Source organism: Leucopleurus acutus (assembly GCF_964270905.1).
Source record: "Leucopleurus acutus genome assembly, chromosome: 14".
NCBI classification, from domain to species: Eukaryota; Metazoa; Chordata; class Mammalia; order Artiodactyla; family Delphinidae; genus Leucopleurus; species Leucopleurus acutus.
The window spans coordinates 61923533-62056434 of record NC_139156.1 but is presented as its reverse complement, the minus strand read 5'-3'; the positions used below and the strand labels follow the sequence as shown (position 1 = coordinate 62056434).

Genomic DNA, 132902 nt, shown 5'->3' with positions numbered 1-132902 from the left:
TCTCCAGCCAGACTCCCATTAATCTTCAGAAGGTCATGACTCACTGACCTTTTGAACACTACACCACACATCTTTACTGTAGTTAGAACACAAGGGCAGGAAAACAAAATAGTAGAGCAGTAGTTTAGTCAGTAATGCAACGCATTACTGAAAGCTAAGGGAATCTCTGCAGAGTGAACACTAAGTAGGCTCATGTTCAGAGAGTTTCTTAAAAGGATGCTCTTCTGACTGAATTGTGCCGTCAATTTTCTACCTTTGAGCAGATGGAGCTAGTTTTCTGGGAAAACCCCAGAATCTCATCTGTGATGACTTGTGAACAGACAGAAATGATGCAATAGTGTGCCACACGCACTTTCCATTTTGCTTCCTGCCAGGTCAGAGCAAGCAAATAAAGTCTTGCTGACCTCTGGACTTGCATGCTAGCTCTTGTATTGAATGTATTCAGAGAGCCAATCAGTACCAACTCCAGTAAAAAGCCAAGCCCTGCCTTAGCTGGGGCAGAAGTCAGTGCTTTGTAACTTTCCCTTGCAGGCAAGGTTGGTGAACCCCACAGGCCCTTTTGACCTTGTTCTCTTTCTCATGTCTCCCTGGGGCCTAGCACAGTACCTGGCCTAGAGTAGGTGTTTAATGACTCTTTGCTGGACCAACAGATAGAGGAATTAATGAAAAAGAGGGCAAAAATACCTTCTTAAGTATAACAGTTTGACAAAGGATGAACCCAACTGTTCTCAAACGTTGTCTTTCTTGCTCTGTGACCAAACCGGTGGCCCTTTTCAGTCCACATCCTTTTTGCTGTGGTTGACCCTGTTAGGCACTTCCAATTTCCTGATGCACTCTCTCTTCCTTGGCTTGTGACTACATGTCCTTCTGACATCCCTCCTACTTCTCTGGCCACTTATTTCTCATTTTCCCCTTTAGTCTTCTCTGCATCCCTTTATCCTTTTTTTTTTTCTTCTTTTTTCTGGCCGCACCGCACTAGTATGTGGGATCTTAGTTCCCCGACCAGGGATCAAACCCACGCCCCCTGCAGTGGAAGCTTGGAGTCCTAACCACTGGACCGCCAAGGAAGTCCCATTCATCCCTTCATCTTGATCATCACTGTCTTTCTAACATCTCATGTTCTCTCTCTCTAGAGATGCCCTCTCCCTAGGTTACCTTATGTATATATTTGGTGTCAACTACCACCTCTAGGTCCTATAACAGGAAAATTTTCAAATGTGTAACTGTGTTTTATTTAACACTTGTGACTATTGTCTGTGCTAGGTGGTAGGGAGGTAGTGCTTTGAAAGACATGGTTTGGGCCCTCACAGAACTTATAGTTTGAAGGGAAGACAATCTTCAGCAAATACGTCCAAAAAGTTTGGATAAGTAGAGGGAGTTCCCTGGTGGCCTAGTGGTTGGGATTCCAGGCTTTCGCTGCCACAGCCTGGGTTCAATCCCTGGTCGAGGAACTGAGATCCCACAAGCTGTGGGGTGCTGCCCAAAAAATGGTTTGTATAAGTAGAGTGATAAAGGAAGTACAAGGCATTGCCTTGTGGGAGCAGAGAACCTCTCCAAGGAAGTGACCCTTAATCTGTGACCTGAAAGATGACAAGGAGTTAATAAAGCAAAAGGGACAAGGTAGAAGCCAGAAAGAGACTATGAAGAGATGTGGTCAGAGTTAAATGGTGGAGGGCCTTGGAAGGCACGACATGGGGGTTGAACTTTTTCCAAAAGAGAAATGAAAAACCTAGAAGGGGTTTTTAGCAGGAAAGTGACATGTCAGAATTGCTTTTAAAAGTGGCTCTGTTAGCAACTTGAAGCCTGGATTGAATTTTAGCAAGAACAGAGGCAGGGAGAACAATGAGAAGGCTGCTGCAGTGGCCCAGGTAAAAGATGATGGTGGTGCCCTGGACTTGGGTGGCAAAAGAGATGAGTGATTACAGAGCTATGTTCAAGGTAGAATCAATGGAATTGATCATTGGTTGGACAGAGTGGAAGATGAGGAAGATGGATTTGAGGATGATTTCTAGGTTTCTGGCTACGACAACTGGTTGAATGGTGTGTCGTTTACTGAGATAGTTTGGTTAGGATGGAGGGTAAGCAAAATGATGGCTTTAGTTTTGAATATTATAGCAAACACTGCTAGTTGCCTGCCCAGTAACCATATTACCTCCTCCTTTCTAAGAGAATCCTAAATTTGTTCAGGAATCTACTCCTCTATACATACCTTTGCTTCAGAGCAGCCAGCCCCTCCACTGTCTTCAAGGAATGCATTTCATTTTATTATTCTTTTTATTGAAATATAGTTGATCTACAATGTTGTATTAGTTTCAGGTGTACAGCAAAGTGATTCAGTTATACATATATATCTGTCTATTATTTTTCAGCTTCTTTCCCCTTATAGATTATTACAAAATATTCCTCGTGCTATACAGTAAGTCCTTGTTGGTTATCTATTTTATATATAGTAGAGTGTATATGTTAATCCCAAACTCCTAATTTATCCCTCCGCCCTCCCCCTGCAAAGGAATGCATTTTAAATAAGCTAAGACAATCATGGTTGTCAGTATTTGTTTCAGGCATGCAAATGTGATACAATTCTGTCCAATGGGATGAAGGGAAGGCTGCCCAGTGTTTCCAGAAAAGGTTTTATCTTAAAAGGAGAGTATACTCCTGAATGCTTGTTGTTTGAAGCCACAGAAATTTTAGAGGTTGTTATAGTAGCGTAATCTAGCCAAAGCCCGGCTAACACAAATAACTGAAACTGCTGCAGCCCTCTTATGAGGCATTAACCACCAAGAGAGTTTGCCCGAGACAGAACCAAGCTGACATGCAGAGATTAGCAAAGCAAATGATGGAAAGAACTTGAATTCTTAAGATATCTTTGAGCTATTGACTTAACCAGGCCTGGAGTTACTTTTCCTCTGAATCTCTTATTGCATTAGATAACAAATTTCATAGAGTTTCAACCAGTTAAATTGGGTATTTCTGTTACTTGAAGTCAAAATATCTTGGCTAAAATTGACTAATAGCCTGAAAAAGGAATGAAATCCTAACACATGCTACAGCAGAGGGGAAGACAGAGGGCAGTGGGGAGTGATTATTCCTCTAACGGAGAGTGATTTAACACCACCACTGGCTATGTGACAGATAAGCTAATTTGCCCAAATCACCAAGCTTGGGTTTTTCCACGCACATTCATTTGGTTGCTTGCACATGACAGCAGCAGCATTTGTTGGTTATGGGATTCAAAGGCCTGCGCATTGCAGTTACTAAGAGAACACAAACAGCTCAAGGTGGGACCTGACAGCCGGTTCAGCAGCTTTCACCTCATCAATGACCACAAGGCAGAGGAGTCCAAAGGATGATTTCTTTCAGCCCATGGCTGCCACGAAGGCTTGATGTGGTATTGGATCAGACTAAATGCACATCGTTTACTTAAACTGCTGGTATTCCTTCCATCTCAGATCTGTGGAAGCCACTGAATGTGATGGAAATGTGGTCTTACAGCTAAAACAGCAGTCTGGAGCCTGTGGCTGGCTGGTTTTATTTTTAGGATTAAAGGGGATCTCCATCAAGCCTCTTTCTTTTATTCTGAACCTCAGTTTCCCAAATATAGGAAGGAGAATTCACAGCAGCTTGAGGGAGTGGCAAAAATCTGGGCTTCCTGCTCAGACACGCCAGGATTTGAGTCAGCTTCAGCACCACCTAGTTATATGACCTTCGGTAAGTTACTTAACTCTTTGAGACTTGGTTTTTCCATCTATAATATTGGAATAATAAGAAATACCTGTTTATGTAATTACTTCATTCATTCAACAGACATTTATTATTGGGTGTCTCCTACGTACGAGGCAATGCCCTAGATCTGAGTCCACAAAAGTGAGTGAAATAGACATAGCTCCTGTTCTCATGGAGCTTATGCTCTGTTGTGAGAAATAAATAACAGACACAAAGCACTTAGTGCTGTGCCACTGTGCCTGGCTTTTAACAAGCACTCGGTAAATGTTTTGAGTTGACCAGAAATGTAATTATTGAAATTCAGTACCATTTTGATGTGCATGACCTCCTTTCTCATGCTCCCTCTCCTATCTCAGGGCCTTTGCACATGATATTCTCTGTCTGGGTTGTTCTTTCCTCAGCTATTCACATGCTCCCTCTCTCACTTCATTCATATCTATATTCAAATCTCGCCTTCTCAGAGAGGCCATTCCTAATCACTTATTAAAACAGCCCTCCACTCCTACCACATCCTACCCACAGGATCCTTTCAAAGGATCTATCTTGCTTTAAAGCCATTCTTGATGGGTTTGAAAATCCTCTGTTAGTGATAAATTCCTCTTAGATTCAGGGCAAATTTTTGTACTAAAGTCTCTACAATATAATCATATCATAGAATTACATTTCAATATAATCATATTTCTAAAGATAGGTTTCAAAACACTTTAAATAACATAAGAATGACCGGGACTTCCCTGGTGGTGCAGTGGTTAAGAATCCGCCTGCCAGTGCAGGGGACACGGGTTCGAGCCCTGGTCTGGGAGGATCCCACGTGCCACCGGGCGGCTGAGCTCTTGCGCCACAACTACTGAAGCCCACGTGACTGGAGCCCATGCTCCGCAACAAGGAGGGGCCACCGCAATGAGGCCCACTCACTGCAGTGAAGAGTGGCCCCCACTCGCCACAACTGGAGAAAGCCGATGCACAGCAATGAAGACCCAATGCAGCCAAAAATAAATAAATAAATAAATTTTTTAAAAAGTAAGAATGACCAATTAGCATATGAAAAGATGCCCGGCATCCCTAGTCATCAGGAAAGTTTTTTATTTTTTTAAATTTTTATTTATTTTTGGCTGCACTGGGTCTTCATTGCTGCGCGCAGGCTTTTCTCTAGTTGCAGCGAGCGGGGGCTACTCTTCGTTGCGGTTGCTCGGGCTTCTCATTGCGGTGGCTTCTCTTGTTGCGGAGCACAGGCTCTAGGCGTGGGCTTCAGTAGTTGTGGCACATGGGCTCAGTAGTTGTGGCTCGCAGGCTCTAGAGCGCAGGCTCAGTAGTTGTGGCTCACGGACTTAGCTGCTCTGTGGCATGTGGGATCTTCCCAGACCAGGGCTCGAACCCACGTCCCCTGCATTGGCAGACGGATTCTTAACCACTGCACCACCAGGGAAGTCCCAGGAAAGTTTTTCAAACACTGATTCTATTAAGTGTTGGCAAGAACAGCTAGAATTCTCATACACTGCTGATGGGAATGCAAAGGTGGCACAGCAACTTTGGAAAACACTTCAGCAGTTTCTTGCATAGTTAAACTATACACTTACAACCCAGCCAACCCATTCCTAGGTATTTACCCAAGAGAACTGAAAACATATATACATATAAAGACATATATGAATGTTCATAGCAGCATTATTCATAATTCATAAATTCATAAAAACTGGTAACAACCTAAATGTCTATCAACTGATGAATGGACAAATAAAATATCATATAGCCATACAATGGAATACTACTCAGCAATAAAAAGGAACAAACTACTGATTCATGCTGCAACATGGATGAAACTCAAAAGCATTATTCTGAGTGAAAGAAGCCAGACTCAAAAAGCTACACACTTGTTCCAAGTATCTGACCTTCCAAAATCAGATGAGTAGTTATCTGGGGCAGGGAGGAGGGGAGAGGGTTGACTACAAATTGGCACAAGGGAATTTTGGGGGGATGCTGGAAGTATCTTGATTGTAGTGGTGATTACACAACTGTATACAATAGCTAAAACTCATCAAAATGTACAGTTAAGATGGGTGAATTTTATTGTATGCAAATTATGCCTTAATAAAGCTGTTATAAAATTTTAAAACATTATATGCATAGAAAATGATTCCATACTTATCTCTTGTGGTGGGATTTGGGTGCTTTTTATTTTCTTCTCTTTCCTTATCTAAATTTTGTAAAATTTCCACAATGGAGTATTTGTGTAGAGAGAGAAAAACACCAACAATAAAATGCCAGAAACATAAATAATTGGCTTATTCAACAAGAAGTCTATTGCTGATTCCACATTGTTTGCTTGCAGTGAAGCCCATTTGGGTCACCTCCTTCTTATCTATCTTTCCTCAGTGGCACTTCTGAGGGGTGAGCTGAGGAAACAGATGCAAAAAGGTACAGAGCTTAATAGCAATGCTTTGTCCATCCAGCTCTCAGTTTGGCTGTCACCTGGATTTTTGGATGAATACACAGAAGACTAATGATAGGGGGGCTGTCATCCTAGTTGCCAACTCTGTCCTCCATTCCAACCTAAGTCAACTCATGTGTCCTCCAGGCCCCAAGAGAAAGTCCTCGGCAGAGGGCTGGGCAGATTATGGTTTTCGGGGTCCAGGCCAGGCATCTGCCTCCAGCTCACGTTGGTCTGTTGAGTGCTGCATGGTCTTGGTCAAGTCAAGAGGCCATTCCTCAGTGCAGACCCATGATTAGAATGATCGCTCATGCTGCAAACGGCAGGACAGGACGCAGAGTCCCTTCAAGAGCTTCGCTGGGGTGGGGACGCTCAGGGTCAACAGGCCTCTGGCCCTTTTCCCCTATCACACATCCAGTTCATTTCCAAACGTGCTGCCTATGAAAGGGCAGTCACCTTAGGCGACCCAACCAGCTTGTAGGCAAAGGATGGCACATGGGGTGAAATCCATATTGCTTGCCCTTGTGTGCCTTGGGGTAACCGGGCAAGGCCCCTGACAGGGCCCAGGTGTTTGTTGGGTCACAGGATTCCAGCCAGAATAATAAACCTACACTTATAAAAAAACCTTCGTAAAATATGACCTCATGGAGGGAGCATACAATTTTCTAGCTACTCTAGTCAAGAAGTAAGAGGCTGAGCCAACAGAGGCTCAGAGCAGATGGGGTGGGCACAGGGGAATGAGACAAATCATAGCTTTCCTTGGGCCTCGGCTTCATCACCCATAAATGCCGAGTTGGGAAAGATCCTGGGTCCCAACCTGCGGCATCTGTCCTCAGGGCTCACACACACCCTATTTTCAGGAGCTACTTCCAATATCTTAAAACTCCACACATTATTCACAATAGTCAAAATGAGGAAGCAACCCAAATGTCCATCGATGGATGAATGGATGACCGGCATACACATATAATGGAATATTATCCAGCCTTTGAGAGGAAGGAAATTATGCACCTACTACGATATGGATGAACCTTGAAGACATTACGCTAAGTGAAACAAGCCGATCACAAAAGAACAAATCCTGTATGATTTCACCTGCATGAGGTACCTAGGGTAATCACATTCACTGAGACAAAGTAGAATGGTGGTTACCAGGGGCAGGGAGGAATGGGGAGTTATTTAATGGGTACAGAATTGCAGTTTGGGAAACTGCAGTTTCCAGTTTCTAGAAACGGATAGTGGTGATGGTTACACAGCAATGCAAAGGCACTTAACGCCACTGAACTGTACACTTAAAAATGGTCACATGGTAACTTTTATGTTGTATATATTTTGCCACATACACAAAAAACCAGACATTCCACAGGAACCCACAAGGCCTCACCCCTCATGAAAGCATCAAGTCATGCCTGATTCAAATCAAATCTGAACCAGCAGGCATAGCCTTTGACAGATTTTTTTAAAAGAAATAACAGTAACAGCAAATATATGAATTATGGCCTAGTGCAGGTTTTTTTTTTTGTTTTTTCTTTTGGCAGGCCCAATCTTTCAAAGCATGGCATCTTTGGGGGGAAGTAAAACAAAGGGGCCTTGATAGAAGTTTGGCTTGGGTGAGTGCCCTGGTCTCCCCCCAGCTGTAAAGGCTGTGATTTTGTGGTTGGGGAGACCATGCTAAGGGAGAAACACACACCAGAGGAGAGACCAGACAGTGTCTCCCAACAGATTCCCCCCTGCCACAGGGACAAGCATTTGGGTTTAAGAGGGCCCTTTCTCTGGTCTATTTTTAGAGCCTGGAGTCAGAGTTCTTTACAGCAAGCAGCCAGGAATCCTCTGGCCTATGTGACACGGAACACTGATACAGCACCAGAAATGGGGCCCAGACATGCACTACCTAATGAGGGACAGGACGGCACACCCTTTCCTAAGACCCACATCCATCACTCCCAGACACCTTGACCAGGGCGGGGTCATGATGGATCTTGGCAGCCTGCTCAGTACATGGGTCATAGAGAGCATACACAGAACAGCTCAGGCCAGATAGTACAAGAGTAAATACAATAGACTGTCATTTCCCAGACCAGGAGCTTGAGGGTGGGGATTCTGGTTCTGTGAGCATTCTGGTTCACCATCAGGCAAAAAGTCTTTGTGGGAATTTCCGGCTCTCCTCCCCAATCCACCTTCCTTGAAAAGAAGGAAGGGGCGTGGGAAGAAACCAGAAGACAAATTCTAACCCAAACCCTGCCCCTCTGTGGCTCACATGGTCCCTTTGAGCCTCAGTTACTTTGTAAAACAGCAACATCTCCTTCAGCCTCATTTGTATGGATCAGATGAGACAGTGTCTGGCGACATGCTTGGAGAACACACTGTACAGTGGCTTAGGAATTTTCTTCTGCCCCTACATCTAGTACTTAGAATGGAGTAAACAGGGTTAAGTCCTAAGTCATCATGTGTCGATTAAGGAGATTACTGGAGCCTCAGAGTCACATTCTCTGCCCTGGAAATGTTTCTTTTTTATTCACTAAAATTCTGGCAGCAGTGCGTTTTCTATAGAGATGAGGGGGAAATACCCAGTTAACTGCAGATTACCGGAGCCGTGCAAGGATCACAAGGTGATCCCAATTCCTCCCACCTCCTGGAGAGAAGCCTCTCTCTTCAAGGTGATGCAGATATGCTGGGTGAGAGCCAGAGCAAACAAGGGATGGTCCCCATCCCTTTTTAGGGCACATAAGTTATCCATGCCAGGGAGAGGTTTAGTGTTTGTCATCCCAGAGGCCCCAGAAGACACCATAGCTTTGGTTGGCTAACTTCTCCCCTGCAATCCCCTGGAAGGAGCAGGGGAAAAGGCCTTGGGGAAGGCTTATACTTGCAGCTCCAGTGAGCAGATGTGTTTCGGAAGGCTGAAACTGGGTGCTATGCCCTCCCTTCCTCCTGTCCATGAATAAATAAACTGATGCTTCTTGTGGCCTTGCAGCTGCCTGTCGCACTGTGAGCTCTCACCTGGGCCGCCGTGATGGCGGTGGGCCCTATGAGTAGAGGAGGGAAGACAGAGACCCACCCTTCTCTGGGCTCAGACCCAGAGTGCCTGAAACTGATGCAGGCTCCCCAGGGCTAGTTCCACAGCTGCTCAGACATGACGTCCTGTAAATGGTACTTTGGGGAGAAGAGAATGGCCCTGGACACTTCCTGGAACAAACAAGACAAACCTACACAGAACACACTATGTTCTGGGAAGGGATCAGGGGAGTGGCTTCAATCATACATACAGGACACCAGGACGTGGACACCAAGCATCCGATGGACAGGCCAGCCTTGCTTTTCGCTTCTTCCCAGCTGCCTAATTAGGATTTACACTTTTCACTGTGTTCACCTTCCGGGGGTCCTTCTGGAGACAGCTGGAGATGGTCAAAACCATCAGGCACTGGAGGCACACAGACTCCTGTAGGGTTTCCAGCTGAGACTGGGCTAGCCGCATGTCTTCTAGCCTCAGTTTCACGTCTTCAGAAGGGGGATGAAAAACCCCTATTCTGAAAGCGTTTTGAGAATTCAGTGAGATGATGCCGGTGGCTTCTACCACACAGAAGGGTTTTCGGGGAACAAGGCTCCTCTCCCCTTACCCTCCTTTGCCTCTGTCTGAGGGGGGAGGTGGCAAAGAAGATTCCACTAGCAACTAACTGCTCACTGCCTTGTATTTGAGAGGGAGGCACATGGTACCCTCTGCTACCACCACACCAGGCCGCTAGCATGCCTGGGTGTCACGTGTCCAGCCGGGGCCCTCGGGTTCAGGGGCCAGCCCTCCATGTCCCACTCAAACGCCCCAGGCTGGTATGGTGAGGGGTGTATGGGAAAAGCCGGGACCCTCGGCGGCCAAGCCAGGGGGGCCCACGTGGCCACTGTGCAGCTGGAGGCGGCCGGGCCTGGGGGCCCCGCTGCTCGAGCCCGACTCGGAGGTTAGGCCCGAGTCGCTGGGCTGCACCTCCACGAAGACCTGCGTGCGCAGGAGCCCGCTGGGACGCCTCCCGGTGGCTCCCCCACGGCGGCGGGCAGAGCTGGGCGCGGAAGGCGGCCTGGAAGCCGCGGCGGAAGTTCTCGTTGAAGTAGCCGTAGATGATGGGGTTGGCGCTGCTGTTGAAGAAGGCCAGCCAGTGGGCTAAGGGGAAGGCGTAGACGGTGACCAGGTGCAGCTGCGGCTCGCTCAGCTGCCCGTAGTCGATGAGCAGCAGCAGGGCCCAGAGAGGCAGCCAGGACAGCGTGAAGAACAGCGCCACCATGACTAGCATGTGCACCACCCGGGCCCTGCGCCGGGCGCCGCGGCCGCCCTCCCCCGCCGCCTCCTCACCGGTGCGCGCGGGCCCCGGGGCCTTGCACAGCTTGCGGGCGATGCGCGCGTACATGACCACGATCAGCGCCAGCGGCGCCAGGTAGATGTGCGAGAAGAGCACGGCCGTGTAGACCCTGCGCATGCCCTTCTCGGGCCAGGCCTCCCAGCACGAGTAGAGCGGGTAAGAGCGGTTGCGGGCGTCCACCATGAAGTGGTGCTCCTCGCGCGTGACGGTTAGCGTGACGGCCGAGGGGCACATGATGAGCAGGGCCAGGGCCCAGATGACCGCGATGGTGACCAGCGCCTTCCGCAGGGTCAGCTTCTCGCGGAAAGGGTGCACGATGCAGCGGAACCTGCGGCGACGGAGGAAAGAGAAGCGGGGGGTCTGGGCGGGTCCCAGAGGTCCCAGTGGCCCCACGGATGAGAGCCATCCCCGATTGAGGGCGGAGGGCTGGGAGCGGGGTAGGGGCACTCCACCTTCGACCTTGCACCTTAGGCGGCATCAAAGAAGGCTCAGATGTTAATTAAGTTCGTTTGCAAGCAAACTGGTTTCTCACCTGTTGGGGAGTCAGCTCCTGGCTGAGTAGCCACGCAACAAAGGCAAAAGGAGGGTTTTACAAGAGCTGAATCCTGTTTGTGCACTTCGGGGGATAAACATTAGCTGGCAGGTGTAAGGTCGGATCTTAACAAAGGGCACCGCGAAACAGGAAAGCTTCAAGTGAGCTTTATTAGGGAGGGATCCAGGGCGAGGTTCACTGGTCCGAGAGAAAGGGGCCAGAGAAGTCGCACCCGGGCGAGGGTTGGGCAAGATTTTATAGGGGAAGAAGGGAAAGGGGTGTGGCGAATCTGGGAGGGCGCAGGGTCATTTCTTATTTGGTGGTCTTTTCGGATATCCTGGGGGACCGTTAGTCCCGCCCCTCGAAAGGCGGGAAGGCTGGGCCGGGTGCAAAGTCCCCAGGTCAGTTTCTGGAACTGGGTGGTCCGGAGAGTTTCAGTCTGATGCAACCTGTGAATCTGATTGTGTTCCCCTGCCTCGGGCCAGTTGGCCTTACACCCCGACATCTTTGGTGTAATGGGGCGGCGTTCTGATCTCTGGCTACTTCATGCTGAATGGGGGCGTCGAAAAGGGAGTCGGGCAACCAGAGGTCCGAGGCTTAGGGGAGACCAGTGGGGGGTTCTGTAGGAAGCAAGGTGTAAGGGCCGAGGAGCATTTGGTTTGTGGCCACCCGCGAGACTTCCTCCACATGCCTGCGAAGGAACCTAAGAAAACAGGGAGCGAGCGTGCTACGAAGAGGGTGCAGTCCGGGTTTGAAAGAGGGGTGTCAAAGAGTCTCTCTCTTGGTGGTTTGAAGGCTTCTATGACATGAGGGCAGGAATGGGATGGAAAACCCCTGGTGCCAGAGATGGGCAGGAGGGAAGCCGGGTTCAGGTGAGGGGAGAGATCAAGAGAAATAGCTGGGTTTTCAATGAACAGTAGGTGGAACTCCTGGATGCGGGAGGGGCCCAGGAGGGAGAGAGACTTGTGGCCTAGGAGGTCGACCAGCCGGTGGGAGGAAAACACAGTTAGTGAGTGGGTGGGCCAGAGTCAGTTTGAGTGTTTGTTTGGTCAGCTGCTGCTGCTAGGGCCCGAAGGCATGGTTGCCATCCCCGAATGGTTGGGTCTAGCTGTTTGGAGAGGTAAGCCACGGGGCGGTAGGAAGGCCCTACAGGCTGGGCAAGGAGTCCAGTGGCTATTCACAGGTTGCAGAGCTATAAGTCCGCACATTCTGTCCTTGAGTAGGCCGATCGGGTAGGTGTATCAGAAAAAACAATTTTTAGCTGTTTATGGCTTCTCCAGAAAATCTTGGGGGTTCAGGTGTAGAGTCTACATGACAGGTTGTCCCTGTGTCACCTTGGCCAGCGTCCTTCCAACAGTGCCTCCACAGAATTAGGACAGACCTGCACCATTTCCTCATTAGGATGTCTCAGCAGTGATTATTATTACACCCTTAATTTACATCTGAGGAAACTGGGATTCAGAGGTGATAAGTAACTGGCTCAAGGTCACACAGCTAGCAAGTAGCAAGGACCAGCCTTGAGCCCAGATTTGTGTTGCTCCGCTGTGCCGTATAAACCTGCAGCCGGAAACCCTCACTGTGCATTAGGCTCTCCTGAAGCATTTAAAAAAATACCTGTGCCCAGTTCTCCTGGTCGAGGATGCCAATCTGATTAGTCTAAGGAAGTCATGGGGCAGTTTAGGAGCTGAACCTAGACTAGAACACAGGCCTAGAGCTGACTCCCAGCCATGTTGCTCTTTCTACTTCAGCAAACTGTGTCCTGCTCTCCCGACTCCCCACCCTTTCCCCGGCCTGACAACACTTTCTACTTTCCCCACAGCCAGTCTCAAGCCTTGTTTTCTCAACCTACCTGACTCTGGCCTACTGGTCTCATAGCATCACATACTTAAGGAATTGCCAGAGAACAAATAATTCTTAAAGCACGTAGTACTGGCTGTAAGTGCAATAGCACTTAATGGATAGAGGGGAATCCTGGGGCAGACCAGGAAGGCTTCCTGGAGGAGACAGGAACTTGAAGAATAGTCCAAACACTACTGGGAGACACTGCACACTCACCTATCGTTAACGATGACAACAAAATGAAGGTCAGTGAAGGAGGACTTCCCCCACCACCAGTGGCCTTGCAGACAGGAACCCAGTTCTATCTCCCCAGCTGCCTACTTCACTGGGTCACAAAAGACTGGGTTTGATGAGGGCCAAAGTGGTGAGAGGATGAAGACACTAGATTCTAGAAAGGGTGGAGCCAGTAGGTGCCCATGTTGGGAAGCAGACAAGGAGGAGGGTGTGGGTGTAAGGAAGAAATAGAATAATATTAACAGCTGACATTTGGTCTCTGTGCCAGGTGGTGTGTATCAGCTTTACAAACAGAAGTTCACTGAAGCCTCCCAGCCACCCTGTAGGATATTTACCATTTTACAGATGAGAAGACTGAGACTCAGAGCAGTTAATTGACTTAACCAAGGACATGCAGCTAGGCAGCCCTCCAGCTTACCTGCCTGCCTCCCTTGCCCTGGGGGAAGTGCCTGGAGTGAACCCTTATTGAAAGGGCTCACTGAGAGGGAGGATGGAGAGGAGGACCTACTGCAGTTGGGTCGGATGTGTTGCCTGCAAAGAAAGCCTCCTTGGTCCCTGGCTCCATTCCATTAGCAGACCCATGCTTATCAGAGAATCTGATGGAATCTGAGGCGGAAAGACCAGAAGTAGCTGGACACAGTGGAGATGGGGAATCAGGGACCTGCAAGGAGGCCTGCTGCTCAGGAAACAAGGACTGCCCCCAAGCTCCTCTTAGGGCCCAGGAATCCCTCTTAAACCTCCTCAGGAGCTGCCTCCGGGCCTTCCAGAAGGAGGTGGCAGTGTCCTCTGCAGTCCCCCAAGTCTAGAAGGCAGCCAGCCCCACAACCCTTGCCTCTGTGGCTCAGGATTCAGCCCCACCGACCACAGAGCAGCCCCGGCCTCCTGGCAGGCCCAGAAGTGGAGACAGCAGCTTGGCCTAGTGCCAGGCCCGGGATAACCAGACAGGAACCTTCTCACCTTTCCACGGCAATGGCCACCAGTGTGAAAACAGAAGCTGACACGGACATGCCCTGCACCAAGCCGCTCATCTTGCATGTGGCGTTGTCGAAGGGCCACCCTGCAATGACAGAAGCCACCAGAGTGAGAGATGCCTCATTCGCAGAGAGCCAGAGACCTCCGGCCATCGGGGCCAGTCTCCTCTGGCTTGCATCTTTCCTCCATGTCCTGCCAGGTCGTCATCCTGCCTCTGCTTACACACTTCCAGGAGTGAGGAACTGAGCAGCCAATACCACCGTGGACAGTCCTATTAGAGACAGTCTTTATACTGACCAGCGATTTCTCTCCATGAACTTTAGATCCATCCAGCCCTGCCTGGCTTTCTGCTCCCATAGCCCTGTTCCAGGTTCTAGGCCAGTGGTTCTCAGCCCTGGCTGCTCACTAGAATCAACGGAGAACTTGGAAAAGGACCAGTGCCCAGGCTCACACCAGACAACCGTATTTTCCAAATCTACCCAGGAGATTTGAGTGGCAGTCAAAGTTGAGAACCACTAGGACAGATCAAGCCTGACTGTCAGGCAGGGGGAGGTATAAGCAGCTCTAGCCCCTCCTACCTGATGTCCTCACTCTGATCCCCAAGCTTCTGCTTTCTCATGAGATCTGGGTCCCACCTGCTCTCAGGACTAGTAGCCAGGTCCACATCTTGGCTACCTGAGGCCGTGTGTTGGTAACTGCTTAGTGTTTCTGCCCCTCTAGGCCTGGGGGCAGGGCGGGGGGGCCCACCTTGTTCTTGTCTGTTGTGCCTGCAGACAGGAGTCATCTTCCAAGGCTGGGGTCTTCTTTCACCAACGGCCTCCCCCATGTTGATTTTCTGCCTGCACACTTACTAGATGCCGAGCACTGGCTCACTCAATCCTCACAGCAGCCCCATTATTCTCTCCTTTTTACAGATGTGAAACTGAGGGGGAGACTAATTGACTTACAGTCTCTTTGTCCCTACATCACTATGGATTAATGGTGAGAGTTTGGTCTGGGTGCCAGGGAGTTTAAATGTCATGGAAAGTCAAGATCGCTGTAGACAGCAGCCTGATAGACATGAAAAAAATGTTCAAACCTCATTCATAATTTAAAAAATGCAAATGATATTTGCTGTGGAGAAATAGGAGCTCTCAGACATCGGTGGTGGGAATGAAAACCGATACAGTCCTTCTGGAGGGGAACTAGGCGATGCCTAACCTCTGCACTTATCTTTTGATCTGACGATCTCACTCTATCCTGAATATCCACCTCTGATGACACAAAATACATATGCACAGAGTTATTCATTGTAGCATTGTTGTAATTGCAAAATATCAGAAACAATCTAAATGCCCATATAAAGAGGTTGTTGAATAAACTATGGTACATCCACACAGAAGAGTATTACACAGCTGTAAAAAAGAATAAGGAAGACTTCTATGAACTGATATGAAGAGGTTTTCAAAATATACTGCTGAATGCAAAAAGCACAGTGCAAAGAGTATCTATAGTATATTACCCTTCATGTAAGAAAGAAGGGGATATAGGAAAATATACACTTATCTGCTTATTTGTACAAAGGAAGTATAGGAAGGTAGATCAGAAAATAACGAGATTGGCTACCTATACAGGGAGGCGGTAAGAATGAGGAAGAATGGGTAGTAGAGATGACAGAGGAGTGACCCTTCTCCGAGTATATCTTTTTGTATGGATCTGACTCCTTAGAATTATGGCAATGTTTCACATCTTCAAAAAATAAGTTAATTAACATCAGGATGTGGGGGAAACCCAAAGTGGGACACAAACAATAACAAATGAACCTAAATGCATTACAAATGAATAAAATAACCACACTGAAGGGGAATGGGGAAGCAAGAAACTAACCTCAGTAACTTTGGAAAACAGTATTTTGACCGCATACTATAAGATTACAAAAAGAACTATACACGTACACTATACTCTCATTAATAAATGTGTTTCTCACAAGGGTATGGGTTAGCAATACTGAATCTACCTTATGTGTATACCAAGATTGAACAAATAAGTAAATATATTGTGGATGAATAGAGTTAGATTTCTCACTGTTAGAGAAAGAAGTTACAGGTGAGGAAAAGAGGAAAGTTAAAATGATCCTGTAATATTAGATTGGAATCAGAGGCATAATAGTTTTCAATATACATACAGATGGATAGATATAGAAATAAAGATGCACATGTTAAGTATGTGTGTGTTAGCACACATATATTTCCTAGCTCTGTCCCTCGAGAGGGCCTAGAAGCAATGAAACCCCAGTGCCAACGATCACATCTAGTGCCAAGGTCTTGGTTTCTAAATGTCATTCGCCAATATAAGGAACCAGACCTTCTTAGAGAAATTGTTGATTGATTCCAGGGCTGGAGCAGGGAACATACAAGGTGAGCCTGGAACACTTTATGGTGCCAGAAAGTAAGGAGAGACTAAAAAAAATCCATGGTGGCATGTCAAAAGGACACAGGAGCCAAATTGAAAGAGCTCCCAATAGTCAAAACTGGGGGCAATTTAAGCAACAAAATAATGGTAAAACTGGGTTATAACCCATAGAGTAAAATAAATGTAGGGGGAATGATGTTAAGTAGAAGATCAACACTGAGGAAATATAACAGTAATAACTGTTGCAGGCAGGAACCATCCAATGGATGCTCTTAGTGAGTAAAAGGATAGTGAGAAACAAGGCATTTGCATAGTCTCAAAGTATCTCCCTATGAGATACTTATTAATTATAAAGGGAAAAATGGTAGCTTTATAATGGAAAAATCTGGCAGACACCACATTAACGAAGTGATCAACATTAACACCACCATTAATAGGTACTGATAGTGCGTGCCTTATCAATATGTCTTCTGTAGTATTCTCATCAAATATGCATAAACTAAATCTAATTGTAAGAAAACATAAGGCAAACCTAAGTTTCTGGGGTTTCTGCAGAATAACTGATCAGTATTCTTCAAACATGTCAAGGTCAGGAAAGTCCAGAACCAAGGAACAGTCACAGGTTGGAGAAAACAAACAAACAAAAAACAGATACAATGTATGGCCCTCAGTTGGATCCTGGACTAGAAAAGGACTCCAGGGGACTCCTTTGTGGGGAAAGGAGTGAAATTCAAATAAAGTATGCAGATTAGTTAATAGTATTGTATCAATGCTAATTTCCAGGTTTCAATCATTATACTATGGTTATTTAGGATATTAACATTAAGGGCAGTTAGAATGGGCATCATCAGAAAATCTAACAAACAACAAATGCTGGAGAGGGTTTGGAGAAAAGGAAACCCTCTTGCACTATTGGTGGGGATGTAAATTGATACAGCCACTATGGAGAACAGTATGGAGGTTCCTTAAAAAACTAAAAATAGAACTACCATATGACCCAGCAATCCCACTACTGGGCATATACCCAGAGAAAGCCATAATTCAAAATGACACATGCACCCCAGGTCTTCCCTGGTGGAGCAGTGGTTAAGAATCCACCTGCTAATGCAGCGGACACAGGTTCAAGCCCTGGTCCGGGAAGATCCCACATGTCGGGGAGCAACTAAGCCCATGCGCCACAACTACTGAGCCTGCCCTCTAGAGCCCACGAGCCACAACTACTGAGCCCACGAGCCACAACTACTGAGCCCACATGCCACAACTACTGAAGCCTTCGTGCCTAGAGCCCGTACTCCTCAACAAGAGAAGCCACTGCAGTGAGAAGCCCGCACACCACAAAGAAGAGTAGCTAGCCCCTGCTCACCGCAACTAGAGAAAACCGGTGTGAAGCAACGAAGACCCAACACAGCCAATAATTAATTAATTAATTATTTTTAAAAAGACACATGCACCCCAATGTTCATTGCAGCACTATTTACAATAGCCAGGTCATGGAAGCAACCTGTGTCCATCAACAGAGGAATGGATAAAGAAGATGTAGTACATATATACAATGGGATATTACTCAGCCATAAAAAGGAATGAAATTGGGTCATTTGTACAAACGTGGATGGACCTAGAGACTGTCATACAGAGTGAAGTAAGTCAGAAAGAGAAAAACAAATATCGTATTATTAATGCATATATGTGGAATCTAGAAAAATGGTACAGATGAACCAGTTTGTAAGGCAGAAATAGAGACACAGATGTAGAAAACACAGGTATGGACACCAAGCAAGGAAAGCAGGGGGTGGGGGGCGGGTGGTGGGATGAATTGGGAGGTTGGGATTGACATATATACACTAATATGTATAAAATAGATAACTAATAAGAACCTGCTGTATAAAATATAAATAAAATAAATTTAAAAGAAATAAAAGCTTAATCTCCTCCAGAAAAAAGAAAATAATAATAACATTAAGGGAAGGTATGTGAAGAGTATACAGGAACACTCTACCATTTTTGCAACTTTTCAGTACATCTATCTAAAATTATTTCAAAATAGAAAGTAAAAGAAAGCAAAACAAAACACACCCAGATTCAAAAGGCTACATACTGTATGATTCCATTTATATAATATTCTTGCAAAGGCAAAACGATATTTTCTGTCCCTACAGGAAAACAGACCAATGGTGCCAGGGAGCAGAGGGAAGCAGCAACTACAAAGGAACAAGGGGGAGTTTTGGGGGACAATGAAGTTGTTCTATATCTTGATTGTAACTACATGACTGTATATGTTTGTCAAAACTTGTGGAACTGTACACTAAAAAGGGTGGGTTTTTTGTATGTTAAATTATACCTTAACAAAATATTTAAATGTAAAACATGCACACATGTACAATGCACATTTTGTAAGAATGCATGCAAATCACAAACATTACATTTAATAGAATGTTTGCCTGTCAGTGGGGGAGGGGGTTTGGAGTGGGGTAAGGGTACAGAAGGGAATGAATAAAGATACACAAGGGGCTTCCCAACACAGTGAAGTCACATAGTGCCAGGAACAGTGGATGCGAATAATTCAACTCTCTGCACCTGAATTCAAAAAAACAGAAACAAAGACAAAGAAAGAAAAGCTATGTGAAGTTTTCTTTTCTTGCAGAAGATTCTATTAGAAACAACGTAAATACCCATCAAAAAGAGATTGGTTAAATAAATTGTAGTACATCTATACAATGGAATTCTAAACAGTTGTAAAAAAAGAATAAAAACCTCTTTCATTTATTAGTATGGAGTAACTTACTCTATGTAAGTTAATTTTAATGAATCCTATTTACAAATTACATTTTTAAGCAGGGAAAAAGTAAAGGTGCAGAACTGACTGGTTAGAAAGTTAGCATTTCCTTAATTTGCTTGTACTTATATAAAATATTTTTGGAAAGTGCTTGTACTTACACAAAGTATTTTGGGGAAGACATACAAGACACGGGCAGCATCGGTTCCCTCCCAGGAGAGAGCTGGAAGGCCAGAGCACAGAAGTGGAAGGAGCACTTTTCACTGGATACCTTTTGTTAGCTTTTGACCATTGAACCATGTGAATGTGTTGTCAATTTAAACAATTTTTTAAATCTACACATGTGAAAAGGACCGGCAGACACCACCTTAACCCACTAGTGACCTCACCATATCATTGTTAACTGGTGTGTGTGTGCGTGCGTGCGCCTGTATGTGTGTGCACCTCTGCACGTGTGTGCATGCATGCATATGTTTGCCTATGTGTTTTGGGAAGAAGGATGCAGTTTCTGTTCAGCAGCCCTGAAAGAACCTGGGATTCAGCTGTGATTAAAGATCCCACCAGGCACAGCCGGTACAGCCGACGGGAAGCTGGCAGCCCCGGCTCCACTTTCTGGGTCCTGGAACCTACAGAAACATAGGCTGCTAGTCCCCCAGCCTCAAGTCCGCTAAGTCACTCCATATGGGGCTGTCCATTTGAATCCTGAGTTCCTGGGAGCTCTGAGCTCAGAACCTGCAGGCACAGACCTCTAGGGGTCTCCACAGCTCTGGAAACTAGTCCTTCCCACCAGTTAGTCTGTGGAGGCTTATTCTGAAGTAAGAAAGGCAAATCACAGGAGAGAGAATAGATGACGGTAGGATCCTTCTGATATTTGCAGGATGATAGGCAGGAATTTAGCGGTCGGCTGGTCTAGTTCTGCTTGGATCCCTTCTACAAAATCCCTGCTAAACAGCCAGCCAGTCCCTACTTAGACACTCCCAGTGACAGGGAGCACAATACCTGTACGAGAGAACACTCTTTCGTTGGAAAACAACTCAAATAAGTTTTTAGGTCCTTATTCAGAGGAAACCTGCCTCCCTCCAGCTTCTTCCCGCTGGCTCTAGTTCTGCCCAAGGGAGCTACCTGGGAGAGTAGGATTGAACAGTGTAGTGGTTAGAAATATAGATGTGTGAATGTGGGACTTGACGCTTAGCTGTGTAAACTACAGACCTGCCCCTTAATCACTCTGCGCATCCGTTTTCTCATCCATACATTGGGGGTAACGATAACGCATACTTCATTGGGTTGTCGTGAGGATTAGTTAAGATCATGCAGGAAGAGTAAATCACACAATGCCTGGAACATAGAAAATGATTAACTCATTACATCTGTTATTTCTAGTCGAATCCCTCAGCCACAAGGCTGTCCTGAGATTTTGAGACAATGGCATCTCGGCCAAGAGACCAGGCCAGCCATGATTTCAGGGGTAGGGGTACTCCTGCTGCCTCTAGTGCTTCCACTCACCAGTGATGAGGTTGTCCACGAGGGTGGTGGGCATGCAGAAAATGCCCACCAGCAGGTCGCTGACGGCCAGGTTGAGGATAAACATGTTGGTGACGGTGCACATGTGCCGGTTCTTGAGCACAATGAAGCAGACCAGGGTGTTGCCCACCATGCAGAGGAGGAAGATGAGCGCGTAGGCCACAATGAACACGGCAGCCACCAGGGAGGAGTGCTGGTAGTAGGAGGAGAAGGTGAGGTTTGCAGTAGTGTTGGCCTCGGCATCACTCCCATTCTGGCATGGGGGCCGGCTGCTGTTGGAAGGCTGGGAGGGCTTCCCTAGGAGCAAAGGAGCACATGGGTCAGGACCCCAGGCGAAGAAGAGATGACTGACTTCTCACCGCTGGTGAGATCCTTCTGCGCTCCAAACCCTGCCCCTGCCCTAATACCCAGATCATGTACTCAACTCCAACTGCAATTGGATGCACTGATGCAAGACTTCTACCCCACAGCCACTCAAACCCTGATCTCACACCTCCCACCCCGTCTTGTCCACCACTCACCTCATTTCCCAATGTTGGCTCTTCTCCATTTGCAGACAATCCCCCTCTGCCCCATCTAGCCTCCATCCTTCTCAGCCCTGCTCTCTGCCCCAGAGGCTGACTTCTCAGGACTACATTACATCAGGACTGTAGGACCCAAGTTCCCTTGCGCTCTGGGCTGTTTGCTTGTTTGTTTGTTTGTTTACTGGTGTATAGTTGATTTACAATGTTGTGTTAGTTTCTGCTGTACAGCAAAGGGAGTCAGTTATACGTATACATATATCCACTCTTTTTTAGATTCTATTCCCTGCCCTCTGGTTTTTGACTGGGTTCAGCCAATGGGAAGCACTGAAGGAGCTTGAAGGAATGGAGGAGAGAGAAGTCAGGGTATTCATCTCCTGACTCCGTCCCTGCCTGGACCAGGTCTCCTGTGGGGCTGTCTTTATGGGCACAGCTCCTGCTGGGTGACTCCTCTCCCATGGCTCCAGCTCTCGCAGAGCCACAGTGACACCGTTCCCTCTCTGCACTGACCGCTTCCTGTGACCGCCAGTTGCTGGGTGAGTCACCATCCCATGCTGGTTCTCCTGCCTTCCACTACCCACTGTAAAGTCTCTCTATTAAACTCTCTTCTGTTAAATCCTTTCTGAGTGCACCACTTGTTTTCTTCTGGGATCCTAACTATTAGACCCTCAAAATCTTTGCTATCCCTCATCATCATGTCCACAGAACTTTAGTTGGGGAAGGCAAGAAGGCCGTAGAGGGAGAGAGAGCGAAAGGGGACTCTGAACCAGGGCTGAGGATCAAAGAAAGCACATGTTAAATTCTCCGGAAGACCATCCGAAGCCAAGGCCACCACCCATCCTTTACCTCCTCCCATGGCGGTATCAGCTGCCTCATTTGCACAGCATTTAACAAAGCGCTTCCGTGTCTATTATTTGATCTAACCCTCCCCGTTACCCCGTGAGGTAAACAGGTTAGGTATTAGCCCCATTTGAAATGGGAGAACTGGGATCAGAGGGGTTCCCAGACTCGCTCAAGGGGACACAGGAGTCTGCAACAGAGTTGGCCCTGCTCCGTGTGTCTCTAATTCATCCCAGGCTTCAGTGTGTGTCTCTCTAGACACGTATGGAAGGGAGCGGCTGAATGTCCAACCACAGCTCTTCTGGGAAGTCCCTAGTTATGGTGACTCATGATGTTGTCTTGTAAACTCTCCTCCTGCCTTCCTCTGGGACTGAATGTGGCCTGTTCCAGGAGATGAGGAGTCTTTAGGGGAATCTTCTGTTGCATCCAGAGCTCAGCCACTGGCCTGGAGGACGGCCAGAGGCTTGGGACCTGGAGGCTAGAAAGACCCTGGGGGAGCACAGGCTGATGACCTGGCACACTGGGGACAACAGGGACCAGCAGGTGCAGCGGGGCACTCAGGAGGGGGGTGGAGGGACTGCCGGTGGAGGGGGAAAAGCTGGAAGTTTTGGGTGCACAGTGAGAAGAGGAAATGATATTCCCCTGCTTAGGCCCTCCAGGTGCAGCCAGTTGTACCCAAACATCTTTATTTTAATATGTCAAACATGTACAAGGGAGAATGTAATAGTGAATATATACAAGAGTATATAGTTTAATGAACCATGACAAGAGAGAAGAGTATAAAGAACGCCCATGTATACATCATCCGCCTTCAACAGTTACCAGCTCAAGGCCAATTCTGTTTCATCCATACCCACACCTCTCTTTGGATTATTCTGGGGCACAATCACATCACTTCCTTTCATTCATAAATATTTCAGATTGTATCTCTAAAAATTAGGACTCAAGAAAAATCCATAACCCAGTATCATTATCACACCTAACAAAATTAACCATTATGTCACAGTATTATCAATTATCCAGCATTCAAAATTCCCTCATTGTTACAGAATTTTTTAAATAATTGGTTTGTTTGAGTGAGGATCCGAACAAGGTTTCTGTTTCTATTCCATATTATGTGGCGAACCACCCCAAAATCTCGTGACATGGCACTGTGGCTTAGGAATCTGAGTGGCCCTTCTGCAGGTCTCTCATGGGATCACTCATGCAGCTGTGGTCATCTGATGGCTCAGCTGGGGCTGGCAGGTCCAAGATAACCTCCCTCACAAGGCTGGTGGTTGGTGCTATGGTGTCTTAGTTCCCCTCCATGTGGCCTCTCATCTTCCAAGAGGCTAGACTGGGCTTTTTTTTTTTTTTTTTTTTTTTTTTTTGTGATACGCGGGTCTCTCACTGTTGTGGCCTCTCCCATTGCGGAGCACAGGCTCCGGACGCGCAGGCTCAGCAGCCATGGCTCACGGGCCCAGGTGCTCCGCGGCATGTGGGATTTTCCCGGACCGGGGCACGAACCCGTGTCCCCTGCATCGGCAGACGGACTCTCAACCACTGCGCCACCAGGGAAGCCCTAGGTGGTCTCTTTCTTAACGCTAAGGTTGATCAGTGGGCTTAGCTGATGTCAGCCTGATCCCTCCACTGTCTTAGCTTTTCACCAATGTTTTCAGCAGGAGCCACTAACAATTATTGCCTAGACTCCTCATTGCATCTCGAATACAATCCAAACTCTTTACTGCATGGTCTGATTCCTGTTGTCATCACTGGCCTCACCCCCTGCTACTCTCCCCTTTGCCCTTTGTGCTCTGGTCACCTCGTGATGCCTCCAACACATTCTTGCTCTTTCCAATCTCAATGCCTTTATCTCTTTCGATTCCCTCTGCCTCTTCCCCTCCTTTAGCTGTCAATTAAACATTGTCTTCTCGGAGAAGCCTGTACCCGATTACTCTATTTAATTTAGGTGCCCCATTATTATCTCTCACAGCATCCTGCTTATTTTCTTCAATCTGCCGATATTTTATTTGTTTCCAGGTTTATTGGTTTTTTCCTCCACCTTTGAAAGTCAGGTCCTGGAGAGCAGGGATCTTCACTCTTTCGTTGGTGGTCATATCCCCAGCATCTCGTCAGGGCCTGACAACTGTAAATGCTTTACTAAATGGTTGTCGAATGGATAAATATTTGTATGAGGAGAAAAAGGAAGGAAAGACAAATCCTGACATCAGGTGACAGGGTCCTGCTCAAGGCTGGCATTTCTGGTGTTGGAAGGCCTTCTCCAGGGTCCTCTGGAAAGAACCCCCCATCACAGAGTCTGCTGGGAGCCTCCCTAGATAGCTCACCCTTGATGAGCCTCCAAACCAACCCGCATGACTTGGGGAAATCTGTGGGTGTGGATGGGTGGAGGGAATTGCCAGAACCTGCCCAGCTAAACTCTAGTCTGCCTGTTTCCCCCACTGCCTTTCATTTGGCCCTGAGAAGTCTGGGAGCAACCCTGCCCATCCCTGGACCCTGAGCCTGAGCATCAGTCTCTATACTTAGGCCAGTTTCTGGCATTTATTCTCAAGGAGGAAAAACTGCTTCCTATTCCTGGCAACTCCCCTGGCCTGTGGTGAGATGGGTTGGAGGCAGGCAGGCCTCCCACCCGACCTGGGCCCCAAGCCAGCAGCCGGAGACCTCATTAACAACTGGCCTCGTCCTTCCTGGGATCTGCCTGGTGCCTTTGTGGATACACTACAGCCTGTGAAAATTTCATCCGCTGAACCCAATTGAGCCATTCCTCTACTCGGGGAGCTTCCTGGAGGTCTCAGGGTATAATAATGGTTATCTCCAGGGCATTCTGATGATCTCAGAGACCAAGCTGTGAGCCACTGAAAGTTTGGGGCCAGAGAGAAGATGGGGGTGCACTGGTTCTCAGTGTGTGGTCCCCCGCCAGCAGCATCAGCTTCGCCAGGAACTTGCTAGAAATGCAGATTCTCAGGAATCACCCCCGATCTAGGGAACCAGAAACTCCAGGGAACCAGAAACCAGGTATCTCTGTTTTAACGCATCCTCCAGGTGATTCTGATGGACACTCCAGTCTGGGAACCACAGATAAAGGAGTTGGACCAAAGACCCTGAAGGTAGTGGATGCACACAGACTGGGAAATCCCAGCTCTCCTTCCTGGTGACTTCAGGCAATAGATGGAATATCTGTGTGCCCTCAAAATTCATATGCTATAACCTTTTCCCCAGTGTGATGGTATTTGGAAGTAGGGCCTTTGGGAGGTATAGTTGGCCCTTGAACAACACATGGGGTGGTTAGGGGCTCGGACCCCTGTGCAGTCGAAAATCCGAATAGAACTTTACAGTCGGCCCTCCGTATCTGTGGGTCCACATCCGCGGATTCAATGAGCCACAGATCGTTCAGTACTGTAGTACACGTCTACCAAAAAACAATATCTGGGTATAAGTGGACCAACGCAGTTCAGACCCGTGTTTTTCAAGGGTCAACTGTAATTAGGTCATGAGGGAAAGCTCTCATGAATGGGATTAGCGCCTTTATAAAAGAGATCTCAGAGAGTTCCCTTGCCCCTTCCACCACCTAAGGACACAGGGAGCCCGTGTGTGAACTGAGAAGCGGGTCCTCACCAGACACTGGATTGGCCCCTTGATCTTGGACTTCCCAACTGCCAGAACTGTAAGAAGTAAATTTCAGTTGTTTATAAACCACCCAGTCTATGGTATTTTGTTATAGCAGCCCAAGCTGACCAAGACATCTCCTCATCTATGTGGGAACTTATCGTTCTCATCTTTAAAGTGGAAACACACAATTCCTGGCTATGACCTCGGATAAGTCATCACCCCTCTGGAAACCAAAGTCTTCACTGGCAAAATGGAGATAAGCTCACACTTACTGAAAAGAGTGAGATAACGTAAGAAGAGAACTCGGCGAAATATGGGACACGTGGCACTCAATACGTGTTAGCCCAGCAGCAGCCCTACTGACAGTATTAAACTGCACAATGAACCTGAGCATGATATTTTTATAATACTTTTAGTGTGGGCCTCCCTGCAAAGCCTGAAAGATAAATCAACACCAAAATGAAGTTCCTGAGCACAGAATCCGTCTGGGTACTCCTCTGAGTTCACAGCTCTCCCACTAATACCTTCATCGTTATAGCCACCTGCTTGTCTGTCCCGGTACCACCACCTAGGAGCTCAGCCCCAGACTAGAGACCTGGGTTCACCATTCAGCACCCACTTCCCAAAAGCCTCCTGGGTGAACACAGCCTGGGCCGTGAGCCACTGGGGACCCACAGAAGAACACAACACAACACAGTACAAATGACTAATGAACACATGAGACAAAGAAGTTCTTTTGTAATCAAAGAAATGCAATTTTAAAAGAACACACGGGTAAGCTTTCCATCAATCAGATTCACAGAGAGGAAAAGCGCTCAGTGACGCCAGAGGGTGGCTGTGCACTGCGGGGCGTTGGAGAGACACACATCCGCTCAGCCTTTGCAACTGGGGCACATCCATTCAGCACCCTGACACCAGACTCACACCCGGAGCCAGGCGGTCCACTTCTAGGGATTCACCTAAGGAATAGAACAAGTTCTGATGGTGTGAGGGAAAATACTGGCCAAGGTTGAAACGCTTACAAAATAGTATGTACACGCATTATAAACTGTATTCCATATAAAAGTGTGTGTGTGTCATTCCAAACAAATGACAAAAAATAAACAAAAAAACGTTAACAGTGTATATTCACAGCGGGTGTTTTAAGCGACTCTTATTTTCCTTTTCACTAAACTGAGTTTTAACCATTCTAATCAGTAGGAAACTGATAAATATGATTAAAATACTCACTACTTCAGTGGTTCTCAAGTCTGACAGTGTCTCTGGCAGCATTTCTGGGGGCACGGAAAAGCAGAACCCACCTGGACTTCCAAGAAGCTTCTGTGTCCCGTGCTGGAGGGACACCAGCTAGCTTGCTCCTCTCCCCTCCTCTCTCCAGTGACCTTCCCCCGCATGGGCCACTTCCCCACAAGCCACCCACCACCAGGCAGTGTGAGCAGACATCCTCCCAGCCTCTGGCCTCCCTCAGCCACGGAGCTCCCAGGCCGGGCAGGCAGCTGTGGAGGCTTCCAGGGGCTCTGAGGACGCCGCTAGACTGGGGTTGGGCTGGGAGTGGGGTGGGGACTGCTGTCCTCTGCTGTCTCACTGCACAGCATACCACGCAGCCCAGGCCCAGGGTGGAAGGCCTGAGGGGGACTACTGCCCACTGACCCCAGCAGCCCTGCAGGAGGCTGGGCAGACTGCAGTGTCTGTCTGCAAGCCCTCAGAGACCACCCAGATCCTATTTTTGGGCCAGCCACCCAAGAATACCTCCTTCTGCCCTCCAGTCAGTAATCCGGCCAGTCCGTGACCCTTTGCTCAATGAGACCTGGTAAGCACACAGCTTCTAGGCCAACTCTGAGGGACAGAAGGTTCTTCCTGTTGTTGAGTTGAGTTGTCTTACTGTAACTTGTCCCCACCTGCCCCAGTTCTGCTCCCTGAAGCCACACAGAACAAGAATGGACACCTGTCCCCAAGGTCATCCCCCTCTCCCTGCCATTTTTCCCACCCTGAACATCTCAGTGTCTCTTCAGCAAGCAGGATTCTAGACCTATCTCACTGTCAATCCATTTTGATCTCCCCAGAAACTTTCCTCAAGATTACAAACCAGATCTCCCCTATTTGAAACGTATGCAATTGGTTTTGGGGGGGACCTAAATTCAGGACTTTGCATTTCACTTCCATTTACATTTCACTTTCTTGGTTTTGATCCAGCATTCCAGAATGTTCAGATACCCTTCATTTAAATCTTGAACTGTTGCCATGTGGGTGTCATGGCTCTTATCCACAGATTTGATGAGCATGCCTTTTATTTTCCCTCTAAATTACTTAATGTCATGTCAAGGTCAGAGTCCGAGGGACCTCTAAGCTGCATTAGAGTCTTAATGAAAGCCCCGCCATCAGTCCTCCAGCCCCCTTCCCGCAACCCGCCATCAGTTCACAGGGCTCTCATGAGAGAACTTAGCAGGGTCCTGCTGAAATCTCGTAATTCATCTTTCTACCTCTTGGAAACCCAGTCTGAAAGAGGACATGTGGTAGGTTTAGCCTGATCTGTTCTTGGTGAGCACTAGTATGTTCCTAATGACCACTACATCATTTTCTTTCTTTTTGAAAAAGATTGTTTTGTTTTTATAAAAAAAAACAATGTGCTTTCTATAGAGCAGTTCGGAGCACGACAAAAGAAGAGAGTAAAATAAACATCCCTGAAATTTCACACCCAGAGATGACCCTCATGGCCGACGCGTTTGTGATGCTCCCAGACACATCCCAAAGATTCTGGCCGGGTGGACAGTTCCCTGCACTTCCAGTGCCTCAACAAGCCTGCACCAGGGCTCTCTCTGGTTTGCTTTCTTTGAAGCCACAAACGGGAACAACCTAGACGTGTGGGAGTACAGCCAGGGGAGAGGAACAAACAGCAGTCGGCTCCCCGTCTTGCGTAGCGAAAATCTCAGGTGCATTCTGCACTTTTCTCAGAAGGCGACCAGAGAGAGAGAACCCTACTGGCCCATAGCTGAACCCAGCTCGTCCACATGCCTGGTTCTGGTTCTTGCCTTTTCTCCCTTTCCCATCTTACTCTCCTGACCTCTGCTTCCAGGCATAAGCTCTCTTAGGGTGTGCTTTCAGAAGCAGGAGCCCCCAAAGATGTTAGTGACCATCTCTTTGCAGATACTTTACATATACATCCAATAATAAGCCTATGTAATTTTGCATAAAGGGGATCATACTAAACATGTGTTCTAAAACCTGCTTTTTAAAAATTACTCACAGTAGGCAGTAAACGTATTCTCGTGCCAGTAAATGAAATCCTAAACACAGTTCTTAATGTCTATACAGCATGCCGTTGCAGGTGTTCTCATCGTTTAATTTACTTAATTTATGGACATCTGGATGACTCCCGATTTTGCAGTGTGATGAGAATGCTTGGGCACATATCTTTGCAAGCGTACAGGATGGCAGCCTTTGAAAAAAATTCTTAGATGTGGGATTGCTTTATTGTCTCCTAAGTGTTCACTGTATGTTGGATCATTTATTCTGGAATTTTAATAGAGGTCAATATCAATCTGAGCAGTTTAGGGTTTTTTAAATCTACCTTTCCTTCCTTTCTGAAAATCAGGACATTTGCCCATCTTCAGTTTTCTGGCACTTCCTTCATTCCCTGTCATTTCCTCTAAGGCAATAATTACATCTGCAAATGGCTCCAGGTCCCTGGGATGTCATTTGTCTGGGCTTGGATTGTATGTGGCTTGACGCCTTATCCAATCACCTATCTTGGGCTTCAATTTCCTCCTTCCGCCATTTGAAGTAAAATTGCCTGTGCCCTGCGCTGGCTGCTCTCCCTGGTGCGTAAAGGTTACGGGCACCACATGCCCAAGCCCCGAGCAGGTTCATTTGCTATCCTTATGTAGACTTTGAAAGCTCTTTGCCCTGTCTTCACCAGTTTTCCTTGGCTTCCGTTCACTGACACTTCGGTTCTGCATTTCTCATTGTACCTTGTGTGTGTGCACTTTTCAACCCTAACTCACTGGAAAGCTACAACTGCAGCTGCACACGATGTTCTGTAAAACTCCCTTTTCTCTCTTGCCAGCAGTGTTTGCAATGCCTTGCTTGGCATTTCTGGGTTTTATTACCTCCTGGAGCAGCCTTCTTTTACAGGTATGATTTTGTTCAACACACCTTGTCTTATTTTACCCTCACAGCCACTCTGTGAAGCCAGCTGAATGTAAGTTTCTCCATTCAAGAGATGGGTAACCAGTAGCACAGAGAGGTTTAGGCAAAACCCCAAAGACACCCAGCAAGCCAGTGGACCAGCCCTCAGTCCTCCAGTTTCTTTGCCCAAATATGGTTTCCCTTCCTACACTGGCTGAGAGGGGCGTCTGGACCCCCACCTGGTAAGGCTGGAGGAAGCAGCCTTATGCCTGGGGTCCCTATCCCTTAAAGTCCTGGAGGTCAGGTCCATAGTTCCCTCTCCTTTCTCCCAGGGAGGGAAATTCTGCATTGAGATCTGGTGTAGAATTCCATCTCTGTGACTTTCCCTGCTGGAAGGGATGGCAATTACTCTAAAGCTAATAGGTAAGCTGTCCTCAGCCGGTTTCAAAGGCCCCCTGCCCACGCAGGAGGGAGCGTCCTGTGCGCACAGGGACAGAGGCTGCCAGGCCTTTTACCCCTCCCTCTCTCTCGCAGTTTCTCACACATACATATTCACGCACACACACTACAGAGCCCTCTAGGTCTTTCTCTCTCTCCCTCTCTCAGTGTGTGTCTGTCCGTCACACACACACACACACACACACACACAGTGTTGGGCTCTGGACAGCCCCCGATGAGACCCCCCAGTCCCTTTCCTGTCTCTTGGCTCACTGCTCCTTAGTCGGCACCCACCCACCCCCAGCCCCAGCCCCAGCCCCGGGGTCACTCACCCTCCATGTTGCCCACTCCGGCCCGCTCTGGGACATTCACCAACGGAGGGAGGCAGCGGGGCCCCTGTGAGCCTGCAGGGGACAGCGGGTCTCCGGCGCTGGGCTGCTGGCACGCGCCCCTGCCTCTGCGCTTGGCGGTTCTGGTCCAGGGCCCGGCGGGAGCGCACGGAGGGGCGTGCGCTCGCAGGCCCCAGCCCTGCGGGGGGTCTCGCTCTCCTTGCCGCCCGGAGGCGGCCGGGCAGCGGCCGGGCCTGAACGCTCCCGAGCAGCGCAGCTACCCTCCCGGCTCTGCTGCCCGCGGCCCGTTGCCCGCTGCCCGCCCTCCCCGTCCAGAGGGAGGGGGCTCGCGCCGCGCCGTCGCCATGGCACCCGGCACACGTTTGCCTGAGCAGCGCCTCCTGCCCGCAGCATCCGTCCGAGCCTGGGCGCCCCGGGTCGCCTCCCAGATGTGACTCCCTCCTCAGGGACGGAGCACCCCTCCAAAGTAGAGGACAACTCACTGACCGCTGCAGCCCTGGCCGCGACATCCGATAACTCTGTGTCCCTCTCCCCGTGACTCCCATCCCAGCGCCACTCTTCATCCTCGTCTCACCCCAGCCTGACCCCCAGCCACCCAGTCTGGTGTCCAGGACCCCGAGGCCCTCCTGAGAAGGGGATGGAGGCAGCTGTGATACACAGGAGGGCAAGGAGAGCAGGGACAATGTGTCAGTAGATGACCACTGACTCTGGAATTAACTGGCCAGGGGCTCACCAGATGTCTACCCTTGGGCAAGTGTCTTACCTGCACCTGAGCCTCAGTTTCTGCATTTGTGAAATGCCTTTTAGGGAAGTAAATGAGATGACGTCAAAGTTTCTGCCCAGCATGTAGTAGATGCCCAACACATGGTCCGTTGAGCTGGGTAGGAGGCCACCTCCCTCCCACCATTCCAGCCCCTGTCAGGCACCACCGTAGACTTTTGTCATATGAATGATGAGCCCAGGTTCCAGGCAGATGGAAGAGAGTGAACATCCCATTCTTCCCATTATTGGGGATTAGGGGTTTATTCTGGGGGTCTCTGGGCAAACGGTTCCCACCAGGTTTCTTCCTAGTCTCCCTTCTCCCTCTAGCCTGTCCTCTGCCCCAAATGGCTGGCAGAGTCTCAGGACTGGAAGGGCCTTAGAGGTCACTGAGTGTAACCCTGACCTGAGCAGGTGTCCCCATCCTAATGCCCAGCAGTGGGTTCTCTGCCTTCACATCACTCTCTTTTCCCCAGGACAGCCCTTCAGAGAGCTGGTGGGAGGGAGGGCACCCTCTCAAGTCTGCCCTTCTGCAGGTGAAACACCTGGGTTTCTTTGGGCTTTTTGCTTCCTGTGATTTGCCTCAGTTTCATCTGTAAAATGGGGATAATGTCTATCTCCTAGAGTTATTGTGAAGATGAAAGCAGTTCCTCTGTGTAAAGCTCTTGGAATAGTGCCTGGCTCAGAGTAAGAGCTCAATAAATGTTAGTTATCATATCATTCCTATCTTGAGTCCACCTTCCTGTGGAAGTCCTCGCAGTTCTTGAAGTCTCCCTGATAGGACCCAGAACTGCGACAAGTCATATCAAGCCCCCTTGACCAATGCAGAGTTCAGGACAAGGCTGTAAATCTGCACAGTCCAGCACTGCCATTTATTGTATGTGTGACTTTGGGAAAGTTACATAACCTCTTTGTGCCCCAGTTTCCCTTCATCTAAAAAATAGGGATAATAATAGTGCCTACCATATAGCAAAGCACTGACAACAGTGCCTAACATAGAAGGTGCTCAATAAATATGAGCTCTGTTTATGTGGGCGCTAGGCTTTGAATAGTTCAGTCTCACCTTTTCTCGGTTCCTCCTTCTTTTTTCCCCTCCCTTTCTTCTTTCTTTAGCAGCCACATCGTTCTGGTGCATTAACTTAAGCCTGTGGTCAATTCCCCCACCTGGTCTTTTTTATTTAAATCATTCTGGATCACAGAGCCTCTTTTCCTTCCTTCCCCCTCCTCTTCTACAGACTTCTTTCTTTCACCATCAGAACCTTTGTACCGTGCCCAAGTACATGTGGCACCATTCGAAACAAACTCAGTGGTCCAGCCTTTGAGGGCCAGGCAGGGCAGTGCCATGGATACAAAGACCTGGGTGTGAATTCTGTCTCCACCATTTATTATCTGTGTGGCCCTGCGTAAGTCGCTTAAGCCCTCTAGCCTCATTTTCCCCATCTGTAAAATGGGATTTATCATCTTCTCAAGGCTGCTGTGAGGATAAAAAGGCAAGTACCACTGACACAGTGGCCTTCCTTATCCCCAAAGTTACGGGTGGAGGCTACACAGATAGATTGGGTAAAGGTCTTTCCATGAAGATTTAAAAAGTTTCTCCTCTCACTCCCCCCCCTCCTCCAAAGGGCCTCCCGGGAAACCTGACTGCCACTGCTCTATTTCAGATCATGCCTACTCCCAGGTTCACCTGCCCGTCAGTCTGAGGTACTGCCCAGCTCCAAACCTTCAGTCAAGCAGGCATCGTCACTCTTCTTTTACAGGTGAAGCTACTGAGGTTAAAGACTTACCCAATATTACACAGCTGGACAGTGGAGGAAAGAGGCAGAACATTCCTCTGGACTCCTAGGGCATTGGCCCTGCTGCCCCCCACCCCAGCCTACCCTCAAGGTTCTTGGTCCTCTGGGAGCATCTGAGAAACTATGAGTGCAGTCATCCAGGGCACAGAAGCAATCCCTGTTCATCTCGAGGAGCCCCACCACTTCCTTGCCCTTCAGGGCTTCCCACTATGCCCATTCTGGTCAAGCCCTTGGCCTCGCCCCTCATGCTCAGGGGAGCTGCTTCCCATCCCACCCCACCCCCAACAGCTGTGGCTGGGTTCAAGTGCTGTGCCCCAGGGAGCCTTTGCACAGACAGCCTCACCTTCCTGGGAACTGATTTCCATCTGAAAAGCTGGATGCCAGGAGCTGGCAGGAGGGCAGTGGGATTGAGAAGGTCCTTGAAGAGAGGAGCATTTCCTGTGCTAACTGGAATCGATGTGGACCCCTGCTTAGAGAAGGGTCTGAAGGGAAGGGCGGGGGAGGAGGTAAAGGGTGATCTTTTTTTTTTTGCGGAGCACAGGCTCCGGACACACAGGCTCAGCGGCCATGGCTCACGGGCCCAGCCGCTCTGCGGCATGTGGGATCCTCCCGGACCGGGGCACGAACCCGCGTCCCCTGCATTGGCAAGCGGACTCTCAACCACGGCACCACCAGGGAAGACCAAGGTGATCTTCTTAAATCAAGCTTTCTGGGGGCACTAAGGGAGGTCAGAGGGGCAATCGCATGACTGAAGGACTGCCTTTCTCCTTGGAGAAAGCAAAACAGGAACGGCCAGCCAAGGGAGGGAAGGTTTAATGGGCTGTGGTGAATTTGGAGGAACTGAGGCCTAGCCAAGCAACCTGGCTGAAGTCCAGGCTGGCAGTGTGCCACGTGTTAGGCTGTGTGATGCTGTGTCTGGGAGTCAGGAGCCTCCGGTTCTAGAACAAGTTCTGCTTAGTGTGTAACCTTGGGCAAGTTACACAGTTGCTTAAGTCCACATTCTTGGCATTAATGTGAAAACAGAGGTGGAATTAGAAGGAAATCATTTGGTGATCCCTAATCTGCTCCCAGTGGACACAAACCTGGAAATCCCACCTCTTTTTAAATCTGTTCATCATCCCTCCCCTGTCCTGCTGGCCGCTCCTCCTGCTGTGCTGTCCTCCTAGGGAAAGACACCCCTCTGCACAGGCTGAACATTAACCAGGTGTCAGACTTGGGGGCCCACAGGGGCGGGGCAGGTGAGGCCAGTGCATAAGTGAATGTGGCCAGGTGTGGCCACTAGGGCACTCCTGCCTGGCTTCCAGATCCAGGAGATCACTGCCGTCAGAATGTAGGCTCAGGGTTGCCAGGTTTTCTGATTTTTCAGAAGCCAGAAACCCAGGTATTTTTCATGAAAAATTTCAGCTCCCAATTTAAAATTATTGAGAAACTTAACTCAAAATTACTTCTAAACATTGTGCAGGCCAAACAAAATACATCTGTGGGCTGAATTCAGCTCAGGGCCCTTTTGCAACTTCTTTTTTTTTTAAATTAATTAACTTATTTATTTATTCTTGGCTGTGTTGGGTCTTCGTTGCTGCGCACGGGCTTTCTCTAGCTTTGGCGAGCGGGGGCTACTCTTCGTTGTGGGGCACGGGCTTCTCATTGAGGTGGCTTCTCTTGTTGTGGAGCACGGGCTCTGGGCGCGTGGGCTTCAGTAGTTGTGGCATGCGGGCTCAGTAGTTGTGGCACACAGGCTTAGTTGCTCTGCAGCATGTGGGATCTTCCCAGACCAGAGCTCGAACCCATGTCCCCTGCATTGGCAGGCGGATTCTTAACCACGGCGCTACCAGGGAAGCCCGGCAACTTCTTAAATCTCTACAGGCCAGTGGTTCTCAACCTTGGCCGCACCTTAGAATCACACAAGGGAGCTTTTAAGAAAAAATCCACCAGTGCTGGGACCCAGTGCAGACCAATTGAATCAGAGTTTCTGGCAGGCAGGGCCTAGGAATCAGTATTTTTTCAAAACTTTCCAGGTGATCCTAATATGCAGGCAAGGCAGAGACCCACTGCAGGACCCACTGCAGGTACCAAAATTACACTTTGGCACTGCCTATCACAGGGACTTTGAGAAGGGGAGAGGGGATCACAGAGTCATCAAAAGCCAAGCTTCTCAAACGTTAATATGCCCATGGACCATGTGGGGGGTTAAAATGCGGATTCTGATTCAGAAGGTAAGGGGAGGGACCCAGCCTCTGCAGGTGTGACACGCCCCCAGGTGCTCTTGATGCTGAGAATCACGCTCTGAGGAGAGAGCGTCCCAGCCAACCGCTCAGCTTTGTCTATAGGAATCCCCTTCGCAATCCTGTCAAGGGTTGGAATAGGATCTCAGGGAGAGGGTGATGCTAAGCCAGAAACAATGCTCTCCTTCTGGTGGGATTCCAGGCACAGTGACAGGCTAGTGGGGGAGATTGGGGGAGGCCATCCCTGAGGATGCCCTCAGGTCATGCATACTGGCCATCCGCCACTCCAAGGGACGGAGGAACAGTGGGAGGCCAGTGTGCCTGGAGTACAGTGAAGAAGGGGGAAGTAGTGAAGCCCAGAGAAGTAATGGAGGGAAGACCATGCCGGGTCTTAAAGTCCACTGTAAGGACTTGGCTTTTGCACTGGAGAGCCCCTGTGGGACATGGGCAGACAGTGGCTTAGGATTTAAAAGGATCCTCTGGGGAATTCCCTGGCGGTCCAGTGGTTAGGACTCTGCACTTTTGCTGCCAAGGGCCTGGGTTCAATCCCTGGTCGGGGAACTAAGATCCCACAAGCCACGCAGCATGGCCAAAATAAATAAATAAAAATAAAAGGATACTCTGGGTGCTGTGTGAGGGAGAAACAGAGACTCATTAAGGTGCAGAGGTGTGGGCCCTGCTTTGAGTCTGGTTTACTGGGGCTCAGGTGGGCCTGGAATCTGCATCTAAAAAGATCCTAGTGACTGGATCTCTTATATAGTCCAGACATCCCTTGTACAGCTCCCAGAGCCCATGCACGTTATTTTCTAGGTAACTGGCGTCGATAAGTTAGAATGCGTTTTGACTGGCACCGCTGGAGTTGTGTGGTGTGGCGGTCCTGCAGGGTCCACCCCTGAAGACACCCTAATTTAAGTGCTTCCTGTCTACAGGAGAGAGGGTGCCAGGGTGCCCTTGGCTGGTCAGAATCTGGATGTACACAGAGTAGCATGAACCCCAACTGGCTCCTGGCCAAGGCCTTGAATGCCTCATTGTCCTGAGTTATTAGTTGTCCTTGGCAGCCCGAGGCAGAACTTCATAGATCCCTGAACTGTGAAGATGGGGGGAGCGGTGAGCTGTCAGTCTTCTCATTCCCTGTGGGAATCAGCATCCAGATGTGCCCATCAACATCCAGATGTGCCCCAGGGATGTGAGACAAACAGCTCTGTGCTCGTCTGAGAGAGGCAAGGTTCTTGTCAGGGCACTAAAGCTGTCCACACAAGGGCAGGTGTAAGTGTAAGCAGATGGGTGAGGAAGCTCTCGGGTGTGTGAAATGGGCAAAATGCTGATCACCAAGGGCTACTTACATACACCACCTGTGGCATTATAGGAGGCAGTCTTTGCACCCATTTTACAGATGAGGAAAGCAAGACTCAGAGGCTCTTCACAGGAATGTGATGGGAGAAGGAACGTGTGAGTTGGAAAAAGCAATCGCTTCTCCCACCCGAGCCAGCCTCCCAGTTCAAACCCCAGCTCTGCTCCTTCCGAGCCACACACCAACCCCCAAGCCCTACGCCTGTCCTCATCTGCAGAGTGAGCACCAAGAGGCTGTTGCTGATAGTAAACGAGAAAACATACAAGTGCTGGCCCAGTGCTGACAAACAGTAGGCGCTCAGTGACTGCTCCTGCTTGGACCTGAAGTATCTGGGCTTGTGTGCCTTTTCTGAGGGATGGGTCCAGCCCACCCGGCCCTGAGGCACATGTCCACAGCATGATCCGGCTGCCCCTGGGCCTGGCCCAGCCCATGACCTGCCCAGCGATCCAGTGACGTGGTCTCTCAGGCCTGCCCTCCCAGGCCTTGGCAACTCTCCCAGCGCTCTGGCCAGGCCATCTGGGCCCCTGCTAATGCTCACCCTTCCAGGAACTGGTCCCCGCCTAGGGCCAGCTTTCTGAGACGGGACAGGCATGTTTCATGTAAATGGCAGCTCCAAAGTAAGGCCCTTTCGTCCAACACTGAATTTGGGAGAGCCTGAGGACTAAAACCCTTTATGTGTGGTGATGGATGTTAACTAGACTTATTCTGATGGTCATTTTGCAGTATATACACATACTGAATCATTGTTATACACCTGAAGCTAATACAATATGTCAGCTGTATTCTCAAACAAAACAAAACAAAACGACCCTCTAGTCGCATACACCTTACCTTCGACATTAATAAGTCTTTGTATCCCATCCTCTTCAACATAACAGTACTATTCCAGGAAACTCTTGCCCAGGAAGTAAAAGTTGTAAATCACTGTGTTGTTCATTCTAGGAAATTCCAGAAAGAATCATTTAAATGAACATCAAACTGCCCGACTCTTCAGTAAATAGCATCAAAAGAGAGCTTAAGACTTAAGCTTAAGACTCTTTGAACTCCTCACCTTAAAACGTCTCTTTGTTGTGTCCACCGATGCTAAACTATATCACAATCTTTATGCAGTCCTAGTCAAGGCGTCCTCCCCTGCACTGAAAGCCCCACCTGAAACCAGACTCCGAAATCTCACTACCGCGACTTTGCCCTCCCCATGCTGACACGCTGGGAAGACGTAGTAAAGCTGTCCCTTACTAGGAGAAGAGTTGGCTCAGCTTTGTCTGACCAACGGGTCAATCTGTGATATTTCTGGTGAGCCAGCATTCAGCAAGAAGAAACGGAGTCGGGGGAATCTTCTGCTTGACCTTTGGGGTGGGGATGGGTAGCAGCCTGAGTCCAGGCTAGTCCACTGAAGACAGCTATAGCAGAGCCCCCAGAATCAGAGAGACAGTGACCAGGTGAGTTCTGGAAAGGCGCTCAGGGATCTCCTAGTACAGCCCCTTCCCTTTACAGACAGCAATCGGGGTCCAGAGAGGGGAAAAGGATTTGTCCAACTCACAGAGCTCACTGTGGCTTTTCGATGGATTAAATGAGTTAATATCTGTAACGTGCTTGGACACTGCCTGGTATGCACTAAGCTCTATATGTGTTTGTTAAATAAAAATGACGGCAAGTCTAGCCTAAAACTCAAGGCAAACTCAGGCTGACCTCCCAGATTCAGAAAACAAAAACTGACTTAAACCTTGAACCCAGAAGCAGTTTCTAACTTGCATCAGAACACGTGGAGGGCTTGTTAAAGCCGAGTGCTGGGCCCCACCTCCAGAGCATCTGATTCTGTAGATATGGGGGTGGGGGGGAGCTATCTAACCCGCTCCCTGGACGCTGCTGCTGGTCCAGAGACGCCTCCTTCAGAACTTTGGACCCTGAGAAATCAATCGCTAAGGGTAGAATTTCTGGCATCAGTCCAGGAGAAGTGGGGGCACAGCAGGTCCCTTCGTGCTTCCGCAGGTACGGGGTCTCCCCTAGCTGATATTTAGCGCTCTGCAGCAGCACAGCGTCAACTCTGCCTGGCCGTGCCTCCGCCCACTGTGAATGTTCCAAGCCTCACCCCAGCCGAGCTGCTTTACCTCACGCTTCCAGCAAGAGGGGCAGCCCCTCCTCTTCGCTGATGGTGGGATCAACACTCTGGCCACGAGAGATGTGTGCTGTGAGAATAAATCAAACACCAAGAGGCAGATGAAACCAACGTGTTCTTTATTGCAGACTGAAACTAAGGGCTCACTCACACAGTGGGCTTTGATTTGGGGCCGTCTCTGACGCCCAAGCTTTCCCAGCAGGCAAGGGCAAACTCTCCAAACAGAGTAGAAAACAGCTTCCAGAAGCATCCCCTTCAGAGGGCTTGAGGTGAGGACCTGGGGAAGCAGCAGCTTAGCATGCAGAGGTTACCCAGAAAGGCAGGGTTCCAGAGGGCTGGGCAAACCCAGCCCTCCTCTCCTGGTGGCTTTGGGTCAGTCCCTTCACTGGGAGTGCCACACAGACTCTGGAAAGATCTAAGAGGCCCAAGGTCTCTGGGGACTGCTTTAGGGAGGGGGATGAGCACAGACTCGGACCCCTGACAGGGCAGGGGGAGAGCTGAGAACCTTCACCCTCCACTCTGAGGACATCCCGAGGGTCACCCCAGGCCTCTGCTTTTCAAACAGTAAAGTGCTCACAGGAATCACCTGGGGATCTTTTGAAATGCAGGTTCTGATTCCGGAGGTCTGGAGTGAGGCCTGGGATTCTGCGTTTCTAACGAGCTCCCGTGGACGCCAATGCTGCTGGCCCACGGACCATACTTGAGTTGCAAAGCTCTAGCCATACAACACCTTTGTGCATGTCGGAAAAGTACGCCCCTTCTCTGACAAGACACAGGCTGGGGGGTAGGGGGGACCAGGACAGCCTAGGCTGGACTGCAGACTCACTTGTCCCCAGCGTCCATGGCTGAACTCAGAAGCCCTAGAAGATCCCGTTTCAGCCTCCTCACCCTGAAAACCCTTTTCTCCAGAGCTTCACCGACCAGGCCTTGGGAGATGAGCAGAGTGAACATGAACACCGAGGGCTCAGCAACGGGCCAACAATGGCCCAACCTGTCAGCCTCTCGCCAGGAGACAGAAGGCCTGAGCAGGGGCAGGGCTCGGAGCTGGAGAGGGGGAATGGAACAGGGAGCATTCTGATCAAGGGTTAGTGCTCTGAGCGGTGGTCTGAGCTCTGAACAGCCTAACCTTGGGAGTGGAAGACTGGCCCCTGGTCCACAGATGTAGGATCCGGGTAGCCTGGCTTGCTCTGAGTCCTGGGGCCTCAGGTGTCTCCCACAGACCAGGCAAGGTGGGCTCTGAGTCTGCTTGCTCCACAGATGAGAAGCTGGGAGGTAGATACCTGGGGATCAAGGGGTCAGAGGTGCTCCAAACCACAGGTGTTGTCAGGAAGCAAGAGCCTCAGGCTCTCTCCTGGTAGAGGGACCAGTTGCCCGTTTGCCGGGTGTCATCCCAGTGTTAGCACTGAAAGTCCCACGTCCCAGGAAAGCCCTAAGTCCCGGGCAAACAGAGATGGTTGGTCACGCAATTACCTGGCCACACTCTAGACTCCAGGTTGAGGGCCTAGAGATGACTAGGTCATCAGGGCTCTGGGTGGTGGCCTGGGAGCTGGCTGGCCACGAATCCAATGGTCCATAGTGCCTTCTGCCCCTGTGTGGACCAGTGACAAGGCAGCCAGACTCCTGCCAGAGGGAGACTGTTGAGGGTGGCGCAGGTGCAAATGGCTTTGCTTCTCTCTGGGCCACGTCTCCTGCAGCAGAAGGGCTGATGCCAGGCACCCTCGCTCATGCCCAGGGGAGGGATGGGGCACTCCTGACTGCCTACCCCACTGATTTCTTAGTCACGAGGAAGGACAGAGCCTACTTGATTTGCTCTCCACTTGCCGGTCTGCTGGTTCTTGGGCTCCTATACAAACGTTCTCAACCCTGCTACAGTGTCGGGCCACACTGTCTCCACAGCTTTCCCATGACTCCTGGTTCAGGTTCCTGCCAATCCAGGGACCCACAGGGCTGAGGACGGGGCACTGTGGAAGGCCTCAGCCTGGTCGGTTCTCAGGAATCAATAAATAGATGGAGATTGTCTTCTGTCCCTCTTATGGCAGCCACTGGCTTTCAGCACTAGAAACAAGGCCTCGAACCCACAAGGGCCTGGAAAATGCTCAGCGATGCTCATCCGTGGGCCCAGAAGGTACCAATGCTTTGAAGGTAACTTGGAGGCATGTGTTCCCCCAAAAGCCTTTAGGGAGCCCAAAGGAGGCAAAAGGCCCTGCCATTGCCCCTTTCCTCAAATTGTAAGGCTCAGAGGATCTGCCCAGGTTTGCACGGAAGCTGTGAGTGCCCAGAGTCTGGGCCCCAGCCCCCTCCTCGCCTCCTCCCTCCGGGCATTCCAGGGCCCACTACTGCTCTACGCTATCTATCCTGGAACGCCACACCCCTCCCGCCACACGCTATTCAGCCCGCCCGCCCCCAGCCCCCCAAACTTGGCCTCCCATGGGCTCGTGGGACTCCCTCCCCTCAGGGCGCCAGGCCAGGTGGCCTCTGTCCCTTGCTGGGCGGGCTTGAGGAGGGAGGCCTAGGGGGGGGAGGCCCGCGCGTCCTCCGGAGACATGAGCATGTCGAACTTGATGAGCGGCGGGGCGATGACGCGCACCTCGGCATTCAGCGGGTTGAAGCGCAGGTTGATGCTGCGCAAGGCGGGCATGGCGGCCAGCTTCTCCACGGGCACGTCTGTCAGGGAGAGAGGGACAGATTAGGGGGCTGGAGCCAAGCGGGCAGAGAAGAAGGAGGATGCATCGCCCGATGCACATGGGCTCAGTGCCCAGCACCCGGCCCTGTGTGAGGGGCCATTGGGGCCCACAAGGGCATTACAACCACATGCAGAAAAGCATCCTAAAAAATAGTTACTGTGCTGCGCAACAAGAGAAGCCACCGCAGTGAGAAGCCCGCGCACTGCAAAGAAGAGTAGCCCCCGCTCACCGCAACTAGAGAAAGCCTGCACGCAGCAAGGACGACCCAACGCAGCCAAAAAAAAAAAAAAAGTTAAACACAGATTACCACGTATCCCAGCCATGCCACTCTTGAGTGGAACTCGCGGAACGGCAAACAGGTATTCAAATACGTGCACACGTGTTTACAGCAGCACTATTCACAATAGCCAATGTCCACCAACGAGTGGATAAACAAAAAGTGGTATAGCCAAACAATGGAATATTAATCAGCCTGACACATGCTACAACATAGATGAACCTAGAAAACGTTATGCTGAATGAAAGAAGTCGGACACAAAAGGTCACAGAGTATATGATTCTATTCATATGAAGTGTCCAGAATAGGCAAAGCCGTAGGGACAGAAAGTAGATTAGTGGCTGCCAGAGGCTGGGGTGAGGGGATTGGAGAGTGACTGCCTAATGCGTGCAGGGTCTCCTTTGGGGTGATGAAAGTATTTTGGAACTAGAGCTGACAGGTGCAGAACACTGTGAATGCACTAGATGCCACTGAATTGTACACTTTTAAATGGTTAGTTTTGTCTCAATTAAAAAAAAAAAAAAAAGGACCAGAACAAGGCAGCAGCTATACTAATACTTGAAAACATTTACGGTTCCTCACACCTAATCTTTAGGATCACTCAGTCTCTGGTTCAAGTCCCAGGTCAGCCACATAACAACTGTGTACCTAAAGTAAATTATTAAACTTCACATCATATATGTGAAAAAGACGAAAACTCTAATTTGAAAAGATACATGCACCGTAATGTTCATAGCAGCACTATTTACAATAGCCAAGACATGGAAGCAACCTAAGTGTCCATCAACAGATGAATGGATAAAGAAGATGTGGTACATATATACAACGGAATATTACTCAGCCATAAAAAAGAATGAAATAATGCCATTTGCAGCAATATGGATGGACCTAGAGATTATCATACTGAGTGAAGTCAGACAGAGAAAGACAAATACCATGATACCAATTCTAAGTGGAATCTAAAATATGATACAAATGAACTTATTTACAAAACAGAAACAGGCTCACAGACATAGAAAACAAACTCATGGTTACCAAAGGGGAAAGGTGGGGTCGGGGAGGGACAAATTAGGAGTATGGGATTAAGAGATACACACCACTATATATAAAATGGATAACAAGGATTTACTGTAAAGCACAGGGAACTATATTCAACCTATATGGGAAAGAATGTAATAACCTATATGGCAAAGAATCTGAAAAAAATATATAGGTATAGCTGAATCACTTTGCTATATACCTACAACTAACACAATATTGTAAATCAATTATCCTTCAATTAAAAAAATAATAAAATAAACTTCCTATCAGGGTAATAATAGTATATAGCTCACAGAGTTGTTCAAGGATGAATGAGAGAATATCTGTACGGTGATTCCTTGGAGATGTTGCGGGTTTGGTTCCAGACCACAGCAATAAAGTGAATATCGCAACAAAGCGAGTCACATGAATTTTTTTTGGTTTCCCAGTGCATGTAAAAGTTATGTTACCCTACACTGTAGTCTATTAAGTATGCAATAGCATTACGTTTAAAAAAACAATGTACATACCTTAATTTTAAAATACTTTATTGCTAAAAAAAATGTTCACCATCATGTGAGCCTTCAGCAAGTCACAGTCTTTTTGCAATAGTAACATCAAAGATCACTGATCACAGATCACGGGAGTTTGCCCTCCCTTAGCACCTTGGGGTGAGTGGCTCTGAGCTCCCTGGGGGCTGGCTCTGTTCGTTAGACCACGGGTCCAGTGCTGGAGGCAGGGGCAACTCTTAACCTCCTGAGAGCAGAGTCTATCTTTGTCCTTGAATCCCCAGGGCCAAACACTATACCTGGCACATAGACATGGTGGGTACAAAAACACGTTCTGGGCAGCCGGCAGGGAGTTACTAGGGTGGGTCGTGGTCGGGAGCTGGCTCCCAAGCGAGACTGGCTATAGTGCGGCGAGTGGGGCTCTTGTTTGATAGGCAGGAACCTGCATGATGGATGAGAGGACAGGAGTCGTGAAGGAGGCGATGGGGAGGGACCCAGAGCCCAAGGCAAACGTGGAGGCTCAGGTAGGGAAAGAAGCAGAGATAAGGCGTTTCTAGAATGCAAGGTTATGACCAGATGCTACTCCTGGGAGGGGAGGAAAAGCAAGATCAACTGCTCTCAGTTCCTGCTCACCTTCTGCTTCCTCTGGAGCTCATCCGCATGCTAATGTCACATCACACAGCTGCCAGCAGCCGGCTCCTCTATGCCCCTTACTGGGTGGGGCGGCTGCTGGAGTGGGGGCTGAAGGAAGGGGTTGCCTGTGGCATTTCTTGTCTTTATTCATGGAAAGCGGGCCCCCAATTTCCCTACCAGTTAATGGCTGGGAAGAGAAGGGCTAATGACTTGGAAGCTTCCCCTTCTCCACGTTAGCACATTAGCTTTGTAATGGCCAACAGCACAGCCAGCAGCTGGGCAGGCGGGACAGACACACCATCCCCTCTGCCCCTGATCGCCCAGATAAGAAAATCCTCTTGCCTTGGGCTCTTAAGAAGTCAGGTCATTTCACAGGGTATTATACCCCATGTGGCACAGGAGGAAATCAAAGCCCAGGGAGGTTAACACCTTGTTAAAATGGGCCCAAGGGACCTGGGAGTCCAGTGGTTAAGACTCCACACTTCCGATGCAGGGGATGCAGGTCCCATCCCTGGTCGGGGAACTAAGATCCCACATCCGCGGGGTACAGCCAATTAAAAAAAAAAAAGGGCCCAAGAAGGGAGGCTGCTTCTAGGAACTGATATTTGAGGCCCTGTGCTAGGTGGTTCTTCATAATGACCCATCTGGCAGATAAGGAAACTGGGCCTCGGCTTCTCCATGCTGACAATGATCCTCTAACTCTGCTCCAGCTCCCCTGGATTTTTCAACTAGGCCTGACTTTTGTGCTTCAGTGTTCATCTCTCATTGTCCAATTTTAGCAAGAGTTCTGCTAAGTTGGTTTAGTCAGAATCCTCCACCCTCGATACCTAATCAGGTTCCTCACCGTCCACTATCCCCTAGGTGACGTCAGATCACCCTGGCCTGCCTTCAAGCAAGAACTAGGGGTTGCTAAGGACTTTCTCTCTCTGGACTCCGTGACTCCTCCACCCCTCAGCCAGGGAGGCCTGAGGGCCGCAGAGTGGCCAGTGCTCCTGAGATGGGGAGGAGGGTCTCCCTGTGATGCCCCTGCCGAGGTTTGCTGGGCGTGGCACGAAGACCAGCTGCAGCCCAGGCTTGGAGCAAATCCCCGTGACTCCAGGCCTAGAGACAGCAGCGCTGCCTGAGTCCTCAGCCTGTCTTTTCCAAGTACCACTCACTGAGCTGGCCTCTTCACAGTCTTCAGCGTTCCCCAAACCACTCTGCCCAAGGACAGTGATGGCGGGGATTAAGTGTATCTCTTTCCCCTGATTTAACCGCTAAAGGTGCTTGAGCAGCTTAGAGGAAGGAGCAATGGGGCCACCAGAATGTGTCAAAGCTGGCAGAATCAACAAACTGGAGCAGCCAGGCTAGCAAGCAACAAGCCCAAGTGCCCAATTGCGAGTTTCTGGATAAAGCTTAAAAGAACATTTACGCTCAGAGCATCCTGACAAGAGCGGGAGATGGCTGGAGGGTAGAGAGGAGGATATGAAATGATCTGCGTTTTGTGGGTGGGGAACCGGAAGCTTGAAGAGGCTACATAAGCTTCCTAGGGCTACAAGCCACATTGGCGTCATGGTGGTAATGGAAGCCAGGTCCCTGGACTTTGGCACACCTGGAGAGGAAGAGGACCCCAGCTCTGCCCTCTCCCCTGGGCCACGCCTTCCTCCCCATTCGCCCATGTCCTGTGGATCCTCATATTCCAGCTCAAAGGCCCCCTCCTCTGTCACTCCCTCTGGTGCGCATCCAAAGTCCCATAACCCTTTATACAAGACTCACATCACGCATCACACTCTGGGACTATGTTCACCCTATAAGTGCAGTACCTGGCACAGTGCTCACAGGTGCTCAATAGCTATTTGTTGGATGAATGAGTGAACGAACAAATGAATGCACATTTTACCTCCTGAACTAGATCGTAAGTTCCTTCAGGCTCAGGACCACCCTGGGCTGGGCACACAGTGGACCCACCACCAACACCACTTGATTAAGCAACTCTGACCTCAGTACATTCAAGAGTTGGGGCCCTTCCCCTGACCTGACCCATTCTGGGCACTTTTGCCAGTCAGGGCCAGGCCTCTGTGGGCCAAGGCTGTGATAGGTTACTGGCCCTTTAGTGCAATAATCCAATTTAGAAAATGAGAAAATATTGATGAGCAGAAATAAAATCACCCATGTCTCACCACGCAGAACCAATCACTGTTAATGTGAGGTACATGGCCTTACCAACTTTTAAACATGCGTGTGTGTGTGTGTGCACGCGTGTGTGTGTGTGCGTGTGTGTGTGTGTGCATACACAACTATGTTTCAAAAATGGCCTCCTAGGACTTCCCTGGTGGCGCAGTGGTTGAGAGTCCGCCTGCCGATGCTGGGGACACGGGTTCGTGCCCCGGTCCGGGAAGATCCCACATGCCGCGGAGCGGCTGGGCCCGTGAGCCATGGTCGCTGAGCCTGCGCATCCGGAGCCTGTGCTCCGCAACGGGAGAGGCCACAACAGTGAGAGGCCCGCGTACTGCAAAAAAAAAAAAAAAAATGGCCTCCTAGATACTATGCCATAACATGCTTTTCTTGATGACACACTGTGAACATCTTTTCAGGTTACAAGTCTGTGACATTATTACGGCCACGTCGTGGTCCATGGAATGGAGGGATCACACTTTGGCTCATGTTTCTACTGTTAGACACTCAGTTTTTTTCCAGCTTTCGCCATTACAGACAATGAGAGACGGATCCAACCCTCTTCCCACCGCAGACAGCCCTCCCAGACTCCTGCCTATGTCTGTGGAAGCTTAAAATAATCAATAAAAGCAGAATCAGAGTGGGCAGTCTTTAGAGAAAATTACTTCTCCAAGGTCAGCTTGACCTCCCTTCACTAATCATTGGCACTATTGACTGGCAAACTTGTTTCATGCCACTGGGACCAGCTAGAGGCAAGATGATAAAAATGACCGTTTCAGAGCACGATTCATCATGTGTGTGGTACCCATGGTCTGAAAGGAGGCTGAGAGGAAGAGGGCTCTGGGCCCAGGGAAGTGGTAAGGGGTACTGAGTGAGCTTCCCAGCACAGAGGTAACCCAGCAGAGACCAGTGACTTCTGATTCCCGCTTTGGGTGGAGCTGAGTCCCACGGCATCTAAGGTCCCATCTGGAACTGGGATGAGAGGCTCCCCAACCTGGTGGCCTAGGGCACAGTTCCCTGGCTTCCTTGGCAGCTTAGAAACAGATCATGGAGCCCTGTTGGCCGCCCAGGCTGGAGCCGCACTGGACAGTTGACACATGGCTGGCTGCCTCACTTCTGATCCAGGTGATCTCCTTCCAGCCAGAATGCCTGATTTTTCAGGATTTTTCAGCTTCTCTGCCTCCAGTCCCCAAAGGATCCCAGTCAGTGAGCGTGGAGCCTGAGGCCTCCTTACAATGGGACCTGGGGCGCTGGGTAAAGATGCAGAGGCAGCGCCCCAGCCCTAGTGCCTCAGGCCTGTGGGCAGCACGTGGGAGGCTGCCTTAGCCTCCCCAGGGGGCTGTGGGCACATTCGTGCTGGAGAATTCAGGCTGGCCTGGCATCAGCCTTGACACAGCTTTTGGTGCCTGGTGCCTCAACAACAAAGATCAAGGATGCTGAGCTGAGCTGAGCTTCACGCCCCACTCGAAATGCCACAAGACACAAGCAGGCAAACTGTGGTAACCTAGCGGGACAGAGAATTGTGCCTGTAACAAGGAGGCTCCCGGGCCACACTCACGGCTGGGTCTGTCCCTTCACAAGCCCGGGAAGGGCAGTGATCGAACTCCCCCACTGCACAGAGCCCTGGCCCGAGCCCTGGCTGTCGGGGGTGGGGGGTGGGGGGGTGTGTGCAGGAAGAAAGCAGCAGCAGCCCTTGCGCTCAGGAGGCACAGAGAACACTGCACGCCCTTGACAGCCCTGCAGGCTGAGTCCCTCAAGGAAGTCTGTTTGGCTTGGGGAGTTCTAAGTCCTCTGATGAAAGAGAGGCCAGCTGCGGGAGGGGATGGTGCAGAGACCCAGGCCCTGACCTCGGATCTGCCATTTGGAGCTGTGCAACCTCAGGCAGGCCCCTAACCTCTCTGAACCTCAACCTCCCATCTTTAAACAGTCCTCGGCTTCATGGGGCCACAGGGGCTGGCAGAAGGGACCACGCGGCGCTCCCCAAGGAGGTGTAGAGAGTGTGGCGGGCAACCAGCAAGAGGATGGGGAGCACAGAGTGTTTTACGGAATACGTTAATGAACCTTAAGTGCAGGCTGTGGGGAAAGAAAAACAAAGGGGGAGAAAAGCCCCCACTGTGATTTCCTCCTCCTCCGCACCTCAGACTGTCCAGCAAGGTGGGCCCACAGGCTCCCAGTGCGGCCACCTGCCAGCACTGCCCCCTCCTGCACACTGCCCCGCCTGGATCCCACGTGCAGTCAAAGCCGGGTCAGAACACGGTCCCCTTACTGGCTGCTCTGGAGACAGCTAAGTAAGTAACTCGGACTGCCTGGCCCAAGCCTGGGGATTTGCCTTCCCCGTCAGATTTCCCATTTTGCTCCCCTGTGCCCACCGCCCCCCTCCCCTGAAGTCCCCCCACCCCTCTGCTCTGCTTCTCCAACTGCTTCACTTAGATACCCCGGGAGGGGCTCGGGAAAGAATGGCAGTTTTGCCATGGCCTCCCATTAAGTGTCTGCCGGTCCCTCCGTCACAGCTGGAGGTATGTGTGTCTATAACACTCACACGGAAGACTAGAGCCGCCTCATCTGCTGCACAGCAAGAGTCTGGAAGTGAGGGGTGAAGACGCGTGGGATGGAAAAGTAATCGCCTCCCCTCCAGGCTCTTCTCCTGGGTGCGGTGGACACGTGAATAGCTCCTTTGTAAATCTTCTCCGCGCTTGGAACCTCAGGTCGCTGCCACCAACTTTACAGCTCTTTCCACTCAGGCTTAAGATCATTGTCAGAGAAATTAGACCTCCGTTATAATTGGAAAAATAAGAAGAAGAGCTCCTAAGATAAGCACCAGATGGGAGTGAATTAGGTAGGGCCTCACCAGGGAAACCAGCTTCTGAGAAGCAAAATGAGTGGAAGGTGGTGGTGGAGGGGAAGTGGGCGAAGTGGCCAGGACAAGCAGCAAGGAAGTGGTGTGCTGGCTAACGTTTAACAATCCACTTCCTGAGGGAAACAGCCCTGATGCGGGGCATTTGCCGATTTTGCGCGGTGTAAACATTCCTCCCATGGCCAATTTCAAGCTACCAAGGTGAGGTCACTGAACTTGAGCAAGCACCTCCAGTAATGGTGAGTCAAGTCGCCCGCCCAGGCAGGACCACAGGTTCCTGAGCACAAGGTGTCAGAGCTCAGGCCAACTCCTGTCCACCTACACTAGGATTCTTCGGAATAAACTTGAACTTTGGGAACCGGCCCGCTGTTTGGCTGTCTGCATGTTCTAAGCTGCCTCTGGCTCATTGATAAAGTTCCTTCTGAAAATGCCAGGTGAGCGGGCTGTGCTACAGGGAAATCACAAGTGGGGGTTTGTGGGCACTGCGGCAGCAGAGCCACCGTGCCCAGGGTCCAGGGGACAGTAGGCTCCGTGGGAACGAGGAACCCTGAGCAAAGAGGCAAGTCCACAGAGCTCACCTCTGCCGCCCTCCCAGCCGGCCGTCAGCTCTCACGGCTGGGCTGACTGCTCTTCTCATCCTGACGTAGCTACACACATACACACACGCAACAGACACCGAGAGAAGGAAGAAAGAGGCTACAGCTTCTTCAGGGATGGAATGTGCTTGTTGATGGAAGGTTCTGGTTTAGCTCCATGGTTCTATCTTGCCTGCACATTGGAATCATCTGGGGAGCTTTAAAAAATCATCAAGCCCCAAACCCACCATCAGAGATTCTGACTTAATTGGCATGGTGGGGGTGGGGGGGTAGTGCCTGGACACAGGTGTTTTTAGAATCTCCCAATGATTTGAATGCACAGCTAGTTTGAGTACCACTGGTCCTCCCAGGGAGGCTTAATGAGAGAATCCGGTGAAAACACTCATATAGCACTTCCACCCCAGGATGCTGCCCACCTGCTTCACTGTGTGGGGCAGAGCTGTCAAGAGCTAGGCTGATTGCCTGCGTTCGTGGCATAGGGAATCCTGCCTCATCACCTTACACTGTTCTCTCCACCCCAAGGAAGTTTCCCTCCAGCCAAAGTTACGTGCTCTAGCCATAACTTTCCTGTGGCTTTCAATCTCCCTCCAGCTATATGCAAAAATCATCTCTCCTTATGCAAAGCACTGTCCTCAATAGCTGGGGTTCTGCAGCAAGACTGCCTGGGTTGGAAACCCTGGTTTTGTCCAGGCAGCATGACCGTGGCCAAGTTACTTAACTTCCCTGAGCCTCAGTTTCCTCACCTGGGGAGAATAATAGTGCCTGCCTCATAAGGTGGTCGTGAGCGTTAAATAAGAGCACACTTGCAAATGGTTAGAGAAGATCCAGATATGAAATAAATGGCCACTAAGTATCAGCTAGTGTAACTGACCATGACATGAGCCCCGTGAGAACAGAGAGCGGGCTTTGTCCGCCTCCATCTCCAGCACAGCGCCTAGTGCACGGCAAGCTGCTCAATCAAAAAACGACAACTGGCGAATGAACGTTTCCCAAATGCCTAAGTCCGTGTTCGTGACCCTGTGAGCCTCTTACTCCCTGAATAAGGCCCTTGCAAGGCTGAGCTTTGAGAGTCAGAGCGTCTGGGCTGCTCTCCAGCACTTTGGACAGAGAGAGAGACAGACGGTCCCTTAGACTGGCTTGTCTGAGGGAGCAAGAAAGTACTTTGTTTTAAGCAGATGTCAAAGAACTTTTCTTGCTGTTCACCTGTGTGCTCCCAGCAGAGTGCTCCCAGCACCCTGGAGAACTGGAGGTTCTGTGGGTAATCAAAGTTTTACCACTCAGTGGCTGGCACAGAGAATGCCATCTGGACAGAGACCAAGTGTGTGAAATGTCTTCTGCCCAGAGACCCGGCTTGCTACTTCCCTTCAGGCAGACACATGTGGGCAGGAGCTGCAACAGGAGCTTCCCTCCCCTCCATGTCTGGGGACCATGTCTAACTTGCACTAATTGCTGTTGAAGACTGTTTGCTTACTCCTAACCTCCCCCTCAAGCGGCTCCACAGCCAGCAAGCGCTCCTACACTGTGTCTAGTGATGGCGCCACGATCGATGCCTGTACTGGCTGCTCACTGCCCGTGGGTACAGGGCAGCACTCTGCTGGTGCTGGACAAGGGCATTCTGGGCAGACGGCATGAGTCCGCTGTGCCAAGCAGGCAGCTGCCACCTTGAAGGGTGAATCATCTTCCCCTGGGCACTGTGGCACTCAGCGCTTGGAGGGCAGGGCAAGGCTCAGACTGTCGCCAGCTGGCTGTGCTCGGGACGGGGGGTGGGGGGGTAATTCAAACCCAATATCCAGGGATCCATCCATTCCCCCCAGATGGGCTTGGAGCCCAAGATCCAGGGGCAGGAGGAATGTGTCAGGGGTTTGACATTGTCTTCCCAGACCTTCTCTGCTTTGACCTGTCTTAGGGGCTAACAGCCTTCTCTGGCAGGCAGGGAGCTACAGGAAGTGTGCTTGCCAATCAGCCCCTTGTAAATACCAGCTAAAAGGCCGCTCACAGGGAGAGCTCCTTTCTCTGCAACCGCAGGGCTCCTGCCAGGGCTGAGCGAGGCCAGCATAAGAAAACTCTGCCCTTGTGACCTGGCCAATAGCTTACTGGTGCTACCAGACGTGTGGCACCCGACCTGCTACCCCAGGCGCCATCCACACCCTCCTCTCCCATCACATGAAGACCTGGCAGGCTCCGGAACACCAAAGACATGTGGGCCCAGGCACGCCAAAGACCTGGGTTCAAATCCTGCCTCCACCAGGCCCCTGTGCAGTCTGCTTAATCTCTCTGAGCCTCTCTCTTAGCCGTCAAGTGGAGGTAACGCCCCCTATCCAGAAGAGAGGCCTGAGCAGATTAAATGAGACGATTACAGAGGAGCAGGGTCAAGCAGCCATAGCTGTTAGGTTTTCAAGTCTGTGCGATTTTATCTTTTCAGATCAAACAGAGCTTTATTTCCACTTCTGCTTTTCTAGGGTTTCTTCTGTTTAAAAACTATTTTCTGGGCTCCAGTGAAAGAACTCTCCTTCTGTCCCCCCAGAGGCACAGAGTGGGTGTGATGCGGAACAACAGGACCAGGTCCCGCTCACTCCCGCTCCCCGGGAAGCCCTCCCCAGCCCAGCTTCCTCGTGTACCACTCACTCAGCACTTGGTACTCAGTGCTTGTGGCTCAGGCCCCCAGCCACAGGAGACTTCCAAGAGCAAGGAGAGCCTGCAGAACCTCTCACTAAGGGGCAGCTTGGTCGAGCCCCAAAGTGAAATAAAGCCACATCTCTCTGCCCCTGTGATGCTGATCAATTTAGTCTGTGAAACAGGGTGGAACAGTGATGTCAATGTCAGGAAAGGGCGGTCCTGAGGTCCTTGTGGGCATTTGTGCCCCACGCTAAGGGAGGATATCCTGGAGAATCTCTTCTATTGATGGAGACCAGAGTGAAGCTGCGGCTCCCTGGAGGGATCTGCCCCTCCCCCGCCTGCCCAGAGAAGGAAAAAGTTGCTGTGATACAGGGCCTGGGCTCCCAGTGATACACTGGGCTGTGGCAGGGGTGCAGGTGCCCCCTTGGGCCAGGTGTGCTCCCTCTAAGTCTCCACAGTGCCCCCAAACCATCCTTGTAGCCCAGGGGACAAGGGTCCTGTACTTTGTGGAAACCTTGGGTACCCTGAGAAATCTGTGAGGCTTAAGGAGCAGTTGTGCTTGGGAGGACGGTGCGGCCATTAGCACAGTCAGCTGCCCGGAGGTGGCACCTGGTGCTTTAGGAAAAGGCCCTGCGCTTCCCAGGCCCTGCTGTGCGTAGAAAGCACTTGCGGGTCTTGCTCAGGTACACATTCTGATTTTCAGGAGGTTGGAGGTGGAGCCTGCGGTTCTGAATTTCTAACTGGTTCCCAGGTGATGCCCACACTATTGCTGGTCTGTGGATGACACTTTGAGAAGCCAGAGCCTCGACAGGGGTTCTCAAACTTCAGCACGCATCCGCATCACCTGGGGGGGAACTTATTAAAACAAACTGCTAGGGAATCCCCTGGTGGCCCAGTGGTTAGGACTCGGTGCTTTCACTGCCGTGGCCTGGGTTCAGTCCCTGGTCCGGAACTGAGATCCCATAAGCCAAGTGGCACGGCGAAAAAAAAAAAAAAAAAGATGCACAAATTGCTGTCTGTCCCCACTCCCCCAGTTTCTGATTGAGGAGGTCTGGGGAGGAGCCTAAGAATATGTATTTCTAACAAGTTCTCAGATGATCCTGCTGGTCCTGGGCCCCCCCACTCTGAGAACTATTGGCCTTGACAGTAAGAAGTGAAACTGTGTGAACACAGAATTAAGTAAATGCAGCCCAAAGCATCCCTACGTGATACAGGTACAGATGTCCCCCGCTATCTGAAAGTAGAGCATTCCTATAAAAGCTTTCATAAGCAGAGATGGCATAAAGTGAAGAGGCAATTACCTTAAGACACATCTTATTAACGGACACACAGAATAAACTGAGATAAAGCACATGGCGGCTTGATGCTGAGATGCGGTTCTGGGGAAGGAGCTTGGCAGGGCCACTCTCTCTGCTCGGGGCACAAACTTCCTCTGTTAACACTCGCTGCAAAATAAATGCTGAATGCGATTTGCGCTTTTCCTATTTTTTCAAAAAAGTGTAAATCCTCTTCGGATTTCCTTGATTAGAGAAAACAGGTACCAGTGCAGGTCTTTCGTAAAAGTGAAGCGGTGTAAAGCAAACTTTGGAAAAGCAGGGGATATCTGTACTTTTCCTTTTAAAAGTGCTATTGCTTTATTTGTTAAATTCTTAACAAGCTTTTGTTTCCCTATGATCTCTCGTTCTTTCTGGAACAGTGGTTGCATGGGGTAAAAAACCCAGCAAATAGAGGGTGACGGAAAGTTAAATTCTAGCTTAACCCAAATAGTCTCCTGCTTAAGCAAAATGAAGTCTCCGAAACATCAGTACTTGGTCTCTCCTTCACTCCACATGTTCCAGGAACGTGCTGAATTGCTCTGTAGCATCGAGTAATTATAAGTTCTTAGGAGTGAACGCTGCTCCCACACCCACCTTCAAGGCCTGTGTGATGGTTGCTGGCGTAAAGAACTGAGTCCCTGGTTTTAACAGGATGGGTGACCCACCTTCTGCCCATGTCACCACTCACAGACCAAATGCTTCTACCTCCTCCAAAGCCTTTCCAGGGCTCTCTAGGGAGCCCCATCTCACAAGGACACGTGGACAGCCACCCTCTGCCTGGGAGCCTCCCCCTAGCACCTCAGCACCTCTGACCATGTCTTATCTTGTAGTTTACTCTCCGCTCCCACTCAGACTTTCCCTACAGCCTGTACGCAGCTTAAGGTCAGGACCTGCATCTCATTCATCTCTGTCGCCCCTATTTCTGCAGAGACTCTCTCTCCCCAAGCAGTCTTGTTTATACACACTCAGAAGCTTCCATATACCAGAGGCTCCTTCTGGTTTGGAAAATATAAGGACCATCCCACATCCCAGAAACTTGTAAGTCACTGTTGTCAGAATAAATACTCTAAGCTACAAACCCTTTTCTCCCTCTCGGAAGTGCCTGGCAGGCTTGTCCCCAAGGACCCGGGAAGCCTCCCATCTGGATGGGGGTACTTGCTATATGCGTGTGCCAGGGCCCAGCTTGGGGGCGTGGAGGAGAGGCCTGTGACCTGCACCACTTCCTTTTCATCTGAACCAGGCCCAGACCTACAGACTCAGGGGCTTAGGACAAAGGCAGAGAAAATGGTAAGACATGAGGCAGGACTTCTGGACTGAGAGCTTGGCCGTGCAGGGTGGCTGAGGTGGGATGGGGTGGAGATAAAGAGTCAGATGGCATTGAACCTGTCATCTACCTGGCTCCACACTTGGGTGAGAGGAGAGCTCATCCCCTTAGCCGAGGCATCACTGCCCATCCTCACGACACCCTCACCATCCAGTCACCCTGAGGATGCAGTGGTGGCGACCACGATGGACAGAGACGCGGGTGGAGATGAGAGGAGGGAAGAGTGTGGCGTAGTTGAGGGGTGAGAGCTGAAGGACAGGGAGCTGGCTGGCTGAGCACAGACCCCAAATCTCTGCGGGACAACTCATGGAAGCGGCTTTCAATATTTTTTCATCATGACTCACTGTAAGAAATTCATTTTAGGAATTCCCTGGCGGTCCAGTGGTTAGGACTCCGCGCTTTCACTGCCGAGGGTGTGGGTTTGATCCCTGATCAGGGAACTAAGATCCCACAAGCTGCGTGGCGAGGCCAAAAGAAAAAAGAAAAAAAAAATACATTTTACAGCATAACTCAGTACCTATATCTGTGCGGGTACATTGCAAAACTAAAATAAAAAGTCACAAAGCAGTATGTACCATGCTACAGGTGATGTACTCCAGCACATGCTGGTTTCACAACTTTTTAGTGGGTCACAGCTGGCAACTCGAAACAATCTGCCCTATTATGTGTCAGTCATTTCGGAGGGCCTTGGAGCCTTTGGAATTCCTGCTCTGTACTGTGCTCCCAACCAGCTGCGCGCCCGCTGTATGCGGACATCACACTCATGTTGGGTGGGGGTAGGGAGCAGGGTGGCTCCAGAGATGAGAGCACAGGGAGGCCACATCACACACACGGACTGGAGGACTGTCCGTACGAGGCGGCAGCAACGAGGCCGCCACATGCTAACCCAGATCCTCGACCTGAGGGCATTCAGCTACTGGTGAGCACCAAGGACGGGCACCCTCCCCACCCTGCCCACCGGCGGTTGGACCAGAAAACAGAGGGCAGTGTCCCTGCCTCTCTCCCAGCCTGCATACCCTGATGAGGTCCTGTGCCTTCTCCCATCCATGGACCGGAGCCCTCTCTCCTCTCCCTGCATCGTGGTCCAGAGAGTGGAGGAAGACTGGCCAGCGGCACTGTTGAGAAACAAGATGCTGCTGCCGCCCTCGGCAACTTCCAGGCCCTCCTGAGGCCTTGCTGGAGGCATCTTTTGAGGAGGTCCCTTCAGAGGCTCCTTCGGATGCACCCGGGGGCTTGCTTCAGAGCTGCTTGTTCTCTACTAACTGAACTAAAGCTTTAAGGCAACCCATGCATCTCCAATTTATTTCTTTAAAAACGAGTTTTTAAAAATTTTTCCAATCCTCTCTGAGGGCTCTAAAGGGGAAAAATAAGCCATTCTTAAGGCATCCTAAGCTCCAACTACAATTATCCCCATGAGCTCCTGCAGGAGATCGGCTACAGCTGGTGAAGAGTGCAAAGCTATTTCCATAATGTAGGACTTTTCAGCCCTCACCTTCTTCACTGTGATTACGGCTCTCTTCCCTCCAATTGGGCTGCGAAGGCTGTGGCCTGGCCTGCCGATGGTTTGGGAGTTAGAAAGCCATCCAAGCAGTTAGCTAGGATGGATTGGAGACAGGTAGAAAATAAAAGTGAGGACCCTCCTGCAAGGGAACCATAGCTGCCGCCGTGCGCCCCTCTTTCCACCTGGTTGGGGGAGGACACCCAGGCATCCCGCAGTGGAGCAGGCCCTGGAATCAGCCAAGCACCTCGAGGAGCCGCTGGACACTTGGGGAAAACTAGAAGGCAGGGGCAGTCCCCGACATCTCCATGTCCCCCAGACCTGGCCCAGACTGGGCAGCAGGGGGCTCTGTCACAGACCGAACTGACTGGGACACACAGCCCAGTGGCTGATGTCTCTTTTACCTGGCCAGGTGTGCAACAGACACTTGACCATGAAGGCCGGGGGAATGTCTTAGTGCCTCAGTCTCTACATCTATCAAATGGGATGATCACCCTGTTGCCTTGGGTCTGCACACGAGCGCTCTTGGTAAGCTGTAAGATGCTTCCATGTGTACACTTATTACTGTCACTCTGCAGAAAGTTAGAGATACGTGTACAAAAGAAGAAGTCAAAACCGCCGATCTTTGCTCTGGGAGCTGTTCGGCTAAGGAATGTTGTCAGCCTTGTGGGAGGGGAAAGATTAGGGAATCTGTGCCACCCTGCACTTCCCACTTTTTCTCGTACTGCAGCCAGCATAGACCACGCAGCCAGTTCTCCGGCTGGGGGCGCGGGGAAGCCACCTTCTGGGGTGGGGGGTTGGGGAGGGTGGGGAGAAACTCCATTTGGAAGCTGAGAAGAGCTGAAGCTCAGAGAGGGGACGTGAGTCTTTCAAAACTGCAGTTAGGAAGTGGGGAAGCCGATGGCCAATACTTGTCCTGACCTGCCTGCCTGCAGCTACCCACCCAGCTCTGGTCTTGGTATCAGCCTGAAGTAGCCCCTGCTTGGTTACTGCCCCATTTAGATAAGCAGCAGAAGGAGGTGGAGGCATCAGGGATGGCCTCCAAGAACAAGAGGTGGAGGAGGAAGGGCCCAGCAGGGAGAGCCTGGCTGAGAGTGAAGAGCTCAGGGCGAGACCCCGGGTGGTCAGGACAGCACAGGAGGAAGGACTGTGCAGTGAAAAGGCACTTCTGGGCATGCTCCTTCCGCTTAAAGACAGAACAAGGGCCCAAGTGACCAGGGGGGCCAACGCACGGGCCAGCCACTCAGTGATTCTGGTCTTGAGAGGCAAGACTGACCCAGAGCCCACCCCCAGGGCCTTCCCAGAGGCCAGGCAAGGGAACCCCACTCCAGGCACAGGGCTGAGTTTTAGAATCATGTATTCTTATCCTGGCGCCTCTGTGGTCTCACTGTGCCACCCGATGCCCTCTCATAACCTCTCTGAGCCTCAGTTTACTCATCTCTAAAAGGATGGACCCAGACGTTCAGAACTTAGCTGGTCCCACCTCCCACTCAGCCAGGGCCAGGGCCCTGCAGGCGGCATCCCTGATAGAAGGGACGCTCGCCGGCGCACAAGGCAGGCTGCTCTTCATCGAGCAGCTCCAAACCACCAGAGACCTCTTCCTTTTAATCAAATGGCAAAATGGCTGTGAAAGAGCTTACGAAAATAAAAGCATAACTGAAGGGGGTTATTATTAACCATCAACATTAGAGGCAACGTGAGAGAGGACGAAATGGGGCTGCAGGTGGGCTTCCAGAGCCCACCGAGCGGCCGCAGGAGGGGCCGAGGAGGAGCGCAAAAGGACCCTGTGAGTGCCAGGCTCTCTCTGGGGAGGTTAGACAGCAGCTGGGGAGGTGCTCAGGTCCTGATGAGACCAGCAGGTATGTAACTGCTACAAAAGGAAGAGAGGGACCCCTCCTCCACCTCAGAGGAACCCAGCTCGCTGGGATCTGCTGTCTGCAGGAGGCCCATCTCCAACCCAGACGGGAAGACCCTCTGGTTCCCTGGGGGGAGCGTATCTGTACTGGAGGCACAGAGGCACTGTTCTGAACACCTCTGCCTAGTGGCTCCTGCTTAATAATGGCAAAGAGCTCACTGTGACGCCAGCGAGGGAGAGCCTGGGACTCTGCCAGGAGTCAGTGCATAGAGGGTCCCAGCTGAAGGGTCGCAGAGGCACCTGAGGCCGGCAGAAGGAGACGCGAGAGGGAGCGCCTGTGGCCCAAGGTGGCCCAGCCACTTCAGGGCTCGCTGTGGGGAAAGCCAAGAGCTTCTACCTGCCAGGTGAAAGCAAGTGTCTGACCTGGCCCCTGGCAGGTGGCAGGGCCTCGTAATGGTTACCTTCCTAGGCTCAGTGCCCTGTACTCGGGAATCTCAGACCAGAAAGCCCAACCTTGTGCTCTTGTCTATGAAACTCTGAGTCCAGAGGCCCACGCCTTGTGCCCTGTGAGGCTCTGTGAACCTCACTCGGGAAAGGGAGCTCAGGGGAGGCTCTGCACGCAGAGGGAGGTGAGGGGCCTGGTGGGCTGGGTCCACTCACCCACGATCTCGTTCTCCTCCAGATTGATGGTCTCCAGCGCAGGCAGGGTGGTGAGCTGCTCAGGGAAGTCGTGGAACTGGTTCCGGGACAGGTCGATGGCCTTGAGGTGCTGTAGGGTGCTGACCTCGTTGGGGAGGCTGTGCAGGAAGTTCCCTTCCAGGTGGAGCTCTGCCAGGTGGGGAGGAAGAGTAAGGGGTGGGGGGGAAGGGGAGCAACCCAGAGACCACAGTGACTGCTGGCCTCCTGGGCCAGGAAGGCGGCAAGGAAGGAAGTCCCCCAAGGGGCGAACTCCATATTAATGCAAAAGGAGGGGTAACCCCTACCACTGCCACCCATCATTCCAGCTGGGCTCCCGGCTGTTGGCTTTGGAATGGAAGGCTCTGCCCAGCAGAGGTCTCTCAACCCTGCTCAGGGTGGCACATCTGGGGTCATTCCTAAGGCTGGTTTAGGGACCATCACATCCTTGAACTGAGGCATCCAGAATGACCAGAGAGGCTTTCCTTACTGCAGCTCAATCAGGCTTGCCCCTCGATTTTGTTCCGCCCAGACACATCCGTAGGACAGAAGCCGTCCCTCTGACCTGGACCACTCTGGCAGCCTCCTCCCTGGTTTCCTGCCTCCAGTCCCTCTCCAATCAACGCTGCACAGTGGGACCTTTTTAACCTCATGAGTGCAGCCCTGAGCTCTCAAACCTTCAGTGGCTCCCCAAGGGCCTCCTCCTTAGGCAATCAAGGCCCTTTGTGACCAGGCCCCTGCAGCTCTCTGCTCCTGCAGGTCCAGTACTCACACCTGGGTCTGTGCCCTGGCTGCCCTGGAACGTCCTCTGGGATGATCTCGAGCAAAGAGACACATCACAGGAGAAGTCATACAACATCATCTTGCTGGACTCCTGCACGGTTCTGCATCCCATAAAGAAGTAGTAACGAGAGCTCTCTTTTTCTTTTTGGGGGGTGCCTACGCTGAGTCCCACACACTGCCAGGAGCTGATGCTAAGTGTCTCATCTGATCCTCAGAACAGCTCTGCAAGATTTATCTTATTCTGCTCCATTTGACAGAACCAGAAATGGTGGCTCAGAGAGGTTAAGCAATTTGCCCAAGATCACACCACCAGGTGGCAGGGAAGCCAGGATTGAGATGACCTGGATGACTCGATGCTGGTCACAAAACATGGGACAAAGGGGCTGGTGACAGAGGCAACAGGAGAGGCAGGTGTGAATATTTAACGAGGGATGCAATGTCCCAGGCAATGCATTAGTCGTTCATGAAATCTCATATAATCCTCCCAAAAAATTTCTCTCCCAATTTACGGATGAGAGCACTGAGGCTCACAGAGGTCAAGTAACCTGCCCCAGGGCACATGCACCTAGCAGTTCCCCTGAGATTCACAGATAAGGGAGGGAAGTGGGGAATGGAATGACAGTCCCATTTCCTCAGGGAAGTGGGGTTGGGGAGGGGTCCATCCAGACACCAACATCAGGGCAGGTCTGGGTGGAACCTTCAGGAAGCAGAATCTCTGGGGGAGGCTGAAAACACTTCTGTGTGAAGCCCAGTCTGCACATCCTGCTGGGAAGATGTGCCTGGAATCAGCCAGGGGGCATCTCCACAGTTGGGAAACTGAAAAACTTTTCATCTAACTGCTATCATTTTTTTTTAATTTAACATCTTTATTGGAGTATAATTGCTTTACAATGGTGTGTTAATTTCTGCTTTATAACAAAGCGAATCAGTTATACATATACATATGTTCCCATATCTCTTCCCTCTTGCGTCTCCCTCCCTCCCACCCTCCCTATCCCACCCCTCTAGGTGGTCACACACCACCGAGCTGATCTCCCTGTGCTATGCGGCTGCTTCCCACTAGCTGTCTATTTTACGTTTGGTAGTGTATATATGTCCATGCCACTCTCTCACTTTGTCACAGCTTCCCCTTCCCCCTCCCCATATCCTCAAGTCCATGCTCTAGTAGGTCTGTGTCTTTATTCCCGTCTTACCCCTAGGTTCTTCATGACCTTTTTTTTTCCCTTAAATTCCATATATATGTGTTAGCATACGGTATTTGTTTTTCTTTCTGACTTACTTCACTCTGTATGACAGACTCTAGGTCCATCCACCTCACTACAAATAACTCCATTTCGTTTCTTTTTATGGCTGAGTAATATTCCATTGGATATATGTGCCACACCTTCTTTATCCATTCATCCGATGATGGACACTTAGGTTGCTTTCATCTCCTGGCTATTGTAAATAGAGCTGCAATGAACATTTTGGTACATGACTCTTTTTGAATTATGGTTTTCTCAGGGTGTATCCCCAATAGTGGGATTGCTGGGTCGTATGGTAGTTCTATTTGTAGTTTTTTAAGGAACCTCCATACTGTTCTCCATAGTGGCTCTATCAATTTACATTCCCACCAAGAGTGCAAGAGTGTTCCCTTTTCTCCACACCCTCTCCAGCACTTATTGTTTCTAGATTTTTTGATGATAGCCATCCTGACCGGTGTGAGATGATATCTCATTGTAGTTTTGATTTGGATTTCTCTAATGATTAATGATGTTGAGCATTGTTTCATGTGTTTGTTGGCAGTCTGTATATCTTCTTTGGAGAAATGTCTATTTAGGTCTTCTGCCCATTTTTTGATTGGGTTGTTTGTTTTTTTGTTATTGAGCTGCATGAGCTGCTTGTAAATTTTGGAGATTAATCGTTTGTCAGTTGCTTCATTTGCAAATATTTTCTCCCATTCTGAGGGTTGTCTTTTTAATGAAAGTTCAGTGTGGCCTCCCAGGTCTCTTTCCCTGATGGTCAATAGCTTTCCTATATGTCTCTGTCTTGCTGCATTCATGACTCAAAGGTTCTGCAAATCTCCTGCCCTTGTGTGCGGCTACAATGAACATTATCCCGAGGCTTTTGTATGATCACATCCACTCCTCTCAGGGCTGAGGGAGAAGCAGGAGGGCAGGGACCCTTTCTGCCCAGGCTCAGAGCCTGACGGACCCATGGGAGACTTACTCTTCCAAGCTTTACAAACCAGCGTCAACTCACTACCTTCTGACACCCCAGGTGTCAGAAAGCCAAGACTGCTCCCTCGCCCAGTGCGGTTAATTAAAAGTCCAAGCCAAACAAGGCATTCCTGCTCCAGAAGTATTTGCTCAAGAACCACTCTGAACAACAGACTCTTCTTCTGGAGCTCTTTTGCCCCTCATGACTTTCCAGCTTGATTCCATCTGGTTGGACCCCATTCTGGAAAAGGGCAACTTTCACTCCTAGCAAATTACAGACTATTTGCTCACTAGGTGGTCCATCCCAAAAGTACAACGGATCCTCCTGACAAGCTCTGCCTGGATTCCTCAGGTCAGTGTGCTCGGGAGGAGCAGGCAGGGTCTGGACACGACTACGGGGGGGGGGGGGGGGGGCTGCTACAGAATGACAGAGAGAGCGAACCATCCTGAGCACTCACCACACACTAGTACCCTCTTCTCAGTGTTTACCAGGTTTTACCTCAACTTAATCCTTACGATGACCCACTGAAGGTGCGTAGAATGGATCCCGTTTTACAGATCAGGACGTTAGAAGTGGCAGAGCCAGGTTCTGACCTCAGGCCAGTGTGGCTCCCGGGTCCGTAATTTTATCCATGCCACTTACTGATTCTCCACACCCTGACACACACAAGGCTGCTCAGCTAGCTAGTTTGTCTTGGAGAAAGATGCGCTGCTTAAAATTAGATGCTCTTGCTGAAATCTGTTACCACCAAGGGAGATTTTTGTTTTCACTGATTTAATATTTTCCCCACTCTGTGCATAGCCCTCCTGGGCCTTGTTTGTGCCGAGTTATCCTCTTGAGAAAATTCAGGTCCAGTCCTCCATCACCACTGAAGGCAGCAGGTTGCCTAGCCCTCAGGCACGTGCGCAGTGCCAATAACCGTAACAGAAGCCCAACGCTATCCCAACTGTAAATACAAGATTTTGTTTTTTGAAGCCACTGAGATTTGAAATTATTTGTTCCTAATGTAAAACTGGCCTATCCTGACTGATGCAGTTTGTTTCACTTTAAATGCATTTTCTACTTATAAAAGCAATGCAAGCTCACTGTAAAAACAGACATCACAAAAATATGGAACAAAGGAAAATGAAAGTCCTGCGTGTTTCCCCCCCGCCAGAACCATTGTTGTTTGGTATTCATTCTTCTATATTTTTCTATGTACGTGCTTATGGATGGATGGATGGATGGATATTGTTTTTAAAAAACAAATGGAATCATAGACTATATACTCTTTTGAGAACTGCTTTTTTCACTCAGTAAAGCTGAGGCAGCTTTCCAAGTCATTGCTTTGTGTATCCTTCTCTGGAGATCATTACTCTCAAGATTGAGACTTGTGGATACAAAATCATGCCCCTGCCCAGCATCTCGTTTCCCAGGGAAGGCTGCTCTCTAAAGTCCAGCCATTCTTCAGCAGCAGGCTCTAAGGAGACGCTCAGCTGCAAGGAGGAGAGGCTGAATCTGCCTGAAAGGCGGCCTCTCCCCCGGCTCAGAAGCACTTCTGAAAAGCAAAAGGCGCAGAGGGAGTCACGGCTGGGCAGGCAGGGCTTGCACCCTTGGTGTTCAGCTCCTTGACTGCATTAGGGTAATCAGAGGGGCTGTGTTGAAATTGGGAAGGAAGGGAGAGCTTTCCATTACTGAGCTTCAAAGGGAGCCCAGATCTGCTCTGGAAAGGCAGTGTCAACCCACTCTAGTTAGTCAGGCTCCTGCTGCATTAAGAAAGTATTGAAGTGCTGGGATTGGGTGGGGAAGGGTTTCCAGGAAAGAGCTCTTGTGCCGGATACCCAGCCGCACTGGGTCTGGGGCTTAGACCAAAACCGAATAATAATGGCTAACATCTAATAAGCAGTACTATGCTCCAGGTACTTGTTCTCTGGAGTTTACACGCAATCATCATTTTAATTTTACTATAACCCATTACCTCCAATTTACAGAGAGATGAAATAACTTGCCTAAGGTCACACAAACCCCAACCTCTCCCCCAGTTAATCTGACCTTCCTCTCCCAACCCCCAAACCAGGATGTGAACCCCAGCCAACCTCCCCAAGAGAAGTGGGCCATTCTGGCCACCTGCTTTTTCCGGTTTTGCACCTCCAATCCCTGCAGCACCTGTCCTCAGAGTAGATACTCAGCAAATCCCTGCTTATTTAGTGGTGAATGAATGATGGGGGAAAACCCAGGAGGACCTAGTTCTGATCTGACTCATCATGTGTCCTTGGGACCATCCTCTCCCTGGACAGCCTCCATGAGAAAGTCCTCCCTGCCCATTTACAGCAGGGCTGTGAGAATGAGTCGAGAGTGTTGTGAAAAGCAGGACGTGCTGCACAATACACGTATTTATTAAGCACCTATGCTGAGCACCTACGCTCAGCCCTATGCTTGAACATGAAAAGGATAATCTTTGAACAGTAAAAGCACTGTTTCTGTCAGAGGGGTACAAGATCCATGAGACCTAGTTACTGGATTATGGAGCTTTTTGTGGAAAAAACCCTGAAAGCTATCATTAAAGGCAGAAATCAAAAGATAAAATAAGAGAAGGTAGATGCAGCTGGGACACATGGCTTGCAGGAAAGTCAATCAGACTTTCACAATTATGCCCAGGGTCTCACTGCCCTCTTGTCGCAGGGCAGAGGGGGGTGTGTGTGTGGCTGTATTAGGGGAGCTCCAGATGTTTCTTCCTGCTCTCTTACACCAAGGTTCAGAGTCAAACAACCTAGGCTCCCAGGATGGACAGGGTCTCTGGGAGAAGACCTTACTCCATCCCACTCCCAAGACTGTCCCCAGCCTGAAAGCAGCCAGGCATGACATCCCCTTATTTTCTATCCCTTCTGAGCTGTGGTTTCTGGACTCTGCTAAATGGATCTCTCCTTCCCCAAGTTCCCCTTATTACTTCCTCATCATCCTTATCTTGGACAATTGTCAGGGCTGACTCAGAGGCCTCAGGCTGACCCCAGCGGAGACAAGGCCAGCTGATTACATTAAGGGACAGATGAGGCTGGCCTGCAGTAATTACGCAGCCTGGTGGTAAAGGAATGTGCCAACTCCAAAAATACCTGCCCACTGAGGGTCAATCAGCACCTTGGCTGCGACACTGCATCAGTGAGCAATTACTTTCCTACCTGCAGGGGCCCGCCTGCAGGGCAGAGTCAGTGGGTCAGGTGGAACAATAATTGTCCTTCAAGTGGCCCATACTCAGCACTGCAGACTCTTCACACAGAGACAGCTGCTGCCCATGGGGAACAGAGAGGAAAGAAGTGAAGTTTCCAAAAGCCCCATCCACTCCTTGGGTGGACAGAGGGAAGGGGTGAGAAAACTCTTCTAACCGAGGAGTCTGGGACAGACTAAAATGAAGCGCTAGCCATTCTGCCCCCATGAAAAGGGTAGGTGGCTCTTACTCTACCAACGTGAACCAGTTCCTAAAATATATTGCTAAGTAAAAGGGGCAAGTTGCAAAACTGTACATACACTTTACCCCCATTAGTAGTTTATAAAGGAGCTCTGGATCTGGACCCACAGTCCTGACCCTATTCTCTCTCACTGTGTGACCTCAGGCAAGTTACTTAAGCTCTCTGTGCCGCAATTTCCTCATGTAAAACAAGGATAATAAGAGGACTGACCTCACAGAGTCACCAGACTTTGAGTAAATGCACCCTCACAGTATAAAGTGGTTGCCTGCTCCTACACCTGTCTCCCTGAGAGACTGTGGGCTCCTCAAGGACCAGGTCTAGGTCTTGGTTTCCTTATCCTTCCCAAACATCGGTGCTATGAGGATTAGATGAGATGACGCGTGTAAAGCCCTCAGTGTGGAGCTGGCGGGGGCTAAGTGCCCAGCGAATTTGGGCTTTCATGTTATTTCCTGTTCATGCTCACACCGGCCCTAAACAGATGCTCAGGGGGAATTAATGAATTGAGTTGAAAGGTAGGCTGTGAGAGACTGAATATACACACAGGCAATGGCCAGACCAAGTATAAAAACAGAACTGGGACTCATAACCTGAAGCATCCTGCCCAAGAAACCAAACCATTAGTAAAGCAGCCAGCCCAGGAAGCTAGTCTTCTGTAAGTCAGGCTTGTAGCAAGTCAGACTACTATCTCCATCGACAATCCAGGAAGCCAAAGAATACCCCCTGTAACAGTTGGCCCCAAATGGCTGGGACTTGATTACTAACTGACAGTTTCCCTAAATTTTTGTCCCAACATCCCACTCAGGACCAACCAGAGACAGCCAGATGTGCATCCTAACCAATCCCATAGGACGCCCTGCTGCTGGCTGGCCCGCCCGCCTCCAGCTTCCCCAGGCCAATAGCCTGCCATCAGGCCCACCTGAAGACTTCTCCCTTTCATCCACTATGAAGCTTTCCCATTCCTCTGCCTGCCTTTGAGTCTCCGCCAAATGCAAGTGACAGTGGCTGACTCCCTGGCTAGAGCGAACTCTGAATGAACAGCCTCTGCTGGTTCTCATTTGGGTGGTCTTTGTCTATTTCTGCAGGTGTGTCTTACACACCTCCGGCCTGGCAGGCCCAGGACACACTCAATAAGAAGAGCTGAATGACTTGCATCTGGAGGAAGTGGGGAGATGGGAACACAGGAGGAGAGGGACCAGAGGAGCCACAGCCAGACCTCAGGATCCCCTCGCCGCAGAACCGATGTGCCCTCTGGACAGATTCCATTTTTCCCGCCATAAGACGGTTGAAGGAGAGCAATGGGATGTAATCATTTAAAGACCACCCAACTCTGAGGCGGCTGTGACCCCAGCAGCAGAAAGTCCCCAGGGTACCCACAGGAAACAACTTGGCAGTCAGGGAGCAAGCAGGTGGCTCTCTCCCCAGCACCAAGGCAGCATATACCCACTCTGTCAAGAATATATACACTACCAAACATATGGTAGGTAGCTAGTGGGAAGCAGCCACATAGCACAGGGAGATCAGCTCAGTGATTTGTGACCACCTAGAGGGGTGGGATAGGGAGGGTGGGAGGGAAGGAGACGCAAGAGGAAAGAGATATGGGAACATATGTATATGTATAACTGATTCACTTTGTTATAAAGCAGAAACTAGCACACCAATGTAAAGCAATTATACTCCAATAAAGATGTAAAAATAAATAAATAAATAAATAAAAATCCAGGAGACGACGCTAGCAGGCAGTGCGGAGCCCAGCACAGCCTATTCAAGTCTCCTCTTCACACATAAAAGGGAGGGTTTTTTTACTTGAAAGAGAAACAAAGGCTGGGGTCCAGAGCCAGGTGGGTCTCTCAGCTCCAGCCCCTCCCTGCCTGATCACCAACCCTCATCCACGGCTGCCTCTGTGAAATCCAATTACTGGGCACATGACAGCCTTGCCTTTGTAACCGGAGGTGGCGTGCGGGGAGCCAGGAGCCACCAGAGCACAGGAGGCGGTTCAAACGGCATTCTTCAACAGACTTCTGATGGAAGGGTATCATGATGCGTCACGAATCCAGGGGCCCTAAGTGTGTTTCTCCACACTCGCTGCTGTGTCCCTGGAGAGGGCCTACTTGCTTATCCCACAAGGCACTGCCATGTCAAGTCCTCTCCAGGCCCTTGAGCTCACGCAGGTGGCCTGGAAAGGCAGCCCTGGCTGCAGGGTGGGTGACCTCGGTGTATGGCTCTGACAGCCCGGACGAATGCCTTCTCACCCTGACCTTCCTTCTCCACCCGTGAGGTGAGATGGCAGTGACAGCTCTAATATTTTATGGGAGATTCTCCCAACTGGTGGCACACAGGCTAAGTCTAGCTTGCAAAATGTGTTCTATTGGCTTCCAGATTAAAATACAAATTAAGTAAAAATGGATAAAATTCATATAAATATCCACCTTTCCAGCTTCAACTGAATAAAACTATCAGAACAATCCCGTGGCACATCTGGCAGAAGCTGAGTAGGGCCTGTACCAGGTGGCCACAGTCCCCACCACTCCCTCTTGTCCCATGCCCAATCTGAGTCACTCATTACCTACATGCTAGTCTCTTAAGCGTTGGTGTTTATAACCCCTGAACTATGGTCTCAATCTTGGCTGCCGGCACTTTAGAACAACTGATATTGATGTTAACAGATGCCTAGGCCCAGGCCCACATCCAGACATTCTGATTCAATTGGTCTTGGAGTAGAGCCAAGGCAATGATGTTTGTAGAAAAACTCCTCAGTTAATTCTAATTTCAGCCAGGCCGAGAGCTGCTGGTCCAAGGGCCCCGGCAGCTGGGAGGACCCATCTCACCTGTGTAAAGAAGCAGCCACCAGAAAAAGAAGGACGGGAAAAGTGGGCCTGGTCAAAAGCACCCACAGGTGCCCCTGGGGAAACACGTGTTGCCCTGGGATCCCCTCCACCCCCAACATAAGCACTTTAGCTTTTTAGGCACAAACGCAATGAGCTTTGTGGGCTTCGGTCAGAAACGACAACACAGCCCAATCCCTCCTGCTTGCCCTTGTGTTTGCGCCCAGTCTAGGTCCTGCCTGTAGCTCCCTCCTGAGCCACTGTCCAAGCTGCTTCCTGTCCCTGCGCTGGGTTTGCCAATTCACACCTCTCCCCTCCCCTCTTGACTCCGCCCAGGGCTCACACCTCCTGTAGGAAGCTGCATGAAATATGCTCCTCTCAGGCTTCCCTGGTGGTGCAGTGGTTGAGAGTCCGCCTGCCGATGTAGGGGATACGGGCTCGTGCTCCGGTCCGGGAAGATCCCACATGCCGCGGAGCGGCTGGGCCCGTGAGCCATGGCCGCTGAGCCTGCGCGCCTGGAGCCTGTGCTCCGCGACGGGAGAGGCCACAACAGTGAGAGGCCCGCGTACCGCAAAAACAAAAGCAAAAAAATGCTCCTCTCAAGTCCCTCAGGTACCATCAGCATTTTACGTATTGGTTTCTCTAAACAGGCTCTTAGACTCCTTTCATGCCCCTATCAGATAGAGAATTCCTGAAGGCAGGAATCACATCTCCTGTGCCCCCTGTGCCCTCCCCAATTCTCCCACCCCACTATTTCATGAATACACACCAAGCGCCCAGGCTGCAACTCCATCCCACAGGTCCCTGCGTGGCAGTGGACTCTTGCAGAAGGATGGAGGGGCTACCTGGAGAGTGGAGAGCGGGCACTGCCGCCTGCTTGTCCACCTGGAGGAGCCATTTCAGATGAATCTACAACGCCCACCTGCCAGCCTCCTGCCCACCTCCCTGCCGAGCACCCGTGTCTGCTTGCTGTACGTGTGCACAGCACAGAAAACAACAGCCCTGGCGTCTGTCACTCCTGAACTGAGAAAGCAACATGGGAGAACAGTGCTAGACTGCAGGGGGGTTGGGGCATGGCGGTCAGAAGGGGGCTCCTTCAAGTCTACCGAAAAATAACTACTCCTGAGCTGCAGGACCCCAAATACTCTACTGGTCTGTTCAAAACAAGAGAATCACTCCGGGACCCACACCCCTGACCATGAGTCAATCTGATTCACAGCCAGCTAGAGGCAGGAGTGGCACTTAGAGATTTCCAGAGGACATAGGTCCACCCTTAGAGCCTCCCCTTGGGAAGGATTTGCTGAGACTAGCTGACTGGGGACTAGCCCTGGTGACATTCCCTAGACAGGGTCGGAGCCTGAAGGATGAGGGTCAGCATGCCCTCCTGGCCTCAGCTGACCAGGGCCTACCTTGGAGCTGACAGAACGTGGTCATGAACTTGCTGGTGAGGGACTTGAGCTCGTTGTTGGCCAGCGTGATGAGGTGGATCTGGTCGGTGACATTTCGCAGGACCTTGTAGATGCCGATGGGGAAGGAAACCAGCTTGCACTCGGCCAGGTCTGCAGCCAAAGGACAAAGACCAGAGTTAGCAGCCACAGCTGCCCATGGACTTGCCCCAAACCCCACAGACCCGACCCTGTATCTCCTCCCGGCCTCCTTTGTCTCCTACCTGGCTCCCCTGTGCCAGGCTCAAGACCCTGCAGTCCCTCCTCCAAGAGCCTTCATCACCATTCATCACACTTGTCCAAGTCTCACACACTGAACCTAACAGCTTATTATAGCACCTTCTCTAATAGCACAGCCTGCTAGCTGGAATGCAGAAGACAGAGCTCTGATGACCAGCACTCACAGCCGTGTGCTTGAGGCCCTGAAGGACCCACAAGTCCCTCCAGGGTCATCAGACTCAACGGCGAAGCCAGGGTCTTAAGAGTACTTTATAATAGTCTACTTCTTTGAAAACAGGCAATTCACACAGACTTTGTGGTATGACCTTCTTCCTCATCCTGTCACTCTGAAGACAGGTCTGTCTAAGAGGTAGCAGGGAAGCCTCTGTGAAGAACAGTCTGGCAGTTCCTCGAATGGTTAAACCTAGTTACTATATGACCCAGCAATTCCACTCCTGGGTATATACCTGGGAAAAATGAAACCGTGTGTCCACACAAAATAGTACACATGAATGTTCACAGCAGCATTATTCATAATAGCCAAAAAGTGGAAACAACCCACGTATCCACCCACAGACGAATGGATAAGCAAAATGTGTATATCCACAAAAAGGAATATTGCTTGGCAATAAAAAGAAATGAAGTATCAATATATACTACAACATAGACAGGCCTTGAAAACATTATGGTAAATGAAAGAAGCCAGTCACCAAGGACAATATATTGTATGAGGCCATTTATATGAAATGTCCAGAACAGGCAAATGTACAGAGACAGGAAGTAGATTAGTGGTTACCTAGGGCTGGGGGTATTGAGGGATGGCAACTAAGGGGTGAGGGGCTTCTTTGTTGGAGTAATGCAAATGTTCTAAAATTGGATGTGGTAATAGTTGCACAGCTCTGTGAATATACTCAAATCACTGAACTGTACACCCTAAACTGTATGGTATGTGAATTATATCTCAATAAACCTGTTTCATATATATGGCAGCAGAGAGACACTGAAAGCATGGAGGCTCAGAAATCAGGCTGTCCAGCTCATCTAAGTCACTTAAGTTTCCTGAGCCTCAGTTTTCTCATCTGTAAAATGAGGGTATCGTTGTCTACCTAGCAAGGCTGTCAGGAAAAGTAAATATAATAATAAGTACTCAATGTACTAACCAAGTGCCTGGCAGATAAGTAGTGGGAATGCTAAATACAAGTGCTGTTTCCCTACTCACCTTCCACTTTGCTCTCCCCTTCTCACCTTACCCAAATTGTCTCCATGCTTCAAGGCCAGTTCCCATCCCACCTCTTCTGGAAATCTTCCTGGATCACCCCCATTACTGGTGATTGCCCACCCAACCCCATTCAGGAGCACTCATCAACTCAGACAGCGCTGCCCCATCTCTCAACAAACTCTTGTCTTTTCCCCAAAGAGGCCGGGCTTCCCCAGGCACCTCTAAGCCTTTGAAGATTGTTCCAGTATTAATATACAAAATTCAATAATATTCCTATATGCCAACAATAAAATACAGTTTTTAAAGATCTTATTCTGAACAGCAACAATAATGCAAAGTCTATAGAAATAATCAAAATTTAAGCCCTTCTCCCTTATCTGCCTCACAGAATTTCTACTCTGGCTCTAATACCAGCTCAAATGTCATCTCCTCCACGAAGCCTTCCCTGACGGCCCTAAGCTCCAGCCTCTGAGTCTCATATGGTGTAAATGAGACCTCTTCATCCTGTATTGTATTAACCTCCTTTTGTGTCTGCTTTCCCACTGGACTGGGAAGGCCCCCAGAGCACAGCGTCAGCAGAGGTCCACCAGGCTTGGAGGGCAGGGCAGGGTTACTGGTGACCTCATTAAGCTGGTTTAAGGAAAGAAAGGGGACAGGTAGGGGTAAGGGCAAAAGTCCAAAAGACTGAGGAACCATAGGGGTAGGACATCCTGTTAAGAATTGTCTTTAGGGAATTCCCTGTTGGTCCAATGGTTAGGACACCAAGCTTCCACTGCAGGGGGCCTGAGTTCGACCCCTGGTCGGGGAACTAAGATCCCACAAGCCGTGTGGCGTGGCCAAAAAAAAAAAAAGAAAAGAAGTGTCTTTACTGCTTGCTCTGGTCCAGGGCTATGTTAGGTGACCCCAGCCCTGTGTACCAGTCCAATGTCAGGTACCTGCTCTTATAGCAGCAAGTGGGGTTTACAGAAGAGAGTGCAAGGTCCTGCCGGGAAGAACGAATGCCCAGAGGTCAGACTTTCAGTAAAAAGAGATCAAGGGCTGGAACTAGACCAGCTCTGTAGGCTCGAAGTTTGGGGCAAGCTGAGGATTCTTGAAAGAGCAAACACTTCCAAACAATGAGCCCCCTAGTGCTTGGTGCCAGAAGCACAAAGGTCTAGAAAGGAGTCTTGTTGTGGTTGTGAATCACAACAGCCCCTTTGGCTAAAAGCAACAGATCTCAGACCTGCTAGGAACAACATCAAGGAAAATGCCAGAAGCTTTCCCTTTAAAACAAAGAGCAAAATAAGGATGCCTTCCATCATCTGTATCCCTGAATATGGTCTTAGAAGTTCTGGCCAAAGAAATAGAAAGCATAAACATTAGAAACAGACAAAATGATTATTAAGTGCATGTGAGATGACTGCATAACCTCAACAAAGCAGGCATCTGACAAAGTACACAAATTAAAAAGATCTCAGCAAAGTGGCTAATTAAAAGTGCAAAATTCAATAATATTGAATTGCCTATATGCTAGCAATAAATATAGTTTTTAGGATCCTATTCCAAACAGCAGTATAATATAAAATATAGAGAGAATCATAATAGAAAATATATCTGACCAATATTAAGAAAAGTAGTTCTATTTTTTAGTTTTTAAGGAACCTCAATACTGTTTTCCATAGTGGCTGTATCAATTTACATTCCCACCAACAGTGTAGGAAGGTTCCCTTTTCTCCACACCCTCTCCAGCAATTATTGTTTCTAGCTTTTTTGATAATGGCCATTCTGACCGGTGTGAGGTGATACCTCATTGTAGTTTTGATTTGCATTTCTCTAATAGGTAGTGAGGTGGATGGACCTACAGTCTGTCATACAGAGTGAAGTAAGTCAGAAAGAGAAAAACAAATACCGTATGCTAACGCATATATATATGGAATCTAAAAAAAAACGGTACTGATGAACCTAGTTGCAGGGCAGGAATAAAGAGGTAGACATAGAGAATGGACTTGATGACATGGGGTGGGAGGGCGAAGCTGAGGCGAAGTGAGAGTAGCATCGACATACATACACTACCGAATGTAGAATAGTTGGCTGGTGGGAAGCAGCAGCATAGCACAGGGAGATCGGCTGGGTGCTTTGCAATGACCTAGAGAGGTGGGATAGGAAGGATGGGAGGGAGGCTCAAGAGGGAGGGAATATGGGGACATGTGTATGCATATGGCTGATTCACTTTGTTGTGCAACGAAAACTAACACGGTATTGTGAAGCAATTATACTCCAATAAAGATCTATTTTAAAAAAAATATTTTAAAAAAAGTAGAAAGGTTCACAAAGATATTTTTACAAATGGGAGGACTTCCCTGGTGGCTCAGTGGTTGAGACTTTGCCTGCCAATGCATGGGACATAGATTTGATCCCTGGTCTGGGAAGATCCCACATGCCACGGAGCAACTAAGCCCGTGCGCCACAACTACTCAGCCTGCGCTCTAGAGCCTGCAAGCCAAAACTACTGAGCCTGCACGTTGCAACTACTGAGCCCACATGCTGCAACTACTGAAGCCCGTGCACCTAGAGCCTCTGCACTGCAACAAAGAGTAGCTCCCACTCACCACAACTAGAGAAAGCCTGCGCGCAGCAACAAAGACACAATGCAGCCAAAAAAATAAGTAAAAAATAAATAAATAAAAAAAAATGGGTTTGTACATGGAGATATATAGCATTCGTTGACAACAAGTTAAAATATTGAAATAATAGTGATTTTTTAAAGAAGTTAATTTACAGATTGTTTAATGCAATTCCTACTCAAAGCCCAAAAAGTTTTTTTTTAAACTTGATGAAATGGTTTTAAATTTCAACTAGGGAATAAGCAAGCAAGACTCTCTAAAAGAGAAGAAGGTGGAGTGAGAACCAATTTTATAAGGCTGCAGTAATTAAAACAGAGGGTAATAGGAAAAATGGATCATAGAAGAAAATACAGATCCATTGTCCAGAAAATACAGACCATAAATAATATGTCATAGTTTAATAAACACTAAAATGGAGGCCTCACAAATAAATTAGGGAAGGGAAGGATTAATAACTGATGTCAGAATAACCAATGAACAATTTGGGGAAAATAAGAGAAAGAGACTCTCAATTAACCTAAGAATCAAAAAAAAAAGACCTCTAGATAAAATTACACTTTAAATACTTTTTGAAATGAAATCAAAAAATCAGAAGTAAACAGACTTATACAACCACTTAAGTGAGGAAGACTTTCTCAACCTAGGAGCCTTGAAGAATCACAAAGGCACAGATCAACAAACCTAACTATAAAAAAATATGAAACACCTGGATGCTTAGAAGAAAATAAGGCAAGCAACAGATTGTGAAAAAGGATCTATAAATAGGATACATAAGTTGTTATCTTGATTATTTTAAATGCTCAATGTAACTCAATTTAAGAAAGCCCACCAGATGATAGATATTCACCAGGGAGAAATATAATTAGTAAATAAATATACAGCCACTGATATGTGTTGCCAAACTGCTTTCCAGGATATTTATACCAATTTACATATATTCTAGCCAACAAGTAAGAGGATCATTAAAAAAATCCTTGCTAATATGATCAGGGGAAATGGTATCCCTTGCTTTCATGAGACTGATTATCTTTTATGGTTAATTAACCATTTTTATTTCCCTGGTGGAAAATCTTGTTCAGGTCTCTTGCTATTTTTCTATTTGGAGTTCTGGCATTCCACCCACTCTATCACCCCCCTAGGTGTTGGTAGAGGTCCCTAAATAATATTATCAACCTATGTCTGTTCACTGTTTTTCTTTTTTTTTTTTTTTTTTGTGGTACGCGGGCCTCTCACTGTTGTGGCCTCTCCCGTTGCAGAGCACAGGCTCCGGACGCGCAGGCTCAGCGGCCATGGCTCACGGGCCCAGCCGCTCCGCAGCATGTGGGATCCTCCCGGACCGGGGCACGAACTCGTGTCCCCTGCATCAGCAGGCGGACTCTCAACCACTGCGCCACCAGGGAAGCCCTTTTTCTTGTTTAATAGTTCAAGTTATAGCATTTAGGTGTTTTTATTTTTTAAGCAGAATATAAAAATTATACGCACACAGTAATTCCAACTATGTACAAAAGTATACATGCCTGGGAAAGAAGACCAAAAGGAAAATAACCAGAACGTTAAATGGTTATTACAAAGGATTTGAGCAATTTATTACTATTTATAGTCCTGCTGTTTGTTTATTTTGTACAAAATAAGTACCACTATTATCTGCATAAAAATATTTTAAGTATATATGGTGATGCTTTACTTTTAAAATAGAAAAATAAACGTATCATAAAAATAGCTTTTATTGGAAAAAATAACCTGACATATTCAAGGATAAACTGAAGCCAGCCAGCTCCTCATCAATCTGAGACACAGAGAAGGCAGAGCCATGAAAGAAAGACAGTAGCTCTCTGTACTGGACTGAAGTCGAAGTTACGAGTTGGCACTTTCAGCACTCAGGCACTACTGAAGAATCATATAATGAACTCTGCTCCCCAAAGTGGGGAAAGAAAGTGCTCACGAAGAAGGCCGAAGAGACATAACGCCACTCAGGTTATTTCCAAGGATCCTCAAAGCAGCTGTCTTCCAGAGGAGGTCAGCTCAGAAACGCCCGGCCCACAGCCTTGTTCCTCCCACCTGGGCTGCCCACACGCCATCCCAACTGTACACCACCCCACTCTCCCAGTCCCCAGCGCAAGCAACACATGGCCTCTGCAGCCTCACTTGCCCACTGACACAGTCACAGAAGCATGTGGCCCGGCATCTGGGGGGGTTGGGGGCTGAGGGCCCAAAATGCATCCACACCTGTTGCTTTCATTTATCTTCCACAAATAACTACTGAGGTCCTACTGTGTGCCAGGCACCGTTCCTCATTGTGCCCTGTGGCTTCCCTACGATTTTTTTGTTCTTGGGAACTCCGTCTGTTCCCTTCATCCTTTGATTGGTGTTCGGGTAGGAGTGTGCACCATGGAGCTCCTGCTCAGAACAGTCTGGCTGCCTCTGATGGCAAAGGCCCCCAAGGATTCCTACAAAGTGCCCTGCTGGGATATGATGCAAACATCCCCATCCAGGCCACGTCACCAGCCACTAACACTGCCTGTGAACTCCCATCCCAACTGGGAGGACAGGCCTGTGATCTCCGGCACAGCTCTCCATGGTCCCTGGGTCAAGGATATGGAGATCCAGGGGGCTTCCCTGGTGGTGCAGTGGTTAAGAATCCGCCTACCAGTGCAGGGGTCACGGGTTCCAGCCCTTGTCCTGGAAGATCCCACATGCCGCGGAGCAACTAAGCCCCTGCGCCACAACTACTGCAGCCTGTGTGCCTAGAGCCTGTGTTCCACAGCAAAGAGAAGCCACCGCAATGAGAAGCCCGCACACCATAACAAAGAGTAGCCCCCGCGCACCGCAACTAGAGAAAGCCGGCACACAGAAATGAAGACCCAACGTAGACAATAAATTAATTAATTAATAAATTAAAAAAAAAAAAAGAATATGGAGATCCAGGTACCCAGACCTTGCCCAGTCACCTTCCCATCTGTACAGATGGAGCAAAACACTTCATGTCCATTCCCTGGGTGGGGTGGGGATAATAATAACCATAAATAGCACCACTCACTATTTCATGTGAGCTAAGCTGTCAGAAGTATCCTCTCTGTACACATGAGAAAACTGCAAGTAAGTGACTTGCCCAAGGTCATTCAGCTAAATGTAGGGGAGTAAGATTTGGATACAGGTTAGGCTGATCAGGCAGCCAGGGGTACTAACCATTTTGCTATCCTGCCCCACTGTGTCAAGAATGTGCCCAGTTGTCTCTAGGCCAGAGAAAGTGGAGTCTCTGCTGAGCAGCTCAATGGGACACCAGGGCCTTGGCTACAAACTCCTGTAGGCCTTTCCAGTTCAGCACCTGCGATCTGGGGACAGAGGCCCCGCAGCCTTCTTCATGAGCCTTTTGTCCTCAGGAACTTCTTCTCCAGGTCTAATTCGAAGGATCGGCACCTTCTATACCCACTGTGCCTGTGTGTAGTAGAGAAAAGCCCCCGGGGTTGAGCCAAGTCCAATGCTCACGAGGGCAGACAGCACAACTTCCAGAAGACACAGCCAGGATGTAGCTGGGGGCCAGGTCCCACTAAGGGAGAGAGGGACCCTACCGGGGGAAGAGAAGACCCAGGCTGGAGACAGGCAAGTCATCCTCCAGGAGCCATGGGATGTCACCGAGAGTCCCATTCTCTATGGGTCCTCAGAGCTGACAGGACGGGGGCTAGTTCAGCAGTCATAAGGAAAAGGTTCCATGTGAGGAAGTAAGTGCAGCGTCATGGGGTGATCAGGCAGGGTCACCACTGAGAGGATTCCTGAACCAGATGGAGGCTGGGTGATCTCAAAGTTCTCATTCAACTAAAAAAAACAGGCATAGCTAGCATCACGAGTACTGACCATGTGCCAGGCACAGTAGCAGGCGCTGTTTATGTATTAATCATGAGTTACCCTCACAGGTGGAAAATGAGGCCTGCGTTGATAGGCCAATCGTCCAAGGTCATTTGGGGGAGATGATGGAGTGCAAAGAATCGGAATGCAAAGATTCCAGTAGGGTGACCAACTTGTTTTGGGTTGCCTGGGACAATCCCAATTTTAGTACCAAAAGCCCTGCATCCTGGGGGACCCCTCCTTAGCCCCAGACAACTCAGGACAATTGGTTGCCTAGGTTCAGGCTGCACACTGATGGATAAGAGGTTACTAGAATTAGAGAGGAGAGAGGGACGGCAACCCAGGCATGGGCCATGGCATGCGCAAAAGCCCAGAGAACCTTCATTTCCTCTGAGGCTCCACCTTTGAGCCTCGGCTCCTCCTGCAATTTTCTGGAGCCTCACCAGAGAGGAAGGAATCATTTCATGCTACTTGGTGGTGCATGCACACCCACAGACCCCATCAGGGGCTGGGGTTACTAACACAGGGTCCTCTGTCAACATCTGGATGGCAGCTGGATTCAAGTGTGCCTTTCCTCAGTGCCCCCGGCACCGACACTTGAGCTATAGTAGAGAACAGAGACCCTTGGGGGGAAGGCACTGTAATAAACACAAGGCATAATTATCCTCATAATCATAATTATTGTCACAAGAAGGCCAAACTGCATGTCCCCAAACCTCTAATTAGAATAGTACTTCGTGTTAATAAAGAAGCTCTTTAATTCAAAGTGCATGGGTCCTTAAAGGTTATCTTGTAAATTCTAACGAATGCCTAATGAAAAGTAACTGGTGGGAAAAACAAGGGCAGAAAACGCAAAATCCAAGCAGTAAACAGAACGTTCTGTGGGAAGTCAGGAGGGCTGAGTCAAGCTTGTGTTGTTCCTTAGAAACAGAACTCTGACCCCTGCTCAGTTCCCGCTGAGAGGTGGGCCTGGTGACAGGGGCCTGTGCAGGGAGCGCAGAGGATCATGGAGCCCCTGGTAACCAAGCCACAGGACCCGAGGAGAAAGTGTCGGGGACTCAGGCTGGAGGGTGTGTGGGCTCTGTGGCCTGACCAAGATGCAAGACTCCCCAGGCTGCAGGAGGAAATCTGCCACCAGTCCCACCCAGAATGTCTTGTTTTCACAAAATATCTCTTTTCACAAACGTCTTTTTTCGTGGACTCTTTTCTTCAGGATTAGAAGGAGGCTGAAGGCCATTTAGCCCATGTTTTCCAAATTTCCCAGTAAGAAGCATCTGGAGAGGTGGGTCCTAGGCCCCTACTCCTGAGATTCTGCCTCAGTGGGTCTGGAATGGCACCAGGAAATCTGTGGGGGTTTTGGGGGGGTTTTTTTTGTTTTTTGCGGTACGCGGGCCTCTCACTGTTGTGGCCTCTCCCGTTGCGGAGCACAGGCTCTGGACGCGCAGTCTCAGTGGCCATGGCTCACGGGCCCAGCCGCTCCGCGGCATGTGGGATCCTCCCGGACCGGGGCACGAACCCGCGTCCCCCGCATCGGCAGGCGGACTCTAAACCACTGCGCCACCAGCGAAGCCCCGGAATTTGTGTTTTTTAACAAGTATTCCCAGGTGATTCTTACCCATAAGCAAACTTGGGAAATACTGAGTAATGCAGCCTCCAATCTCAGACCTGAAATTCTCTCAATGTCTCCACTGGAGGGCACAGAGCTCTTCTTGAACACCTCTGATGATGGGGAGCTCCCCTCCCCTCCACAGAATGGTTCGAACTGTTAAGAGAGTTCTTTCATGAACCATATGGTAACTGCTACCCTGCCACTACCTAGTGGTCCTTCTGCCCTCTTGGATCACACATAGGTATCTGCTCCCAAGTGACAATGCTTTACATATATGAGGATGAAGGACATGACAAGCTTTACTTCAGGCAAAACATCTCAGAAACCTCAATCCCCATGGTTTTAGATGCTCCCTTCAGAGAGTCTGGAACAGCCCAGCTCAGACCCTGCCCCAGACAGAACTTACTACTGTAAGTTTTTCTGTCTGTGACATATGACCACAGCCACCATTCACTGACACCAGCTGTGGGTCCAAAACTGCTCAGGGCCTCAGACCCACAATCTCTTCTGCTCCTCACAAGTACTCTGTAAGGTCAGTTCTACACTTACTCTCATTTAACAAAGGAGGAAGCTGAATCACAGAGAAGTTAGAAGATTGGATTGCCCAAGGTCATATGATTTATTCAAGGTCACTCAGTTAATGAAATAATAATCAACATTTATAGAGTGCTTCCTGTGTGAAAGTCAGTGATCTCAGCATTGTCATATTAACTTTTAAATTTTTTAAGTTTATTTTTAATTTTATTTATTGAGGTATAGCTGATATACAATGTTTTATGTTTCAAGTGTACAACATAGTGATTCACAATTTTTAAAGGTTATATTCCATTCGTAGCTATAGCATATTGGCTACATTCCCTGTGCTTGTGTATTTTATACATAGTAGTTTGTACCTCTTAATTCCCTACCCCTTTCTTGCCCCTCCTCCCTCCCCTCTCCCCACTGGTAACCGTTAGTTTGTTTTCTATATCTGTGAGTCTGTTTTTCTGTTGTTGTTATATACATTAGTTTGTTTTATTTTTCAGATTAAGCGATATCATAAGTATTTGTCTTTCTCTGACTTATTTCACAAAGCAAAATACCCCCCAAGACCATCCGTGTTGTTGCAGATGGCAAAATTTCATCCTTTTTTTGTGTGTTTTTTGCGGTACGCGGGCCTCTCACTGTTGTGGCCTCTCCCATTGCGGAGCACAGGCTCCGGACGCGCAGGCTCAGCGGCCGTGGCTCATGGGCCCAGCTGCTCTGCAGCATGTGGGATCTTCCCGGACCGGGGCACGAACCCACATCCCCTGCATCGGCAGGCGGACTCTCAACCGCTGCGCCACCAGGGAAGCCCTCATATTAACTCTTAATCCTCACAACAGCCTCATGAGATGGGAACTATTATCACCATCTTTGCTTTTAGAGGAAGAATCTGAGACACAGACCTGTGGGCTTGTTAGTAAAGGGCATAGCTGGCCCTGAGCTTGTGCTCCTAACCACTATGTACACAGCCTCCCTACGATATGTAACTGTCACTTGGGATGGTCAGCTGCTCTGAAACAAGAGATCTTGAGTTCCAATGAGCAGACAGTCCTTCCAAGATTTACAATGAATTCCTGTAGACACTGGTATATTGCAGTTACCATGGAGCTATATTAAGGAGGTTTAGAGTTGAAAGAGCTGGTGAAAGAATTATCCAGAGCCTGGATGTGTCACTTAATTGGCTGTGGGACCTCAGGCAGGACCCTTCAGCTCTTAAGCCCTTGGTGTGCATCTCTGGTAAATGCCAAGGTTGGAGCTGATCATCTCTGAGACCCATCCTGGATGCCACTCCGAATTCTAGCTGGTGGTTCTCAGACTTGGCGACACACTGGGCCAGTCACCCAGGGAGCTTTACAGACTCTTGATACCTGAGTCTCGTTCGCAGAGATTCTGACTTAATTAGTGTGAGTTGGGGCTTGGGAATCAGGGGTTCCCAAGCACCCCTGGTGATCCTAACATACAGCCAGGGTAGAGAACTCTGCATTACGCCATCACCTCTCAAACTATAATGTGCCAACAGATTATCTGGGGATCCTGCTAAGATGATGCTACAGGTCTCGGGCGGGACCTGTAGCTTCTGATGCTACAGGTCTCGGGCGGGACCTGAGATCCTGCATTTCTACGAGGCAGGTCCAAGGACCACTCTCAGTGGCAAGGGGGGTCTGGGGCATCAGCATCTCCCCTGAATCTGTTGGAAATGCACATTCTCAGGCCCCACCCCAGACCTACAGAATCAGAAGCTCTGGGGGCGGGGCCCAGCCATCTGTGTTTTAACAAGCCCTCCAACTTGAGTCTGAGAATTACTGGCTTAGAGAGACTAGGCCTCCACCAGCTGTGGTTTCTTGGCCCTGACTGATGGTGATGATGGTGACAATAATGACAGCAACTCACATTAACTAAGTGCTGGCTGGTCCATGCCTGTGCAGGGGCTTTAAGTTTGCTCACTCGAGGAAAGTCATTTTGCCCTGGGTGCCTCCCGATTCCCCTCAGACTGGGCTATTTCAAGACAGAGCCACCGTCTCTTCGTTCTTCTCTCTTGCTTGTTCATGTTTCCGGCTACGAAAGAGGCACAGGTGACCATCGGTGTGGAAGCAGCTGGGCTGGGCTCAGGAGGCCCATGTTCTCATGCCGGTCCCTCTGCTATTAGCTGTGGGGTCTCAGGGAAACAACTTCTCCAGGGGCCTTGACTCCTCTTCTGTAAATGAGGGTTTAGACCATGGTACTTGTGGGGGTCTCAACCAGGCTGGACATTCTGTGACTCCGTGATTCTACTGAGCAAAGAGCTCTGGCCAGTGCTCCTGTCAAAGAGGAGAGGCTGCAAGCTGCAGCCAAGGGTTCTAGAATTGTCTGTGCCTTAGAACGTGCTGGAACACGCAGTATAATGGGGGGATCTGAAGCTCAGGGAAGTTGGTCACCCAGGTCCACGAGTAGAGAGCTGGGATTTGAACCAAGAGTAACCCAACTCTGATGCCCATGGTCTTTCTACGACCCTACATCAGTCTACACCACACTATGCTCCCTCCTCCTACTATCGTCAGAAGATAGTCGTAAAAAAAGGTGATATAATAATAGCTTACCCTTGTATGGGGCTTCCTATGTGCCTGAGACTTTCTTAAATATTTGACACACTTTATCTAATTTAATCTTCACAACAACCCCATGAAGTAGGTAGTATTACGTTCATTCCCATCTTATCATTGTAGAAACACAGGCTTAGTAGGTTAATAGAAGAACTGTGATTTGAACCCAGGCGGTCTACCCTGAGAGAGCTCAGTTTAGCAAAACAACATGTGGGATTGTGCAAGGGCCTCAGATCAGAGGCCCTGGGTGGGATGAGACTCTTATTCAGGTGCCTGGTAGAGAGAAAATAGATTCTTCTGGAACATGAAAATGAAAACTTAGGCGTGGGCCCGCTGGGAAGAGCCAGGACCCCTTCCAAAAGATCAAACTCCCAGCACCTCCATGTATATTCAAGGGCTAGGGGTTGGGAGCTGGCATCCTGGCGTAAGAAGCCAAAGGGCTGCCGTTTTCTGAAATGCTGTTTGATCTCCAAAGCTGGGATGTGTGGGGTGCAGACAGCAAGCGAAACAAGTCATCAAGGACTGGTGTCAACGCACCAGTGCACACAATTAGGCTGGATTCTGTTATCTGCACACAGTGTTTATAGAGCTAACTAGCTCTAGAAGGTTTAAGAGGAAAAATAGAGCCCTGGCCTGCCTCCTGGAAAATCCCCTTCCCCAGAGACAACTGCTTTGGGGATTTTCGGGGATTTTGCTGGTGTTTAACTCCCAGTTTCTAGAGCAGCCTTGTCCTGGCCTTTCCCCCATCTGTCTCATGCCACCTGGGGAGGAAAGGTCACAGGATGAGCTCACCGAGCACTGCAGAAGTCCAGAAAGTTCCACCACAACAGCAGTTATACTGGGCCCTGGCGGGGAGTTAGAGAAGAGCAGAAAGGTGCCCAGGAAAGGGGAAATGTGCATGGCATCTTCTGGGAACATGGCGAGACCACTGAACGTGGCCATGGTTTTGGGGGTGTTATTTCTTCTACTACCTACCTTATAGATCTCTGTATTGTATGATATTTTTACAACAAGCGCTTACTACTTCTTACAAATATCCTCAGTTTAAAGAAAGTAACATCCCTAACGTCCAGCTATCCATGGGGAACAGGCCAAGGAGGCTGGTCAGTGGACATCCATTCTGATGGTTACATGGGGAATGCGGTAAAAAATCCCACCAGGGCCAAGCCCAGAGGGGCTACTGCAGAGCACAGCCGACAGCCCAACAACAAATCCTGCACACGTGAGACTCTGGAACTCAGAGGTGCTTTCTCCGTGACCTACTGCAGCAGTCCCAGCCTCTCTGGGAAATGATGGAACTGCAGAGTGTCTGCCTCCGCAAACAAAGCGGAGCTTCTGGCCCCCGGCCAGTGGCCATCACACCCAACAGTCAGGATGTGCTCTAACCACACAAGAACAGCCAGAGACCTGAAAAAGGAAGAGGCACCTACAGTGTGGGCCTGAGAGCACTCTCTTCCTCCAGATCCAAACTGAGGCTTTTCTTGGGCCGGGGCTTTCTTGCTATGGGATCTCAGGGAAGTCACTTAACTCCAGCCTCAGTTTCCCCCTCCATAAAAAGAGAACAAGAATTCACGCAAGGGGCTTCCCTGGTGGCGCAGTGGTTGAGAGTCCTCCTGCCGATGCAGGTGACACGGGTTCGTGCCCCGGTCCGGGAAGATCCCACATGCCGCGGAGCGGCTGGGCCCATGAGCCACGGCCGCTGAGCCTGCGCGTCCGGAGCCCGTGCTCTGCAACGGGAGAGGCCACAACAGTGAGAGGCCTGCGTACGGGAAAAAAAAAAAAAAAAAAAAAAGAATTCACGCAAAATCCTCTACATGCATGTTCGTAGCAGCATCATTTGCAACAGCCAAAAGTAGAAATAGCTCAAATGTGTATCAGCTGAGGAATGGATAAGCAAAATGTGGTAGCTCCATACACTGGAATATCACTTGGCCATAAGAAGGAATGAGGTACTGATACAACATGGATGAACCTCAAAAACATTATGCTAAGTGAAAGAAGCCAACCACAGGAGGCCACATACTGGATGATTCCCTTTATATAAAGTGTCTAGAATAAGCAAATCCATAGAGACAAAAGGAGAATGGTGGTTGCCAGGGGCTGGGGGAGATTTGAGAAATCTGGAGTAACTGCTTAGTGGTACAGGGTTCCTTTTTGGGGTGATGAAAATGTTCTAAAATTGATCGTGGTGACGGTTACACAATCTTGTAAATATACAAAAAGCCACAGAATGTTACACTTTAAAATGGTGAATTTTATGGTATGTGAATTATTCCTCAACTTAAAAAAAAATGAGGACAAGATGATCTAACTAACAGGGCTGTTCTGAGCATGAAATAAAAGGTCTACAAGGGGCCAAGCACAGCATGGCAGACAGTGTGTACTCAGTAACTAAGAGATGCTGTTATGAGGATGAAAACACATTGTTTTGATGCGAGAATTCATTACAAGGATATGCTTTAGCTCCGTTGCTCCTTGAAGGACGAAGAAGACCCCTGGCAGTCACGTATTCCAACAACATTACAACAAGGAGACAACCATATGTGTGTGTTATTGTGGGATGTGGGACTTGCCAAAACAATCCCTGCTTCTTCCCGGCAAGCCAGCCAATCACTTAAAAAAAATAAAATCCTGTATTTAATTAAAACCAAAATTTAATCGCACACAGAATACAACCAAGTGACGTACAGTCACTGATTTGAGATATTAAATTACTTCATTCAATCAGTGACTCATCACTAATACGCAGAACAAAAGGGAACAGAAACGGTGGCCTCACTGATGCCGAAAGCGTGGCCACCATCAGTTCTGAGGCGGTCACAGCCGGTCTGAGCAGAGGCCACAAGCTGAGCCAGGTCTTGGAGAGGCCCAGGCAGGCTCTGAGGTCTTCTACAACGATAACCACAGCCAACGCTGACTGAGCATCATCTCATTTAATCCTGACAACAACCTCTGAGGAAGGGCAGTAGTGTCAGTCCCCTTTTGCAGATAAGGAAACTAAGGCCCGGAGAGGTTAAGAACGTGCTCAAGGTCACACAGTAAGTGAAGATGGGAAGGAGCTTGGCTTGGCTTCCCATTCTCTCAAGGATGTTGCCCTGCAGAGCCAGTCTGGAGACCTGGATTCTGATCTGCTGCTGCTCTTAACTCATCAAGTGACCTTGGGCAGGTCACTCTTGGACCTTAACCTCCTCATGCATAAAACACAGAGACTGAACTGAGCCCATCTCTCTCCAGGTGTGGAACTCACAAATCTGGCAACAAAAGACCAGATTTCTCAAATTGTAATGTGCCCGTGAATTACATGGAGATTTTGTTAGGATGCAGGGTTTTTTGTTGTTTTTTTAAATTTTTATTTATTTATTTTGGCTGCACCAGGTCTTAGTTGTGGCAGGGGGGATCTTTGTTGTGGCATGCGGGATCTTTAGTTGTGGCACACGGACTTCTTAGTTGCAGCATGTGGACTCAGTTGCAGCATGCATGCGGGATCTAGTTCCTGGACCAGGGATCAAACCCGGGCTCCCTGCATTGGGAGCGTGGAGTCTTAACCACTGGACCACCGAGGAAGTCCCAGGATGCAGGTTCTGATTCAGCAGATCTGGGATGGGGCCTAAGCATCTGCATTTCTAACAAGCCCCCCCAGGGATGCTGATGCTGCTGGTCCTTGGACCACACTTTGAGAGGGTCTTAGATGGTGATCACTGTACAAATAACAATCAGCCACACGGTGAGAAAGTCCCATTTCAAATTCTCAGTCCTCTAGTCCTTGCTTTACCCCCTCTTTAATGGGGAAGCAGATTCAAGCCTAACCTAAGATTTCATAACTGTGTTCTGTTTTCATCTTTGTTTTTATAGTTATCAACTATTAATGAAAAACTATGTTGATTTTCCATTTACAGTAATGATATAAAGTTCTTTTTATTTATTTATTTATTTTTATTTTATTTTATTTTTTTTGCGGTACGTGGGCCTCTCACTGTTGTGGCCTCTCCTGTTGCAGAGCACAGGCTCCAGATGCACAGGCTCAGCGGCCATGGCTTACGGGCCCAGCCGCTCCACGGCATGTGGGATCTTCCCGGACCGGGGCACGAACCCGTGTCCCCTGCATCGGCAGGCGGACTCTCAACCACTGCGCCACCGGGGAAGCCCATAAAGTTCTTTTTAAATTGTATCTATGCTAAATTTATTTAAAGAAAAATGTTAAGTAATAATAATCATAGTTAATACTCATAGCACTGAGCATACGCTGGCCACCATTCTAAACATTTATGGGCATTACCCAATTTTCATCCTCACAACTCTAGAAAGTAAGGACCTTTTAGACATAAGAAAATGGAGATTTAACTCAGATCAGACTTAACTTGATCAGAGAGATCAAGTAACTTGCCCAGGGTCACACAGCTAATAAGTGGCTGAGCCAGGCTTCAAACCAGGGCAGCCTGACTTGAGAGGCAATCACGTTACTCCACCTGTGACTGGGAGTACACCTGGCCCTCTGACATGGCCCAAACTGTGAACATCACATGCACATGGTTAAAGGGAGGCAAACACTTGTTCCTTGCAGGCAGGGACAGTGTCCTTTCACCTCTCATCCTCCCCAACACCCCCAGTGCCCGGCACAATGCCTGGCCCACAGGAGGAGCCAGTGCATGTCCCAGAATATATTTCCCCGGTCTAACTTGCTGGGCAGAGGAGACCTGACAGTACTCTTGCCATAGCAGAAGCCCACGTGTGCATGTGGGCTTCTCCAGGGGTGACGAGATGCCAGATGACTCAGCGAGCCCGGAGCCGGCTTCTGAGCAGGGCAGAGGGCAAGGGGGCTGCAGCTGACAGCTGGGGAGACTGTACTTACTGAACAAAGGCAGCGCCCGGGCACGAAAGAGCTGCAGTTACTGACTGGATTTTTACAATGCCTTTTCTCCTCCTCAAACAATCACTCAGGCTTGAAATAATAAGGAATTCTGCCCTGTAAGGCATGCTTTCTCAGAGGAGTATGTGGGCTTCCTGAGGTCACAGCTGAAGAACTGAATGGATCCAGGAAGTGGCAGCAAACGCCTCCAAGCAGCACCGTGGGCTCAGCATCTGACCCAGCCAAACACCAGGGCCTGGCCGCCGGCTGCACACCTCACCGCAGCCACCCACCTGCCAGTCCTCGAGCTCACTCATCACCCAGGTGTGGCTCATGCCTTTCCCGCGGTCTAGAATGCCCTTCCCTCTCCGCTGTGCCCCTAGAGCTCCTCCTGCCCTCCCAGCCCACCTCCCCCAGGAAGGGCATCCCAACCACTTCACCTTCAGCCTCAGGACACCTGCCTTCGTGCTTGTGCTGGACCATCTTCCCCCAACTGGTAAGTACCCGCAGACTTGCCTACAGGATCCGTGAGCAATGAACCTGACTGGAGGAGCACGTGCCCTCCTGCTCAGGCCCAGCACAGAGCTGGGCCAACACTTCTGAACGTAACCATACCCCTCACCCCTGAGAAGCTTTGCTTTGGGATCCCCCTCTATAAAATGGGTGTTCAAATGCCCTTTCGGGGAATGAAGAAAAGAATGAGCTAATATCTGTTTAGGGTTTGAACTCATGGCAAGAACCCTGCTGTCTGTGGCAAAGATGTGATTAATATGGTTTTACTGTTACCTAAAAGACACCAGCTTAACAACCCTGAAATCCACCTTGACAATGACCATGGCCGCTTCTTCACTGAGGAATCCCTCCACACCCTGCCCCACCCTTCCATACCCATCACCTGAATACCTCTCTCCATTCAAGAATGGACTCCCCATGCCACACAGAATGAATCCACTCTCTGCAGCCCAGCAATCCCGCTAAGGGATCCGGGTCCGACCTCCCTTTTTAGGTATCCTGCTTGCGACTCTGCTCCCACCTTCTGGCCGAGCCAGACTACTCATTGTTCCCTTTATTTTCCCACCTCTATTTTCGCTGGTGCCGTTCCCATTAAGTAGAACGTGCCCCTTATCCTCCACATCCTCTCCCGGCAACACCATGTTACAAGGTCTTGTCTAAAGACCACCTCTCCAAGAAGCCTTTGCTCAAGTCCTCAACTGATGGAACTGCTCCCGCGCCTAAGCTCCCGGTGTGTGTTTGCCGCCTCTATCAGGGCGCCTCGCCCGTTTGTCTTTCATGAGAAGGACTAATGTGTTTGTCTCACTCTTCCTGGCAGGGCGGAGAGCTCCTTGAGGGCAAGGATTAGGTCCCAATGAAGCGGGTGGCCTGTTGCAGAGGGCGAGGGAGGCCAAGAGACTCGAGTTTAAATTCCAGCACAAGATTTGCTGGCTGTGAGAAACCGGGTAAACCACTACAGCTCTCAGAGCCTCGGTTTCCCCTTCTGTAAGCGACATGAAAACACCACCCGTCCAGAGCTGTTGAGAAAATCAGACGCAATCATTCACATGACAAAGATTTCCTGAGTACCCAGCACACGGTAGCACAGTCCAAGGGTACAGTGATGAGCAGGACAGAGTCCCTGGCCTCGAGGAGCTTACACACCAGCCTGGGGAGAAGAGTGGTAAATACAGACGCAAATACCTGAAAGAATGTCAGGCAATGACACTGCTCTCCAAAACATAGAACGGTGTAATGGGGAGCAGGTAACTGAGGCAAGGGCAAGGGCAGCAACTCTCACTAGGGCTTCTCGGAGGAAGTGGCATTTAGCTGAGACAAGAATAAAAAAGAAGGCGCAGGGCATGCAAAGATCTGGGCAAAGCATGATCCAGGCAGCAATACCAGCGAGTGCACGGCCTAATGGGACACCTGCCGGAGCTCAGTAATCAGCTCCCTCCTCCTCCTCTCCCCTCCCCATCCTCTGCAGAGCCTGACACAGACAGACGGGGCACACGGTGAATACACGTTTGCTGACATGAACTGGACAGAATAAGGAATCCCAGCGATACACTGGAGCATGACAAAAATATGCGTCTTAGCAAAACACAGTCAACCACGATGAGGCAGATGCCAATTAAGCAGCTCTTAATTCAACCTCATCTTTAATGATAACGACCTTTGGCAGCACCTGTCTCGGAATAAACTACAATTTCCTAACGTCTAAAGGTGAGCACAGATCACTCATTTCAGCCTGGGTCACCACACTTACCGCTCGGGGTGTGTCGGGGCTCCATTCCAGAATGACTGGCTTTGCCAGGCCCCTGCATCACCTCCCTCCATCCCCAGCTGCCTTGCCAGCCAGAGCCATGTTTGCATTTCTGGAAGCATTTGATTTTAATAACTTCCTCAGCCTTGCTGATTTTAATAACCTCAAGGCTAACACTCTCATACTTGGGTGACACAAGCTTTTTTTTTTTTTTTTTTTTTTTTTTTTTTTGCGGTACGCGGGCCTCTCACTGTTGTGGCCTCTCCCGTCGCGGAGCACAGGCTCCGGACGCGCAGGCCCAGCGGCCATGGCTCACGGGCCCAGCCGCTCTGCGGCATGTGGGATCTTCCCGGACCGGGGCATGAACCCACGTCCCCTGCATCGGCAGGCGGACTCTCAACCACTGCGCCACCGGCGAAGCCCGACACAAGCTTTTGATGCCACCGAATTATCTATTTGGTTATCTCTCTGAGGCAGAACATTTTTGTTCTTCCACCAACATACATTTTTTAAAGCTGCATAATTATCCACGTGGTTTCAGAGAAGATTTCTCTTTGCCTTCAAAACAATGCTTCTTCAGTGCCAGTGACACAGGGCAGCCTGGCTGCCTATTTAACCACCTGCTTCTTGGGATGTCTGCTGGTCTGTGCTGGTGGGAGGCGTGAAGGATGCACTGGGGCTGTCAGGGAGCCCAGAACTAGGGCCCCTCTGGGGCAGCAGCACTTCTGCAGACATCTTCATTTCTAGCTGGCTATGCCCATATTTCCCTGCTATGTGCTTATTCAGGGGTGTCCCTTGGGGACCCCAAATCATCAGAATCTCCTTATCCACCCAAACGGCCCAGGCCTCCCTAGTTTACACGATGACCAGGTTTCAAACTGTATGCCGCCCACAGCCAATCGGCTGCCCAGCCCCTCCCGCAGCCTCTCTTTCCTCTCGTCCTCCTCCCACTGGTCTGACTCAGGACAAGGCCACACCAGCACAGGCCCGGCGCATGGAAGGTGCCTCTTCCCTGCTATCCTTTCCATGGTCTCACATCCATCCCGTGCCCGGCGGTGCTCCTCTGAAACCCGGCCCAGATCACGTCACTCCCTGCTCAGAACCTGCCAGGGGCCCCCCACTGCTGCCCAGATCAGGTACAGCCGAGGCAGCTTGGGGCCCCGTTTAACTTGCTGAACACAGATGCTGAGTGTAACTCTAGTGTTTTTGAAGGTACATGGTTCCCTACAGCCTGGGTGTGCTATCTGTGAGCCCGCAACCTCACCTGGTCCCCAACCATCAAAACGGTCTGTCCCAGGCTGCAGGCTAACACAGGGCTAAGAACGTAGGCCCTGCAGTCGGAGCGCCTGGGTGCAAATCCCCGGCTTGGGGAAGTTGCTTAGTCTTTCTGTGCCTCAGTTTCCTCCTCTGTGAAATGGGGACAATAACAGCAGCTACCTGCTAAGGCTGAGCGATGATTAAATCACCCGGTTGTTTTCTTTCATGGGTCATTTGACTCTAGGTGATCTTCACTTTTCAGGCTCTCTTTAGAACCTAACCTCTGTGTAAGTTAGGACTTTACTGTAGGAACTACTTAAGGTGACACTCAAGGTCCTCTGAGATCTGGGCCAGCCCCTACCTCCCCTCCTCACTCAGCTCCCTTTGCTCTCCCGTGTTGCTATTCCCATCACAAGCACGGGCCTGCATGCTGCCCCACCTTTGCTCAGACACCCTCACCTAGAACGCCTTCCCCTCACTCCTGTCCCACACCTACACCGCTAAACCTGCTCCGTCCTTTAAGGTTCAGCTGAAATGCCGCCTCTTCTGTTCAACCCCCTTAACACGGTTGCTAAACCAACACCCGGCGTGTACACAACTTAAGACAGTAGAAGGGGAACTCATCCTCACTTAGTTCACTTTAGGTTCTGCAAGCATTCCACACGCCACGCAATCAGCTGGCCGCCTGGCGGCCTGTCTCCAGGGCTTGCGGCATTTCCACAAGTCACCGCGCCATCTAGGGCCCAGTCTCCCTGCTGTGATGAGACCTCCACCTCCCACTGGGCTTCCCTGGAGGCCCCTCAGGGCTGGACCGGCTCTCATGGCTGGGGTGATTTCTGCAGACCGAACAATGACCAGGAGAGAAAACTAAGGAGAGAAGACTGCGTGATTTGTACCTGTGGGATGAGGGAATTCCTCCATCCACCTGACACATGACTTCTGAGCACCAACGCTGTGTCGGGGCAGCATCACAGCAAACAGGGACCCGAGGGACAGGTGTGTTGTGCTTGAGAATGCCCACCACAGACCCCCCACTCTTATCCTCCCTCCTTCCAGAAGACTGAGGCCCACAGTGGGGCTGGGATGGAGATGGGTGGGGCTCGTGGCCATTGGAGCTTCCAAAGCTCTAGAAGGGGACTCAGGGACTCCCCCCCCCCACCAACAGAGAGACCTGAGCCACTACCAAAGGGCTTTGGGGTTCTGTCCCATCACTGCTACAGAAACAACTTCAGGACACAGCTCACCATCCTCACCCTTTAGCAACTCTAGAGTTAGCCAGCGTAACGTTGCAACTGTTCCTCTAGTTCCACAAGACACTGTGCCAGGGGGGAGGGACCAGTGGACCAGAAGACAGGGTGGGAGGAAGCCCGGCCTCTCTGTTTACCCTTTGGGCCTTGTGCTTTGTGCACTAGGCACAGGTGATACATACTGGGTTTTTTAGATATAAATTTATTTATTTATTTTTATTTATTAATTTTTGGCTGCACTGGGTCTTTGTTGCTGCGCGTGGGCTTTCTCTAGTTGTGGCGAGCGGAAGCTACTCTTCGTTATGGTGGCGGGCTTCTCATTGCAGTGGCTTCTCTTGTTGCGGAGCACGGGCTCTAGGCACGCGAGCTTCAGTAGTTGTGGCATGCAGGCTCAGTAGTTGTGGCTCACGGGCTCTAGAGTGCAGGCTCAGTAGTTGTGGCACACGGGCTTAGCTGCTCCGCGGCATATGGGATCTTCCCGGACCAGGGCTCAAACCCATGTCCCCTACATTGGCAGGCGAATTCTTCGCCACCAGGGAAGCCCTGTTTTTTAAGTTAAACATATATAGTTTTAAAAGTATTCCGCAGAGTGCAAATGCCCAGGCTGGAGCCACAGAACAAATTTTCCCTCTCTCCATCCCAAGAGCTGCCTTCCAATACTGAGCTGTTCTCTTTCCCTCCACGGCCCCTTCTATACCTGAGGCTGGGGGTCCATACAGGACCCCAACGAGCCCATACCGACCTGAGCACAAAGAAGCAATGCCAGACCACAGCATGGTGTAAAAGGATTTCCAGGGACTTCCCTGGCGGTGCAGTGGTTAAGACTCCACGCTTCCCATGCAGGGGCGTGGGTTCGATCGCTGGTCAGGGAACTAAGATCCCACAAGCCGTGCAGTGCAGCCAAAAAAAAAAAAAGAGAGAGAGAGAGAGAAAGAAAAGGATTTCCAGAAACCCCCACCCGGGCCCCTCCTCACCTGCCTGAACAATGGGCTCAGTGCTACCTGCCTGGACACGGCCATATGTGTCCACCTATCTGGGGCCAGTTCAGAAGCAGCCAGGACTCCACAGGCACCCTGAGCTGGGCTGACACCAGTCACTCTCCTCTGAAATGAGAAGGGCACGCCAGGTGCAGGCCCTGCATTTCTGCACCACAGGCTACTGCACTGTGCCAACTCAGTACCAGTGAAACCCTTGGGCTCTCTGAAAGCTCTACTGGTTTCCCTTTGTATACTGGTTATTTGCCTCTGAATGATACCCTCACACACTAGCCCCTGCCAGGGTCTCACCTCCACCCCTTTCTCTGCACTGGCACATCCTTCCAAGCAAGACCTCCTGATTCCCCACCACCAGCGCCCACAGTCTGCTCTCTCCAATACCCAAGGGCCAGGAAAATGAAAGGAAAGCAAGATCAAACTAAAGAAAGGAAGGAAAGGCTCATCACAACAGTTGCGATGGTGGCTACCTCTGGGGGTGGGAGCGGCTTTTGGAGACTCTGGCAATACTCCATGTCTAGACCTGGATGGTAGTTACATGAGTATTCGTTTTACAAATATCTGCTGAACTAAGTATATATGACTTTATGGACTTTGCTACCTGTGTATACCTTTTCATAGCTTCTTCTTTTTTTTTTTTAAAGAAAAATGACTGGGTGAAGGCCACTTAGAAAGGAAAGTCAGGGAGGTCTCTCTATAGACGAAACATTTAGGCTGAACCTTAACGTATGAGAAGGGCCCAGCCATGAAGAACAAGGAACAGCATCCCAGACAAAGGGAAGAGCATGTGCAAAGGCCCTGAGGCTGGAAAGGGTTTAGCAATTCAAGGAACTGAAAGGTGGCCGATCGGCAGATTTGAGGCTTCTAGCCCTCGCGGTAAAGAGACGGGCGGCCCCAGCCAGGCTGAGGGCTGCCCTGTGACAGACAGCCTGTTCCCTCCTCCATGCCTTCGGAGCTGACCTGTACCTGGCTGATCCTCAGGACTCCCCAGGCCAGGAGACATGGCAGCAAAACACCCCCCCCCCCCTACTACCAGCACAGCCTCCTGGGCTCTGGGCCAGGAACTGTAGACCCAAAAGCCCCTCCTGGAGCCAAAAAAGACTGCTTCCACCACAGACCCTGGCTGCCCCCTCCCTTGGGATGTGTGTGTATGTGTGTGTGTCTGTCTCCCCCTCCAGACTGGGCACTTCTGGGACACTTGGGTCCTCCAGGGAAGGTACCCACAGTAGGTGTCCAATGTGTGTTTGTTGACAAAGGAGCCGGTGGCAGTATCTGACCCAAGGGAAGATGTTATTCTGGTCCAGTGAGTATGTATGGAGTGCTTCCTGATACTGCATTTACTCAGCACCCTTGCTCAAGAAAGGGGCTGCAAAATCAAATCACTGGGGAGTCAGCTAGGAATGCAGACACAGGATGTGAGCCGGCCAGGACGCGGAAGCCCTTGTCGGGACCTGGCCCTCGCACCCTAGCCAAGTCCCTGACTCTGCTGCCTGTCACCAGGTCGGCTGTGACGGGGTGCCATCTGCTGGTGAGACAGGAGAAAAGTGGCCAAAGCATGAGTGAGCCTGAGAGGAGGGAGGGAGGACAGGAGGGGAGGGGGGAAAGGAGGGGAAGGGGGAGAGTAGGGAACAACACATCCCTTCTCTCACTAGCCTTGGTCTCCTCACTTGGTTTTCTCACAGCGCCCAGCCTAGCCACTCAGTTCCCTGAGGATGGATCAAGTCCATGTTCATATTCATTCCCCCTCTCTCCCTCTCTGTCACTCACACACACACACACACACCCCCCACAGAAATCCAGAGGCCTGCCCAGACAACACCACCCCCCCTCACCCCACCCCACCCCTGCCACCCAGCCCTCCAGAACCCACCAGGAGAAGGAAGTTCCAGATTGTAAGTAGTAAGCCAGTGGTTCCCAAAATTTGAGGCAGGGAAGAATCATACAGGGTTCCCATTAACATGCAGGTCACCATGCCCAGCCTCTGAGATTCCACTGTGAAAGCTCTAGAGTGGCGTCCACGATCTGCACGTAAGCAGAAGCAGCCCACAGGGGCTTCCCCCTTCTCCTTACCACCTAAGGCATATATTTTTTTAATATTTATTTTTATTTATTATCATTTTTATTTTTGGCTGCATTGGGTCTTCATTGCTGCACGCAGGCTTTCTCTAGTTGCGGCGAGCAGGGGCTACTCTTCGTTGCGGTGCGCAGGCTTCTCATTGCGGTGGCTTCTCTTGTTGTGGAGCATGGGCTCTAGGCACGCGGGCCCACCTGAGGCATGTTAAATGCCCAGTATGGCAGCCTGACACACAGCAGGCCCCAGATAAATGCTAGCTCCTTTCCTTCCCAGCTCACCTTGTTTCTTCCTTCTTCCCATCTTTGCCAGTGCCTGGATCTCAGCCAGCCAAGCCCTCCCTTCCCACACTCTCCCAAGCCTTTCCAAATCCTGCTCTTCTGCAGTAATGATCAATTTTTTAAAGTCATCCCCCCAAACCTGGGAGCCTCCCCCTGAAAAGGAGTGGGTGCAGAGTAGCCTGGCCTGATGGTCCACTGGCTGGATGTGCTGCCATCTGATGCCAGGGAGGGAAGGGTGAGGTCAGAAGCCCCTCAGGGGTGCAAGGACCCAGGGAAGTCCAGGTGGGCACGAGGCCCTTAAAAAGAGGAAAAACTAACTTGGGGAGACAAGAGGGGGATAGAGAGGAGTGCCTGGTTCAGGGGAGGCGAGTCTGAGTACAGTGCAGAGTTCCCAACTCTTTGCAAGCTCATTCGAAAAGTCTAGAAGATGATGCTGAGGAGGGGTGAGGGGCTGGAAGAAAGTGGCTTCAACTCAAACCTAGGGGCAGACCAGGGGCCAGATGGAAAGAAGCCCACTTCTTGGGGGTCAGGAGGCCTGGAGTGAGGCAACAAGGGCTGTGAACCAAAGCTCAGGTTACAGGAGGAGCAAGCCTGGCTCTGGAGTGCACCCGTGAGTGGCCGGGGCAGCACGAGTGATGCTTCCCAGGGTTACCTACCTGAGTAAGGTGAGAGCCTGTAACCGAGCTCTCCCCAGCCCAGCCTCTGCAGGGATCTCCCACTCTGCAGCATTGGAACAGACATCCCACCAGGCCTGTGCCCCCAGCCTGTGCACAGGGAGGCAAGCTGGGAAACTCAGCAGAAGGGGAGAAGCCAGGGAAGCCCATTCCACACCCAGGGGCAGGGGCTTAGAGCAGAAGCTACTCCCTTAACTCCTGGACCTCTTGTCTGCAGTTGGGAAGTGGGTTTTACTTTCACTTTCTAGAGTGGCAGGTGGTCCTTTCCCTAAAATCTATTCTTCTCTGCTTGTGAGAGTAATATGTTCATCATAGAACATTCAGAAAATGAAGAATGGTATTTTCTAACATCCATTTGTATCTTATTTCTTTCCAATTTTTAATCTATGTATATACACATGTTTAACATAATTGGCATCTTACTGTCGATACAGTTTGGGATCCTTGTTCTTTTCCAATTCACATTATACGTGAGAATTTGCCAGTCCTCACGGAAGCACGTAATGAAATTTTACACACCACGGTTAATAGCTACGTAAACTGCATTATATATTAGCTGTAACAAAGGTTCTTCAAGCAATTTTCTAGTACTGGCTTTTTAGTTGCTTCAGATTGTTTGCTCTTTTACATGAGAACCATATTGGGTTACTTCACCTATCTTTCAAGACCCACATCAATTCCCACCTCCTCCAGAAAGCCTTTCCAGACTCCTTCAACACCCAGCAATATCTCCCACCTCTGAATTACCACCACCTGTAGTCCATCTGACACGGCTCAGCACGGAGCCTGTGCATCAGTCACTGCTGTCCTAGTGGCGGGCCAGTCTCAGGTCCAGAACTCCACTGCACGTATCCCTGGGAGCTCCCCAGCACTGTGCACACAGCAGGTGCTCAATGCATGCTGACTGCTGACCCCTCAGATTGCATGAGCCTGATGAGCTCCACCTGCCAAAGGGTCAGGATTGCAGGCGCCCACAGTGGCCTGCTCTGCATTGTGCTTCTTCGTCGGGCACTGAAGAAGTAAAAAGGCCCCCTCATTCAGCCCTGAGTTTAAAGACCCAGCCACCTCCATGTGAAAGTCTCGAGCTTCAGCCAAGACCATCAAGGCTCAAGCACTGAACTCTCCCAAGCTGACCGGCGATCAGCAACCATCTGCCCCCCACCCCAGAACAGAGAGGGCCCAGGCGCTGGTGCCAGCCACTTAGGGTTCCAATCCCAGGCACTACAGTGGCCAGGCAGGGCTGCCAGAGGCCTGGCTTGAGCTTTTCAGTGGGCATGACCCAGGCAGAGAGAGAAGCTGGCTACAGAGTGCCCTACCCTAGACGTCCTGCACACTTCACTCCAGGCAGGGCAGCCACTCTGTTCACAGAAATCCCCACCTGGCCTGCAGAGGCAACTGAATTTGCAATCTCTGGTCCTGAGACATGGAAGTCTAAACTCAACACAGCCTTGCAGGCCCTCCGCCTGCCAGTGGCATCCCTCATCTCCCCCATCCCCAGCGGCAACTGCAGCGGCCTTGCCCCCCACTCAGGCGCAGCCCTCCCGGTGCCTGGGACACCCGCCTCCTCACTGCTGCCTCCTGAAATCCTCCCTCAAACAGCACGTCCCCAGGAGGTCAGAATTCCACTCTCCCAGCTCTGCTGCCCCTCCACCCTGCCCCCTTCACACATCTGGATGAGAACGAGCCGCATATGTGTCCCTCTCCCCTGCACCATTTTAAGGTAGGGGTAGGTTATTCACCACTGAGATCCGTCGATTTGCACTGAACTCCCCATCCCAAGGCAAGTGGGGACACCCAGCCAGGTGACTGGCTGACACCTGGAGGAGGTGCGTTGGTGGTGGGGGAGAGGAGGGACTTAGGCCCCACCTCCAGCCCTTGGAGATGAGAAAAATTAAAAATAATAGCTACCATTTATTGAGCTACTCATGCCAAGCACCTTAAGACATTACAATTGCTCCCTTGATGAGGCGGGCACAATTACCATCCCATTTTATAGATGAAGAAATCAAGGCTCCAAGAGGTAAAGCAATCTGCGAAGGAAGCAGGCTAGTAGGTGGCATTGTGGGGATTCAAATCCAGGCCGTATCAGTGGCGGAGAGCCTTGAGCACTTGGGTAAGTGCAACCCTATGAGTGACCAGCACAGGATTCCAGAATTCCTTTCCTGAGGGCCCACAGCCCTCAGTGCACCAGCCAAAGGCTCCCCCCGGCACCACCCCCTGCCAGACTTCCCTCCAAAACCAACAGCAATCTTCAAGTCTGTTTGCTGACAGAGGAGATGCTTCTCTCACTATCGCTCAGGTCAGTAAACACCGCTACGTGCTTTACAAAGTGCCAGACGCTGCTCTGGCTCTTGGCAGGTGGGGGACAAAAGACCACAGGATCCCTCCCTTCCAGGGACACTGAATGAGTCCCACAGAGGAGGAAGGGAGCAAGGGGTGGATGGGGCAGGGCCAAGGGCTTCCTGGAAGAGGTGGTGACCAAGTGCATCTTGAAGGCTGAGTGTCCCTCCACTTTCTGGGCCACCACCCCCTGCCCCAGGACCCTCAGACACACCTGACCAATGGTTGCTCACAGAAACGCTCCACCTTTCCAGTCTCTGGGCCATTACCAGGCAGTAACCTCCATGCAAAGGCTCCTTCATGAAACAGACAGACACACACAGACACACACAGGCACACACATCCCTAACCTGCCGGTGAAATTCCTCTGTGTGCCAAAGACCCAACTCAAATCCCACCCCGTCAATCATCCCCCAGGCAGGCCTGCGTTCACCTCCTCTGTGTTCCTGCAACACACCTGTGGCTCTAAGACGGCACTTACATTCCAGCGGGACACACACACACACACACACACACACACACACACACACACACACACACACACACACACGATCCCCCGCTAACTCTTGCATGTGGTGGATAGTCAACAAATATCTGTTGAATTCAATTAAATGGGATAGTTTGCTTAAGTGCTTACAGCCTTAGGGTAGCTGCATGGGCTAAAACGCAATAACCAACTCAACAATACATGACACGATTCAATTAAAACAGTGGAATGAAAAGGGGCCGCCTGACTGTGTGACCTGAAAAAAGCCCACTCTGCCTTCGACCCTCCATCTCCTCATCTGAAATCCGAGGCTAGTCATGCCTGGTGGGTATCATCCATCACAGGGAAGTTGTGAAGATTCAATAAGGCAACACTTGGGAGGCACCTGCACAGGGCCTGGTACATGGGGCTACCCAGCAGTGCCACCTATTGCCACCTGGTCCAAGGGCACATACACACTTTGAGCCATCAGCAGTCTGAGGGCAGGCAGACACGCTCCCGGCAGATGGAAGCCCTACTCGGTGCTTTTCAAACCTCTGTGAACTATGACCCATAGTAAGAAATACATCTTACGCTGGGACCCCGTATACACAAACTAAACACAACTGCAATAAAAAGTCCATGGAGGGACTTCCATGGTGGCGTATTGGTTAACAATCCACCTGCCAATGCAGGGGACACGGGTTCGATCCCTGGTCCGGGAAGATCCCACATGCCGCAGAGCAACTAAACCCATGCACCACAACTACTGAGCCTGAGCTCTTGAGCCTGCGCGCCACAACTACTGAGCCCGCATGCTGCAAATAATGAAGCCCGCGCTCCTAGAGCCCATGCTCTGCAACAAGAGAAGCCACCGCAATAAGAAGCCTGCGCACCACAACGAAGTGTAGCCCCCGCTCGCCGCAACTAGAGAAAGCCCGTGTGCAGCAACGAAGACCCAATACAGCCAAAAATAAATTTAAAAAAAAACAAAAGTCCATGGAACACAGCTCCTCATGGCGAGGAGTGCACGCTGATACTGTGTCTTTCACCTTCCCTTTCTATCTCATTTCCAAACTGATTCAATAAACCGCATACAGGGTGCCCTACAGCTGGAAAAGCCGTGCCCTCACTCACCCAGGGTGTCGGAGCCGCTCTCCACTGTCTCGTTGACCTTCCTCGCAACTCTGGCCACGGCCTCACCCATCTTCCTCAGCATGCAGACTCAGGTGTCCTGCTGCCAGCCACCAGGCTGGTCTGCTGCTTATAAAGGGACCTGCGCTTGGGGAAGACACAGGGCCATGAAGCGCCTGCCCACCACCAGCCAGGGACCCACCCCTGACCCACCCTCCCCGGGGAATCAGGCTGCAGGAAGCACGCAGGGAGGGGTCCAGGCCACTCACCTCCTCCTGAGGGGCCCAGAGCCCAGGCCACATCCGGCTCAGCCTTCAGGGTGACTGATCTGCCCATCAACCCAGCCCTACCAGTTTCCTGGGAGGACTGACACATATGACCTTGCCAGGGCTTGAACCAGTGGCCAGGAGAATGTGAGGATTTAGGTGCGTGCTGGCCTGTGACTCACTTAACAGGCAGAGCAGTGGGGAGAAGGTGGGGTACAGCCAAGTGCAAGGAGAGACACCTGTCCCTCCATCCCACAGGCTCGGAGCCCAGTCCACAGGACAACCGCTCCAGCTCCCAGGCCTCCTCAGCCACCTCTGCCAGGTTCCTCCCGCAGGCGGGAAGCGGGGACACAAAGGCAAATGAAACACAGCCCTGCCTGGCCAGAGCTCACTGTCTGGCTGGTGGGTGGTTTCTAAGAATTCCCTTTCCATGCAGCAATATGGAGGGAAAGTTACAGTTTTAGCCACAGATCTGATTGTTAGCCTGCTGCGGAGTTCACTGGCAAGACTCCAAGGAAAAAGGAAGGGGGGCAGGATCACTGGGGAGAAAAGGCTTAAAGAAGGGTGAGGACACAATCAAAACGATCAGGTATAGAAGACGTAAGGGACTCGGGAAATGTCTCCAACTCCTTTTTATTAGAGAAGGAAACTGAGGCAGAGAGAGGGACTCAATGACCTGGCCAAGGTCAACGTAAGTAAATGGCACTAACCTGGCCCAACTCTAAATCCAGTGCTCACTTCTTTACAAAAGTCACCCACATCACCAGCGGCAGCACCCCATGCAGATAATGAATTTAAGGCCAACATCAGTGCCCTTTTTTGCTCCTGGATCCCAATCCCAGATCCACAGACAGCTCAAGGAGCTCTAATGAACACATCTGAGGGTCAAAGGCAGAAGAATGTGAAGGGCAGAGAGAAGGGGGTGAGGGTACAAACAGATACCAAGAAAAAGTCCACATGTGCTCAACTGGACAGGGAGGCCCAGTCAAGCCCACTCAGCTGCTCAGGGAGAGTTAGTGATGAGTTCAGATGTGCCTGCATCTCGCCAAGGAAGAAGACAGGCCTAATGCCCAACTCTGACATTTATTAGTTGAGAAGCCTTGGGAAAGAGTCCTAACTACTCTGAGCCCCAGTTTCTTCATCTGAGTAGGAGATCTAGTAATACCTGCCGCAGTGGGTTCATATGAGGATTGAACAAAAAATACATATCTTTCTAGCCCAGGGCTCAGGACACATAAGTTACTTAATAAATGCTAGTTGAAATGATGAAACAGTACACGTGCAGATATGATGCCAGCACTTAATCCCAGTTACATACCCATATGACTCAAACAAACAAGTCAGTGGAACTCATCTTTAAGGAATGAGTAGAACTTCCTTCTCTCCACCTCCAGGAAGTCTTCCCAGATTGCCCCAGCCCTCAGTGTTCTCTCCTCCTTAAGTTTCAGTAGCACGCAAAGCCTTAGCTCAAGCCACTTAGGTTATTTATGAGCTTTAAAAAATATACGTACTTATCCCCACCAGCTGGCCTGCAGACAGCTTAAGGCAGGGAGCAGATATATACTATGCTTTTCCGCTGCACTTTATACCACATACTGAAACAGATGTTCAGTTAGTTTCCCCCAATGGTGATGATGATCAACAGCCATCATTTGGGTTTCAAATCTAAATACAAGTCAACTGACTCTTACAACAAAGATACCATCTAAATGAGAAGGGTCATAAGACCTAACAATGCCAGGTGGATAACTTGCAGAAGGTGGTCCAGGGTAGAACAGCAGGGAAGAGTGAGGACTATGGAAAACTGGACCCAACACCTTTATCATGCTACCTTGAAGACCAACCCCCTAAGCCTGAGTCACAGCAATGTTGCTGGAATCTTGGTGACTCAGTCTAATGCCTTTATGAATAAGAACACTGAGGACCCAAGAAGGAAGGTAAATCAGCCAAACAGAAACGAAAAACCTAGGTCTCCTAACTCCCAGCCCAGGATTCTTCATACATACCATGCTCCCTCCTTTTCCTATCTCCAGTATTCATCATCAGTAACCACAAACATGTATTGAGCATCTACTAGGAACAGGGCATAAGACTGAAGAGGGAGGAAGGAAATATAGGAAATAGCTCTGACTTATGAGCTTCTGATGAGGAAGACCTTTCTAAGGAACATCACTGAGGCAATACTGGCCTCACACAGAGACGAAAGTAAGGTAAATCTCCAAGCTACCCAGGGTCTGTGCTAACCCTGGTGAGATTGCATATGCTACTTTCAATCAGGCACTATGCCTGCAATTCTACTAGCTGCCACCAGGTGGGAGCAGTGGTGCCTTAAGCTAAAAAACCTATTGAAGAAAACTAGTCAAATTAAAAACCTTACCCCTGGTGGTAAGCTCAGACACCCTATAGTGTGGGTAAGAGATTGGACATTGAAGAAGAAACAGCCTGTAAAGTCTAGGTGTCAGAGTAAGTCACTAGAAGGACACGACCCTGACATTCCAGAGGATGCTCTGGATACAGCACAGATGTGCCCTAGGCCCCCAAGAGGTTCCAGCTACCTAAAATCACCAACCCCACTAACTGGCTAGGAAACCACCCTCCCTTCACCTAAAACTATCCATTCCCCAAGGGAGAATTTCTTATAAATTCCAGCTGACAGTCCCTCTCCCAGGTCAGGTGACCAAGGCCTGTCACTTTTTGGCATGGGCAGGGCTGAAATGGGAGGGTGGCAGGGCCATATGTGGTATAAGGCCCAAGATGGAGTAGGAGGGTCCCAGAACTGAGGGGAGAACAAACTTGAGATGACGAGAGTCTGGAGTGGGTCCCCAAAAGAGGTCCTACAAGGTTGTCCAACTTTCCTGACTGCTCCTTCGAGCCCCAACCCAACACTGGACCTCTCTGACCAAAAAGTAGCAAGAATTTATTGAGCATGTAACAGGAGCCCTCAGAGACAGGGGGCGGGGGAGAAATAAGGCAAGCTGCTCTTCCTTTCTTTGGTTTTAAACTGTTTTTAAGAAAAATAGAGAATTGTGTGAGTCACATGGAGTGATGGAGAGAACTATGGACCCACTCCTCACTGAGTGAGAAGCCTCCTAGGCAGGGCCACCCTAGGACATGAGGGGCCCCTATCTATGCAAACAATTTGAGTCAATCAAAATCAGCATGTCAGCACCATTCTGGCTGCCCAGTCTCATGCAATTCCATGAAAGAAAGACCTTGCCGGCAGTGGGAGCAATCAGCACGCAAGGCAGCCCTCCTGGAACCAGACCACAACCACAGGGCCCCAAGACAACCCAACCCTACGCGCAGGCTCCCTCTGGGACACTCTCTGACTTTCTGCTACTACTACCCCACACGCAGGGGTAGTAGTAGCAGAAAATCAGAGAGTGTCCCAAAGGGGGGAAACAGGAACCACCAGCCCATATGGGTCTGTTCTGGGTTTGGGGTCCCAGTCATCAGAGGTCAGCCTTAGAAAACTGCTCCAAAGTGCTCCAAATCCTGGAGACCCTTCAACACAGGGTCCAAACTCATACTCACACTGCTGCTTCCTCAGCAACACATCCCTCTCCACATCCCTCCCCAACTCCTCTTTCTTCAGAGTGTGCATCATAGCCCTAGGAAATGTTTAAATCCAACAAACGTGTGCTGGGCCCTTCTGTAAGGCCCTCACTGGAAGAGTAAAGGTAGAGACAGGGCTTGGGCCAGAATAAGCTTCCTATCAGGTAAGAGAGACTCAGTGACAAAAGGCAGAATGAGGGCTTCCCTGGTGGCGCAGTGGTTGAGAGTCCACCTGCCAATGCAGGGGACACAGGTTCATGCCCCGGTCCGGAAAGATCCCACATGCCGCGGAGCGCCTAGGCCCGTAAGCCATGGCCACTGAGCCCGCGCGTCCGGAGCCTGTGCTCCGCTACGGGAGAGGCCACAACAGTGAGAGGCCCGCGTACCGCAAAAAAAAAAAAAAAAAAAGTCAGAATGAGCCAGATGCTGGAGGCCACAAGGCCAGGCCCAAGGACCATGTGTGCCTTCTGCCATGAAGGCACATGGCATGGCTGAGAAGAGGGAACAGAGGCAGGGGCTGAGCAGAAGTACCCAAATGATGAGAGAAAGAGGGAGACAGGAAGCCAGTCTGTCCCCAGATTACTCGGAGAGGGGCTGGAAGCCTCCCTATAAGTCTGTCCTCTGCTTCTCTTCGGGGAACTATGAAAGGTTTTTTGAGGAAAGCAGCCTAATCCAGCCAGAGTTTTGGAAAATTATCACCGTTGTGAGCAGTCCCATTGTCAGATGGAAATACCATCCTCCTCACTGGGTTGTTCTGAGAAGTAAATGACGTATAACTTTTGAGAAATCTTCGCAAGCTGTTGCACACCAAGGCATTACTGATATGTGATTAAACCGCTACAGATGGTAAGTTAGGATATAATAAATGGAATGTCAGAAAAGTTGTCCTGCTTTGTGAGAGCTGGCAATAGAGTCCTCCAGTATCTATAACCTGGTTTCACCTGGATACAGGTTTGGGGGGGATGATTTTTGCTTAAACACTGACACTAACCCTCTGCCAGGGCTCCAGCCCTCATCAGTGAGAACTCTACCTTATCTGAAGCCCCGAGATCTGTGCAAAGGAGCTGCTGTGACACCCCGTCCGCACCAGCTGCTCCTATATTTAGTTACTGGTGTGGGCACTTGGGAACTTTAGAGCCTGGCAGCCGCTCCGAAGGGCAACTCGAGCCTCTTGCTCCATGTGTGCGAGCTCCCCCCACTCCCACCCCCACTGGCTGCAGCGGGTCCTCTGGACCGCCCAAGCTAAGGAGCCACTGGGGAAGTGCGAAGCAGTCGGCTGGATCGGACCCAAGTAGCCCCGAAGGCCCACTCGAGCCCAGACAGAGTTGACCCACTTTTCCACCCAAGGGAACGAAGCCCGCTGGGGCGAGAGCGGGACGGACTGGCGCCTTGTTTTTTGAGCCATGAGGTTCCCAGAGCCGCGTGCATGCTTCTGTATGGGCATCTAAGCATCCTCGGGCTGCGCCTCCCAGGACTGAGCGCGGTGGCCAGGCCAGGGTCCCCACGCCTCGCGCTAGGGGACCGCCTCACCGTCTTCCCCACCCCCCGGCGCCCGCAGCCAATGGCTCCTCGTCGCCGGCCCTCCGCTCGCCAGGCAGGCGGGGACTGGGGAGAATAAAGCAGGCAATGAGAGGAGAACGCCGGTGAACGCTGAGGGCCGGGGACTCCCGCGCTACCCGGAGGCCGAGAGGAACACTCTGGGACAGGCGTCTGCAGCTCCCCAGAAGGGAAGCAAACCCCGAAAAGTGTGGCTTCAGGGACGAAATTTACAACAGCCTCTCCCAGCAGGGGCGCCTCCCGCGGGGAACGGAGGCCCCCTCGGGACGGCTTCCCCAGGCTCCCTATTCCCTGGTACCTCGGCGCCCGCTCCCCCGAGCCAGCCGGGGTCCAGCCGCAGTCTGCAAGCCAGAGCCGGCGCGGCGCCGGGCCCCTTGGCACTACAGAAGCCGCAGCTGGTGCACCGCTGCTCCTTCCACTGGGTGACTTGGGGGAGGGGAGGGTACACTACAGAAAGGGGGACATTTCTCTCCCTCGCTCCCCCAGCCCCTCCAGCGCTTAGCCTCAGACTACGTTTACTTTGCGGGGCACGAAGGTGGGGCCCCGTTCCGGGCCGCTCTCTGCTCCACTTACGGCGACAATGCCTCCTAGCGCCCTGCGCAGCGCAGTCACGCTCCCTCGGCCGCCGGCGGCGCCCCATGCAGCAGCGGCGAGCTGGAACTGGCCGGGAGGGGGCAGAGGGGCTGCGGTCTCTGAGCGCACGGTCGCCCGGCCAATCGCCGCGCCAGGAGCCGCCCCGGGGCGGGAGTAGGCAGCCGCGCGCAACCAATTAGAGCGCGGGTCCTCACGCGGGGTCCCCGGAAAAGCGGCCTGTGCGCTCTCGTCCGCAGGGTGGATCCGCTTTGTGTTCGGCTTCTGGAGGAAAAACGCTTTGGACAGCGAGAGTGTAGACCGGAACGTGCAACAGATCCCAGGATTAATAGGACTGAGTCTCCAGATTTGTTTTTCTCGAGGGAGAAGAGTTGAATTAGCTAGATCAGGGGTACATTGAGAAAGGTGAGGATGGGACTAGGAAGCTTTTCCCGTGGTGCCTTCAAGGCGCCCATTCAGGGTTTTAGAGGCAATAATTCTGGCTACGCTAAGTTACTTAACCTCTCTAAATCCCAGTGTTCTTCTCTATCAAATAAGAATTAAAATGTATAAAAACCTAGTTCACAGGGTCATTGTGAGGCTTAATACCTGAAAAGTTCAGTGCAGTTCCCGGCACGATGGCTCAGGGAAGGGTGGCTGCTTCGCAGGCCTACATTTACAGAGGATTCCCCACAGACTCTTTACTAGGCCCTGTGGGGAGGACCAAAGAGATGAGGCCCCTAACTCAACCAGCGATGGTGGTCAATGAGTCAAATGCTCTAATAAGCAGAAGCGTGTGTTAAATATGTGGGAGTCCTGAAGAAAGAACATTTAATTCTGCCCCTGGGGATTGGGGTAGTTGGATAAGGAACACACATTCACTTGGATCTTGAGGGATATTATGGGTTAAGTTGTGTCTCCCCACCAAAAAAGATATGTTGAAGTCTTAACCCCCAGTACCTCAGAATGTGGCCTTATTTGGAAATATGGTCATTGCAGATATAATTAGTTAAGATGAGGTCATACTGGCATAGGCTGTGATTGGTGTTCTTATAAGAAGAGAAGAGACACATCGACACAAAGGGAGAAGGCCATGTGAAAATGGAGGTGGGGTAGAATGATGTGTCTACAAGCCAAGGAATCCCAAGGATTGTGGGCAAAGATCAGAAATTAAGAAGAGGCAAGGAACGGATTCTCCCTCAGAGCCTCCGAAAAGGAACCAATTCCACTGACACCTTGATTTCAGACTTCCAGACTCCAGAGCTGTGAGAATAAGTTTCTCTTGTTTTCAGCTACCTAGTTTGTGGCAGTTTGTTACAACAGCCCTGGGAAACTGCTACAATAGGTGAGTCAGAATAAAGGGAAGGGGATGAGAAACACCTCCAAGAAAGTCTTTCAAAACTGAATGCCTGGGCTGCGCCGGCCTGGCCTGGCCTGGCTGAGGGGAGGTGGCGGGAGGGCGCTATGGTGGAGGCTGGGCCACAGGCACTGCCGCCCCCGGGCACCCCAAGCCGGCACGAGAAGAGTTTGGAACTTCTCACTACCAAGTTCGTGTCGCTTCTGCAGGAGGCAAAGGACGGCGTGCTTGACCTCGAGCTGGCAGCTGACACCCTAGCTGTTCGCCGGAAGTGGCGGATTTATGACATTACTAATGTGCTGGAAGGTATCAGGCTGATGGAGAAAAAATCCAAGCATAGCATCCAGTAGAAGGGCGTGGGGCCTGGCTGCAATACCCGAGAGACTGAGGACAAGTTGATTGAGCTCAAGGCAGAGATGGAGGAGCAGCAGCAAGAGCAAGAACCAGACCAGCACAAGGTGTGGGTGCGGCAGAGCATCCAGAACATCACAGAGGATGTGCAGAACAGCTGCTTGGCCTATGTGACTCATGAGGACATCTGCAGATGCTTTGCTGGAGATGCCATCCAGGCCCCCTCGGGCACCAGCCTGGAGGTGCCCATCCCAGAGGGCCTCAATGGGCAGAAGAAGTACCAGATTCACCTGAAGAATGTAAGTGGCGCCATCGAGGTGCTGCTGGTGAACTAGGAGGCATGGAGCTCACCACTCGTGGCGGTGCCTATGCCACCACCCGAAGATCTGCTCCAGAGCCCACCTGCTGTCTCTCCCCCTCCGCCTCTGCCCAAGCCTGCTCTGGCCCAGCCCCAGGATGCCTCACGCCCAAGCAGTCCCCAGGTGACCACCCCGAACCCTGTTCCCGGCAGCACCGAAGCCCAGGGGGTGGCCGGTCCAGCAGCTGAGATCACAGTGAGTGGTGGCCCTGGAACCGATAGCAAGGACAGTGGTGAGCGCAGCTCCCTCCCGCTGGGCCTGACAGCACTGTACACCTGGCTGCTGCAGTCCTCTGCCCTGTTGGACAGCAGTAGCAGCAATAGCAGTTCATCTGGACCCAACCCTTCTACCTCCTTTGAGCCCATCAAGGCAGACCCCACAGGTGTTCTGGAGCTCCCCAAAGAGCTGTCAGAAATCTTTGATCCCACTCGAGAGTGCATGAGCTCAGAGCTCCTGGAGGAGCTGATGTCCTCAGAAGTGTTTGCACCCCTCCTCCACCTTTCTCCATCCCATGGAGACCACGACTACATCTACAACCTGGATGAGAGTGAAGGTATCTGTGACCTCTTTGATGTGCCTGTCCCCAACCTCTGACTGACAGGGGCATGCCCTTTGTGGCTGGGACACAGACTGTCTAACCTGGGGGCTGCCTGGGGACCTCCCCCAACCCCACCCCTACACAGCTTGAGAGCCGCAGACTCCTGGCTTCCCCAGCCTTCCCTCACTGCACGGTTCTGGCCACAAGTCCCACTCCTGCACCAACACCTGTTCTGTGCTGGGAGAGCAGGGGAAAGGGGCTTAGCCCGCTCCACTGTGGAACCAAAGTGTTTGCCACTCCTTTTTTGGGGACTTCCCCTATCTGGTAGCCTCCCCCCGCCCTCCCAGAGTTCAGTTTCAGCTGCCACCCAGTTGCACAGATCCAAGGACCCTCCATCACCCTCCTAGGGCATCTCGTCCAGCCCCATCGCCCTGTACCTGCCAGCCCCTCCCCCTCCAGGAGGAAGCAGGGGGTGGGGCTGGGCACTTGCCAGCACCTAGCCTAGCCTCCTTCACTTCTCCCCATGCAGATCACACCGCTCCTCTGTACCGCTCATGTGCCCCTTTCTGCTGGACCCTTGGCCCTGAGAACCTGCTGGGGGCAGGGGGAGGAGCAGGTTGCTAACAGGAGGAATGGAGATCTCTAGCTAGGAATCTGGATGGGAGAGTCCTAGGAATCTGGGTGGGAGAGTCCCTGAGGATTGGCCCAGCTTCCATCTGACCCGCAGCTCCCCTCTTGTTTCTTGGGGTTTTTTTTTTTGAATTTTATTTATTTTTTTAAACAGCAGGTTCTTATTAGTTATCCATTTTAGACATATTAGTGTATATTTGTCAATCCCAATCTCCCAATTCATCACACCACCACCATCCCCCTCCGCCGCTTTCCCCGCTTGGTGTCCATATATTTGTTTTCTACATCTGTGTCTCAATTTCTGCCCTGCAAACTGGTTCATCTGTACCATTTTTCTGGGTTCCACATGTATGCGTTAATAGATGATATTTGTTTTTCTCTTTCTGACTTACTTCACTCTGTATGACAGTCTCTAGATTCATCTACGTCTCTACAAATGACCCAATTTCATTCCTTTTTATACCTGAGTAATATTCTGTTGTATATATGTACCACATCTTCTTTATCCATTCATCTGTCGATGGGCATTTAGGTTGCTTCCATGACCTGGCTATTGTAAATAGTGCTGCAGTGAACATTGGGGTGCATGTGTCTTTTTGAATTATGGTTTTCTCTGGGTATATGCCCAGTAGTGGGATTGCTGGATCATATGGTAATTCTATTTTTAGTTTTTTAAGGAACCTCCATACTGTTCTCCATAGTGGTGGTATCAACTTACATTCCCACCAACAGTGCAAGAGGGTTCCCTTTTGTTCACACCCTCTCCAGCATTTGTTGTTTGTAGATTTTCTGATGACACCCCTTCTAACTGATGTGACGTGATACCTCATTGTAGTTTTGATTTGCATTTCTCTAATAATTAGTGATGTTGAGCATCTTTTCATGTGCTTCTTGGCCATCTGTATGTCTTCTTTGGAGAAATGTCTACTTAGGTCTTCTGCCCATTTTTAGATTGGGTGTTTTTTTTTAAATATTGAGCTGTGTGAGCTGTTTATATATTTATATATTTTGGAGATTAATCCTTTGTCCGTAGATTCATTTACAAATATTTTCTCCCATTCTGAGGATTATCTTTTCGTCTTGTCTGTAGTTTCCTTTGCTTCCAAAAGCTTTTAAGTTTCATTAGGTCCCATTTGTTTATTTTTGTTTTTATTTCCATTACTCTAGGAGGTGGATCAAAAAAGATCTTGCTGTGATTTATGTCAAAGAGTGTTCTTCTTGTGTTTTCCTCTAAGAGATTTATAGTGTCTGGGCTTACATTTAGGTCTCTAATCCATTTTGAGTTTATTTTTGTGTATGGTGTTAGGGAGTGTTCTAATTTCATTCTTTTACATGTAGCTGTCCAGTTTTCCCAGCACCACTTATTGAAGAGACTGCCTTTTCTCCATTGTACATCCTTGCCTCCTTTGTCATAGATTAGTTGACCGTAGGTGTGTGGGTTTATCTCTGGGCTTTCTATCCTGTTCCATTGATCTATATTTCTGTTTTTGTGCCAGTACCATATTGTCTTGATTAGCTTTGTAATATAATCTGAAGTCAGGGAGTCTGATTCTTCCAGCTCCGTTTTTTTCCCTCAAGACTGCTTTGGCTATTCGGGGTCTTTTGTGTCTCCATACAAATTTTAAGATTTTTTGTTCTAGTTCTGTTAAAAATGTTATTGGTAATTTGATAGGGATTACATTGAATCTGTAGATTGCTTTGGGTAGTATAGTCATTTTCACAATACTGATTCTTCCAATCCAAGAACATGGTGTATCTCTCCAACTGTTTGTATCATCTTTAATTTCTTTCATCAGTGTCTTATAGTTTTCTGCATATGGGTCTTTTGTCTCCCTAGGTAGGTTTATTCCTAGGTATTTTATTCTTTTTGTTTCAGTGGTAAATGGGAGTGTTTCCTTAATTTCTCTTTCAGATTTTTCATCATTAGTGTATAGGAACGCAAGAGATTTCTCTGCATTAATTTTGTATCCTGCAACTTTACTAAATTCATTGATTAGCTCTAGTAGTTTTCTGGTGGCATCTTTAGAATTCTCTATGTATAGTATCATGTCATCTGCAAACAGTGACAGTTTTACTTCTTCTTTTCCAATTTGTATTCCTCTTATTTCTTTTTCTTCTCAGATTGCCATGGCTAGGACTTCCAAAACTATGTTGAATAATTGTGGTGAGAGTGGACATCCTTGTCTTTTCCTGATCTTAGTGGAAATGCTTTCAGTTTTTCACCATTGAGAATGATGTTTGCTGTGGGTTTGTCATATATGGCCTTTATTATGTTGAGGTAGGTTCCCTCTATGCCCACTTTCTGGAGAGTTTTTATCATAAATCGGTGTTGAATTTTGTCAGAAGGTTTTTCTGCATCTATTGAGATGATCATATGGTTTTTATTCTTCAATTTGTTAATATGCTGTATCACATTGATTGATTTGCGTATATTGAAGAATCCTGGGATAAATCCCACTTGATCATGGTGTGTGATCCTTTTAATGTGCTGTTGGATTCTGTTTGCTAGTATCTTGTTGAGGAGTTTTGCATCTATATTCATCAGTGATATTGGTCTGTAATTTTCTTTTTTTGTAGTATCTTTGGTTTTGGTATCAGGGTGATGGTGGCCTCATAGAATGGGTTTCAGAGTGTTCCTTCCTCTGCAGTATTTTGGAAGAGTTTGAGAAGGATGGGTGTTAGCTCTTCTCTAAATGTTTGATAGAATTCACCTGTGAAGCCATCTGGTCCTGGACTTTTTTTTTTTTTTTTTTTTGCAGTACGTGGGCCTCTCACTGTTGTGGCCTCTCCCGTCGTGGAGCACAGGCTCCGGACGCGCAGGCCCAGCGGCCACGGCTTACGGGCCCAGCTGCTCCACGGCATGTGGGATCTTCCCGGACCAGGGCACGAACCCGTGTCCCCTGCATCGGCAGGCAGACTCTCAACCACTGTGCCACCAGGGAAGCCCTGGTCCTGGGCTTTTGTTTGTTGGAAGATTTTTTTTTTTTTTTTGCGGTATGCAGGCCTCTCACCGTTGTGGCCTCTCCCGTTGCAGAGCACAGGCTCCAGATGCACAGGCTCAGCGACCATGGCTCACGGGCCCAGCCGCTCCGCGGCATGTGGGATCTTCCCAAACCGGAGCACAAACCCGTGTCCCCGCATCAGCAGGCGGACTCTCAACCACTGCACCACCAGGGAAGCCCTGTTGGAAGATTTTTAATCACAATTTCAATTTCATTACTTGTGATTGGTCTGCTCCTATTTTCTATTTCTTCTTGGTTCGGTCTCAGAAGGTTATACCTCTCTAAGAATTTGTCCATTTCTTCCAGATTGTCCATTTTATTGGCATAGAGTTGCTTGTAGTAGTCTCTTAGGATGCTTTGTATTTCTGCAGTGTCTGTTGTAACTTCTCCTTTTTCATTTCTAATTTTATTGATTTGAGTACTCTCCCTCTTTTTCTTGATGAGTCTGACTAATGGTTTATCAATTTTGTTTATCTTCTCAAAGAACCAGATTTTAGTTTTATTGACCTTTCCTATTGTTTTGTTTCTATTTCATTTATTTCTGATTTGATCTTTATGATTTCTTTCCTTCTGCTAACTTTGGGTTTTGTTTGTTCTCCTTTCTCTAGTTCCTTTAGGTGTAAGGTTAGATTGTTTTTTTGAGATTTTTCTTGTTTCTTGTGGTAGGCTTGTATTGCTATAAACTTCCCTCTTAGAACTGCTTTTGCTGCATCCCATAGGTTTTGGATCATCGTGTTTTCATTGTCATTTGCCTCTAGGTATTTTTCGATTTCCTCTGATTTCTTCAGTGATCTCTTGGTTATTTAGTAACGTATTGTTTAGCCTGCATGTGTTTGTGTTTTTTACGTTTTTTTCCCTGTAATTGATTTCTAATCTCATACTGTTGTGGTCAGAAAAGATGCTTGATATGATTTCAATTTTCTTAAATTCACTGAGGCTTGATTTGTGACCCAAGATGTGATCTATCCTGGAGAATGTTCCGTGTACCCTTGAGAAGAAAGCGTAATCTGCTGTTTTGGGATGGAATGTCCTATGAATATCAATTAACTCTATCTGGTCTATTGTGTCATTTAAAGCTTGTGTTTCCTTATTAATTTTCTGGTTTGATGATCTGTCCATTGATGTAAGTGAGGTGTTAAAGTCCCCCACTATTATTGTGTTACTGTCAATTTCCTCTTTTAGAGCTGTTAACAGTTGCCTTATGTATTGAGGTGCTCCTATGTTGGGTGCATATATATTTATAATTGTAATATCTTCTTCTTGGATTAATCCCTTAATCATTATGTAGTGTCCTTCCTTGTCTCTTGTAACATTCTTTATTTTAAAGTCTATTTTATCTGATATGAGTATTGCTACTCCAACTTTCTTTTGATTTCCATTTTCATGGAATATCTTTTTCCATCCCCTCACTTTCAATGTGCATGTGTCCCTAGGTCTGAAGTGGGTCTCTTGTAGACAGCATATATATGGGTCTTGTTTTTGTATCCATTCAGCGAGCCTGTGTTTTTTGGTTGGAGCATTGAATCCATTCATGTTTAAGGTAATTATCGATATGTATGTTCCTATTACCATTTTCTTAATTGTTTTGGGTTTGTTTTTATAGGTTCTTTTCTTTTCTATGTTTCCCACTTAGAGAAGTTCCTGTAGCATTTGTTGTACAGCTGGTTTGGTGGTGCTGAATTCTCTTAGCTTTTGCTTGTTTGTAAAGCTTTTGATTTCTCCATTGAATCTGAATGAGATCCTTGCCTGGTAAAGTAATCTTAGTTGTAGGTTCTTCCATTTCATCACTTTAAATGTGTCATGCCACTCCCTTCTGGCTTGTAGAGTTTCTGCTGAAAAATCAGCTGTTACCCTTATGAAAATTCCCTTGTATGTTATTTGTCTTTTTTCCTTTGCTCCTTTCAATAATTTTTCTTTATCTTTAATTTTTGCCAATTTGATTACTATGTGTCTCGGCATGTTTCTCCTTGGGTTTATCCTGTATTGGACTCTCTACGCATCCTGGACTTGGGTGGCTATTTCCTTTCCCATGTTAGGGAAGTTTTTGACTATAATCTCTTCAAATTTTTTGTCAGGTCCTCTCTCTCTCTTCTCCTTCTGGGACCCTTATAATGCGAATGTTGTTGTATTTAATGTTGTCCCAGAGGTCTCTTAGGCTGTCTTCATTTCTTTTCATTCTTTTTTCTTTATTCTGTTCCGCAGCAGTGAATTCCACCATTCTGTCTTCCAGGTCACTTATCTGTTCTTCTGCCTCAGTTATTCTGCTATTGATTCCTTCTTCTGTATTTTTCATTTCAGTTATTGTATTGTTCATTTCTATTTGTTTGTTCTTTAATTCTTCTAGGTCTTTGTTAAACATTTCTTGCATCATCTTGATCTTTGCCTCCATTCTTTTTCCGAGGTCCTGGATCATCTTTGCTGTCATTATTCTGCATTCCTTTTCTGGAAGCTTGCCTATCTCCACTTCATTTAATTGTTTTTCTGGGGTTTTATCTTGTTCCTTCATCTGGTACATAGCCCTCTGCCTTTTCCTCTTGTCTGTCTTTCTGTGAATGTGGGTTTTGTTCCACAGGCTACAGGATTGTAGTTCTTCTTGCTTCTGCTGTCTGCCCTCTGGTGGATGAGGCTATCTAAGAGGCTTGTGCAAGTTTCCTGATAGGAGGGACTGGTGGTGGGTAGAGCTGGCTATGGCTCTGGTGGACAGAGCCCAGTAAAAATTTAATCCGCTTGTCTGCTGTTGGGTGGGGCTGGGTTCCCTCCCTATTGGTCGTTTGGCCTGAGGTGACCCAACACTAGAGCTTACCCGGGCTCTTTGGTGGGGCTAATGGCGGACTCTGGGAGGGCTCACGCCAAGGAGTACTTCCCAGAACTTCTGCTGCCAGTGTCCTTGTCCTCACAATGAGACACAGCCACCCCCGCCTCTGCAGGTGACCCTCCAACACTAGCCGGAAGGTCTGGTTCAGTCTCCTATGGGGTCACTGCTCCTTCCCCTGGGTCCCAATGTGCACACTACTTTGTGTGTGCCCTCCAAGAGTGGAGTCTCTATTTCCCCCAGTCCTGTCAAAGTCCTGCAATCAAATCCCACTAGCCTTCAAAGTCTGATTCTCTAGGAATTCCTCCTCCCATTGCCAGACCCCCAGGTTGGGAAGCCTGATGTGGGGCTCAGAAGCTTCACTCCAGTGGTTGGACTTCTGTGGTATAAGTGTTCTCCAGTCACCCACCCAGCACTTATGGGATTTGATTTTATTGTGATTGCGCCCCTCCTACCACCTCATTGTGGCTTCTCCTTTGTCTTTGGATGTGGGGTATCTTTTTTGGTGAGTTCCAGTGTCTTCCTGTCAATGATTGTTCAGCAGTTGGTTGTGATTCTGGTGCTCTTGCAAGAGGTAGTGAGAGCACGTCCTTCTCCTCTGCCATCTTGAACCAGTCTCCAGCACCCCTCTTGTGTATTCATTTATCCTCATTTAGAGCCATTTGCAGAGATTTAGAAAGATTTGCAGTAACAAATGGATTCCTATATAAAGATTATCTTTATACTTTTTGCAACAAAAGGAAATTGTTATATTTGTACAGTGTCCAAGTGAATAAAGACCATGCCTAAGGCAAAAAACAAACAAACAAACAAAACCCCTGAATGCCTAGTGTATGCAAGGCCCTGTGTCATGGGGTGTACCAAAGTGAATAGGACAGACTCTGCCCTCAAGAGATTACCACTCACGGTGGGCAGGGGGTGGGGGTGGGGGGATGTGGGCGGCAAGCAGCCATGTTTTCTGCCTCCTCATGCCTTCCCGGGAAGATTATGAAGGCCTCTCCCCAACCTCATCATCACCCCATCCCTGCCACACGCCTACCAGGTACCAGGTATAAATAACAAATCAATCAAGTCGCATTCTGCCCAAGCCAAGGTCCTCACTGCTCTGGACAAAGCAGACTCTGCTACTTCTGTTTCATTTAAAACCAGCCTGACGTTTCTGGCCAACTTCTACACATTGTTGCCGAAACCAGTGCCGAACAGAAATACAGAGACAGAGCTTTGGAGGAGTAGAAAAGAGTAGTTTTGTTACTTTGTCAGGCAAAAGGGGCCACAGCAGGCTAACACCCTCAAAGCTGTGGCCCCGTTCCTGGGAAATAGGAAGGCGTCTTATAGTTTCAGAGTGGAAGATAGGGCTGTAGATAAGGATTGGGACTGATGTAGTCTTGCATACTTCTTTCCTCCTGGAGACACTGAGATCATCAGGGCTGGCGTCAGGTGGTTCCAGAGCAGTTTCTGGTGGTCATTGAGGTTATCGTTATGTGACCTTCTTTCTGGGATGAAGAATGCTCACAGAGGAAAGGAGTGTTAGGCAGTGTTGTCTTAGAGGAGTAAACATCAGGTACATAGTACAACTTTAGCTAGAGGGCAGTCATTTTCAGAGTGCAATTAAGCAAGAAAGTGAGGGGGGATAAAACATCTATAGGAGACCGGTTGAACGGGCAGAAAGAACAAGGGCTGAATAAGGGTTAACATAATGGGGGTGCCTCAACTAGTTTCTGCTACAGCAATATGGATGTCTTCTCTCCCCTGCTAGGCCTTATGCAGACCTGGCATAGCGTGTGTAGTGCTTCCATGCACAAGGTAAGCACTCAGTAAATACCACTGATGGCCCCAGCCTGGGATTTCCCATGTTCATGCCTCACCTCACTCAGTCTCCTCTCTCAGGAATTTCATCCTGGGCCCGCCTACTCCACATGGACATGACTCCTCCCCAGCTCAAGTGCCACCTCTTCTATTCCTGGTGTGTGTGCTCTCCAGAGCACTTTCTGCATCACACCCATTAATATGGCACATCTGCACAGGTCTTTGCTCCCAAGACCCTGCCTGATTTCAAATAGACCAGAGCCAGAGCTTGGCCTGTGGTAAGTGCTTGTATCAGTCAGTACTTTTTTTTTTTTTTCCTGCATAATAAAATACCCCAAAACTTAGAAATGGCTTTAAAAAATATTTATTTAGTTCATGATTTTGTGGGTCAGGATTTTAGGTTTGGCTCAGCTGGGCAGTTCTCCTGGTCTCAGCTGGACCCTCTCATGCTTCTGGGGTAGTTGCTAGGCAGCCAGAGGCTCTACTTCTTGGGGGTGGCTGTCAACTGAGGTAACTGGGCCACATGTTACTCATGCGCCAGCAGTCTAGCCCAGGCTGGTTCACATGGAGTTGCAGGTTTCCAAGAGCGAGACTGGAATGATGCAGGTTTCTCAAGGCCTAGGCTCAAAACTGGCACTGTGTCACTTCCACAGTTGTATTGACTAAACCATGTCACAACAACGCCCAGATTCAAGGGTGGGGAAATAGACTCCACCTCCTGATGGCAGGAGCAGCAAAGTCACATTGAAAGGAACACGGATACAGGGATGGATAGAGAATTGGGGCTAGTTTTGCAATCTACTGCAGTACTCAAAAATATTCCCACAATATCTACCACATAGTGGGTACTCAGTAAGTATTTATTGACAGTGCTAAGATTTTCAATCACAATGTTTACAGACTTCATGCAATGCAATTAATTGGCAAAATTTTAGCCCTCACTCATAAGCTATCCATTACTACCTTCAGTTTCAGAATAGCAAATGAGGAGGTCAGGAATACAGGCCTGTGCGAGGGGAAACCCCACTAAGGCTTCCCTGGGAAGAAGTTCAGCTGGCCCCAAACAGCCTCCTCTGAAGGGATCCAGAGCATCTTTAGAGAACTGGGTCCCCTAGGGACCTGGTCCAAACATGGTCACGTGGTTGGAAGCCATACATCTCTACCTGTGAACAGAGAGAGACTTAGATGTTACTCAGGGCTCGAACACAGCCCCCGTTAAGCCTGATTGCCTTGCAAGCTGCCTGCCAGATAGGAAGCAATTTTGTGTGACGACAGAATTTTTATCTGGCTGTTTCCTGTAAGGTCTATCCCTCCACTGAGCAGGATAAATTTTCAGGGCACCTATGGAAGGGACACATCTTGTGGACAGAGCCCGCAGCTCAATTCCTATGACTGAGAGCCCTGATGGGGAACGCTTCCTATCAGAGAATTACTAGAATCAATCTCCAGGCCTGCTGTGGTTTGAAGTGTGTCCTCCCAAAAAGATATGTTGGAATCTTAACCCCAGTGCCTCAGATTGTGACCTTATAGAGATAATCAAATTAAAATGAGGGCAACAGCGTAGACCCTAATCCAATATGACTGATATTCTTATAAAAGGGGTAAATTTGGTCACAGACAGACACACATAAAGGGAAGACAATGTGAAGGGGCACAGGGAGAAGAGGGCCATCTACAAGCCAAGGGTTGAGAGCTGGGACAGATCCTTCCCTCACGGCTCTCACCTCAATTTGTCAACCCTGCTAACACCTAGTTTCAGACTTCGAGCCTCCAGAGCTGTGCGATAGTAAACTGCTGTTGCTAAGCCACCCAGTTGGTGGTACTCTGTTACAAAACTAATACAGGGCCTTCAATCTCTCCTTTTCTATTCTGTTATCCTCATATTTACGCTTATCATACACCCCTTGAGGGGAAAGTATATTTAGGTAGAAATAAAACATGAAGTCTCAGGGACATGGATGAGCCAGACCCCATGTATCTTTCTTTGCCTCCCTGAGTCCTCCACCTGGGGCCACACCTCTGCCTGGAGCTAAGTTACCAATAGCCAGGAGCTCAAGGGCACTCCAAGTTACTGCCACCCTAAACAGAAGAGCAGTTCACCCCAGCCCCTCTTCCAGAAAGTTCAGCCTGGAGCCCCCCTCTAGATACTATAGGGTTTGCAAAGATGATCAAGAAACAGTCAGTTCCCTCAAGATGCTTGCAGTTTGCCATGGGGAATAAGATTCATATAAAAAGTAACTATAATAAAGTGTTTCTCAAGCTTCAGCCATTGCCATACCACTTTCTGGATATTTGCTATATCTGAGCCCCACCCAGCAGTGAGCTTGAGTCACTTATATGGACTCAGAGTGTCCATATAAGTCCTGCACATCTTTTTCCAACTCTGCATTTAGTGGCATCCTGTAGGTTATTGGAAACAAGCATGGTGAGAGAATTTACAGCAAGGAAACCAGCACACACTACAAATCAGGACTATTTGGTGGGGGGAAAGATACAGCTTACTTCCTTTTTCCTTTAAATTGACTCACTTTTTAACTTAAGAATGTTTATTTTATAGCCATGACATGGAAGCAACCTAAATGTCCATTGACAGATGAACGGATAAAGAAGATGTGGTATATACATACGGAATACTGCTCAGCCATAAAAAGAATGAAATACTGCCATTTGCAGCAACATGGATGGACGTAGAGATTACCATACTAAGTGAAGTAAGTCAGAGAAAGACAAATATCATATGATATCATTTATATGTGGAATCTAAACGAATGATACAAATTAACTTATTTACAAAACGGAAATAGACTCACAGACCTAGAAAACAAATTATGGTTACCAAAGGGGAAGGGGGGGAGGGAGGGATAAATTAGGAGTTTGGGATTAACAGATACACACTGTTATATATAAAATAGATAGAGTTACTATATGATCCAGCAATCCCACTGCTGGGCATACTTCTGGAAAAAACCATAATTCGAAAGGATGCATGCACCCTGATGTTCATTGCAGCACTATTTACAAAAGCCAGGACATGGAAGCAACCTAAATATCCATCAACAGATGAATGGATAAAGAAGATGTGGTACATATATACAGTGGAATATTACTCAGCCATAAAAAGGAATGAAATAATGCCATTTGCAGCAACATGGATGGACCTAGAGACTGTCATACAGAGTGAAGTAAGTCAGAGAGAGAAAGACAAATACCATATAATATCGCTTATATATGGAATCTAGAAAAATGGTACAGATGAACTTATTTGCAAAGCAGAAATAGAGTCACAGATGTAGAAAACACACTTACGGTTACCAAGAGGGGAAAGTGGGGGGTGGGATGAATTAGGAGATTGGGATTGACATATACACACTACTATATATAAAATAGATAACGAATAAGGACCTACTGTATAGCACAGGGAACTCTACTCAATGCTCTGTGGTGACCTAAATGAGAAGGGAATCTAAGAAAGAGTATACATATGTATATGTATAACTGATTCACTTTGCTGTACAGCAGAAACTAACACAACTAAAGCAACTATACTCCAATAAAAATTAATGAAAATAAAATAAAATAGATAAACAACAAGGACCTACTGTATAGCACAGGAACTATATTCAATATCTTATAATAACCTATAATGGAAAAGGATCTGAAAAAGAATATATATATATGAATCATTTGGTGTATACCTGAAACTAGCACAACATTGTAAATCAACTATACTTCAATTTTTTAAAATGTTTATTTTAAAAGGAAACTTTGTATCATTACTGCAAATGGAAACCAGTATCATTTGCCATAGATAGAAAGTAACCTTAAAAATAAACACTAAATCAATTATATCTCAATAAAAGTGGAAAACATTAAAAAATATAATTAAAATGAATCAATGTTATTAAATTATAGCAAATTATTGTTGCCTGCTAAAGGCCTGCTTCTGGGGATGTTCTCTTTGTTATAAAAGGAGTCTAGCAAGTGTTAGGGAGATTGTAAAGCATACCAGCACCTTGGTTAATTCAAAATGATTGAACAAGTTTTGAAAAGTCAATAACTCTCACATCAGTGCTCCTGGAGCTCTAAGAATCAGCTCCTTGGGAAAGACTGTTGTATTGAAACAAAGAGAAATTTGAGTTCAGCAGGTACCAAGTAAAGAGTTTCAAGGACAGGCTGCTCCCAGTGTGCCCACCAACTGCAGGAAAAAAATGATAACTTGAATAAATCTTAAAGGATGGGCTGCATTTCAATAGGCAGAGAGAGCAAGAAGGGGGTGAGAGTGGGAAAGGAGGAGAGGAGAGAAGACAATTCCCGGATGAGGACTCAGCTTGAACAAAGACTTAGAAGTCAGGGAGCACACAGAGCATTCCTGAGGCTTGGGGTGGGGGGTAAGGAAGCAGTGGCAATAGTAGGAAAGGGTGCACTGAGCTGTCCGTGAGAGCCTTTGCTGCCAGAATGATGAGGGGGTACTTGATTTCGATTTACTGGGTGTTTCAGTTAGCTCCTGCTTTGCAACAAACCTCCCTGAGAGTTAGTGGCTTACAACCACAAATGTGTATTATTTCTCTCAATTCCGTAGGTCAGCTGGGCAGTTCCATCTGAACTGGCTTGGCTGGTCTCTGCAGTCAGCAGGCACCTGGCTGAGGCTGGCTGGTCTAGGACAGCTTCACTCCTGTGTCTGGCAGTAGGCAGGCTGTGGGTTGAGGGGCCTCTGCTCCACATGGTCTCTTATCTCCCAGGGGGCCAGCCCAGGCTAAAAAGCAAACACACAGCAAAAGCACTTTTTAAGCCTCTGCTAGTGGCACAGATTTTCTATTATCTGATTAACCAAAACATGGCCAAGCCTGGAGTCAATACGGACACCAAGGGTACCAAGGGTGTGATTACAGGGAGGAGTAAACATATTGGGACCATAACTGCATCAGTCTCCCACAAGTATATAATGGAAGAGCTTTGAAAGCCTTTGAGCAAGGGAGTGGTGTGATTATGGAAGCATTATGGGAGGAAGGAACAGAGCATGGGACTATTTGAAACAATAATGATAACAATAACAATGATGGTTTATACCTAAAATGTCACTTTTTCCACCAAGCACCCTATTTTATCTATTCAGTCTTTACATACATACATACATACTTACATACATACACACACACGCGCGCACACACACACACACACACACACACACCCCACATCTGTTAGTAGCCCCATTTTAAAGATGAGGAAACCAAGCCATGGAGAAGTTAAAGAGCTTGTCAAAGGTCATGCAGCTACTAAGTGGTAGAATTAGGATTCAATTTCAGGTAGCCTAACTCCATATCCGGCACGTATAAACACTGCACTGTCGACTGAAAAAAATGGAGTACCTAAAAGTTGAGAGTTATGTTTTATTCGGTGGACATTCTTAGGACTTCAAACCCAGGAGACAGCATCTCAAATAATGCTGAGAGACTGCTCTGAAGAGGAAGCAGGGATGCCAGAACATATGGAAGTTTTTGCAATAAAACCAGGTAGTCAGAACATTAAAGATTACTGTTAATAAAAGAAAACCAGATATCTCAAGTTAAGGAATTTAGCACTTTCCTATGTATGGAAAGATGCAAGAGCCTGGGCTCACTGAAATCATTCCTTTGATAAGCACTACAGCTATCTGGGGCTGGTAGCCTGTGTTTTCTCATCCTGAGTTTCCTTCTGTGAACCGTCGGGGTGGCTGCAGCAGCTGACTGCTAGATGGGCTTGGCAGTGGGCAGCCCCTTTGTCTCCATCCTGAGTTCCCTCAGGGCGGCTGTATTGTAATGGCTTGATGGCTGCAACATCCTTTGTTTACTGATATGGCAGTCAATATTTTCGTTCTCAAAACCATGGAAGGACCCATGAGAAAGCCCTTTTGGTGGTCTGTGTGAGGAAGACGGGGCCAAATTTAGGGAAGTTGTAAAGGGGACAAAAAAAGGACAGATTCAGAGATGCTTCTGAGATAGACTCTGCAGCACTTGGAAAGTGATGTAGGGATGAAGGAGGAAAGTGTTTGGGAGAGGTGTCAGGTGTAGGGGACTAGGCTGTGCCCTGCACAGGATTAAAGTACCAGGAGGGGGACTTACCTGGCGGTCCAGTGGTTAGGACTCCACACTTCCACTTCAGGGGGCACAGTTTCGATCCCTGGTTGGGGAACTAAGATCCTGCATGCCCCGTAGTGCAGCCAAAAAAAAAAAGAGAAAAAGGTACCAGGAGGACTTGCTGGTCTAGGGTGAATAAAGAGGAGGAGGATTTAGGGGATGTTGGGAAGGATGTTAAGGGGATGTCCGTTTGGGGCCGTCCAACAAAGTCTTGGAAGTAGGGGTCAGGAGACCCAGAGGGCTGGAGGTCAAGGCTACAGTTTCATAGGTCAGAGGCCCTGGTTGAAAGCATGTGAGAGAAGGATCCTCAGAGAGCAGGGAGGGGTGGGCACAGTGAGAAGTGGCAAGGTCTGAGGATGAAGACTAGAGGAACATCTGAAGGTGGACGCTGAGGGTGAGAGAAGAGAAGTCAGCCTGCCAGAGAGGGCAGAGTGGGCTGCCAAAATGTGTGGGTCTGGAGAGCTTCCATGGAGACTTGGGCAGCAGAGCCAGGTGCTGCAGGGAGGTGAGGAGGGGAAGAACTGAGGAAAACCATTGGCTCTGATAATTTGCAAGTTGTTGATGAACACTGCTAGGCAGGACCAGACAGCTATAACAAAACAACAGGAATAACAACACATGGCACTTAGTATGCACCAGGCGCCACTGTAAGCATTTTACACATATTTACTCATTACTCCTCACAATAGCCCTTGCCATCCTCCCCCCTCCCCTACTCCCAGCCTCCTGAGTAATCCTCAGACTCTAACCACAGTGGAAATAAGATATGGCTGCTTTGATCCTTCCCCTGAGCAGAGTTTTTCGTGGGCACATCCTCTCTCTTCCAAGCCTTTCTGGGTACAGAAATCCCTTTGGATCCTCCTGTGAAGACAGTGTTTTCCCCTATAAGGACCCCCCAACCAGGATATCTCTGTGCTCATCACAATGGACTATCTCAGCCTGGGTGAACCTCTCATTTACTTCTACTGTCTTTGAACTCTGCCCCAGAAATACATGCATCCTATTAAATTTTCAGATGCTCGAAAAACACTAAAAGCTCTTTAAAGGCAATGACTGGGACTTATTCCTCCTCGAATCTCTCTTTGATGCCCAGCACAGTACTTGCATCTAGAACTAAATCAGTGTTTTCAAATTTATAGGTCAATACTCATCAGCAGGTTGAGAAGCCAATTTAGTAACTGTATTAGTTATCTATTGATGCATAACAAATTACCCAAAATTTGGTGGCTAAAACAACGTTTATCGTATCGTGGTTTCTATGGGTCAAGAATCTGGGCATGGCTTAGCTGGGTCCCTCGGCTCTGATTCTCTCACTGTCTCTCACTGTCTCTGGAGGCTTGACTGGGAAGAATCCTCTTTTTTAAAATTAATTAATTAATTAGTTAATTTTCGCTGCGCTGGGTCTTAGTTGCGGTACGCAGGATCTTTGTTGCGGCATGCAGGATCTAGTTCCCCGACCAGGGATTGAACCCGGGTTCCCTGCATTGGGAGCACAGAGTCTTACCCACTAGACCACCGGGGAAGTCCCAGAATCCTCTTAATCCTGTTGGACTAAGACCTCAAATCCTCAGAAGTTGTTGGCAAGAACCTCCCTCTGTTATTTGCTATGTGGCCTTTCCATAGCACATCCCTCAACATAGCAGCTTGCTTTATCTAAGCAAGCCAGTAAGAGGGCAAGAGGGAGTGTCAGCAAGAGAGAGTGCTAGCAAGACAGAAGTCGCAGTCTTTCTTAACCTAATCCTGGAAGTGACATCTCATCATGTTTGCTGTTTTCTGTTCATTATATGCAGGTCATTTGGTCCAGCCCACACTCAAAGGGAGGGGATTACATAGCATATGAATATCAGGGGGTTGGAAACATTGCGAGCCTTTTCAGAAACTGCCAACCACAGTGGGTAATACCAACATTTCTTATGAATAGAATAGAATAGAATACAACAGGGAGATTCACATGTGGTAAGGGTATTATTTAACAAAACTTCTGTTTCCGTCTTATACATATGTATGAACGTACTGAGTCATGATATAAGTGTGGGATTTTTAAACTGTAAATCAATGTCAGAAATGCTTATGAGCCACTGTACTAGGTGATGGCTTGGTTCTTTCAGCATTTTTTAAAATTGAAGTATGGAAATAGAATTACAGATATAGAAAACAAACTTATGGTTACTAGGGAGTGAGGGGGTGTGGGTAGGGATAAATTGGCAGATTGGGATTGACATATACACACTGCTATATATAAAATACTATGCCCCAATAAAATTTTAAAAAATAAATAAATGAATAAATAAACTGAAATATAGTTGATTTACAATGTTGTGTTAGTTTCAGGTGTACAGTAAAGTGATTCAGTTATACATATATATATTCTTTTTCAGATTCTTTTCCATTATAGGTAATATATATGTATGTGTGTTATAGATGTCGAATGTAGTTCCCTGTGCTATAAAGTAGGTCCTTGTTGTTTATCTATTTTATATATAGTAGGGTGTATCTGTTAATCCTAAGCTCCAAATTTACCCCTTCCCTCCTTCAGCATTTCTTAAATTTCAGCTTTATAGAATTATATATGATATATAAAATTGTAAGATATTTAAAGCATACATCGTAGTGACTTGGTATAGATATACATTGTGAAAGGTTTCCCCCATCTAGTTAATTAACACATCCATTACCTCACATATTTATTCTCTTCTTTTTTATGTGTGAGAACATTTAAGTTCAATTCTCTTAACAAGTTTTAATTTTACAATACAGTATTATCAACTAAAATCGCGATGTTTTACATTAGATCCCCACCTTTCAACGTTTTGAGTCAATGTGCATAAATGTTCAGTGAACATTAGGTGAAATGATGGATGGACAGTTGGGCAAGTGGGTGGATGGATGAGTGAATAAATGGATTGATGGGTGGATTGCTATATGGGTAGATGGATAGATAGATGGATGTTTACTGCTCTTCCAAGGTGATTTATCAGGTCAAACTAGCCCAGAATAAATTCTCACTGATCCAAATTCCTATACCATTTACTGCAAGTTTGTTTGTTTGTTTGTTTATTTTAATGTTCCTAAGGGGGCTATATTTTTTTAATTATTTAAAAATATTTTAATATTTATTTAGTTATTTGGCTGCTCAAGGTCTTAGCTGTTGCACGGGCATACGGGATCTTCGATGCAGCATGCAGGGTCTTTTTAGTTGTGGCATGTGGGTTCTTAGTTGTGGCATGCAGGATCTAGTTCCCTGACCAGGGATTGAACCCAGGCCCCCTGCACTGGGAGCACGGAGTCTTAATCACTGGACCACCAGGGAAGTCCCTTCTGCAAGTTTATATAGCACATACACTAACAACTAACATATAGAGATGTTTTATTCTGATATTTAACTAATTCTTCTAACAAATATTGTATTTTATGTACACTTTGCCCCAAGTACTGTACTAGGTGTTGTGGATACAGTATTTAGGAAAAGAAACACGGTCCCTGCTTTCCTGGAGTGTTTAATTTGGTATTAGAGACAGACACTAAAAGAACATACGGGGACTTCCCTGATGGCGCAGTGGTTAAGAATCCACCTGCCGATGCAGGGGATGTGGGTTCGTGCCCCGGTCCAGGAAGATCCCACATGCCGCGGAGCGGCTGGGCCCGTGAGCCATGGCCGCTGAGCCTGCGCGTCCCAAGCCTGTGCTCCGCAATGGGAGAGGCCACGACAGTGAGAGGCCCGCGTACCGCAAAAAAAAAAAAAAAAAAAAAAAAGAGTTCAGCATGTCCAATGCTGTGTTTGAGACGTGGGAGACGCATCCACCGGGGTGTCAATAACAATGTCAACACCTGCCTCTGTTGGGTCACCTCGTGCCAGACTGGGAGCCACACTTCACATGCATCTTCTTACTGGCTCCAGAAAAGACCACTGTGCAGTAACTTCCAGTGTTATCTCCATTTTAAGGATGTGAAAATTGAGGACAGAGATGAAATGACTTGCCCAGAGTCACATGGCTTGTACCTGGCAGAGTCAGGGATTCAAACCCTGTCCACCAGACTCCATCCACAAGGGTGTCAATTCCCCAAGCTACCCCTGGGAATGAGTTGGGGGAGGAGGTAGAAGTTGGGGAGGGGCCTTTAAGGCCTACACCCCTACTTTATTCTCATATCCCCTCCCACAGTGCCCTCAGAGAAGACAGCACCCCCGACAGGCTTGTCCCAACCTGTCTGTGGATTCAGATATGTCTGGGCCTGTCTGCCTGAGAGCTTTGTGGGCTGAGTCTCTGTGGGGCTATTGGCATAAGGGATCAGAGAGCCTCATGGGAAAGTGCTGCCCAGAAGGGAAGAGTACAGCAACATGCTTAGCCCAAGCACGATGGGTCACCCAGAAAAGAGGGACAGTTTAAAAACATTTTAAATAATGTTTTTTTCCCCCTAACTACAAAAATATTACTTGCCGAGTGCAGAAAATTTGCAAAACACTCACACACATACACAAAATACAATGGAAAAAAATCACCTATAACCCTATCTCTCAAAGAGAGATAACCTCTGTTATCATTTGGATGCATGCCCTTCCAGTCTTATATTTACATATATGATCACTTTGTACACATGGTTTAGAGACCTGCTTGTTTATTTCCATAGGAAGAATTCCTAGCAGTGAATTCCTAGCAATTAGGACGGAACAAGCATATATTTAAGTTTTTTAACGAAAATGCTATGACTCCTGGCAGGGCTGAGACTAGGCAAAGGTACCAAAGGTTCCCAAGATACAAAATTTAAGGAGGGCTCATGTGCCACAGCCGCAGAAAGCCAAACTCTGACAGCAGGTATTTGCAGCAAAGTAAGGGTTTATTTGCAGGATGCCCAGCAAGGGAGTGGGAGACAAGTCTCAGATCCACTCCAGCTCGGTCTTTGAGTTAGGGATGTTTTAAGGGGGGAGAACAAAGGGGCTGGGATTAATCACCTTGTGACATTTCTTAATCATGGTTTCGGGAATCAGGATGTCTCTGGTTTACAGTTCTTGGCCAGGTGGTCCATGGCTCAGGGGTCTGTGAGCTCATCTTGCCTTGGAGAAACAGCCTGAGTTATACGTCAATGATTTCTACAACAGCAATTTTAGTACATTAACGATGTTATCGGCAGCAGCAATCTTAGTCATCTGACTCTGGTTAATGGGTGTTCAGTTAGCACAGGATTGAGATTAGAGGGGACAAGAAAGGGATTGAGTTCAGAGGAGACAAGCAAGGGAATCAAGTTTTGGATAGAGAGATTAATCATAAACTCGGGAAGGGGACTCAGTTTTAGGGGGACTCAGTTTCAGTCAGTTCCGTAGCACTCTCTTTTGCATCCTGTGGCCAGGACTTGGTCCTGGTCACACCTAACTACAAGGGAGGCTGGAAAATGTAGTCCATGTCTGAGTGTTCATGTGCCCAGCTAAAGCTTGTGAATTTTATTGCTAAAAAGAAGGGGAAAATGACACTGGGGAACGATTAGTGATCTCTGCCCAAGGGAGGGATTTGGGGTAGGGTTTCCTACATTTTAACAGGTGGAGACTAAGCCAAAGAAATAAATCTTGTTTTTCATGCTCAAACTACTGGGGTCCAGGAAAATATGATTTACAGATTTTGTGTCCAGAGTCTAATTATGAAGGGTTGAGACTGACTGTGGAAGTGTCCTCTACATGGCACAGGGCTGCAGACCCTACCTGCTTAGGAAGTGTTTATTGATCAATCATTCATTTATCAGCAGGCCAGGAAATCATTAATTCATCCATTCTCTTCATACTTTCTTGTAGATCAGCTTGTCTTGCCTCTGACTCCCCAGGATGTTGTTTGATGCTATCGGTTGCTATTCCAACATCCACGCCCTTCTTTTTTCTCATCAATAGAATCCACTTTTATTTGGGGCAGCAATATGCCAACTACACACTCGCTTTCTGTGCCTCTCTTGAAACTAGGGGAAACATTGTGTCATGGCCTGGTCAACTGTATCAGTTTCCTAGAGCTGCCATAACAAGGTACCATGGACTGGGTGGCTTAAACAATGGAAGTTTATTGTCTCACAGTTCTGGAGACTACAAGTCTGAAATCAAGTTGTCTGATTTCCAGAAGGAAATCTGGTTCCTTCTGAGGGCCGGGAGGGAAGGATCTACTTCCGTCTCTCTCCTTGGCCTGTAGATGGGCATCTTCTCCCAATGTATCTTTACATTGCCTTCCCTTTGTGCCTTCCCTCTGTGTCCAAGTTTCCCCTTTTTACAGGGACACCCTATTGGATTAGAACCCACCCTAATGACCTCATTTTAACTTGCTTGCCTCTTTAAAGGTACAATCTTCAGGGAATTCCCTGGCAGTCCAGTGGTTAGGCCTCTGCGCTTTCACTGCTGAGGGCTCAGGTTTGATCCCTGGTCAGTGAACGAAGATCCCACATACCAGTGCAGTGCAGCAAAAAAAAAAAAAAAAAAAAAAGATACAATCATCAAATGAGGTCACATTCTGAGGTACTGGGAGTTAGGACTCCAACATATCTTTTCTTGGGAGGACACAATTCCACTCATAACACTAATGAAATAAATACAGAAGTCAGCTGGGGGTATTTGGGCAAGTGTTTACTTTCCTGATACAATGAGACAACTTTCTTCCTGCCTTGAATGTAAATGTAATAGCTGCAGCCTTGGGTGCCATCTTCTGACCGTGACAGAGGGACCCTGAATCAACTCCAGCAACCTCAGAGCTCTGGGCATCTTATTACGTGGCTTTCATTCAGGCTTTTGAGGAGAAGTTTTTTGGGGTTTTTTTGTTTGTTTTTTTGCGGTACGCGGGCCTCTCACTGTTGTGGCCTCTCCCGTTGCAGAGCACAGGCTCCGGACGCGCAGGCTCAGCGGCCATGGCTCACGGGCCCAGCCGCTCCGCGGCATGTGGGATCTTCCCAGACCGGGGCACGAACCCGTGTCCCCTGCATCGGCAGGCGGACTCTCAACCACTGCGCCACCAGGGAAGCCCCAGAGGAGAGTTTTTTATTACCTGCAGCTGAATGCATTCTTAACTGGTCCACCATCTCCCTGGACTGTCTTTAGCTCATCTGCACTTGTTAGGGGAACTTCAGAATCTTATATAAGAACATCCCACCCATCTGTCTTCTGATGTCTTATTCTAAAGTTCATGTAACTTCCAGAGCAACGGCAAGACACAGGCACACAGAGTCTTTACTGAAATGCCTGAGAAGGCTGGGCTTTGAAGAGACACGCTATTAGAATGCAGTGGACCTCATAGCTAAAGGCTGAGCCGGAGGAGAATTAGAAACAGGATGGTGATTGGGGTGAATGAGAAAGGAAAGTGAGAAAATGGGCAAAAAGCAGATGGGTTTAGTAATGCTTCCTACTGAGGAGACTAGGGAAGGTGGACTTACTAGGATCGGTGAGAGGGGAGAACCTAGAGGAAGTCCCAAGGGAATTTCCTCCATTGCCTAAATACAAGAATGTAAAATCACAGGCTACATGAAAACTTGAGAATATCAGGTTCAGGTAGAGCAAACTCAGATGTTTCTGGGGTCCAGGCAGTAGCACGAGTGAGTGAAGTAGGCAGGTGAAGACTGGAAGGTGGTCCACCAGATGGGGCAGCGGTAAATCAGCGTCCAGTCTTGATGATCTGCTCTGGGCCAAGAATTATTAAATTTGATTTTTCAAGAAAAGCTAGAAATCCACTTTTTATGTTGAAATCTCTAGGTTTTTAATGTGGAAAATTCATTAGGTGGTTTTGAACCATATGTGAGCCAAATAAAATACATCTGTGAGCTAGATTGTGGTCAACCAGAGTGCCACGTCTGGGCCAGCCCTACCTCATACCGAAAGCAGTAGACCCCACTACAGTGTCCTGCACAAGGGCTCCCCAAACCTCACCTTGAATGCCTCCAGTGACACAAGAGTTCATTAACAATCCACCAAATCCTACAATTCCAGACATCAACCCACGTCTCTATTGCAGCGTAAAAAAAGCATAAGACCACTTCCTCCATGCATCCAATACCCTTTCCTCGTTGCCTGGTTAAAAAAAAAAAAGTGCCATACAGAGACAACAGATACATCAGAATCTTTCAGGCCGTCCATATGGGACTAAGGCAGAAAAGAGAGAAACAGGTGGATGCACGTAAATACTTAAGTCAGAAAACATAGGTCACTGTGACTGATTAGATATGAGGCGTGAGCAAAAGACAAATCGAGGTTGACCTTTAGTCTCTGGCTGGAGCGAGCTGAGGCTGATGGTGCCATGTCCCAAGAAAGGGCATGCAGGAGGTGGGAGGGGATTTGGAGCAGCGGGGGAGCAGCAGGCTCGATTTAGAGCAGCGGTCCCCAACCTTTTTGGTACCAGGGACTGGTTTCGTGGAAGACAGATTTTTCCATGGAAGGGGTGAGGGGGATGGTTCAGGCGGTAATGCGAGCGACGGGGAGCGACAGGGAGCGGCAGATGAAGCTTCCCTCACTTGCCCGCTACTCACCTCCTGCTGTGCGGCCCGGGACCGGGGGTTGGGGACCCCTGATTTAGAGGATGTACAGTTAGATGTGCTTGAAGGACATCCATGTGGCAGTTAAAATCTGAGATGGGAGCTCAGCAAGGAATTCTGGGCTGAAGCTACAGATTTGGGAGCCATCGGCAGAAGCTGAAGCAGCAGGAGTGGGCGAGCTCACCTTAGGGCGATGTGGGGCGAAAAGGCAAGAGGACCAAGGGCAAAACCCGGGGAACATCAACATTTACATGAAGGGCAGTAGGTGGCAGATAGTAGATGAAGACCAAAATGGTGATGCCAGGAAGGGGCGACGAGAAATCCCTGAAATGCAAGGGAGGAGAAAGAGTTAAGAAAAAGAGAACAGTCAAATGAGGACCAAAAGTATCCACTGGATGTGGCATGGGAGCAGCTTCTGTGCAATGGCAGGATGGAGGCTCAACTGAGGTGACCGAAGAGTGGATGCCTGGAAACGGAAGCGCGATCGGCAAGTGCAGACAACTCCTTCTAAAAGCTTGGATGGAAGGAAAGGAGGAAAACATGGCCTCAATAAACTGGGAAGGGCCTTAAGCCCTGGAGAGGGTAAACTTGGGCATATGTAAAGTCTGACGCCAAAAAATCAGGGGAGGCACAGAAAGTCCATTTGGAGAGACACTGACCTGAACTCTGGAGCCCCTCAACCTTATTTTTATAGCATAAGATACAGCCTTCTAGATAACCCCATGTCTTAATCGGCTCAGGCAGCCATAACAAAACACCATATGCTGGGTGGCTTAAACAACATGAATTTATTTTCTCACAGTTCTAGAGGCTGGGAAGTTCAAGGTAAAGGGACCAGTCCATTTGGTTTCTGGTGAGGTCTCTCTCCCTGACTAGCAGATGGCTACCTTCTCCCTGGATCCTCACATGGTGGAGACAGAGCTCTGGCATCTCTTCCTCTTTTTATCAAGGCACCAGCCCTACAGGATTAGGACACAACTCTTGTGAGCTCTTTTAACCTTAATTGCCTCCTTATAGGCCCATCTCCACATGTGATCACATGCGGGTTAAGCCTTCAGTAAATGAATTTGGAGGGAATATAATTCAGTGACCAGCATGCCATGTACTCACCTTTCTGTCTATTTCTGGAGCAAGCAATTTGACGTTTCGTGGGCCTCACTGAAACTGCCAAGCTGGAGCTCCCTCCACCTAACCATACCCTCCCCTTCTCTGCCTGTGTCTTCCCTTCTCTGACTCATAGGAAGGACATTGTTAAGAGAATTGCCTGATGGTCAAAATACAAGATGTTCTTCTGGAAGGAGGAAGGAGTCTGGAGCTTCCAAGAGAAACACCCTCATGCCAAGTCATGGGGTGGCTCGTGTGACTGTTGTATGGACACAGATCATTCCCACCAAGGATGCCCCCAAATACACCTGTAGCTTCAGTTGTCCAGCTAGGTCACAATAAAAGTGAGTTTTTAGGACTACAATATCCACTTTCCACCCAAGTCGTTTTAGCCTCTAACCATTGAACAGTCCAGCCCCTGCCTATCCCTTCACTCCTTTTGACCCTGAGTGTCCTATAAATCATTTATTTATTCAACACATATTTACTGAACACCTACATGTGCCAGGCATTGTGCTAGTCCCTGGGGAAATGAAGAGACCATGACAAGGTGCTTTCATGGCAGTTACAATCTGGGGGTGGTGGTGGAGGGTGGGCAGTTATTAATTAAATAATCACACAGTTATAAATGTATAAGTCACGTGGAGGTGAGGCACACA

At 49.1% G+C, this 132902-nt stretch overlaps 2 protein-coding genes and 1 pseudogene across 3 annotated transcripts; 1 reads left to right on the top strand and 2 right to left on the bottom strand.

Annotated features, from left to right (window-relative positions):
• Positions 1–9956: 9956 nt before the first annotated feature.
• Positions 9957–31029, bottom strand: NPFFR1 (neuropeptide FF receptor 1; the record flags this gene model as incomplete). Its single annotated transcript, XM_082855180.1, is given in 6 exon segments — positions 9957–10164; positions 10166–10822; positions 14057–14156; positions 20739–21053; positions 30619–30690; positions 30786–31029. Coding segments are annotated over 6 exon segments (1596 nt in total).
• Positions 31030–41308: 10279 nt separating this feature from the next.
• LRRC20 (leucine rich repeat containing 20) lies at positions 41309–105762 on the bottom strand. Its single transcript, XM_082854192.1, has 5 exons — positions 105694–105762; positions 99746–99884; positions 69545–69694; positions 58874–59041; positions 41309–41541 (listed from the first exon to the last, which is right to left on the bottom strand). Exons 2-5 carry the CDS (start codon positions 99825–99827, stop codon positions 41387–41389), a joined length of 555 nt encoding a protein of 184 aa, XP_082710318.1. The 5' UTR covers positions 99828–99884; positions 105694–105762; the 3' UTR covers positions 41309–41386.
• Positions 105763–107139: 1377 nt separating this feature from the next.
• Positions 107140–108351, top strand: LOC309971088 (transcription factor E2F4-like; annotated as a pseudogene). The gene has a single exon. The product of its transcript is annotated as a transcription factor E2F4-like (transcript).
• The last annotated feature ends 24551 nt before the right edge of the window (positions 108352–132902 follow it).

Excerpts from the sequence above, each read along its gene's own strand:
- LRRC20 (XM_082854192.1), bottom strand. The coding sequence starts at position 99,827 with ATGCTGAGGAAGATGGGTGAGGCCGTGGCCAGAGTTGCGAGGAAGGTC. Across the intron at positions 69,695-99,745 it reads GAGCGGCTCCGACACCCTGG|ACCTGGCCGAGTGCAAGCTG; the intron begins GTGAGTGAGGGC and ends CTTTGGCTGCAG. Across the intron at positions 41,542-58,873 it reads GGAGGAGAACGAGATCGTGG|ACGTGCCCGTGGAGAAGCTG; the intron begins GTGAGTGGACCC and ends TCTCCCTGACAG.